This window comes from Tympanuchus pallidicinctus, unplaced genomic scaffold (genome assembly GCF_026119805.1).
Source record: "Tympanuchus pallidicinctus isolate F22 unplaced genomic scaffold, pur_lepc_1.0 scaffold46, whole genome shotgun sequence".
Classification (NCBI taxonomy): domain Eukaryota; kingdom Metazoa; phylum Chordata; class Aves; order Galliformes; family Phasianidae; genus Tympanuchus; species Tympanuchus pallidicinctus.
Genome location: NW_026294765.1, coordinates 311,045 through 449,159, shown reverse-complemented (window position 1 = coordinate 449,159; position 138,115 = coordinate 311,045). Strand labels below are relative to the sequence as shown.

The 138,115-nt window shown below is 49.4% G+C and overlaps 6 protein-coding genes and 1 long non-coding RNA gene across 22 annotated transcripts in view; 3 read left to right on the top strand and 4 right to left on the bottom strand.

Moving 5' to 3' along the window:
* MLLT1 (MLLT1 super elongation complex subunit) overlaps positions 1 to 16,086 on the top strand; it is a 29,736-nt gene extending 13,650 nt beyond the window's left edge. Inside the window, exons 4-12 of the mRNA XM_052702707.1 lie at positions 530 to 673; positions 2,058 to 2,183; positions 4,323 to 4,868; positions 7,946 to 8,033; positions 8,443 to 8,554; positions 9,525 to 9,624; positions 9,814 to 9,885; positions 11,490 to 11,561; positions 12,024 to 16,086. Coding sequence (XP_052558667.1) covers positions 530 to 673; positions 2,058 to 2,183; positions 4,323 to 4,868; positions 7,946 to 8,033; positions 8,443 to 8,554; positions 9,525 to 9,624; positions 9,814 to 9,885; positions 11,490 to 11,561; positions 12,024 to 12,152 — 1,389 coding nt within the window. The 3' untranslated portion in view covers positions 12,153 to 16,086. The remainder of the gene's footprint in view (positions 1 to 529; positions 674 to 2,057; positions 2,184 to 4,322; positions 4,869 to 7,945; positions 8,034 to 8,442; positions 8,555 to 9,524; positions 9,625 to 9,813; positions 9,886 to 11,489; positions 11,562 to 12,023) is intronic.
* Positions 16,087 to 16,490: 404 nt separating this feature from the next.
* Positions 16,491 to 32,777, bottom strand: ACSBG2 (acyl-CoA synthetase bubblegum family member 2). 8 transcript variants are annotated; one of them, XM_052702704.1, is made up of 16 exons: positions 30,583 to 30,706; positions 30,201 to 30,314; positions 29,045 to 29,174; positions 26,517 to 26,596; positions 25,945 to 26,186; positions 24,858 to 24,946; positions 24,217 to 24,337; positions 23,690 to 23,770; positions 23,092 to 23,241; positions 22,741 to 22,917; positions 21,899 to 22,080; positions 21,391 to 21,624; positions 20,488 to 20,705; positions 19,510 to 19,649; positions 18,360 to 18,606; positions 16,491 to 17,974 (listed from the first exon to the last, which is right to left on the bottom strand). In XM_052702704.1, exons 1-16 carry the CDS (start codon positions 30,689 to 30,691, stop codon positions 17,859 to 17,861), a joined length of 2,430 nt encoding a protein of 809 aa, XP_052558664.1. In that variant the 5' UTR covers positions 30,692 to 30,706; the 3' UTR covers positions 16,491 to 17,858. The 8 variants fall into 8 exon arrangements, with proteins under 8 accessions (XP_052558664.1, XP_052558660.1, XP_052558661.1 ...); XM_052702700.1 differs by lacking the exons at positions 30,201 to 30,314; positions 30,583 to 30,706 and adding an exon at positions 32,663 to 32,777; XM_052702701.1 differs by lacking the exons at positions 30,201 to 30,314; positions 30,583 to 30,706 and adding an exon at positions 32,490 to 32,601.
* Positions 32,778 to 34,626: 1,849 nt separating this feature from the next.
* LOC128090411 (uncharacterized) lies at positions 34,627 to 38,060 on the bottom strand. The gene is made up of 4 exons (XR_008210936.1): positions 37,814 to 38,060; positions 36,964 to 37,057; positions 36,249 to 36,357; positions 34,627 to 35,320 (listed from the first exon to the last, which is right to left on the bottom strand). It is a non-coding gene; the product is annotated as an uncharacterized LOC128090411 (long non-coding RNA).
* Positions 38,061 to 46,000: 7,940 nt separating this feature from the next.
* Positions 46,001 to 101,023, top strand: RFX2 (regulatory factor X2). 7 transcript variants are annotated; one of them, XM_052702654.1, is made up of 19 exons: positions 68,056 to 68,188; positions 72,146 to 72,258; positions 74,964 to 75,053; positions 76,052 to 76,128; positions 76,823 to 77,087; positions 81,605 to 81,679; positions 86,837 to 87,018; positions 90,171 to 90,290; positions 91,172 to 91,287; positions 92,110 to 92,228; positions 92,549 to 92,661; positions 94,489 to 94,640; positions 95,476 to 95,573; positions 96,069 to 96,218; positions 96,615 to 96,823; positions 97,157 to 97,310; positions 98,971 to 99,013; positions 99,152 to 99,309; positions 99,620 to 101,023. In XM_052702654.1, exons 1-18 carry the CDS (start codon positions 68,116 to 68,118, stop codon positions 99,259 to 99,261), a joined length of 2,259 nt encoding a protein of 752 aa, XP_052558614.1. In that variant the 5' UTR covers positions 68,056 to 68,115; the 3' UTR covers positions 99,262 to 99,309; positions 99,620 to 101,023. The 7 variants fall into 7 exon arrangements, with proteins under 7 accessions (XP_052558619.1, XP_052558615.1, XP_052558614.1 ...); XM_052702659.1 differs by lacking the exon at positions 68,056 to 68,188 and adding an exon at positions 46,001 to 46,132 and having other exon boundaries at positions 99,152 to 101,023; XM_052702655.1 differs by lacking the exon at positions 68,056 to 68,188 and adding an exon at positions 55,870 to 56,816 and having other exon boundaries at positions 99,152 to 101,023.
* A 777-nt stretch (positions 101,024 to 101,800) lies between these two features.
* Positions 101,801 to 104,794, top strand: LOC128090397 (la-related protein 6-like). The gene is made up of 4 exons (XM_052702693.1): positions 101,801 to 101,947; positions 102,055 to 102,216; positions 102,402 to 102,612; positions 103,467 to 104,794. Exons 2-4 carry the CDS (start codon positions 102,065 to 102,067, stop codon positions 104,382 to 104,384), a joined length of 1,281 nt encoding a protein of 426 aa, XP_052558653.1. The 5' UTR covers positions 101,801 to 101,947; positions 102,055 to 102,064; the 3' UTR covers positions 104,385 to 104,794.
* Positions 104,795 to 105,212: 418 nt separating this feature from the next.
* On the bottom strand, positions 105,213 to 108,092 carry PRR22 (proline rich 22). Its single transcript, XM_052702675.1, has 3 exons — positions 106,588 to 108,092; positions 106,370 to 106,474; positions 105,213 to 106,289 (listed from the first exon to the last, which is right to left on the bottom strand). The coding sequence occupies exons 1-3, from the start codon at positions 106,676 to 106,678 to the stop codon at positions 105,478 to 105,480; spliced, it is 1,008 nt and encodes a 335-aa protein (XP_052558635.1). The 5' UTR covers positions 106,679 to 108,092; the 3' UTR covers positions 105,213 to 105,477.
* A 124-nt stretch (positions 108,093 to 108,216) lies between these two features.
* Positions 108,217 to 115,955, bottom strand: DUS3L (dihydrouridine synthase 3 like). 3 transcript variants are annotated; one of them, XM_052702674.1, is made up of 13 exons: positions 115,895 to 115,955; positions 114,416 to 114,749; positions 113,406 to 113,987; positions 112,760 to 112,801; positions 112,511 to 112,663; positions 112,315 to 112,431; positions 111,947 to 112,012; positions 111,752 to 111,862; positions 111,055 to 111,151; positions 110,504 to 110,579; positions 110,024 to 110,212; positions 109,801 to 109,929; positions 108,217 to 108,395 (listed from the first exon to the last, which is right to left on the bottom strand). In XM_052702674.1, exons 1-13 carry the CDS (start codon positions 115,927 to 115,929, stop codon positions 108,323 to 108,325), a joined length of 2,004 nt encoding a protein of 667 aa, XP_052558634.1. In that variant the 5' UTR covers positions 115,930 to 115,955; the 3' UTR covers positions 108,217 to 108,322. The 3 variants fall into 3 exon arrangements, 2 of the variants coding, with proteins under 2 accessions (XP_052558634.1, XP_052558633.1); XR_008210931.1 differs by having other exon boundaries at positions 110,024 to 110,172; positions 111,752 to 112,012; XM_052702673.1 differs by having other exon boundaries at positions 109,801 to 109,948; positions 110,024 to 110,172; positions 111,752 to 112,012.
* Positions 115,956 to 138,115: the final 22,160 nt, after the last annotated feature.

Genomic DNA, 138,115 nt, shown 5'->3' with positions numbered 1-138,115 from the left:
CTCCCATTCAGCCCCTGCTGTATGCACAGTGAGTGGGGTTTTACCACATGAGTCATCCTTTTGCCATTGTGTTTCATCTTTTCCCCCGTAGCCGCGGAGATCCTGCAAGTTCAGAAGTTCTAAATAAAGGGTTATGGGTTTTTTCATGCTGATAGTTGTAGTTGAATTGCTTCCTGGAGGAGCTGCATTTGATTAAAAGCAGAGCAGCAGATAAAAGTTGTGAAGTTGCTTTCCTAGAATGACTTAATGCCTTCAAACAGCACGTTGCAGTCGCTGTCCTTCTCTGTGAGTTTCTTTTGCAGCAGAAGCAGTGCCCGAGCTTCTGGTGGAAGGTATGTGAGCTCAAGCTGGAGGTGCAAGCTGTTTATTTTCCAGCCTTGGAAAGTGCTCTGATCTCATGATGCAAAACGATGAATGCAGCACTTATTCGGTGGTTTATTTGGGATTCTCTGGAGTGACTGTCTGCATCCTCTGACTCAGGGTGCTTGCCAAACGTCTTCCTTTTTCCCAAAGTCTGTCTTGTTTTTAGGAGGAGCCGAAAAAGGTTTGTTTCACATACGACCTGTTTTTAAACTTGGAGGGAAATCCACCAGTGAACCACCTGCGTTGTGAGAAACTGACTTTCAACAACCCCACCAAGGAATTCAGACGCAAACTTATTAAGGCTGGAGGGGTAAGTGCCAGAGGGATCAGAGAGCTGAAGAGGTGCTGCTCGGATGTGTGGGGATTTAGTTTTGTTCCGAGGTTTCTTTCTCCTTGCGTGCAGCCCAGTAAGCTGCAGCTCTCTGCCTTTGTTGAAAGGGCCCTGCCAGCTTTCACTGCTGGTGATGGGAGCGCAGCGCTAGGAGCAAAACGAAGCCGTTGCTCGTGTGATTAGTGGTGCTTTATTTTCAATTAAAATGTGGCTGTTAACATCAAAGCAATGAGACCCCCTCTGGAAATGCAGATCTGTGGATGCTGCGTGCTGTCTGGTGGGCAGTCAGGGTTATCTGTGACCTTCCAGTGTCACGAGATGCATCTGGACAGAAGAGCTCGAGGAAGAGAGAGGCTTCCAGTGTATTTTTACTCCTCTTGGCCACGGGGAAGCTTAATAGATAGCATTTCTTGGTCAGTGAATGTCCTCTAAAGCTGGGTTTGGCTGCTTGTGACTTAGCTAATAAAAAATTAATGGAAAATACTGGAACTTAGAGGAAAAATGGGTGTGGGAAGGAGGGAAAAAAAAAAAAGCTGTACTCTTGAAGGCACAATAAGGATGTGAGTTCCAACATACAGTCGTTGGATAAACTGTTACTTCTGGGAAATTAATATGCAGTGATAGACTAAAGAAATTATCCTGAAAGAGGCAAATGAGTACAAGCCAGCCAAGCAGTACACGAAGTTTTGAAACACAGACATTGTCATGGCTGTCCTGAGACACCCCCATATTTAACAATGTATAATTCTGGTTTCTTTAAGGACTTTATTCAGGATGGTCCCCGTGGCTGGCCGAGTTTTCTTTGGAAAAGCATCTTTCCAGCCTGAAGAATAAAATGTGTATATATAAGTTTCAGTAATAAATCTCAGGAGTAGTAAGTACTCCAAGCTACCTGTCCTGATCTTCCCCATAGAGGAGATAAGGAGGGATGCTGTTTCGTGCAGGTCAGCACTTGGTCTTACGGTCCTGTCAAGGGAAGTGCCCAAAGTCTGCTGGTGTCTGTTTGTTTTTTAATGAAGGAAGTGTTGCTCCTTCCTTCCAGGTTTCCCTCGATCCCTGTTTGCAAAGTAAGAGCATTTGCTGCAGAATACACAGTTTCTGCCTTTATGCTCAGAATATAGGGGTTTCCTTTAGGAAAGGTGTTGATACTGCATGCTGTCTTTTATTCATGGTATTTCAAGAGTTGCCTTGAGACTGAGCATCTGGAACTGTCCAGACAACCTCTGCAGTCTCTAAGGTAGAAACAATAAGCGTATAAAAGATGAGCAGCAGTGTGCTCACTGGGCAGGTGACTGGCTATAATCACGTGTTAATGGTCTGCTCAGCTTCACTCAGCCCTGTTTATCCTCTTCTTCACTACCAGGTGATGGTAATGCCAGAGGGAGCAGAAACTGTTTCAAGGCCCAGTCCCGATTACCCCATGTTGCCCACAATACCGCTCTCTGCCTTCTCCGATCCCAAGAAGACCAAACCATCCCATGGGTCAAAGGTCAGTGAAACCTGCTTTTGTTGCCTTGAGCTGAAGAGTTCTTTCACAACGAGCTAACAAGAGTTGTTCAGTAGCTGCTTCTAGCTGGTTCTGCCTCTGAAAAGCTTTCCCTTGTGCTCTGAAGTTCAGTCCTGGGGTGATCTATATTGTTCCCATTTCACTGCAGCTTTTTCCTAGTAGGAGCTCGTCCTGGTTTCCCTGGGACAGGGGTGATTTTCTCCATAGTACCTGGTATGATGCTGTTTTCCCAGTAATTAAAAGGAGGTGGAGTCATCGATGACAGAGGCTGTCACCCTGTGTAAGCCTGAAATAAGAACGTCCATCAAAGAGTTCAGAACTTCTTTTCTTAGTATTATTTAATACCAGAGTAATGCAGCAAAGACAGCTTTGGAAATCTGTACATAAATGTGTCACTCAGTTCCAAACCAGTTAATGGACTGGAACTTACAGTGTCAGCTGCATCAGTCCTTTATTTGCCCTCTGAACTTAAGGAAACCTTTTTATGATTTGGTAGGTTTATCTAAAGAAAAATTTAGGGGGGAAAAAAAACCAAAATACGTAATTCAATTGGACGGGGAGGTCTTGGTGAGCTGTGTCTTCCTACTGAAGTGCAGTAGCAGATTGAGTTGTACTGAATGTTTTCTGGTTGTTCAGAGTTGTCCTTAATGCTGAAGATGAGCTGTGTGGCTCTTCTGCTTTCAGTTCTGTAGGTCTGGGGCTTTCAGTCTCACAGCAGGCTGATCAGACGCTCAGCTCTTCCTCTGTCATTAGAACTGCTTGGCATCGTGGTGTAAAAAGCATCAAGTATGTTTGGCCCAGCTGGTGATTTCAGGATTCTGTGTTTGCCTCAGCAGTTTGTAGCTCCTGAGAGGTTCAGGAGAAGCTTAAGCTTTCTTTGTCACTTGTGTAATAAGGCTGCTTTTGTGTAATTCTATGCAGGGGTGTGAATCCACGGGCAGTGTGCTCTGAAGCTGATTACATAGCCTTTATCAGTCCCAAATGTTAGCAGCAAAGTGTTTTTTGGTGTAATTCCACCCTGATACCCGCTTTCTTCAAGGCTGTGAGCACTCCTGGTGCTTTGAGCACGCCTTCTGACATGCTGAAGCAGGATAAAGATGACTTACCTGGTAGTGCCTGATTTAATTTTGGTCAGGAATTACCCATTAGAAAATGGAGAAGACAAAAGAGAAGTGAAGGGCTCTGATGCTGTCAATGTTTTACAGGCTGGTGCCGATTCTGTGACTAATGGGGTGGGGGGACCCACGGACCCACAGCCTAGGGAAGGGGGCAGGGGGAAAAGGGGAAAGGGCAGGGAGATGGGAGATGGGCCTGAAAGCAAAACAGCAGCAACGATCTGAGGAGGAAAGAGAATTTACTAAATAAGATGTCAGGATGCAGGTTGACACAATATATTGCATCAATATAGTAAGTATTGAGGCTAATAAATAGAATGAGAGCATCCAGAACCAAAGGCCTTACTGTAATGCTGAAGGCAGACAGGAGGGAGGAGCACACGACTGCAGAGATGAGCAGAAAGGGAAAAAGAAGATGGCTTGTGAGTGCAGTTTTATCTTTCCCTCTGGACAGAAAACGGAAGCAGAAGAGTGCAGAGTCCTCTGGGCTGTGTAGTCGGTTCTCTTTGGAGACAGGAATGCCCAGAACTACCAACAATCCTGGAGCTGGAGCATTAACTCGTTAACTCCCAGTGCTCTACGTGATGTTATGATGTGGAATATCAATAATAAAAACCATAAAACCTTGACAGGCAGAAGCTCTGGTGAGAATTGCCAGTAGCTACAGCCTGTGAGTCTGCTCCTCCAGGCTGCCCTCTGAGGTGCCCTCAGATGTTAACCCTGCACATTAACTCTGTGTCGTCCTTCTAAGGGCCGTAGGGAGGAGCAGGTGGTGGTGAAATGTTTCACCCTGTGCTGAGGCCGATGTTTGTCTGCTGTCATTTTTTGCCCAAAAACTTGAGGGAAGCCTGAATGTCTGCCCAGATGTTTATGAGTACATTTGCGATCAGTGGGTGTATGTCTACATGAAACAGAGGCTTTAGTGTGATACATGAGAATGAAATTCTGCACAGAATAAAAAACCAATGTCATACTAAGCTTGCATATTTCTGTTGCTAAATCTTAGGATGCCAACAAGGAAAGCAGCAAGGCATCCAAGCCACACAAAGTAACCAAGGAGCACAGAGAGAGGCCGAGGAAAGACTCTGAGAGCAAAAACTCCTCCAAAGACCTTGAAAGAGAACAAAACAAACCTTTGAAGGACTCCTCCAGAAAACCAACAGAGAACAAACTGCCTAAGGAGGAGAAGGCGCCTCCGAAAGCTGCTTTCAAGGAACCAAAACTGGCTGTGAAGGAAACCAAACTGGAGAACACCTCTCCAAAGGGTGGGCCGCAGCCGGAGCTGAAGTCTTCCAGCAAGAGGCCTTCCAACGTGGAGTCACCAAAGCCCAGTGCCAAAAAACAAAAGAAGAGCAGCTCCAAAGGGGTAAAGAACATCCTGGGGACGTCTCCCAGAACCTCGTCTTCCTCGTATCCAGAGAAGAAACAAACCAAGGAGAAGATGAATGCCAAAGTGGAAAAGGTAAAATCTGAAAGCGAGGCCAAGGAGATCAAAAAGCCAGTGGAAATGGAGGAGTCGAATTCGGAGGATGAGAATTCTTTCAAGTCAGAGGTGAGTGCAGATCGGTGCCTTACGATAATGTGATGGTTTTGAATCTGATCCGAGTCCATCAATGGGGCAAATAATTTCACTTCTGCTTTCTTCTTTTCAGAAACAGCCTAAAAAATGTAAAGAGCTCTTCCTGCCATAGCCTGTAAGCAGTGTTATTGGCTAACGCTCAAATTACAACCACGTGCCATTAAATCTAAATAACTTGTGTTGTAAAACAAACCAAATTATGTTATTCTACTACTATTTTAAAAAGCTGTCTAAATATTTTTTTCCTCTTTACAACGAAGAACATTCCTCACCCTCTGTCTTCAGAAAATTGTTTTCCCAAAGAAGGCAAAAAATAGGAGGGGAAAGACACGACCCAGGTCCAGACAGACTGCTTCTCTTGTGTGCTTTTATTTACTATAAAGAGGCTGTATATCTTCTAATGGGATTCCTGGGTTTGTATCGCATGGGTTTTTGGACTGCTTGCTTCTTTGAGAAAGGTTGGTTTGACTCGAGTGAATCTGCTGGGGATGATTTGCATTGTGGTTTAAACAGCGCGGTGGGGCTGTGAGCACGGATGTTTATTTGAGAAAGGGTTTTCACAGAAAATTTCCAGTCGAGGAGTTTGTTAGGGAAGTGCTAATTAAAGATAATCTGCAAAGATTTTTCCAGATCAAAGTGTGAATTTAGGGGATTAGAGAGAAACTGCTTCTCTCCGTTTAAAGCTTTGCAACCAGAGCGCAGCAGTGTGTGCTGAGCCCCTTGTCTGTGCACAAGGTGCACGGCGCTCTGTGCAAGGTTCAGTTCTCTGCCGACCTCTGAGCCCTGGAAGTTTTGTACTTGGTTATTTCTCAGGTCTCCTCCCCTGGGGCTCAGCCCACAGCTGTAAGCTGGCAGTGGTGGTAAGGCTCTGTGAAACCACGGCCCCTGTTTGTGTCTGCTGCAGCCCTGCCCTGTGCCCACCACGCTGCGCGTGCCTCCGTCCTCCCCTGCACCAGCTCTGCTGTCTGTTGGATGCTTTGCAGAGCCCTTGGAGTGTGAGCCCGGGAGGAGAGGAATGCTCAGGGAGTTGGAGGGCAAAGCGTGGCAGCTGCCAGTCGGACCAGCTTGGGTTTCTGTGGAACGTGAAGCATGGGGATCTGACTGCATAATGCATTGGCACCGGCAGCAGAGAAAGCTGCAGGAGTTCTTTTTCCATCCTGGGGGGCTCTTTTTGCTCCCAAGGCTGCAGTTTGCTGCTCCGTGGTTTGTGCTGGTACAGCTGTTTGTGGATCTGTGTGGTAAGCCACATCACTAAAGTGAGTGAGCAGCTGGAGGTGGACCGGGGCCCGGAAACTCTTAAATCAGCTTTGCTGCTGAAGCCAACACATTGTGCAACGTGCTCTGGGGCTGCAGCTCCTCACTGCTCTGAGCTGACATCCTCGCAGGCTGCTGCTGAAAGGAACAGCCTTGCTCTCATTTGTGCTGCTGGCATGCGAGCTCGTGTGACTGCAGAGGGCTGGAGGAGTTCCTCCTTCCATTTCAGCCCCGCTGAAAGTTGGTTGTGCCTTTCTGTGTATTTGATTTTTTTCCATCGAGACCAGTTCCCTGATGTGGCCTCGTGCTTGGCTGCCTAAATGCTGGTGCTGACAAAATTGAGAGGCTGAGACGTGGGAGCAGGATTGCTTCTTCCCTTTGTTGGTGGGAGCTTTGTGCCGTCGTGGTGAGCTGGATGGGCTGGGTGCCTTGGATGGCTGCAGCAGCCCAGGGGGGTAAAGCAGGAGGAGGAAGGGGCTGCCCAGTCCCTGCCTGCTGCTTCTCCAGTCCTGGTGGGTCATTGCAGGGGAACACCTGGTTATGACAGGTTAGCAGGAATGAAGGTGATGGGATGGAATCTGAGGGCAGGACACGAGCACTGTGTTCTCTGATCTTAAAAATAGTGCTCTTCGCTTTGTGGTAATTTTTCTCAGCAAACAAGGCTGCCATGTGCCACTATGTCAGAAACTGGCATTAAATCCTTCTGCTTTGCTGCCAGACAGTTGACAAGGGTGACGCCCATTTTTATGTCCCCCATCCACTCCTTTTCCTCTCTCAAAGCTGAACAAATGCAGCTCGAACCTTTGGATGAAAAACTGTAGGGAAGGACTGAGTGCTGAGATGGAAATCCTTCTGCTGCTTGGACTTCTTAGTGCCTGAAGCTGCTGATGTGCCTCTGCCTGCTGATGGATCATTCTGAGAGCATGAATGTGTGCTGTGACAAATCTCATCCACCAGCGAGGATGTGAGGGTTATCTGTGGCAGGATTTGGTAGCAGAGATGATAGCTGGGTTCCCAAGAACGAAATGGAAACATTAAATTTCCAGGGAATTACTCCTAAAAAAGCCCCAAACCAGCGGGGTGGCGCAGGAAGTCAAGAATCTTTATCCTCGATTGCAGAGAGGCAAAAACCCTCCGGTTATTGCTGCAGTCACTGCTGCTGGGGAGGAAATGGTTATTTGCCTCCACTGCCACCTCGTGGCCCTCACGTTGCAGCACCCGAAGGCTCTGCTGCTCCTGGTCTTGTTTAGAAACTTGGTGTAGCATTAAACCTTTGTTCCTGGATGCTGTCAGTAGTACTGGTGCTTCGAGCTCTTTATTCACACGCGGTGCAGTGTGGTGGGGCATCAGTGCTGCCTGCTGGGCCAGCTTCACAGGAGTCAGCTGATCTGTGCTGTCAGAACGAACTGGCAGCAATGCAGTGCATCACTCAGGTCAACACAGAAACGACCGTTTGGAGGACGTGGTGACACACTGGAATAACTTTGAAATCTTGGAACTGTGTGGGTTGGGTCCCTTTCTGTGCTCAGTGGGTTAAAATCTGTGCAAATCCTGGGGGAAAACTGGCACTGTGATGGGGGGGCGTCCATCTGCCACCTTCTGACACCACTCTGAGGTGAGCAGCACGGAGGGTTTTGTCGGGAGCTGTTGGTGCCACAGATGTTGTTTTTGTGTACCTTGCACGTTGTGTGTGCTCTGTAATGTCAGTGATGTACGACGCTGTGTTTGTGCTCTGTGATTCTCCAGATTAGAAGGATTAAGATTCTTTTTCTTTTTTCCTTTTATGGGGGGTTAAGTCTGTCCAGTCCAGCCCTTCCAACTCCAGCTCCAGCTCCGACTCCAGCTCCGACTCCGACTTTGAGCCATCTCAGAACCACAGTCAAGGTGTGTTGCCAGAACTGAAGTGCGTTACAGTCGTCCTTGCGTAAAACTGAAAGGCTTTTGAAAATTAGACCTGCTCCCCAGCATCGTGCAGCAGGTTCACGTGGTTTCTTCTATGGAAGTGTGTGTTGAAGCTGTGATGCTTCAGCAGAAGGCAGTAAGGTCGTAGTGTAAATACAAACGAGCATGTTCCTTGTTTTGGCAGTTATTAGCCATCAGGACTGGGCTCTTTCCCCCACCGACTTTGCTTTCTGCCTCAGTGGGTGTTGCAAAATTGAAACAGCAGTGTTGTCTCCTTGAGAAACCTTGCTTGACGTTAATGATAACGAATCCAATCCGTGTCAGAGTTTGGCTGCAGTTCTGCTGCCTGTCTCACGGACAGGTGCTGCAGCTCTCTCTCCTCTGCTCGCAGGGCCGCTGCGCTCCATGGTGGAGGATCTGCAGTCGGAGGAGTCCGATGATGACGACAGCTCCTCAGGGGAAGAGGCAGCAGTCAAAGCAAACCCCGTCAGCCGGGATTCCAGGTGGTACCGAATCACGATGGGTGTCTGCTGTCCCTTTGCCCTCTGTGTTTGGTATTTTTGTTAGGGAGAATCGAAGCCATAGGGTTCTGCGTGATGGGAGAGTGAGGGAAAGAGGCAACGCAGGTGTGGCGGTGAAAGCAGCGGGGTGAGAACAGCAGTGGGTAAGGAGAGATGAGTGGAGCTCAAAGAGGAAGCTGCTGCGAGGTGCTGTGTGGAGCTTGCAGGTGTGAGTGACTGAGCTCCTCAAAATAGTCACCTAATTGCCATCCTCAGATCTGTGCCGCACGGAATGGTGCGTGGCAGCTTTCATCTGCAGAGATCAGAGGAGTGTTGTGGGTGCTGTCAGCGTGTGCCGCTCACATTTGTGCTGCTGCTTCAGAACTGAGAGGTCTTCATCTCCACTGATGGTGCAGGCTGACAGTTGGTTGCTTGGCTCCCACGGGACTTGTTTAACAGCTGCTTCCTGCTTTAGTCAGTGAAAATAGTTGAATTTTGTCCTTCTGCCCTCAGGAAGAGCTGCTGTAGCCAAAACCTGGAGTCTTAGGCTGAATATTTGAAGCCATGCGCTTGGACAAGATAGCAGCTGCAGATTGCAAGTGGTGTTTGTGTTCCACAACAACCAAAAAATCCTTTGTATTTTGCCATTATCAGCTAACTTATTATCAGGAAAGGAGATTTCTTCTAAAGCACAATTTTTATACTGTTGAGGGGATGAGCGGCGGCTTTAGAAACTCATCAAAAGTAGGATGCAGCTGTTGGGCAGGAGAAGAACGGGATTAAAGAGGAAATCTCAAAGGTCATAGCAGAAACACTAAGGTGATGTGTTGTCTTTACCCTTCATCTGGGCAGCGTAGGGTTCAGTGATGAGGAACAGAATTAGTGGGAATTAGTTTCCCTTAGCTGTCACCCAAACCACGTGGACTTCCTGAAGCTTCCTGTTGATGCTAATTCTGTGCTGCTTGTTTTTCAGACTGAGCCTCAGCGACAGTGACAGCGACAACAGTGCGGACTCCTGCCTGCCCAGTCGAGAGCCTCCCTCTGCTCAGAAGCTGCCCCCAGCAAACAATAAGGTACGGCAGCTGCGTGCCCACACAGCACTGCTTCCTGCTCTGTGTTCAGGGCCTGGTGTGAGCTGTGAGTAGCAGCAGTGCTCCTCTGTTCCGCTGTGAGGTAATTTCAGTGCTGTGCACGCAGGCTGTTGAAGCAGCACGTTGTCTGAACTCACGTTTGTCCCTGCTGTTGATTTGTGTTGCCCTCAGGCATCTGGAAGAAAAAGCCCGGAGTCTTGTAACAAACCAGAGAAGATCCTGAAGAAGGGAACCTACGACAAGGTGTGTGTGAGGATTTGCACATCGTGGTACTGCTGTGTAGAAAACAGCTGGAGGTGGCCAAGCTGATTCACGTTGCTCTGTGCTGGCAGGTTAACAGCTCGAGTGTAATGATAAACAGATGTTGAAAGGACAGACGTGGGAGAGGGACACCATAGGAGCTGTGTGCATTAGACTGGGACACCCCCGTGTCTTTGCCATGTGCAAGATGTTAAAATGGTTTTATTTGCCCTTTGTGTGACCCACTGGTGTGGCTGCTGCTGCAGTAGTGAGCACCTATTCATTACAAGGCAGTTTTCATCTGCCTTTGATCTTACAAATTAAAGATTGGATTTTCTTTGGAGCTCTGCTTTGCTGTTTTAGTTGAATTCTTTGTTTGCTGAGTGAAATTCCCTTCTTTCTTCCCTCCAGGGAAAGTCAAGCAGTGTGTATGCGTGCTGCTTTTAAGCAAATACTCAAATCTCGAGTTGTCCAGGATGTTCTCCCCACGGTGGTTTATTTTTGTCCCATAAATCAAGCAGGAGCTTTAATGCTTTTCTTGAGTCTAATCATGGAGATCCTTAAACTAATCAGTCTGTAGCTCTTCCCCTTTTTTAACACGCTTCCAGCAGGAGAATAGATCACAGGATAAATGTTTGATGTTGGTTTAAGTGTGGTATTGGAGGTGCTAATCTCCTGCTGGCTGCACAGCCTTTACCACTGATACTGTTAATGTAGCTGAGATAGCTTATCTGAGCAGAGCTCCGTAGGTAATGGTGTCTTTTATTAGACTACTTAATGCAGATAGAAGGGGACACCCTCGAGACCCATCGAAGGGAGAGGGCCTGAAATATCATCAGCTTTTACAGCTGCCAGTGTTTTTGTGAAGATATTAACCCTCCCACAAAGTGAAGCGTTCCGTACAGCTGCAGTGTTCTGGGAGAAATGCTTTTCTGTGCATAGCTGTGTTAGGGGGAAGCCATGTCTCACAGCTTTTTTGTTTTCCTCCTGCCTTGGTACAATTACTTACATGGGTTCAATTTTGCTGATACAGACACGAACAACTCTGAGAGTGCTTTAGAAATTAAGAACCCATCCCCTGTGAGCAGCAGGGGCTGCAGTGTTGAGATTAAAAATGAAAAAGCAAAACCAGCCGAACGGCCCCTTATATAAGAGCAGTAAAAATGATGCTGAGCTCATAAACCATCCTGGGCTCCCCATTGTGTTGCACACAGGCTAATGAGGAGCACAGCACTGCAGCTGAACACTGCTCGTCTCTGTGCGTTGGTGCAGCTTTCCTCAGCAGTGAGTTACTGGCGTGCCCTGCTGATGGAGAGCTGCACTGAGCTTCACCACGATGCATTTCACTGCGTTGAGCTGCTCTGAGCTCAGAGGTTCTGAACAGAGGCTTTTTTTAACGAAGCAGCCGAGCTGGTGGTGTTCAGACATCTGCATTGGTGTGAGGTCTGTGGTCTCCCAGCACTTGATAGAGTAGAGGAGGCAGCACAAAGTGTAGGGTGAAACGGGTTAGGAGCGCGTCTGAAAGAGCCTGGAGCTGCTCCCATCGCTTTGGCGGTCACACAAACCTGCCACGTGTGTCACTGTTTCTGTTCCTGCCTCCTTTACAGGCCTACACTGATGAATTAGTGGAGCTTCACAGGCGACTCATGGCACTACGAGAGCGCAATGTGCTGCAGCAGGTAGAGATCATTGGTCAGCTTTCTGTACTCTGGTAAACTCCGTGTCCAAGGGTCTCAGGCAGACCCCTGTGATGCTTGGCCTTTCGCTGCCTCTCCTTCTTGAGATGGTCTGGTTCACTTTAAACGCAGATCTGTAGAAAAAAAATCAGATGTGCATGCGTTGCTTTTGTTGAAAAAGGCACAGAAGTGTGGTTTGTGCATCTCTGTCGTTCTGGTAGCTGTCCCAAAGCTGGGCTGTCTGATGGCAGAGGAAACGTGCCCAGGTCGCTTCCCAGACTGAGTCAGAGCAGGAGGAGCTGCTTTGCTTTTCTGGGAGACTTTCTGGTTGTGAGAGGCACCTGACTCTGAGGCTTTTCTAAAGGGATACAGAAAGCAGAGGAGGGTTGCTTTGTATCTGCCAGTCCTTCTGGGGTGCTTAATCTTTACGGGCTCTATCGATATTGTTGCTCATCTCCGTTACAGATTGTGAACCTCATTGAGGAAACGGGGCATTTTAACGTTACCAACACAACCTTTGACTTTGACCTCTTCTCCCTGGATGAAACAACTGTTCGTAAGCTGCAGAGCTACCTGGAAGCAGTAGCAACATGACCTCGGCCTTGGAAGCAGGCTGCTTTTGAAACCAGAAATCCCCTTTATTGGTACCAGGAAACGAACCCATGGAACTAGGCCTTCTTATTCTCTCGATTCACCCGAAGCACTGCCTTAGAGAACAGCCATGCTCTATGAATGCACAGCCAGCTGCACTTTCTTGTAGGCTTCAAACAAGCACCCATATTGCTGAGTCTGTCCTCCCCAGCTTCCTAAGTCCGCTTGGGCGCAGGTCCTGAGCAGAGCAGAAGAACGGCTGCACCCGACCGCAGCGCGGCCCTTCTGGTTTTACTTCAAGAAACTGTTTGAAGGACGTTTGCAGGCACCTCGGAGACCTGAAGAAGCGCGGGCGATGTTTTCCTCCCCAAGTCTTTGGGACCAGCCTGCAGAGAGCTCCGCTCGGTCCGGTTTCCTTCAGCTCCGTGGAGAAGCATCCGTGCCGCGTTGGCTTTTACAAAGCTCGCCGAGAGGCTGCTGGTGACAGAGGAGCTCTGGGAGTCTCGTTGGTCCGCCGTGGAGGAAAGCAGACAGATGCTGGTTTGGCTCGCCCTGTGAGTTGTGTTGCAGCTGGGCACGGAGTGCTGCTGCCGTTCGGTGGCTGCAGGGCTGTGCTCCGTTCCGGCTGCCTGCAGGGTGGTTTGTGCTCCCTAAGAGGCCCTCTCCAATCTGCTGTGTCCCGTTGGGGTCTGGAGACGTATTTGTTTGTTGACCTGAGCTCCTAAACAAAGTCTCACTCCTTTCAGTCTGCTTTAACTGTAATAGGACTACAAAACTGTAAGCTGTATATTTTATATATATATTATATATATGTATGTACTGTATGTATAAGAAGGGCCTAGTTGGGTCTTATGATTTTAAGGGTGTGTTTTTCTGTTGTTTTTTAATGGCTATGGCAGGGGAAGGGCGCTTAATAAGATTGACTTGTTTGTTAAAATGCCTCTTGTGGACAATTTTTAGTGTATGAAAGCTGAACAGCAATCTTCAAAGCGTTTTGTGCTCTGGAAGGGACTCACCTGTTGTCTTTTTCATTTGTCAGTGTTGAATAACTTTGCCAAAATACGTGATTGGTTTTGTTCTATGTTCTCAAAGAGGAATCTCCTACAGTGGCCCCTATAGTAGTGGCTGTACTTTGGGAAAACCAAAACAAGGGAGAATTTTATCTCGGGACGCACCTGGAAAACACTGCTGTAACGCCGAGTGAGACCAGGTTCCTTTCCTCCTCCCTCCTCCCCCTCACAGCCGTGCAAGAAGTGGCCGTGAACACTAACCCAGAACCATTTGTGTATTTCTAGTTAAACTAGACCTCCAGGTGTCGTCTGTGTGCCGTGTGGGTATGGGGAAAGCCCTGTAGCTCTTATCAAAGCTGTGTTACACTCCTGTTCCCTACATTCAGTATTTTTGGGGGAAGAATTACTCCTTTTTTTCCAGTCAGCGTTGTAAGCTTTTGCCAAATGCTGGGTGGGCTGCTGGCAGTGAGGAGAGCAGCTCCTGAGGAGCCTCTGCTCTGTGCAGAGCCGTGCGGGGGCTGCGTGGCTCCAGGGTTTGCTGTCCCTTCTCAGTGATGAAATTGCAGTCCCTTGTTTTGGGTTCCCCCTTTCTTTATCATGGAAATGTTGCAACTAATCAACTGAAGTGGCAATATGATGATAAGCTTGTTTGAGTTGGGTCATGTTGACCCGATTCCCATTAATTTTGTCTTTGTACCATCTTTCATGTGTCTCGTGCGTGTGTATATACCTAGATATATAAAAAGAAAAATAATCCAGCTCATGCCAGGTGCGTTCCCTATCACAGCAGTGATCTCAGCTGCTTTCTTTCCCGATGGACGATGCCAAGCCTGGATAGAAACCCAGTGTGCACAGTGAGAAGGTGGAGGACAGCAGGAAGAGGAGCTCAGCTGCTGATGGGATGTGCTGCGCTGGAGATGGCAGATGTGGCTCACGAGCGTCCATGGCTTTGCTCTGGGTGTGGTGGGTATTTGCAGCTCCTCCGGTCCCCGTCGGCTCTGTGGCACACAGGAAGCTGCCCCAGCCCTCACGCAGGGTGGGTTTGTGACCCTGCCGTCCCCAAAGCAGCGCAGCGGTGGTGACGGGCAGCCCAGGCCACAGTGCTGATGTTCTCCCCAGGCCTTTGCCTGCTCTCCCCACGAGGTCTCCTCCTCCTGCCGCTGTTCCAGCCGCGCTCTCTGTCCTGGCAGCAGTTTCTCCTGGCGCTGTCAGGATCTGAGTCGCCGTCCTGCCCCCATCTCACACGGATCTGTCGTCACTGCTGCTGCCCGTGGGGCCGAGCGCTGCGCTGGCGTTCCTGAGCCTGGCTGGAAGCACGCGGGGCTTTTGCCCACAGCTGTGGCATCGTCCTGCCCTGGAACCGACTTTATTTGTGAAGTCTGACGAGCGTCGATGGGAATTTTGTTCGGTTTTTATAAGAAGTATTTTACACATGGATTTTTTTAGACTCTTTATAATCTCCTTGAAAACCCAAAATAGGATTGTTCCCCCTGCAATAGTTCTCCTCCATTGTGTGCACATGCTGATTTGTTACTAAAAGGTTTCTTGCAAGTACTTAGTTGTTCTACAGAGTTGTTGTTTTTTGGGGTATGTGGTAGCGTTGGGGACCGCAGGAGGAACGACTCTGCAAACAAAGGATGGTCGAATTCGGGCCTCATCTGGTGTCCCCTCCTAGTTGCATATGGACGAGTTCCCTGTGTAGATTCTCTATAGGCTGGCTGAATGCTGTTCTGGACATGCCGTGTACAGGTATTTGTGGATAACGTGTTTGTTCTTGTGTCACTCTTGAGAGCATGGATGGATTATTGTTCAATAGGAAGGAGGTGGCGGTGCTGCTGTCAGCATTGCTTCAGGTCTTCGAGGATGTGTAGTAGCATTTGCATTGTTTAAAAAAGGAAAAATATATATATATCCAAAATTGACTTCTAGCCATAACGGTTTTTCCATGGAAAGTGGACAGAACTCGGTTACTTTCGTGTCCTTCACCTCGACCCTGAAGGCACGGATCAGTGCTGGTCGGTCTGAAGGCTGTCAGAGTTGCTTTGAATGGCGCTGGAGGTTAAGATCAGGACGCAGCTTTTCCTTTGTCCTTGGCCTTCGTATTAAAGGGCAAAAGAAGGGTCAGGAGAATTTTCCTGTTGTCTCGGTCTGGCACGTATTAAGCCTTGAGGCTTTGATTACTGACATTTACTACTAAAAAAGAAAGAAAACAAAAGGCAGTAAGGCTGGCTGGCTCCTGGAGCGCCGGCTGAGGAGTCGCGGACGCGTTGGTGACAAGACTGGCTGCGCTGCGGTCAGGCTGGATACGTGGAAGTGCAATGGCTGCCGCCAGTTCTCAGTGCTGTGTGCTGCGCCAGCATCAGAACTGGCAGAGAAATGGATGCAACCGTCCAGGAGCGGTTTGTCAGATCTCGGTGGTGTTTGATGGTGGGAGGTTCAGACTCGAGATGAGCTCTGCCCGTCTGCTCTGCCCGCATGGCACCTCCAGAGCACGGCTGGAGCTCCTCTGTCCCACCCCAGGTTCACCTCAATGCTACAGCCATCCCACGTGGTGCTTCTGAAAGATGAGAACTGCTCGGCCTTGCCGTCATGGGGGCACGAAATAGCCATCAAAAACGGAAGAGATGAGTTTGCACTCCTAAAGAAAAATGTAAGTACTTCAACTAGGTAATTTTTAATTGTATTTCTGCCTAGAGGTATTAAATACCTTCTCACTTGAGGATTTTCAGAGTTGTGTTGGGAAATGAATTCTGCTCTCAGCTGTAAGAAGTTCAGCTGGCCCAAGACTAACTTCAAGATGACAAAAATAATCATGTTTGTAATACGTTACAGGATTGTTTGTCCTGAATTTTAAACCTTTTTGTTAAATTTGTGGAACTACGGAGGAATTTTCTAGAAAAAGTGAAATAAAGTAAGATGGAAAAGTACGACTTCCAGGGTTTTCTGTTCATTGCATTGCTTCTGCACAGCCGCATCCGTGGTCACCTCCATGTGTTGAGTCAAAGCACTGCAGCTGTGGCCTCAACCTCAGACCCAGCCCTGTGCTTTTTGCAGCTCCTGAGCTGCCTGCACAGCTCCCAGGTGCTGCTGCTGCTCCTGCTGGGGGCTGAGGGTCCAACTGAGCCCAGGGGGGGCAGAGCCTTCCTCCCCTGGAGGCTGCGAGCAGAGGCTGTTACAGAGCTTAAATCCTGTGCCAGGTGCTCCGGGCTGGGAGCACGTCTGCACCCTTGGTGCTTACTGAGAACAGTTCCCATGCAGTGGTGATATGAAGGGTTGATTTGGACCTTTGTACCTCAGAGCTGAGCACTGTTGTACAAAAATTACCAAAGCATGAAGACACAAAGCACAGGGCATTTATTAGGCATTGCTCTGAAAGCTGAGACATTTCCAACTCACACAGCTGAGAAATGGTTGCACAAGAAGAGCAGCTGTTCCCATAGTGCAGAACCACACTCCATGCAGGCGCTGTGGGCACCTCACTGAGCTGTTTGCTGTGGTGCTGAGCCCAAATTAAATACAATTAAATACAATCTTTAACCCCCCCTGAGGTTCTTGGTTCTGAGGACTGCAAACGCTCCCTGACCCCTGCAGGATTTGACATGAAGCAGAACTGAAGCAGTACAGAACCAACAACGTGCAGGCAGGGGTTTGCTGGAGCTCTGCATTATTTAAAGGGGTCGTTGCTTTTTCCCTGTCTGCCGCTTCCACTCAAAGCACCCAGCAGCTCTGGGTGCTCCTGTTTTGTCCAGGGAAAAACAAGAGTCAGGACCAGCACACAACTTCTTCCGCTTTCTTTTCAGATCAAACATTTCTAGTTTGAAAAAAAAGCCATTTTACAAACAGTCCTTCATTTGCTGAGGGGATTTGAAGGCCCTCCAGGCAGGGACAGACAGGAACGAGCCTCACAGAACCACCGAGGAGCTCAGGAGCTGCTGTTCCCTGTGCTGCCTCCTCTAAACTTCTCTGTACATCAGCCCACAGCTCCGGAGTGCCACCTAAACAACGTTTCTATGATTTTAAGACTGCAGGCAGAGGTTACACATGTGTACACACAGCCTTTTAAAACAATCTAGTCCATGTATGCTTCTTAAACAATATAATTTATGGTTTCCTTGTGACTCAGGAAGCTGAAACAGACTCCAAGTATTGCACAAACCCACCCGGTGAACTCCAGGTTCCACACAGACTTGCCAGGGTGTGCAGTCCCACAGCATTGGCCTCACTTAACAGATGATGGGTTGTGGGTAAAGCCATACGAAATAATTCCCATGTCATCAGCATGCAATTGAACATGCATCGAGGAAAACAAAACAGACTGCTCTAAAAGGAGCTCTGCCTTCCCTACACAGCAGGAAAAGGGCAGATCATGGTTGTTTTACATTCAGCTTGGGAAAAGAAAACTTTGGTAAAGACACCATACACCGAATTGACACGGTAAATGCATTGCCCTTATAAAAAAAAAAAAAAGGAAAAATACAAATCAGGGACACACAGCAACCTCTGTGCACGTGAACAGACACAGGAAAACGGGGTGTGAGCACCCTGCAGTCATAGGGCCCATAGATGTACAGCTAAGCACCTCAGGAAGGCTGCGTGGTTGCTGAGTGTCATTTATTTCTGCAGAACCCTCTGAATCCGTTGCAGGGAGCCCAGGCTGACAGAATGCTGTGCCCCAGGGGAAGTTTCCTACCGCGCCCCCTCACTGCCGCAGCGCGTTCTCCGACGCCGTCGGTGTGTTTGCATCCACATAGAACTCGTCAATCAGCTCTTTGTATTTCTGTACCACTGCCGGTCTCTTCAGTTTCATTGTTGGGCCTGTGAAGAACGCACAGCACGGGGATCTAACAGTGCCAGCACTACAGACAGCATCATTTTGGGACACAAATCAATGTCAGAGCTGAAGGAAGCCTGGAGGATCCAGAGCGCCGACTTCTAAATGCTGTTTGTGATTAAGGACACCTCCGCTGCCCCCCGAACACAACCAGCACGACCCCTGCAGCAGGCAGCACAGCACCGAGGGCCGCTCAGCTCAGTGCTGTCAGGCAGAGCTGGAAACCCAGGAAAACCCAACCTGCCCTCCCAAAGGCTGACACAGCACAGCCACAGGGCTGCGTGTTCCAGGCTCTGTCTGTGCTGCCTGTCCAACACCCACAGGTGGGACCCACCCCCCCGCTCCCCCCTGCTCCCCCCCACCACTCACCCAGCTCTCCACCACCAATAGAAAAGTCCTTCTCCAGGATGACCCACTTCTGGATTTTCTGGGCATTTGAGACAGCTCTCTTGTTGACTTCTGAAACTGCTGCCTGGATGGCTGCATAGACGGCCTTGTCTTTGCTGCTTATGATTTCAGAGGCTTTAGTAGCCTTGCTGCCCAGTTTTTGACAATATTCAACAGCTTCTGCAGTGAGCTCATCTCCCGGCTCCCCACTTTCCATATTTACAGTGCACTGCAACACAAGTCAGGAGAGGTCACTTGTTGTTGAAAACCCCTCCAGCCCAAAAAGCCTTATGCCCACAGAAGCTGCTGTGTCCCTCCCCCACCTCAGCACCGACTGTCAGTTGGCCACTTTTTATATGCTTCATACAAACTGCTGCTTGCTAAAACACCTTCATGTCTCCACATATTCAACAGCTACGTCCAACACCCAGAAGCAAGCAGAGCTCAGAACTCATGCTCCAAATCCTTACTTGCCATACAGACTTAAGCAAGACTCCGTCTTTCCCTCTTCTCAGGGCCAGAGCTTTACTCGCCCACATCCCACAGCAGCTCTGCATCCTGCTGGAAGTCAGCACTGCCCCTCACCCCAACAGCAGCACCAGAGCCTGGCTCAGCATCTCCTGCACAAGGGCAAGAAAGCTGGCAGCTAAAGCCTCACTAATGAGCAATTAACACTGTCCTGGAAAAACACTGGCCTACCAGGTCCCTCCAGCCATAGACAGAGGCAGCAGTAGAGTCCACCACCATGGCACTGTGGAGTTTAAAGCCACTGTCTTTAAAAATAAATGGCTGACATCTCATTACTGTCTCAACTGCTCTGGGAGATCCTGAAATTTAGGTAAGGAAAGCAAGTTTCTTTTTTCAGCTTGTCTTAGCACTGTTTCTGCTCTCTGATGTGGTACAGAGATGAAGTTGCCCTGAACAGTGGAAGGCTGTTGGCTGATCGGATGGCAAGTGCTCATTTTCCTCTACAGTACAAGCAGTGTTTGCAACTCAGCTACAAACCATGCACTGCATCACCCCTGGGCTCCAGCAGCTGTAGAATATTAAAAAGTTCACCTCACTGTATTACAATAACCTGCGTCCTTTCAGCCCATCCCATTTTCCACTCAGCAGGCACAATCAATCCCACCTTGAGCGTCAGAAGCATGGCAAGGAATTTTGCTTTGTCTCCAACCAACATGGCGTTGCTAATGATGGGACAGGCCTCTTTCACAGCATCCTCAATTGGAACAGGAGGAACGTTCTCACCTCCTGCCGTGATGATGAGCTCTGGAAAACAATCAGATCTTGATTATTGCTTATGGCTTCCTTTTTCCTTCCTTCACAACCTGAAATGACTTCATAGCACCTCTGTGGCAACACGGACCCAATCAGGAGCATGTCCCAACATCTGGAGAAGGCAGCAAACCAGAAAGACTCCAGCCAGGCTACAAGAGCTGGGAGTGAGGTGTGCAAATGAGCAGCCATGCAGGAGCTGCTCGAATGCTCCATGGGTGTTTGCAGCTTGGGATCACGGGCTGTGCAGTACGATCACCTCAGCACATGACCACAGTCACCCCAGGCTGCAGGGAATCCAACCAACTTGTTCAGAAACTGAAGGCAAAAATTCACTGAGGCAGAGCAGAGCTGAGCCCCTTTCCTATTGTCTTTCATAGATTGCTGAAAGCACTACCATTTATCTCTTGCTCATGATTAGAGCCTTTCATGAAATTAGATTTGTTCGGTGTTGGCCAAGAGCTGTTGTTGCTGCAAGCCATTTTCACAACAGCATTAAGCCTTGATTTCTCTTACAGGTTAACCAGCAAAGCCAGGTGGAACTGGAGGGAGCCGGCAGGGCACACAAGGCAGCAAAGCTGCTGAAGAAATCAGGATTTCTGCCTTACCCTGCTGACACACGCTGGTTTCAGAGGTCATCCTTCTCCCTTCCCAAGCTGCATCACGTGTTTGCTGGCAGCAAACCCTGCAGCCATATTCAGATTAAAATCTTCACAAGGAGAAGTACCTCAATATTCTGTGCAATCCACAGCCAAAATCTATCAGGCCTTGATGCTTCCGACCCCAGCACTGCGTGACCCCAAGACAGAAGAGTGACAAGGTGCAGCATTACCTTTAATTCTGCCAGTGATGTAAATGAATCCATCTTTATCACACTTGCCAAGATCTCCTGAATGCAGCCAGCCATCTTCATCAATTGCCTCTTTGGTTTTCTCCTCCATGTTCAAATAGCCCATAAAGATGTGCCTTCCTGCAAAGCAGATCTCCCCAATGCCGTCTGCGTCTGGTTTATGGATCAGAGTCCGACAGCCTGCCATTTCCTTCCCACAGCTTCAACAAAGAGAACACAAACACAAACCCAAGGCTTTTTTCCACCACTACTATTTTTATATCCAGTAGCTGAACAGCAGAGCGAAACGACAGCAGCACCCACTCACCCTGAAGTGTCTGAACCAAGCCAGGCAGCCTTTTATTACAACTACTCCAATGGGGAACTTAACGATTTAAAAGGAATCTGCTTATGCAAAGGGAAGTACAGAAAGCTGTTAGGGCAGAGATCAGTGCTCACACACCTGGCGCTTCCACCCACTGCCCTCAGACACCTGAGCTTTGAGTTAGGAGACTTATGATCGTGGTGGCAAACTTCTACCAGCAGTGGTGTTACCCTGCAGCCCAAACCCCCGGGGACTGAAGGAGCCATTCAAAGCTGCAGAAGAGTCCGACTGTATTTATTCATTTGACATTAAGGTGAACTGTGGGTTGAAGTCACTAATTTGCTCCTCCCACAAATCCTGTGCTTTCCACTCAGTTCCCAGGGAATCCAGGCCAAGTCTAAGTAATGCTGCCTTTGCCCTGGCAGATCTCTTCATCTGCATAACTGGCTCCCCAGAGATGTTCCACTGGCTGCGAGCGTGGGGCTGAGCTGCATTGCCCGAGACAAAGGAGCCAGGCACAGGAGAAACCTTAAAGGATCTCTGCTCCTCCCAGCAGAGCTGTGCTTACAGCAGTTATTTACCTGGTAAGCCTGAACGCTTGAGCTATGGAGACCGTGTGAGGCCCTGAGCTCTCACTCATGCCATACAGCTCAAACACGGGGATGTTCAGACTTAAGAAAAACTCCAGAGTCTCTCTGCTAATGGGAGCAGCTCCTGTGAAGCACCTGGTGCACCGATCCAGGCCGATGGCCTTCCGAACCTTCTTGTACACCAAGTGCCTGGCCAGGCGGAAGTTCACCGGGACCTCAGAATACCTGTGGAAGGGAAATACGACAGGATCTCAGGTTAGAAAGTAAAACTTCTCCTCACCCTCCTTTCATCCATCTCCTAATTTGCCTTCTTCAGTAAAAACCAACAATAGAAATCACTCCCGCCTCCAACCACTGCTGCCCACCCTCTCGACCAACCATTACATCTGGTTTTTAATTGGAGCCCACGAGTCTGGCCTGCTCCACGCAATGTAATTCCTCCCTGGGAGCTAAAGTTCTCTTAATATTCATAACCCCCCCTAAGTTAGCTTGTAATTACCCATTCATCCACTTCAGGTTTGTCTGCAGCCCGACCCCCTTGGCCCACGATGCCACTTTTCTTCGCAGCGTCGATGATTTCGCACCGATTGATTTCATTTTTTCCTCTATTTTTTCCCAGACGCGAGGAACTCCTAAGAAGGCAGTGGGCCTCACCTCACGCAGGGTGTCTACCAGGGTGCCCTGAGAGGAAGAGAATTGAACACAGCTTTCACAGGTGCTTTAGTACAGATTCAGGTCAGTGCTGCTCACCTGCCAAGGCCCAAACTGCCATCAGCTCTTGAGGAATCGTTTTCAGATGAAGTGCCACTGCTGCCGAGTGCAAACAGAGCAGCACTGAACAACACCAGTTTTCTTCTTGCCATGTTCCACCAAAGAGCCTCAGAAGCATTCCTATTCTGCACTGGTTTTGACAAGACAGCAAGGCTCAACACTCTTGATCCCATGCTGACACAGCGTAGGGACAAAATTCTCTTCCCAGGGCACAGATGTAAAGGTGGGGGCATTTTGCAATATGGACAGAGCAAATCCAGCAAACACGGAGCTCAACCAAAACGTCAGGGCACAGAAGCGGTGCCAGATGAGATACTGAGGAGCTCCCAGTTGTGAAGCCCTTGGTCAGCTCATCCTGGCATGTCATACAGACCCAAAAGGCAAAGGTCAGGCTGCCCATGCTCTTCAAACCAACAGACCCTTAAACAGGAGCACTCTGTCCCTACACAAACAAACATCTCGTGATTCTGAAAGCTTTGTTAAGCCACCCTGGTTTGTATTCAAGCTCCCCCTCCCAGCTACACACGCAGGTAGAGGAGCACAAGTTCTTTTGTCATCTAATATTTTTACCTTTAAAGCATCTGGCTGAGCAAAGAAAACCTGTCCTCCAAATGTAATTGATAGCCAAATATCCAGAATCTGTGCAGCAACATGACTGAGGGGTAGATAGCTGACCACCAGCTCTTGCTTTTCAGTAGCTTCCAACAGCATTAAGGAATGGCCAGCTGCTGTCGGTGTCCACGTCAGCTGCAACAAGAACACAACCCAGCATGAAGCAGCAGCTCAGCAGGCACAGTGCACAACACGCAGCTCACAAACGACGGCTGCGAATTGCTGTGACTCTTCAGCTGACCTCTGCCAGCCCTCAGCACCCACCCAGGGCCACAGCTCTCAGAATGATGTCCATACAGAGATACTTACGTTGTCGTGACTGAGCATTACTCCCTTTGGCTGCCCGGTTGTCCCTGAGGTATAAATTAAGGTACAGCACTGGTTAGGCTTCTGTGAGTCAATGATTTCACGGAGCTGGGAATCTGGAACATCTTCACCGAGGTCCAAGAACTCCCTCCACTGTAAACAGAAGTGAAGAACTTCATCACTTTATATATAGGCTATGATTCACAAACAAAATTAAGCCCAAGATGAAGAGTAAGAAACTGTGTTCAATCCTGCAGCAGAATCTCAGCCCCACGATGTTTCCTGGCTGCCACAGGAGGCGTGGAAAGAAACAGAAAAGGAGACAGATCGACCTTGAAGCTTCCCAGTTCTGCAGCAGCCCTGGGAGTGCTAAGTAGGAGTAAAGCTGGGACCCAGAGCCATCTAGCAGAGGTCACTGTGTTGCACCTTTCCCTTACAACGTGGATTATCAAGGTTTGAACAACAGTAGACATCTATCACTTCATCCAGGCAAGTGCTGAACCCAATGCACACCTGCCATGACATGGAAGGTGATGGTTGCTCCCAAGCCACCAGCTAAGCACAGCCAATATTTACAATCCAGTAAGATGCCAGTACTTACAGAATACAGATTTGGTCTCTTCTCTTTTATCTCTTCTCCATACTGGATGATAGCTTTCAAGTGAGGTAGTTTCTGCTCAATCTGCGTTAGAAAGGAAGATTCATGAGAATGAGCAAACCCTGCTCGTTCCTTTCAATCCCAAGCAAACCACCACTCAGTGTGGCTACTTGCCATTTGAAGTAAAGCTTAGAGAATTTCATCTGTGGTATTGAAAAAGAAGAGGGAAGCCTCAGTAAACACAGTAATCATCAGGACTGAGATGTTCCAGTCAATAGAGGGGATCCCCAATTGTTTATTCTAGATTATCATACTTGAAGCTTAAGGCTTTGCCATGCTGCAGAACCACCATCATCTTACAGTAGGATTTAGCACCAGTGATCACTCATCTGGATCAAACAGGGAACACATCAAGTTGGCTTAATCAGTTCACATCTGCTTCCAGATCCAGCACATCCCACAGGCAGATTTACCCTCCCACACCCACCAGCAGGACACACAGCCTCCTCTCATCCAACGACTCTACTTACTTGTAAGATTTTCTGCAGCTGTGTGTGGTTTTCCACAACCAGAATGTTGGCACTACAGTTCTCTGCTACATAATGACAGGCTTCAGGAGAGTTGGTAGTGTAGATCCCGACAGCGAGTCCACTGCAGTAGAAAAGGGGGAAAAAATGGAGAAAAATAAGTAAGAGAAAATGACAGTGCTGGGGGATAAGCAGAGCTGTTGGCAAATAATCAGATTATTTTAAACTTGAGCAGAGGAATGCTCTCAGGAAGAACGTCCCACCAGGCAACAAGAAAAAGCAGAAAGCTTAGTTCTAAGGACAGAGGCTTTGTTCTGTGTGTGGGTAACGTCAGAACTGACCAAAGTGTCTCACACAGAAGGGTGCTGTGGTGCTCTGACCTTTCCCACCACCACATTTTTAATCCAAATGTAACCAAGTGTGATTCTGGATTAATCCACTGTTCATCTCATTTTAAAAAAGAAGTACCTTGCTAAAATAGGATTTTTTGGTCTCATTAATTCGTAATGAAGTAAAGAGAGTTTAGGTTGTAGCTACCCTCATTAAGTTCAAATGTAAGCAGAGCTTGCTTTGTTTTAAATCAGAAGCAGGATTAATATCTAAAGGCTAAAACAAAACGCAGTGAGAGCCAAAACTCATCTTACCCTGCAAAGATGGCTCCAACGTCAGCAATGAACCACTCTGGGGAATTAAATCCCAAGATGCACACTCCATGGAAACGCTCCAGTCCCAGCTGGAAACAAAAGATGAGATTACAGCAATCTTGTTTTCCTTCTAAAAACACTTCATTCACAGATCTTTGCTGTGAGCACAGCGTCAGGCTAAAAGCTCCTACTATTATGTGCAGGAATTCACACACACTTCCCAAGACTTAGCATGGAACCAATCAAAGTTTCATATCATCACACTGTCCAACTACATCAGTAGGTGGGAGGGGAGAATTAAAGGAAAAAGGGGTTTTCTGGATTTGCTCAGGTCTGCATTCAATGATTAGCTCACTGACACATACAGGGCGACAAAACTACAGGCTGTCAGCTCCTTTGGGCTTGGAAGGTAAGAGGTTGAAGTTAAACAACTACTGCTGAGACATTTAGTCGTTTAGTACAGGTTAGAGAAGTCAGATGTGAGTAATGACCAGAAGCAGCTCTGCTGGCAATTGGAGACACTTAGCTAGGAAACTCCAGCTGCTGAAGTTCAGGTCTTTAAATCTGCTTCAGCCATTCCTTGGTTTTGCACCAGGGTTTGAAGTGCATGCACTGGAAGATACCACAGCAGGGGTGGAGAGAAAAAAACTGGCTGTAACTTCAGGAAATAAGACTTTCTAAAGATAAGACAGGGAGAACGTGTAACACTGCTTTCTCTCTTGGAATGCCTTAATATCCAACGGCACAAGTAAACGGCTCAGAACATTTCAGTTGGACTCACAGGCAGCTTCCTTCATGCTTTCTCCTGGAAAGGTGACAATGCAAGAGACTGGTGAGGGGTTCTGCCCAGGTCTGACACATGCCTCAAGTCCCTCTCTCTCAGTATAACGTGGAAACAATTTGTATGCATGTACAAAACCCCTGCAGCAATCACCAAGGTGTTCATGGCACGTTCAAATATCTTCCTGTCACCTGAAGTCTCATCTGCTTTCAGAGAATTTGCAGCTCAAGCCACAGCTGACTGCAGCTGCTTCAGCAGCCACAGCGGCTGGACACACACATGGAGTAGAACTCAACAAAAGCTCACCTTCAGAAAGCTTTTGGCTGCTTTCCAGCACTTGTCATAGTACATCTTGTACGTCAGCTTTACCCACTGGCCATTCTTCTTGAATGCAAGAGCGTGATAATCACTGTATTTGCTAACAGCTTCTTGGAACAGGTCATGAACAGTCTTCGGTGTCCTGCTGCCTATGCCCTCCTCATCCATCCTCAGTTTCACTTCTCCATCTCGTTCTGTTGTCCACATGCTGGAGGCAGGAGGTAAAGGGGCTGGAGATAAAGATCAACGTCTTGTATTTAGAAACTCCCTGCTGCCATAACAGAAATATAAACAGGAGCAAATGCCAACAGTCCCCCTTTTTTTTTATTAATTATTACTAACTAAAAAGAAGGACTGGAATACATGAATACCTGGCAGGTTTGCATTAGTCAGTGACATTAGCCATCTTACTCCTTGGAGCACAGACATAAGTCTATGCTTAGAGGTTTCTGGACAGACCATCCTACACTTGTACCACTTCTTATGGCTTTGCAAATCACTCCCTCATTTAAACAATAATTTTATGCACACAACAGTAAATAAAAGCACTTTCCACTTACATGTTAAGCCAATCTTGTTCACCTGAGATCTCTCTGTCTTAGCACCTTCAGCTGGCTCCATGCTGCAGACCTCAACAGCTCTGCAAGGCAAAAGCAATCAGTGCTGGACAAGCACAGAAGAGGCTGAAGAATGCCTGAGGCATGCTTGCTCCATCACTTAACTGCATTAATCCTCGTGTGCCAAACAAAGATCAGTGGTTCCTGATGTTCTGTACTTGGCTTTATTAATTTCACTAGCTCAGGCTGCATGGATATAGGAACAAAACAGGCCCACCTAAGCAAGTGTGCCATCTTTGCCTGCCCTGCATTTGTGTGCTGCTCTATTTGGAAGATACGCTGCAGAAGAACACAGCATCCAGAAAGCCTGATAATTTACCAGCACCTGATAATTTACCAGCACCTGAATGCTCTGTGTGCCTGAAACAGCAGTGAGGAGGGTGAGGACAAAAACAGGAGTGTAGATCTGGTGCATGATACAGGTAGGAGAAAAGCAAGTCGAAGTGAGGGCAGCAGCCCCCGAGGCCTTCCTGCTGTGCAGTGCAGAACCACCCAGTGACCCTTTGGAAAACCCAGAGATTTCCTGCAGAAGGTAAGGCCAGCTCAGAGCAGGAAATTGATTTAGCAGGAAATCCTGTTCTTAGGTACTCCTACTAAAGTTCATCCATCAGGCTCCAGCAGATGTTTGTGAAGTAACTGAAAAGGCACTCAGATGTGCCTCTACTTCAGCTGTGCTCCTCAAGCAGTTTGCACTGTGGTTCCATATGAAAGCGGCCCTTTTTACTTTCAGTCTTGCAAGATTTGATAAAAGCCTGCTGTCTGCATTGGTAGAACAGTGTTCTTACTCTGATCTTTTCCAAAACTGACTTTCATAAAGCTTTAAGCGATGAGAACATGGAACAACTAAGTCACAAATCCCAATTCAGGTGACAAATTGGAAGGCAGCCCCCGTGAGATTTGGTATTGGAGTCTCTGTGTTCTGCCCCCAAAACAACACCTCCCACCCCCAAACTACAGGCAGGTGATATTTGTTCCCTACCCTGCACAGATCCCACTCGTACCACCTCAGCACCAAGGCCCAAGCTTTGCTCTACCCAAGATTACATCCCAGAGAACCTACAGTTCCACCTTGCCTTGCCAAGCAGCCTTCCTGGGGGACCTCTGCTCAAATCATGACAGAGTTTGCTCCTTCAAAACATCACTCTTCCCCACTGCAACACTGAGCATGGGTTTCCTGCAAGCACTCAGTGATGTTCCAGAAGGGTCCCCCCATGACATCACAGACAGGGCTCACCAAGCTCTTCTGTCTGTAGGCACAGCAAAAACACGGCTCACTAACTGTCACTACCCAGGAAGCACTCAGTCCCATGCAAACCCTTCAGCCTAACTCCAGCAGGCTGCCAGCCAAGCCTCACGTTTGCTTCTCTTTCTGCTGGATCAAAGCAGAGATAAATCAGCCACAAAGCCCCACGTGATCTCAGTCTAAGCAGTAAATTGCTTCCCTCCAGTTTATGTTTTGTTTGAATTTCTAAGGGATATTAAACAATTATGGCTTTGGACATGCGATATGATTTAAGGCACAGAGCTTTGACAGCTACTCCTATGCGCTGTTCAAAAGCAGAACCACTTCTACCTGATCTGCAGGGTAGAAACCAGAGAAACATCCATCAGTTTCCTCTATTTCTCCCAAAGGGATCACGAGATCTTCCTCAGTACACATTTCTTCATCAGCACTGAGAACAGTTTGCAACACAGATTACCCCCCTGTTGCAGAAGGTCTGCATCATTTCTGCACCTGCTTTCGCGGGCAAAGCATGGAAGTGACTCAGTTACACGAGAAGAAAAACCCCGCAGCCACTTCCCTTACAGTGAATCAAAAGCCATCTTTCCCTCCTCCACAATAGATGTAATTTTTACACAGCCCCTCCCAAAATAGGTAAAGAGAGCCTCAGAAGCCTGCTAGCTCTACCCCATTACACTTGATTAGCAATTAATTATTAATCTGCGTTTCAGCATGAGCTATGTAGATTAACAGAGGGGCTACAAGGCTGCCTAGCTTGGTGAAAATCAGCACAGGTGCTGCACACAAGCTGTGCCTAAAGAGGCTCACCTCTGGTTTACAATACAGCAATGCTTCACAAGTGCACACAGTGCTTGCTGAGAATTTCATCAGCGTCCTCCCAATTAGGTCGAATTAACAGTTATCTGGAGTTCCTCTGTAAGAAGTCATCTTTCTGAAGCTGCAGAACATTCTACCATTTCTGTGCCTTGGGTCTCTATCAAACACACACTACTGCAAGCTCTGCACTCTGTAGCTACACACAGTAAAAATAATTCTGTTCCTTCTTTGCAGGGGATGAGAGCACAGATTCAACTTCTGGATTTTGTAAGTAGCAAGAAATGTTTGAAATTGACTCTAAAACTCAGATTGTCCCAATTAATCCAAGTCTGTTTGAATCCAAGTTATGTGCTGTGCACACAGGTAATGACAGGAAAAAAAAAACAACAATAAGATCTCAGATTAGACAAACCTAGCTGAGGAGCTGATGGCGATATCATCCAGCGACACCTCACTGCTCCCTTGAGCATCCACACTGAGATAAGCCATGGGGACCGGATCTGCAAGTGTCGAACGCGCCTCTGCCTCACACAGCATCGTCCCTGTAAAAGCAGGTTTTAAATTAGGATTTAGAAATTGAACAGTACAGTGAAATCAGTTTCAATTGATGGGACCTTCTGACCACGACAAACCCAAAGCTGACGTGATCCGAGATTGCTATGTCTGCATTAAATATGGTAAATTCTATCACCAGACAAAGTGCTCTTCACATCACGCCCGCTGCATTTGGAAAGCCTGATGAGAATGAGATTACACACCCACTCTCACACTTAAGAACAAGTACGACGATCACAGCTTACAAAAAGCACAGCGAGGTTAACCTTTACATCCTGCACTCTCCTGCCCCAAATGTGAAGGCTCAGCTCTCAGCCCTCCCCACGTTCACCCACCGCAGTGCTCCAGCTCGGCCTTACAACGCATCGTCTGCTCCTTTGTGCAGCCTCTCCTCCCGCAGCCTCTCTGAACCAGCACCGATGCAAAATACCCTTTATTTTTAAACTAGCGCCCATGAGGCAGATCTGGAGCATCTTATGTCATGTGCTCCCTGCCTTGCAATTGGAAGCAGCCCGTCACCCCACACCGCCGCCTAATGAGGAAGCTCTGGCCCCACGCCTGCTTGCCATGCTCAGCTCTCGGGGCGTGGGAGGTTCGGGGCTCCTCTGTGCACGCCTGGGGCAGCTGGGGGGGCTCAGCCCCCTGCATTTCTGCTCCCCGGGGATTTAAAACCTCATCTCGTAAGAATCGGTGCTTGGCAGCTGCTGTGTTTTCAGCACTGCCTTCAGTCCTTTGTCATTAAGGGGTTTCGTCATCCAAATGAAGGATTTTCTTATACTGAAAGCAACGCTGCCTTTATTTAGAGGTTTACAGTCATCGAAAGCTTTTGATGCTCACAACCTGACAGGCTGAGCTGTAATTGCTTCCGTGAATTTGTAACTGATTCAAAAGTGAATCTGATCCTTCATCCTTATAAAAAGTGGATTTTAGCATGCCGCCTTAATGATTTCTCCATTAGGGCAACAGAAAGCAGGCAATGCGAGGAGCACGTCTGCCGGAACGATGACAGATACCAGCAAGAGGAAAGAGACGTTTCTCTAATGAATCAGATGTGGCCTGGAGGTCTGGAGGAAGAAGTGACTGTGCAGCATCCTGCTTCTGCCAGCAGTGGAGAAAGGCACAGCCAGCTGCAATTCAAGCATGCAGACCTGCTCTCTTGGCTAGAAGCACAACTCCTTCCAACTCCTCGTCTGCACAAGGGCACAATGCTACGAGCTACAATTCCCAATTAAAAAAACAGTGCAATTAATGAGCAGCAGAGAGAGGGGCGTCTCCAAAATCCCATCTCAGAAGCATTGGACTAAGTGGCTGCCCAGTACCCTTCTCTAGACTGAAACACCACAGTGGTTTATTCTGTTCTTTCTATAAGGCAGCTGGGAGAAACCCAGGCGTTACCTCTGCAGAGCAGCCCAGTGCTTGCAGAACGGTGAAGCAGGGGTAAAGCTGCCTGCCCAGCCTGGAGGAACTCAAACCCAGGTCTATAAGAGCACGCCAGCTTCTGCATGGCACAGTGCCTGCCCTGGGAGCCCCCAACAGCCCTCCTGCAGTGCCTCACCATGTTACCTGCTGAGAGCCCCAGACCCTGCGGGCGACCAGGGCAACGTGAGATTGCACAGCCTGGAAGCCCAGGGAGAAGCACCACTACTCCAGGTGGGCCTGGGATCGCCCAGGAGAATCAAGGTGTTAATGCCACGTGGCCCTCAGCATCTAGAGAAGAACAGCACAAGCAGCAGAGTTTTTGGAGTACCCAAATATACTTGTATCATGAAACATCAGCACACAAGCAGACGGCCAAAGTGCAACCCAGCTGTGTGACTTCCCTTGTGAACGCAGGGCTGAGGGAGCCCAAGCCAGCCATGCATTTCATACAGCAAATGTATGAAACGTGTACTCTCCTCACCAGCAAGCAATCTAGCTATGGCCCTATACTTTGTGTTGCTTTGCCACAACCACAGCTGTGCTGCACAAAGCACCCAGTGACGCACACACTTCATTCCCACAGCAGCTTGATGGGTGGGGGAACAGGATCAGGAATGAGCACGCACAGTTTGTGGGGGAATTAACCCTCTGCAACGTGCCACAGCTGTTAGAAACACGAATGCACACCCAGAGAAAAGCCTGGTGAGAGAAAGCTCCCTTTTAATTACATCTGTGTGAAAGCAGAAGTCGTTTAACTACAAACTGCCCCCTGCTTTGAGCGCTGTATCCTGGAGACCTGCAAGTTTATGAACTACTTCATGGAAACAGCTCTGCTTCCAGAACAAAATAACAGTGCAGCTGTGTGCACACACGACAGGCAGAGCTACAGAGCTGGAGGTTTCATTGATGATAGGATCTCAATATGCCCTCGCTCAAAACATGTGTAAAGCTTCAAAAACACCCATCCAAATTAAGGTTACGTTCCTCAGTCATCCCAACGCTCACTACCACAAGCCTGCTCTGTCCCTGCTGTTTTCTTTTCCTCACATGCTCAGCACTCCTGAGCCTGCCCAGTCCTTACTGTGACTGTCACTTCACTGGGTATCCAGAACAGAATTCCACCAAAAGCAAAAGCTGGACTTCTAGTTCTCTGCAGATTTACAAAGTGAGGAAACAGATCCTTCGCAACCCACTTTTCTTAAACATCACCTGCACAGTGATAGCAGCTTTCTGAGCACTGTAACCTCTCCCTGGGACGGCCCTGCTGAGCACAGCGAGCCCAAGGCACCAAACCCAGCCTGGAGACGGCTGAGCCCACAGCAAGCGCGGCGCACGAGATGTGACAGCAGCTCCGAGCCTCGGGTCAACGAAGGCACCCATAGAGCGGCTCCGGGCGCAGCGCCTCTCTGCAGGCGACGCAGAGCCGGGCTGTGTATCTGAGTTACGTGGCTGTTCTCTCTGCCACGTAAACCATCACGGCCGGCCGCTCAGCTCCGCGCAGCTCGGGCTGAACCCCGCCGCGCCTCACGGGCTGCCGCCGGTTCCTCTTTCCTAAAGGACCGCTGGCTTCACCACGGGGCAACGCGCATCCGTCTGCAGAAGGGGTATTCCCTCACACGCGCTCAGAAAGCACGGAAATACACTTTTGGAGACTCACTGCCAGCTTCTACCGAACCCAGGGCGGATTTTCTCTCTGTTTTTCCCTCAGACTCGGAGCCGACCGGCATCAAACGCCACATCCCGCACGGCACTAAGGCGTGGGCAGCGGCTCCGTCCCGCACCCGCAGCCCTTCAGCCGGGATTTTCTCTCGTTCCCTCCCAGTCTGCAGTCAGCTCTCTCTTCCCACCCTGCTCACCGACACTTCAGCTCCACTTAAAAGCACCTCGATCCTAAACGAAGGCTTTAAGGAGCGCAGCCCTTCACAACCCGATCCCCGCACACTCGTGATTTTCACGCATCCGAAGCTTTTTCCACGCGGCAGCCCTTCAGCGGCGCCCACCGCCCCACCCGCTCGCTTCCCTCAGCCCCGCCGCGCACGCGCGCACGCGCCGTTACCTCAGGAGCGGGCGGGCGGGCGCGCGCAACCCCTAGCGCGACGCGGGAACAGCGGCCGCGCGCCGCCACGCGGGGCCCCTTTAGCGCGCGCGGGAGAAGGGGGCGGGGCCTCCGCTGCCGCGCGCTGCTCGAAAGACCGCTTGGCCACGCCCACCTCCCCCGGCTGAGGTCACCCGCGGTTATTGACCCCGCTCTGCAGCGACACGTAGGGACGACGAGGGAGCGACACGCCGAGTGCACGCGGCCCATTCCCGGCTGCAGGGGAGGGGTGAGTCGGCCCCGAACAGAAGCAGAGAGCAAGGGAACGCGATGGAAACGGCTGTACTATTTCCTATCAGTGCTACGAGGGCTTTGCCCCAGCAAGCAGAGGAAGTGGTGCGATGACTGCTCACAGGACACAGGCTTGTGGGCAGCGCTGCAGCTCAGAGCACCGAGCACCAACAGACAGCACCAAGCAACCTGGCTGCAGCAGCCTGTGCTTCCCTGCGTGCCCCCTTTGCTTCTTTTATTTGTATAAAAACGGTCAAATAGGTCTTCTGTTCTCGGTTGGGAAGTTGCACAACAGCCAAGATAGTGTTTATCCTGATGGCCAAACAGCTGCATCCTCAAATGAGTTATTGCTGCTAGCCTGCCAGCACAGACCAAGAATTCCCCAGCCTTGTTTTTCCTGCATATTCCTCTCCCCGGCGCCTCCACTTCCCAGACACATTCCTCGCTCCCTTGTGGTGTGCAGGCACCGGCCAGGTCCTGCCAGCAGCTCAGGAACACAGCTGGAACAGCAGCAGGTGCAGAGGTGCAGCAGGTGCAGAGGAGAGGACAGCGCTGAGAACATCGCAGCTGCAGAACAGCCACAGCGCAGAGCTGGGGCTGCCAAACCGGCCCCAGGAACCTCACAAGGCGAGCTCTGCAGATTCACAAACCCAGGAGCTGTTGCTGTTATGGCTGCCTGCCATCATCTCCTGCAGAATCTCCACCCTGCCCCGGCTACCTCACCTGCTCCTGAATAGCTCGTCCATTTCCATATGGTGAATTAACTCTGGAGAGCGAGGATACAAACAGCACTGAATAATAACAGGTTGGATTGGAAGGGACCTTAAAGCCAAGTCAGTTCCAAGCCCCCTGCCTGGGCTGGGTGCCTCCCAGCAGCTGAGGCTGTACAGGGCCCCATCCGTGGCCTTGGGCACCTCCAGGGATGGGGCACCCACAGCTCTGGACAGCAGTGCTGGGACCTCACCACCCTCTGAGTAACAAATTTCATCCTCACATCTAACTTTAATCTCCCCTCTTTCAATTTAAACCCATTCCCTCTTGTCCTGTCACTGTCTGCCCCTGTAAAAAAATAATAATAATTGGTCTTCTTCCTGCTTAGTACTTAAAGCTCCCTTTAAGTACTGGAAAACTGCAATCCAAAGCTGTGGATAGATGTGTGAAGTTAGCAGCCCACTAACCTTCTTACTTCAGACATGCCTTAATTGTTAATCAGTACCTGCTGTGCTGACAAAGGGCAGAGAATTCTTGGAGACCCAAAAAAAGATTCAGTGGCACAGCCCAAAGGTTAACTGATGTGGCAGAAGCAACCAGTTCTATTTTGGATAATGGCCTGAGCCAGCAAATGACCTGGGGCAAGCTGCACTTTTTTTTTTTTCCCCTGTTTGTGGGTGAGGTTGCAACACTACAGAGGCAGATGTGGATGTGTCTGCAAAATTCAGAGCGAAGGGGACCACCAGCAAAGGAGCACATGAGAGCATAGCGTGTGATCCTGAGCTGCTATGGCTGCCTGCAGGAGTTCAGCTTCCACCACCTCCTAACAACGGGCTGTTGCTATTGACAGGCCTAACCCTTTGCAAACAAAGATGGAGTGGCCAAGCTTGAAGTCCTGGGGTGGCAAATGCACCACAGTGCACCCTTTGTCAAGGATCACATTCGTGGGCTCTACATTTATGAACAATTGACTCAAGTGCAGTCCCAGGGTTCTCACTTTCCGAGGCAACAAAGGCAGGTTGGCTCAAGCACCTCCAGGTAATAGGTAATATTACCTCCAGTTAATAGAAGTGCTGTACAGAAAAGCTCACATGGGCTGAGCTGCAGCTCTGGCTACTGGGCCAGCTGACACCAAAAGCTCTTTGCAAGCAACAGCTGTTCAGATCACCAGCTTGAGCCTGATCTCACTAAATTCTCATGCCATCAAAATTACAGCCAGTGTGAATTATATGTACTGACACGTTGGGGCAGGGAGGAAGCATGAAATGCATGTCTTAGTCTTGCACTTGTATCTGCTGCCTGCACAGACACTTGCAGTCGCTGGGACTTGAAAGGATTTTATTCCAGTTTCTCATCTGATGCCAGTCAGCTCTGCAGAAGCCACGTGCTGCAGCACATCTCCTGCCAAGAGCAGCAGCCAAAGCAAAGCTGTGAATTTTATAGTAAAGGCCCAGATAGGTGAGCGCAGAGCCTTGCTGCTTGCCTCTGTAAAGCACGCCTAACAACTGAAGCAGTCGTCTCAATGATCGATCCGTATCAGGGCATTATTGCAGATTTTCCAAATTAACGAAGCTGTCAAACCCTTGTATGGAGTCCTACTTTTAGGTTGACACGGATCTGAAGAGTGGTCACATCTGCTGTCCTGACCAAAAAGGATCCCAAAGCAGCAGGGATTTGCTGGGGGAGAACAGGAAAAGTTCTTGGTTACAGTCTGGCTATGGAACAAGCTCCAAGAAAACACCACCAGCCAAATCCAAGTATTCAAGAAACCCAAAAAAAGGGTTAAAAATCCACCACCACAGCACACCTTTCCCCTTTGAAGAAGCCTTTTCATTATTCTGTTGCTCTTAATAGTGACACAAGAAGAGATTGTGGGAGAGGGGGAGCTGGCTACAAGTTAAGCAGCCTCAAGTTGTGCTGATAGTGCAGGCTCAGCTGAGGTGCTGTGCAATGCCATCAAGGGCAGAGATGGGAGAGATGTAGGATAAGAGCCTTAATATGATCCAGGATAAATGCAGACTGGGCCCCTGTACTTCATGCTTGTGCATGCCAAATCACCTGACTCCTGTTACAAAACCATTTCCTGTGACTTACAAAATTCACTCCATGTTCTGGAAAAAACATAAAAAAAAAAAAACAAACAAATTCCATTTGCAAATTCTTTCCTACCTTAAGCAAAGAATCAGCTCTTAATACAGCTGTGGACACGCAGAGAAAGTGCAAATAAGTTCCTGGTTTAGGTAACTCATTCCCCATATGGAACAACTCATTTCTGCCCACTTGTGTGACCCGAGGCAGTTTACACAATGCAACACTTTCATCACCCTTCCAGTTCATCACTGGCATTGGATCTGTAAGCTATTCTGAGCTAGCAATCCTCCAATAAAGTTCACAATTTCCCAGCTCCAGAGTTACTGGTAGCAAGCGACTCAACCCAAAGCATGGTTGCACCTCAGGTCAGTGACCTGAAAGATAACAGAAGGGTGGGGGGCAGCCAATGCAGCATTTCATCAATTTCTACATGGAGGAGAATGAATGCACTGAGAAAACAGCACAGGAAATAAGTGGTCACAAGGAAGGATGGGAGACAGAGGAGTTTGTTTACCACACAGGCATTTCTCAACTTGAGCAGCACGGCTTATCTTTCCCACCAAGGACTTGTCCCATCTTTCTGGTCACATGAAAGAGTCTATAGCAAATAGGTGTAGGTACCTCTGGAGTACAAAAGAAAAACAACTGGCTAAAATCCCAAATTAAGGTCTAGATTCATATCAGCTGCACAAATCAGTGTAGCCTTAGCAAAGCCACAGTCTGCAACAGGACACAGCAGTTGATAAGGTGACCTTTAGCTGACTCAGTAAAGCCAGTTTGCAATAACACAACCCTCCTACAGTTTGGCCCTCATAAATAAAGTTGTAGGGAGCAGTACGTTTGTCCTGGCTGTCATAGGCACCTGTGTAAAACACAGTGCATTACAAAGACATTCATGACAAGTGAAGGGGATTAGGATTAGAATTTCTTGTCTATATAGTCATTTAGTTTGATGCCAGCTATCACTTCTCTTTAAAGAGCTTATCTGTGTTCCCTGAACACTGAAGCTAAAAGCCACGCTAGGATGTTATTTTTACCCACAGGTGATTTCACTCTTTCAAAAGAATTTGATCCGAATTTGGATGCATACAGAAGCTGCACACAGAAGAGTGAAGTTGCTCCCAGCAGCTCAGAAAGAAAAACACAGCTGCGTCTCAGGGACTTCTGTAAAGCATTACATCTTCCTCACTACTGTAGGATGGAAACGGCAGGCTTGCTTTCCTGATTACCAAGTCAGTTGTTGCAATGGTGTCACAAGGTTTACCAGGCGTGCCTTGCCCAAAGCAGAACAAAGTCACGTCCTAGCTGTCCTCAGGATTTAAACTGTGTTGTAACAAAAAAGAAAAAGAGGATGAGCATGTAATTACAGCAAGACACAGAACATGCAGCCTCACTTAATTACAGCAGTCCAGATATCAGCCTGTGTCCTTTAAGGCAATGTAAGCAGTACATCTGCTGATAGTGAGCTGGCTATACTTGGACTGCAATGCAATACCTATGCCCTAATAATTCAATGTTAAACGTTAATAATCCATAGGGCTACTTATTTTTGTGTGTTTTTATGAGAAATCTCACTAGAAAACAAAATGCTTTGTCATAAATACCTTTAACTTACCCATACAAACAACCCAAAAACCTTTCTCTTTAATAGTTCCAAACTTCCACACTTTGTCACAGTTCAGGAGGGAAGAAGTGACCTGAAGCACTGAAAGTATTCACAGGACAGGCAGATGGAAGGCAGCTGATCTGGATTTCAGAATAATTAAAACCCTACAGGTAGGTTATTCTGCATCAGGTGAGAACATCTATTCAGTATTTCCTTCCTACAGGATAGCCAGCAATGCCTACAAAGCTGCAGCAATGCATTCCAAGCATTTTTTGTTGAAGAAAACTACCCCTCAACAGCCAAACAGGCTTAAAGAAGTCATTCTATAGCAGCTGCAATAGTTATCACCTCTTGTTGCCTGCACTTACCTTAGCTGCTGCAGTTTATGGCATAGGTCAGCCTCACTCTGCTGCCTCTATGGGCTACAAAGTCAAGCTTTGTATGGAGATAGGCAAAGCAAAAAGCACATGTACCTTTCTCCTGCACAGATGACAGATTTTGGCAGTAAGCTGGATGAGACAGGTGCACCAAAGTTTGCTACAGCTTGTCTGTCAAAGCCTTACAGGCTCAGCTATACCTCACTTACATACAACCAAGGTTGTGTGCTGCTATCCTTCCAGCAGGCCATCAAGAGAAACCCAACACATCCTTCCTACATACGTGTGAGCAGAGTGAGCCACTCAAACCAGCAGATCACAGCTTTTTAAGACCCAGAAGGACAAGGAGCAAAGTGCTCATCCCAAGCTGCTACCTCACAGCTGGTGGCTGCCAGCCCTGCAAATATTTGCTAAGTCATTTCAGACAATTGAAATGTCTTACGTAATGTAAATAGCTTTCCTAAATTAGGGCACCCGATTTCACCTGATACTAATTTTGGTCATTTCTCATTTGCACTTCTTTTAATACTCACCACCAAGATGCATGAGAAGGTGCTGCAAATTTAGGGCAGTAATCTTACCAACTGCATATCTATATCTGGAAGGCATATAGCTTTAGTGCAAGGCACTCCAGTAGCTGGCTTGTTCTAAGGACTGATTTCACACAGCTGCAGACTGGGCAGCAGTCACACATACTGCTTTGTCAGAAGAGAAATGGAGAAAATAACTCTACCTGTAAGGAAATAAAAAGCTGATGAAAGTGTAACATCTTCAGCCAGAAGCTGTCTGTTATTAATATTAAGCTAGAAAAAAAAAATGTAAAAAACAGATCCTTTTTTTATTTTGCCAGCGTAGCTGCCTTCACACAAGACCTTTTTAGAAGTGCCAGTAACAGCTTAGGGGAGGGATTTTTCAGTTTTGTTTTGGGCATTTCTTTTCTGCAGTCCCAGTGCATGCTGCTGCACTGACTGAACAGCAACATGAGCTAGATGCTCACTGACCTCACCCTCTAACAAAGCACCTCTCCTTAGTGGCTCCTCCATCCTTTGGGTGAGGAAGCTGTTGTTGACGCTCCAGGAACCACCTGGGTTTCTTATGACCTGCTTCCTGACTGTCCCTTCTAAAAGGCTTGTCTCTGCCCACTGCAGCACTCCAGCTGTGGGAGCCATGCCACCGTATCTGTGTGATCCCAACAGGACTGTGGCCCTGCAGCTGCACACCTGTCTCTAACTCACCATGTTTATTTCTCTTATTTCCTGTATCAACACGCAGGCTTCAGAAATGTACCCTGGTGCATAGACTTTCTAGCAAGGGTTTGTGGGATTTCTTCTTTCCTTACATGCATGTGTCTGAGGTGACCCCACTTAAGCCCTGCTTTGTTGATCTTGTGTTCCATTCCTGCCATATCACCCCACTGACCCCGTCTGTCTCTCCCTCCCTGCATTGCTGGTTTCTCTCTTCTAACCTGTCTGTAGTTGTACGGAAAAGTGAGACAGTCATTTTTGCTCCTTGCAACAGAAAGGAATTTCCATGTTTTACAGAAGGGAATTTCCCTGTTCTACTAGAATCTTATGCCAGAACTATTCAGTCACTGAGAGTTTAATTACTTCAGTGTTGCCTCCATACAGAAGCTGTGTTGACACACTGTACTGATTCAGTTACATCAACATGACCACAGTTACATCAACATGACAGCCTTTGGCCACATCCAAGCTTTGGACGCATGCTCTCCCAGTTCCTGTGGGTCTTGGAGGCACCTCTCCATGCTGGGTGTGACACACAGACCCCCATCAGCAAGGTGGCAGAACTGCTTTTTCCATGGCAATACACAACGCCCAGGATTTCCAGGCAGCCCTGGCCAAACCAAGCAGCTAAAACTCCAGATAAATACTGAGAAAGGAAATTTCTGGGGTCAGAGAACATTTGGACGTCTGCCCATGCTAAAAAAAAAAAGTAATGGCTGGAGGAAGACACAAAGTTGAGACCAGCAACCTGTTCAGAGTACGGCTCAAATCCACTGGACTTCTGGGCTCACTCAGACCAGCAGCCACCTCTGTAAGCAGAGCAGGGTGCACACCAGGTATTGCATGCTGCCTCCAGCCTCACTGCGCCGTGCATTTTGCTGCAAACTGTTGTGAAACTTGCTGCCACTCAGTGGAAATCCAATAAGGTCAAAGGGAAGGGCTGGATGCCTTTTCTTTCTCTCATCTTCAGGCTCACCTGTTTTCCCTCAGTTTAGATAAGGCTGAAAGGAAAGCAGCAGTGCTGTGGTGTGCTTGCATGACAGGGCAGTGCCTGTAACATTAGAATAAGTGCAGGCCTGAATTCACTTTCTTGCTGAAGAAACACAGTCAGAGTGTTGGCAGACGACGATGTGCATTCTGGTGCCATTGGGAAATTCCAGTATGGCATTGGAAAATCAACTCTCAACAGATTTGTTTTTTTAAGTCCAGCCAAAAGCACAGAAGAGAGCCTTTATTTGGCCAGCAGCAAATTGAGAAGTTGATGATGCAGAAGACAGCACACCTGGGGCTACGATTTGAGCAGGCACTCACCCAGCAGAATCAGCACGCAGCACTGCTCCAGATGTGGCAGCTCTGTGCAGGGAAGGCCATAGTTCCACTTTGCTGTCAGTCACTTGAAGGGGTTTCCCCAGGAGTATCTGCATGGAGATTTACTCTGCTCTCAAGCTGAGCAGCCACCTGCCCACAAAAATAGAACTCATCCATTTTGCATCACTAGTTAAAATCACTATGTTAAATTTTTCACTGATATTATATCCATATATATTAAAAAAATGGATTGGCTTGGGCGATCTTCTTAGCTTGCATTGGATGATGCTACCTATGCTTTGGTAAAACAGATAGATGGAGCCACCAGTTCAAGCTCCTCATATTCTACATCAGGTGTGCAGAGATTACTCAGCAGTAAAATCTGACACTGATGGGTGAACTTGACACAGAAAGCTTTCTGATAGCAAAGTGCTGCGTGGGTTTGATGTCTGATGGGTAATGATGAGGATTCTCCCCCCATTAGAACTGCCTGAACACGAGCAAACAAGTTTTTTTTCTTTTTTTCTTTTTTTAAGAAAAAAAGACAGAAGACTTTTTGTTGTTGTTGTTCTTGATCTTCTGAGAAAGTTTTCATTTTCTCAGTAAAACAAGGCAATGATTGCATTTGTATTTCATTATCAGCTACCAAAACTGTATTTTTCACAGATGAGGAAGGATCACATGACATTTGCAGGGCTTTTACCATCATAAAGAGACTATTTTTGGTCAGAATTTCCTTTCAGTCAAACTAATTCAAACAGTCCCTTTGTGCAGCGATTATGAGACAGGATTTAACTGCGTTCCAGCTGCCCTCCTGTGGGTAGGAGGTAACTGCAGCAAACGTGATACCTCACCACCAGGCCTTGTTTCTTCTCTATCTTCACCCACAGCTTTCTTACAACAAGACTCATTCAGCAGATCCACCTTGGAACTATCCAAGTTTGAAAGGGATGAGATCTGGTGCATGCAACAGGAGCACGAAAGAAGGGAAAATTAATTCCAGGGACCAGTTTGGCACAACAAATGACAGACAGGTCCTAATTAAAAATAGCAACCCTATGATTATTATCCAGCCTCCCAGGATGGAGCTGGCTAACTTCCAGAAGGTGCTTTATCAAAGGTTGTGTGCTGGGCATTATTAAGCATGTTAGGCTACTGCTGGCAGGGTGAGACAGAGATCTGCTTTGGATTTCACATAATAATTGTCACTTCTGAAAGCATAAGCACCTTTCAAAATGTTTTGCACGTGTCTTGCAGAGGTGCAGATTCCACACAAGACGTAAAACAGAAGAGAAACCTGCTCTAAAAGCTGAAATGATAACAGATCTGCAGCAACACATTGCAGGCAGAACTGAGCTGGGAAGGCCTGCAGGTGCCTCTTAAGGATTTCATTAAGCTCTTCATAAATTTGAGCAGTGATCCAAAGTAAACAGAATGCAATTCAATACCACCAAATGCAAAGCACCCTGCTTAAGCAGGAATAAGCGACCACGTTGCTGCAGGAAGAGAAACAACTACCTACATAGCATCTCTGTAGGACAGACCTAGATTTTTCTTAGCAAAAAAATGCAGAAAGCAAGAGAACTGGGGAGAAGAGAGAGAGCAATCCTCAAACACATCAGGTGTTGTAAAGAAGAAGATGTAAATCTGGTTCCCATTTCCCACATGAACAGAACAACAGGGAGGAACTCACTGCAACAAGTGAGAATTAGGCTGGAAATGGGGAGGGGGGAAATTGCCCAGCTTGCACACTGAATAAGGAGAGGCTGGGACATCACTGGTTAAGATGCAAGATTTTAAGAGAAGGTAAGAGTGAAACCTGTCAGGTAAAACATAGGTAAAAGAGGTCCTGTTTTTTGTTGATTTATAAGTGTATCTGATCTCTCACAAACTGTTCTTTTCTATTTTACTGCTCATTAATCAATGACACCTTCATGTGAAAGTTGCCATTTAAATAACCTTGCTTTAAGGACTACAGTCCTGTGAAAGAAAAGTGAAATACTTTCCTTTTAACTTCTGAACATTGCAACCAGGATGACTTTGAGGCTCACACACACAGCGCTGTCCTGTGAATTTTTCCAAGGTAACTCTCACAGAAACCCACTGAAAACCAACCTCAACCCTGTGATCAGATGCAGACCCAAAAGCCTTCCACGGTCCTGCAACATTCAACCTCTCTGATTTCTATTCTCACTCACTTTCAATCTCTTTCTCCCCTTTTTCCCGTAACTCTGTTCCTGATATGTTAGGTAACAACACCAATAATCCTGTGGGTTTGGAGCTGGCTGTGTTATTGGAGTCTCCATGGGTACAAATTCCACGCACTTCCTTGGCTTCGGCTCTGACATACTTTTCAGAAAACGCTACAGAAAAAATCATCATGAAACCCTTTATTCCACGTCAGTGTGAGGCTTCTCCTTGCTCCTGTTAACACGCCTCATGGAGATTTTTCCCAGCCATTGAGAAGAGCATGCAGAGATTTCACTGTGTTTCTCCGGGAGAAAAAGAAAGAAAGCAAAACTCAGAAGTTTTCTATCAAGTCCTATAAAGATGCTGTTTTCCTTGGCAGCACCTGCTTCCAAAAACTGTTCAAAGACTGAGCATGTCTCAGTTTTCATTAAGCAGGGCTCACTGCTGGAACTGAAATAAGTGGGATAGGAAGCAGGGAGCAGAGTGCTTCCCTCTCTACTCCAAAGCTCTTACAAGCTCGGGTCTGTGCTGCACTCCTTGGTGATTTTAACCTTGAGAGAAGGATGCAGAACTGGGTGAGCAGGGCATGACAGCTCTGAAGGCAGGCAGGTTAACACACACTCCTGGTCCACTTGCCTGCAGTTAGAGGCAGGACATATCCCTGCTCCTTTTTAAAGTTGTACTTCTGTTAATAATTTCTTATTTAGGAGTAAAACTGCACCAAACCTTAAGCACAAAGCCAGGATCGGGGTCATCACCGTCATCATCATGACCCTTTTGTTGCAAACATAAACCTTTTAGAATATAAACCTGTCACCTATTACTAATGCAAGGTGACAACGATTAAAAGCTTCACATTCCTAGCAATGTGTTACTTTCACCATCTCTTTCTTAGGGACAGACACAAAACAGCCTGCATGTAATGACAGGAAACAAGAGAATTTGTCTCTTCTTTGCAGAATGTCTGGCACAAGATGGGTCAGCAGGAGCTGGTGTACTTGCTGCTAGTCCATATTCATTTCTAAGGGAATTGCTTTAACTACCTGGAAAGGTTTGTACACACTGATTTGTTTTTATAGGAATCTGTATCCAGGCTACCATCACCCCCCAGCAGAGGAAGAATGTGAGGTGCAGTACCAAACGTTCTCTTTCTTTCCCAGTATGGCAGAATAAAGCTCACAGTCATGGGCACATTTCAGTCTGCGTGCATTCAGGACACCTGCTGTTGTGGCAGAGGCAAGGACTTCATGTCAAGACTTAAAAATGTACGCCTGAGGCTACAAATACCCTTCTTCATAGAGCAAACTCTTTCAGGTCTCTCCTGGTCACTTTCCACTTCTGGGAAGGGATTTCAAGGAAACACCTGATGAGTTTTGCTGAATTTCCAGCCTGAGTTGTTTCCAGGAGGGCACAGAGGATGTGCTCGCAAACATCTATTAGCATACGTGTAGAGGAAACATTCATCTACAGGCAGAAACAAGAGTACCAAGGTTGCTGCATCTTTTGCAATGCTCATCCAGGAACCATAGGTTTTGTATCTGTCACTGCCAACAACATAAAAATACCAGTTACATCTTCCAAGCACGGACAGACAGTGAGGTGGTACGCGGTTTTCTCCACTATAGTATGCCAAAGCCCTGCAGTGCCAATCACGTGCAAATGGCTATCTGAGCAGTGACAGGACTGCAAATTTACCTGCTCAAGGCGGGCACTGCGAGCTGTTCTCAGTTATTGCAGCCAGTAGATGGCTCCTCAGTACACTCTTTAGCTCCGTGCTCAGCAGAGACTTCCAGCTATGCAGCAGCTCAGCCCGAGCCAAGCGTTCTGTAGACTGCTCTATAGCTGGTTCTTTAAAACTTGTGACAAACGCTACATCAAGAAACATTTGTTGTTAAATAGATAACTTGGTGTGGCGTGACAAATTATGCTGTTCCTAGCCTTATCCAACACATCCCCCAGGTCTAACTTCAAGCACTCCAATCATATTATTCCACCCACAAAAGAAATGCAGCCCTTTCTGGGGTGAGAAATGGAAGCTGTGCAACTGCATGGGGCGATGCTGCACAACAATTTGCTTTTATTTCTAAAGAATTTGCATTAAAACAGGATTCCTGCTCCCTGTCTGCATCAGCTGCCTGTATTCCACTCCAATCCATAATCCTCTGTTTGTTATTTGTGACTTCACAATTGGTCGCTATGGGAACGATTTTGATGTCATGGAGAATTATTAGTTCAGGTAGGGAGAAATCAGCAGCAGAAGCAAACGAACTCTTAGGAAACAAAGAACCTGTTTACATGCAAATGTTGCTGAACGGAAGGGCGAGGGAACAGAAATGCAGCTAATTCAAGGAGTCTGCTTCCAGCTTTTTGCCAGTTACCCATGAGCCAATAGGAACTTTTCAATATTTAATATAGGAAAAAAAAAACTTAAAAAAAAAAAATAACAGAGCTTGCTGGATCACCAGTTTGACTGAGGCCTCCAGATGCATCCACAGTATAAACTGAAGGCTCACCTTGTGCCGTGCCAAGGGTAGATGACAGTCTGTGCTTTGAGGGAGAATGAGGATGCCCCTCCTCACCACTTACTTTCCCATGGTCCCCACTGCAGGACTGGTGCTGCTGTCTTTACATGGCAGAGATGGGGCTGTGCCCTCCCTGCACCCAGCATCCCATTCCACCAGGCAGCCCCTCAGTCACCTCAGCGCCAATCTCATCCCAGTCACCTCATCCCCATCTTGTCCCCATCACCACAATGTCCCAATTCTTACCCCACTGCCTCAGCCCCAGTTCAACCCCACTCACCTCATCTCCCCATTACCTCAGCCCCACTTTGTCCCTTCATTCCGCCAGCATTTCACCCCAGTGGTCCATAACCACCTCAGTGCCCACTTTGTCTGTCAGCTCAGCTCTGCATTGTCCCCATCACCTCATTTATTCCACCTCAGCCCCATGTTGTCATCATTATCCCAACCCCATCTCACCCCGTCACCTCAGCCCCACACAGCCCGTTCCCACTCCCTCACCCCCATTCATCCCCGCTCCCCTCAACCCCACACTGCCCTCACTCCCCCAGCTCCATCTTGTCACCTCAGTCTCCCCACTCAGTTTATCCCCACATCAGTCGCTCTACCTCAGCTCTATAACCTCATCTCCTCAGTTCCGTCACTTTGTCGCCTTCTTTCACCCTCATTACCCACAATAACTTTAACACTCATCCTGGCCTCACCACGTCTCCCTCCATCCTGTCCCCATCAACCCGGCCCCACGTCGCGCCCTTTTCCCGCCCGCCTCACAGCGCCTCTCACTCACTCACTCTCTCAGCCCCCCAACCCCCCGCCTCCCGCCGAAGCGCCAAAGCGCCCGCCAACTCTCAGCCCCGCCCACCCCTCTCCACCATTGGCTGATCCTCAGAACATCCCGCCTTCCTTTTGATCGACAGCCTCTAAGCCAACCAGCGGAGGCACCGAGCCGGCCACGCCCTTCCCCCCCCTCAGAGGAGCGGGCGGGGCCGGGCGGTGACGCGCAGGGAGAGGGTAGCAACAGTTGCCTCGAGACCCGGCGCGAGGCGCCATAGTGACCGTAGCCCTGGAGACTGTTCCTTGCCAACGGGAGCGGCGCGCAGCCCCGGCGACCGGAGCGCAGCGCGACCCGCTGAACCCGGCGGGGAGGGCAGGTGAGAGGAGCCGGTCGGATCTCAGAGCCGTTTGGAGTTTTTTTTTTAAACTCTCGGGGAGAGGCGGCGGAACGGGACGGGACGGGACGGGCTGTGGGGCGTCCCGCTGCTGAGGGGACGCGGAGCGGGACGGCTGAGCGGGGCGAGGCCTCGGCCGGGCGCTGTGAGGTGAGGGCGCAGCTTGAGCCGCCCGCCGGGCCCCGCTGCCCTCAGGGAAAGTTCCGGGGCGGAGTGGGGGTTTGGGGTTTGAGGGGGGGTGGTTGTGCGGTGTTCCGGAGGTGACAACTTTTCTCCGCTTGGTTTTGGGAGTTACTGATGGATTTGTTGGTTTGGTTTTTAGTTTATCGGGTTCTTTGGTTATAAGGTCGTGTTGTAAGCGTTAGAGCTCCGTGAAACGGAGCAAACGTCCCGGAACCGAAGGAGTTTTTTTGTAGGAATCTAGCGAACGTGAGGAGAAACGGAACGCTGTGAGGGTGAGGTGGAAACCCGGGCGGGGAGGGAGCAGCGCCGGACCCGGCTGAGCCGCTCCTCCCGCCCTGCCGGCAGCGCCCGGCTCGTCCCGCCGTGTGAATAAAGCACGTTGTGCCATCGGAGCCGCTTCCCCCCCCCGAGCGGGGCTGTGTGTCTGTGCGCCTGTTTCCAGCGTGAGTTCCTGGTTGGGATTCGATCTTTCTTTGACTTAGGGATGAAAGTGATTGTTTTCTTGGGTTTGTTTTTGGAGGAAGCAAACCATACTTATGGAAGCGGGGAAAAATGCTTTTTTTGTTCCTTAAAGTGGCCACGCGCAGCTTCAGAGCCATTGGTTGGCCAAGGTTTTCTCCTTTGCTCCAACCCAAACTTTTTGACTCTCAGCTACAAACCCGTGGAGAACGCACAGCCATTGCTGACATGGGGCGGGGGAAGAAAGAAAACAGAAATCAATCAAAATGTAAAGCTGGCTCGCTCTGCTGTGAGGCTCGTTCTATGAGCGAGAGGCAAATGCTTTACTATGAGAGTGGTGAGGTGCTGGAACAGCTGCCCGGAGAGGCTGTGATGCCCCGTCCATCCCTGGAGGTGTTCAGGGCTAGGTTGGATGGGGCCCTGGGCAGCCTGGGGCTGGTATTAAATGAGAAGATTGGTGGCCCTGTATGCAGCAGGGGGGTTGGAGATTTGTAATCCTTCCAACCCGGGCCATTCTGTGATCCTGCTCTATTTTACTTCCTGCAACGGTTTGCTTGAGTTCAAGATGAACCCATCTCCTCGTAGGACTGAGCTGTGGTGTCAGATGCTGACATCAGTGCTGGGACAGGGGGCTTCCACGGTGGCTTTGCTGTTTCATTTTGAAAATCATATTTTAAAAAAAGGAAAAAAAAAGCTGTCATCTTAGCACTCGATATTGCTGTCCCAAAGGGTGTGATGTTAGTTTGAATCTTGCTGGGCACCTTACATTTTGCCTTGAGGTGCATGGGGTTGTGCATGTGCTCTGCTTCTTGTTTTAAGCCTTGAGAGTTCGGGTTCTCAAAGCTGTTCCTGTACAGCAGGGCTTGGGAATGCCAGTCTTTCCAGAAGGAACTTGGGATCCTTGTGTAAGTACAGGATTTTGGCCTGAAGGGCAAAAACACATGCAAAAGTGAGGGTTGACAGCTGGAATTTCTTTGTCCCTACTTGCCTTCTGCATAATGGGAAAAATACCAGTGAATGCAAGGGGGATGATAAGGAGCATCCAGTGCTACAGAGGAACGCCAGGTCTGTCAAACTTCCCAGTGGTTCCCATGGGCAGTCCCTGCTTTGCATTTCCTGCTGTGTCATTTACATCTCATGAATTCTTCCTTGTGGCACCATGTCCCTGTCCTGCAGCCCTGTTTGCTGTGGAAAAGCCCAAGAGCACAAAATCCTTGAGGCTGGGCAGCAGTAGGGACACAGACTGCTGGAGGGGAGGAAACAAACAGCCCAGGGCAGCAAATCCATCCTCACCCTGCAGTCTGCCCTCTCTAAGGACGTTTTGTATGTTTGTCACACAGGTTTACAAGGCTGGCGTGCAGGTCAAGGTGCAGCCTCACAGAGTGACCTGGGTCAGTGCAGCAAGGTGGGAGGGAAGGGACTCCCATGCTAAGACTTGAACTGAGTGAGGTCTGGAGAGTCAGCATTAATTTGTGTTTTAGGTAGATATCTGTGTGCGTGTGTACTTGCAGGATGGGACAGCAGAAATACACTTCTTGTATCCTTTTGCTTGTGTGAGTGTGAAATGTAATTTAAAGGTGTAGTTTATGAAGAGATGAGCAGCTATTGCCTCCAATGGCCCTGAAGATGCTGTGTGTCCTTGCTGTCTGCTGGGGTAAATTAGAATCATGGCACGGGTTGCATGGGAAGAGACCCTAAAGCACCCCTCATCCCCAACCCCTGCTGTGGCTGCTTGCCCCCCACCAGATCAGGCTGCCCAGGGCCCCATCCAACCTGGCCTTGGACGTCCCATTCCTGGAGGTGACCGGAGCTTCTCTGGACAGCCTCACTACCCTCATGATGAGGAATTTCTTCCTAATATCTTGTCTAAACATACTTTCTTGTGATTCAAAGCCATTATCTTGTCCTGTCACGGCACCCCCTGATAAAGAATTGCCGTAGCCCCTTTTAGGCCATAGAAGGCTGCAGTGAGGCCCCCCTGGAGCCTTCTCTTCTCCACCCTGAAGGCCCTCAGCCTGGCTCCACAGTAGAGATGCTGCAGCCTCTGAGCATCCTCCTGCACCCACCCCATCAGCTCCACATCCTTCTTGTGCTTCCTCAGTGGAGAGCATTCAGCATTTAGGTGCCACTAAAAGTCAGTGCTGCACTTGTTGCCATTCCTACACCTTTTGTGACAGAATGTCTTCAGAGCTGACATCAATTTAAAGCCTCAGTCAGCACAGCTTTTCCTGGCTCCATCAAAGTGAAATAGATGGCGCCAGTCATTGTCTTTAAATAGTCTCATACTTGTAACACCTCGGAGCATTGACAGCTGTTAAGTTGAATCAGAACACGGTTTTGCTTTTAATACAGGCCTATAAACAAAGCTGATTTAACGCATCTTAGCATATTTCCCCCGTTCTGTTTTAATGCTCTAAATCTATGTGCATCCTGCAGCGTGCGCAGTCACACAACAGGGAGGGCAGTGCTGATTCAACAGGCTTATCTTACAGCCGCCTGCTCAGCCCAAGTTTCTGTCGGAGGAGGCCAAGTTATATTTAAACCAGTTTCCCCCTTTCCCTCCCATGAAACAAATGCCAGCGCTGCTACCGCCAGACACCGGGCAGCTGCAGCCTGAGCTGTGGGCCCGAGCACCGTGCGTGCAGCCCGAGGTGTGGGGTTGTGTTTCTCCTGTTTGAAACGCACACGGGCTTTCATTCTGTGATCCCTGCTCTGAGAGGAGGTGGTTTGTTTTGTTTGTGCTGGCAGTGCTTTATTCCTGTGTTCAAACATTCACAAATCCACCTTATTGTCTAAGAATGTGCTGGCTTGCTTGTGGTGGGCTGTCTCTGTCTAAGTAATGTGTGAACTAATTATGCCATAAATATATAAATAGATGAAAATGTATTCAGCACAAGCCATGTACCTCTTAATACGCTGAGCAAAGAGGAGTCCTTCTGTAAGGGTACTACCTACAAACAATCACTTTCCATAGCACGGGTAGCATGGAGATACGTCAGTGCGCATCGTTAGGCAAACTGTTTCCAAATACAAAGAAGAAAACAACCAGCACCTTCAGCTTTGGGCCATGTATTTATGAACGATAGCCGTGTTTGTGATGCAACGTGCATCATTCAGCTGACTTGTTAAAACAGCCTTTGGTGCAGACGTGTAACTTCATGTCAATGACTGAAAGTCTGCCTCACCCAATGAGATCCAGCCTGCTTATCAGACCAGGTGTGAGCAGCATCCATCCAGCACTGCACTTACAGGGAGAATTCTGAAGCACATGAGAAGCAAAGCCTCTTCCCAAAGAAAGCTCTATGAACTGTTTTGGTTTTATTAGTCTGATGTTACACAGGACTTAAGAGCTGTAGTAAGTGCCAGATGAAGGCATTTGAAAAGCAGTTCAAAGGCAATTGTTGAGTGTGCTTTTCCTCTAAGTGAGATTTCTATTAGAAAATTAAGAATTTCTTTTTCAGAGTTTAACAAACGCCAAAGAAGTCTCAGTGCAGTACAAATGTGTCCTAGTGGCAAAGCTGTGAAAGCAATTGGCAACTGCCAATTTATTGCAGTTGCTTTCAAAGAAACAGTGGTCACAGGATGCTGTGCCAGTGATGACTGTACAAAGCAAATACAAAATAGAGTCAGCTTCTTTGTGTTCGTGTCACAAATCAATGCTCTGCTGGAGGAAGCCCTCAACAAGAAGGAAAGTTGCACTGACTGGACCTGCGCCCTGTGCTGATGCTCCGCTTTGTCCACCAGTGTGTGTTGTAACAGTCCAGGCTGCACAGATGGCTTCGTCTCTGAGGTGGTTCTTCTCTGGCTTCGCATGCAGGACAAATGACAGCACGTGGCTGTGCGCGCTGGGAAGCCTGGTGTTTGCCTGTGCTCTGCGGCTCAGCAACTTCTCATCCTATCTTTGCGGTGTTTAGACTTTCCAAAGCTTCTAGTCATCACAAAGAAAATACTGGTTGGCAGGAATGCCTGGAGGGGAGGATGTCTGAATTCTTCACCCCTTTTAGGGAGGACTCCTGAGTAGTCAAAACCTGAATCACAGTGAGTGCAGCAGGCACGGGTGCTGCTGTGCGTGCTGCCAACCCTGAGGTGCATCCAGCAGTGGCTCTGTGTGGGCTCAGCTCTCCTGCTTGGGGGCAGTTCTGCTGAAGGAACATAAGGGGTAGGAGAGAAAAAGGAAAAACAAGTGCAAGTGGAGTGCTTACAAGCAAACAGCCTTCTAGCTGCCAGCTGGTTAGTTGTTTTTAGACTATTCTAGCCTAAGATCCCATTGCCACCACGACAACCCTGCAACAATTCTGGATAATTTCTAGCTCACCACATAACGCTGGTCAAACGTGCAACTTGTTTGGGGGAATGTGTTAGTTATCTGACTTCTTGTAATCCGTACTGAGTGTGGGATGCTGGCAGTTCAGCAGGCTTTAGAAGCAGCCTTCTGCTGAAGGTAGCATCCTTCATGTGCTGGGAAGGGCAGCGTTTTAGTAACACTCTGTAAGTGCTGTAACCTCAGTGCTCCCTGCATGGGTATATTTCTTTTTCTTCCCCCCATCCCAAGCTGTCTTGGAAGGCACAGTCAGAAACCAATCTGAAATCCTTCTCTGGGATGTGATACATGGGGGTAGATGTGAGTGCATACGGACTGGTTCTACTTTATAGGCAGTCTGTGCATTTAAATAAAATATTTTATTTAAATACACACCCTCTTCCTCCTGAAGAAGATGAAATGTGGATCTTCTCAAATATTCATTACTTTAAATGACCAATTGTGGGAGGAAATATTTCTTTAACAGGTACAGATCATGAGAGAAATAATGGCTTCTGGTCACCAAGCTGATCTTCACAGCTTCTCTCTTCCCAGCAGGTATTCATTCTCTACAACATGAGCTCTTCTCACCTGATGAGAGAAGCAGCCCCTGACCTGAGCTGGGTGCTGTAAAGCAGCACTGCTCCTGCTCATGGTCTGGCCTTGAGGTCTGGTGCTGCAGATGTTAGATGCTGTAGAAACACCTCCTACAATAGTTTATGCCCTGACCAGAAGATGTCTACCAGATGGGAGCCTCAGCAGGCAGTTAGAGGTCCAGGACTTCTGTTTGCTGTGCTGATAAGTTTACATATTTACATTTCAGAGCGTTGTCTTGTGTGCTGTGACCATTAGATAATGACTGCTTCAAATTATACTGGAGCACCAAAAATGCTTTTTGATATCTGGTTGGACGTTTTCGTTCTTCCCCATCTAGACACTGGTTAGAATGCTTTTTAAAACAAAACAAAACATACTCAACACTGCTGTAGCATTTAATAAATTGTGTGCTCCTAAAGGTTGGCTTGGGCTCTGAAATTTTGTGTCAGTCCCGTATTTAACCTGGCTTGAGGTAGATGGAACTGAGTAGCAGTAACTTCTTTCAGACTTATTCTCCACAGTCAGTTAAAAACCATTCATGTTTGAGCTGTTACAATCTGAGAACACGTTACCCAAGCTCTGTGCAGAGGTACAGCAGGGCTGGTGTCTGCCCCAAGGAGTTTCCATTGGAAGGCAGAGCCAGGATTGCCTTCTGACCAGGATGGGGGTTAATGATTTCCTGCTGGCAGCACACTTTGCCGTCCCAGCAACCTCCCTGCAGTCCCTGTCCAAGACATTCCAGTGCTGTGCCTCATCCACTGCCTGCTGCGTAATCCTCGGGATTGTTGGGGGAACGGCTGTAGCCACAGCCTTTGGTTACCAGGGAAAAGCTTGATGTGTCTTCAAGGGCCTCCAGAACGTGAACATCTTTGGGCTGGCTCAGCTACAGAGCCCTGCTGGATGGAGATCAGCATCCCTGAGAGCAGACCTCTCCTTACCTTCAGGGAGGAATGAGCTGTTGTGTTACAGTCACAGACTCTGTTATTGGTGCTTAATATATAAACTGCAAATCCACGTTTTGGAGGTGATTTGTAGGAGACAGGGTTCTGGTTCGTTGTGGCCCACAAGGTCAGAGGATGCTTGTTGGTGGCCAGGCATTGCCCTTTTTTTTTGGTGCCACGTTCTCATGGCTGATTGCAGCAAAGCAGGGACGTCTTTCATACACAAGCTGTGGACCAGGCTCATTTCTGCATTGGCTTCATGGATGCAATCACCTGTGAAATCTAATGCGGCGTATTGCAATGTAATGCAATATGCTCAGGAGTTCTTAAGTCCCCTGCTGTTGCTCTGTAGGGAAACATGTTTTGTCTTTAGCTCCATAGGTAGCATGCCTTCATAGCTCATTAGTAAAAAGTTGTAATCATCACTACTTTAATGAGGACTGAAAGGAGAGATTTTAGTATCAAAACAGCCGAGGATGTCTGTCAACAGAATGTATGTGTTAATTCAGACCCGGGGCTGTATCTGTAGCTCTCTGAGGAGATGTATGCATATGTTTGTATCCATATTTATATATATATGTTGTGATGCAGTGTGGTTGCAGAGTACAGCACACCAAAGGATGCTGCCTCCACATTTGTCCCCACACTCAGTCCTTGCTGGGTCTCCCGGGGAGCTGTGCCACCTCGAGCTCCCCTGCAGGACCATGGCACAAAGCACAGCTTCGTCTCTGATCTACAGCTCCCATCTTCTGCTCCAGGCTCTGCATCTAGCAGTACTTCTGAGCCTGTTTGGGAAACCTTGCTTTGATTGCTCTGTGCTTTCATTTCCACTTTTCAGAAGGGAAAAACTCAACACTTGTCTTTTTCTGGCTGGTAAAGATGCTGAAAGGATGCTCAGAGACGTGTTCTGGGCACGAGGACCTGGAGGACTGGACGGGGCTTAGAAATTCTTTACTCTGAGAGATGCTTGTGGGGGAAAAGAGTGATTGGACAGGGTTTTGCTGAAGTGCCTCAAGCATAGTGATTCTTCAGCCTGCTTTACAATCCAGCTGAACACAAGTTGTCAAAAAGTGAACATTTCAACAGTAACATTCAGTAGCTCAAACTACAGGAGAGGTAGAACCGTTGTTCCGTGTCGATTTGTTTGCAGCATCTGATGAGCAACACCAAATAGTTTCAGTGACACTCCCTCTGATTGCACATTTAAAGAGACTATTTATGCTGTGGATTGAATTTTTCCAGCTGTATTCTAACCTCTTGTCCTTAACACTCGAGTCCTATTCTTAAGTGCCACAAAATTACTGAATTAATACATCATGCATTGCATTTCTTATTCATGTTCCCTGAAGAATTACTTAATACTTTGGTGAAGAGTCTCCTGTTATTCTATTATTAAGGAATTTTTGTCATGGCTTTCCTTTTGGCAGCTATTTGGTTGAACTTGCATCGTTACACACTGTGAATGCATCTTCTGATCCCTCACTGCTTTCTTTATATATGAGGACTGAATTACACAGCCTGAACATTATGCAATGCTTTTGTTGGAGACAAGGGAATTGGGTATGGATATATATTTACTTTACACTTCTGGCTTATTGCCATCCTGGATTAATAGTGAACTGAAAGTTGGGAAGAAATGACAGCTGGTGGCCTCTGTGAAATTTTTATACCTTTTCCTTTTTTATGAAAAAGGTATTTATAAAAAAGGGTTTATGGAAGTTAGTAGCTTGTACCAGAAAGTTGAGATAAGGCTTGAACCTGCTATCTCTTCTCTGGGAGCGTCCGTCTCCCCCAAATCAGCAGTAGCACGTGCTGATGAATGGAAAATGCAGGATCACTTACAGGAGGTATGCAATAATGGGGTCCCATAACAGCTTAGCGGGGCAGGATTTTCATTCTGCAGTCTGCCCTGCCCTCCAGCCCCCAGCAGTCTTACTCAGCTGGGCACAGGGAGTTGGCTCTGCAATTCCTTTGGGACAAAGTGTGCTGAAAACCTGCTTTGGAAGGTAAAGCAATCTCTGTACTGATGCCATTTCATGGGTTTATATCAACAGTGAGTGTTTTATCACTGCAGAAGCACAAACAAAACTCTTGCTGGGACGCACGTGTGCACGCTTGCAGGAGATCAAGGCTGCAAACATGATTTGGTTTTTTGTTCTCTGCAAGGGGATACAAGCATCGCTGCTGTAGCTTTAAGAAAGATGCAGTGTTTTTTGGTGAAAATAATACAAACTGCTTGCAGTGTTCTTTGAGTCTGTTTTTTGAATTGTCTCTCTGAACATCATGTGAAATGAGAAAAACTGAGCATTCTCTTTTGGAAGATTGAACCTGGAAATTCAGGCTGAACAAAATCTACTTTTTGCCTTTGAAATTGGCAGATGGGATCACACAACAAATCACTTGCTGGTGTTTATTTTGACTGAAGTCTGATGTCAAGTAGCATCCCAAGCAAATATTTAAGAATAAAATACCATATTGCTGACTTACAACTCTGTTGCTGTTAGTTTAAACTAACTATGGTTATAAAATCCCTCGTATTGGCATGGGTTCTGTAACAGAACAGTCACTGTTTGTATATAGTATTTCAAGCCCGTTGTGTTTTCTGCTATTACGTTAATGGAAAGCATGTTTTGACATCTTCCCCTTAGCTCATTGACTAAGCTGCCTAGATTTGGAATTCCATCTGGCTTCAGTGAGGGAATTCTTCCCTCTATTCCCCACCCGAATCCCAGTACACAACTGAGCCAGAAAAGGTTAACTGCTTTTTAAGGCAACAAATCATTCTGCTTTTACGACTGGCTTGGTGGTGCAAGGGCCCTTGCTGGCTACCTGCTGCACTGAGGCTCTGGAGGTATTGCAAGCTTTTTTAAAGCCCTTCAACTTGTTTGAAGCACGTTTGTCTTGTAAATACCTTCAGATCATGGCCCGTGAGAGACCTATGAGTCAGGGAGTACAAAAGGGTCAAGTATGGATGCTGTAGAAACCCCAGCCTGATACTCTGAGTAACAGAATGAACAGTGTTTCACTTGACAGTGCCAAAGCCCATCTGTAATTAATGCTTCCCAACCTGTCCTCTCCCCTCCCACCTCTTTTTTTTCTCTTCTTTGTTTTTGATGAATGCTGCAAATAGGAAGACTATGGTGAGATCAGTGTTAGCACGTATTTTCTGATTTTCTTTTTAAAGAGTGGTTTATGGAATTCAGTTAATGAAGGGAAAATCGATGGAGAGCTGAAATGGGTCAATAGCCAAACAATCCCTAATTTGGAGAGGGAAAAAAAAAAAGGACACTGCTCAATACTACTGAAAGCTGTGAGTGCTGACTGCCTCCTCTGATGCCTTTTAAGCTGCACAGCTCAGACAGGAGAATGAGGTTGAGGTGATTTAATCAAGCCACCTGTGCAATCTTTCCTATTGAAAAACTCCACTGAAAGCTTAATAGCCCCCACAGAGGAGCAGGATCTTGGCTCTTAATGCTTCAGCCCAGCTCCCTCTTCTTCACTTAATGACAAACCTTCATTGTTCTTTTCAGCAGAATACAGGAAAAGTTGCTGAAGACTCAATGGAATTCACTATTTTTTAGCTACGTGCTTTTTGCAAAAAAAAAAAAAAGGCTGGATGTGTTACTGGGCAGCTCTGGAGCACTTCAATCTGCAGGACTGAACTTGGGCTTCTGCACCCTTTGTCTTCCAGGCAACATCCCTGCACCCTCTTGATTGCTCCAGGCACAAAGCAGCTGCTTCTGCTTTATCCAGCTCTGATACAGAAGTCTCTTAAGTCAGTAGTGGTGTCTGTGAGGGAGGTTGGCCTTGCTTGGAACAATAACAAGTTTTGTTGATCCTTGAACTGTTAACTGGGCTCTGTGTAACTTAGGAAACGTCCGGCCAGCCCAGGCAGCTCCGCATTCCTTCAGGACCAGCAGAAGAGCCCCACTTTCTCTCCCGGTGGCAATCGCATTCGGCTTGAAGAACTGAGATCTGTATAGCTTGCTGACAGGGGACAGAGGGCGTGCGGGCAAGGGCTCAGGTGGGCACAGGCAAGGGCTGCTGCCTGGGGTTGGTGACGGTGGCACAGCACAGACCCTCAGGCCCAGCTGAGCGTCTCTCCCTGTGGAACAGAGCCTCAACAAGATGTTGCCATTTGAAACATGGACGAGAATAAGAAGGTGTCCCAGCTGCGGTGCTTATGGTCAGTAACTTCCGTTTGTCAGCTCAATCCAGCACCACCTGCAGTCTCCCAGGAGAAGGCGGTGATGTTTGGGGTATTGCTTCTCACTCTGCCTCTCGAGCTCCTTCTTCAAATGCTGCACTGTGTACAATATGCTGCACTGTGAGATGCTGTTGGTGTTTTTAACTCCTAGAAAACATTTTTCTTTGCTAATGTCACTGCACCTTTTTTGCTGGTGTTTGCTGTGCTGATTATTTGGCCTTGGGAGGGTTGTTACTCTCTTCTCGGCTGCTGACAGCTCTCCTTTTCAGAGCAGATGGATTTGTTTCTTCACCTCTGTATAATTTAGATACTATTGACAGTTTAAGGAATACTATTTTGCAGAGTAATTGTCCTTGCATTAGGCTGCAAATGAATAAACTTCCATATTTCCATCTGCAAATTACGAAGCCGTTGCATGAAGTTTACTATTAAAAAGCTGTAGGATCTGCGATTTAGTTTTCATTTAACCAGTTCATTTTGTGGAAGAAAATTTGTATCACATCTGGCAGTCCTTTCAGTAGGTGTGTTTCAGAAATGAAATGATGGCTGATTCTGGCTTCAAATGTGCTATGACATTAGGTTACTTTCTTTAAATAAGGGAAAAAAAAAAAGCAATTATTGCTTCTCTTAATTCTGAAATAAGGCAAAGCCATGTATATAGAAATTTGTTTTAATATTTGAAAGGTTTTATCATCCTCAGCTGTAGGCCACTGTTGTTGCTTGCGAGTGCATCCCCAGCTCAGGAAACGTCTCATAATTTGAAAAACAAACATTTTCTGTCTGGCCTCTATTAAAGGAAAGAATTAACTTGAAAGCTTCAGTCAAAATAGTGACACAAATCAATAGGGTGCTCTCAGTTGTGGCAGCTGCTACTTTCTTTGTTTGGAACGAGGGAATTTGAAGTAGGACACCGGGAGTTACCCCTGTATCAATCCTGCCTTGGGGCGAGAGTGTAGGGGTGCTCACCTGACGACACCCCAGGGCTCAGCCTCGTGCACTGCTCACCAGCTCTACTTGTGCTGCAGTGAGGCCTTCGTGCCCCAGAGGAGGATCACAGAGCAGCTCTGCTCCACGCGTGGCTTCCTTTCACAGCCTGGTGGTGCATGGATGTGTCAGCTCTGTGTCAGCTCTGTGCCGGCTCTGCACCATCCCGTGAGGCTCCGCTCCAGCAGTGCCCAGTCCCTAAGCAGTGGCATTCCTTGCATTCCTTCCTGTTTGTATCTCAGCTACACAACATCTAATTACGCTGCTACACAACAGCCAGCCAGCAAATTAACATTATAATGGATCTTAAGGTTTAGTAATTACTCAGAAATGTCACTGGGCTCAGAGTGCTGTGCATCCAGCTCAGCAGCTGTGTGCAGTCAGCTCTGGCTTGCCTTGCCCTTGTCTTGCAGGTGAGAACTACTGGACATCCATTCTTCTTGAGATGTTGCTGTCACAGAATCACAGAATGGCCAGGGTTGAAAGGACCCCAAGGATCACGAATCTCCAACCCCCTGCCACATGCAGGGCCACCAACCTCCACATTTAATACTAGACCAGGTTGCCCAGGGCCCCATCCAACCTGGCCTCGAACACCTCTAGGATGGGGCATCCACAGCCTCTCTGGGCAGCTGTTCCAGCACCTCTCCACACCTTCCTTTGCTATAAGGGATCCTGGTTATTACCATGCAGGAGTTTCACCTAAGTTTTAAACTAAGCTCTTGAGCAGTTGGTGTATCAGCACTGATGTGTCGTAAGGAACAAGGCCTCAAAGGGAGGTGCAGGACCTTGGGCTGTCCTGTGTGCACCAAGGCTTCAAACATTGCAGTGAGAGGGCCTTACTGCACTGCTCAGGCTGGCCATACACTTGCAGTACTTTAAATATTTGTCATAGCTAGGGAGAAGACAGTGAAAGTAACACTTCTTTTGGTTCAGGACCAGTTCCACTGTTTTGTACTGCTGCATTTCTCCTGTGTGTGCACAGGAGGAGGCAGGGAGGAGCTGCTATGGTGATTGTGGATGGAGGCAGAAGCTGGTTTTTGTGCATGGACTTGGGAGATGTCCTAGGCAGGGATGAAAGAAACTTGTACAAAGAAGAACAGGAGTTTTTATCTCCCATTGCTTGGTTTTTACTAGCTCACTTATTAACATAGCATATTCCTACAATAAATCTGTTCAGTCACAGTTTACTGCTTTTCAAATATGAGCCACTTACATCTAAATTGCCGTGTAGCGTGGAAAGTGACTCCCATGGTACCGATGTCCTCCAGGAGCAGTTACCCTGTTTTGTTACATCAGTGCTTACTGTTTACTATGAAGTTATATGGTTGACTTGTAGGAATATGTTGCCAAATTTTTTTGCAGACCTGAAGTATCTTTGCAGCTTTACACACTTGGCAACTGCTGCTTTCTTTTGACCTGACTGGCAGTGTTACATCACTTCCTTGTGGGCACTAACCTGAACTTTGGACTCCTGGTGCGGGCAGCACAGAGCAGCATCTCCTCCCCAGACTGCCTGCATGTCCTTGCACAGCAAACTGAGCACTGAGCTCCCAAGGAGGGCACTTGGGGTAGATGGTTAATGCCAGGTGCTGGAAATCCTATGCATCCAAAGCAGCTGTGTTTGGGAGCATCCTGCAGGGCTGAGAAACCTGGGGGTGTTCAGCTCCTATGTGGCTTTGACCCCACTTCCAGCTGTGTCCAGTCGCATTTGCTTTGCGGAGAGAACAGCTTGGGAACTGAGGTTTGCTGCCTTTTTATCAAAAGGGGGAAGGAATGAAATAATAGTTAATACTTAATGCATATGAGCAGCACGGCTGCTCGGGTTGCCTAGCAGCCTGGAGCCAAGCAGCACAATGAAAAGGCCTCACTGGGTGAGCCTGCAGCCCCGTGGCTCTGTTTGCGGGTGGAATCTGACCCTCACAGCTTTGGGAGAGGGGGAGGAGATGATGGAATTTGCCACTAATGGATATTTTAGCTCTGGATCATCACTATCTGCTCCCCCCCCCCTCCCACCCTCATCTGGTTTTCCTTTTCAGTTTTTCAAGTGTAACTCAGAAAGCTTTAGCCAAAGGGAGGTGTTAAAAGTTTTGTGCGGTTTCTGGAGATGAAATGGGCAAAAATCTCTTAAAGCTGTTTTCCTTCTATTTGAGACTGTATCTCCAGCAGTCTGTAGAACATTACCATTTCATGGTCTCTTCAATATACTGCTCAGCACAGGCAGTAAATGCTATATAGACTGGAAATAGCTCCTGCCGTCACGCTTAACTCTCCTAGCATTGCTCTCGTTCTTGCAAGAAGAGGATGTGGGTTTCATTTTCTGGAAAGCAAAAAGTAGAAGGATTCTTAGGGAGGGTAAAGAAAAAAAGGAAGGAGAGGGTTCAGATGGTATTTGATTGTGAATACACTCGAGGTCAGAAATGCCCTAAAATAAGGGTGCGTTAAAAAGCACTAGGAGATAGAAATGAGGAAGGCTGAGTGTTCAAACAGTGGCTTACTGAAATTGGGTTCTTTGTGCTTTTTCAGTAGAAGTCAGAAAGCTGGAAGCTTCTTCCTGTATGGTACAGCTCTGTGGGAGTAACAGGACTCCAGCAACTGAGCTGCGAACCCCCACCAGCATCCTTGCTTGTGATAAGAGGTGTCAGCTCTCAGTGTTAATGCATTTTCCTCATCCCAGCGGTAACTTTTTAGCATATTAAAGGCAGGAATGAGGGCACTTAGCAGAAAGAAATGGAAAGAGAAAAGTCTTGGGCTTAATTTGCCCATCTTAATAAGGAGTAAGAACAGTGGCTCTTTCATGGCTGCAGGTCTTGCATCTGAGCTGATAGGTCTTGGGCTGATGCCAGCGAAGGCATTGCTCGGGCAGCTTTGGTAGAAGGATTCTTGGCATTGAGTGAGACCAGAACTATCAGGAGGCTGGGGGCAGAGCTGTTCCACTGAGCCAGGAGCATCTGTGGAAGCCCTTTCCTTGGCCAAATGTTGCAGTGGTAAAGCATCTTTTGACCATATTTCATTTTAAACTGTATTTCACACAGTGCTGAGGTCTACCATAAGTTAGGATAGCAGCAAGGAGTTTGAGGTTACTTTTTTGTGCAATGAGCACAAATGCTCCCACTTCACCTCAGATAGCTGCAAACTGTGTGCTTTTTATTCCTCATGTTCTGGCATTTCTTAGTTTTCAGTTGTCATTTTGAAGGTGCCAGGCTATGCTCAGCTCCTGGCTCTCACACAAGTCTTTCTTCTCACCACCAGAAATATTCCAAAATGTTCCCAGGGTTCCCGTTTGGAGGACAGGAGGCCTGTGAGATGGAGGTGCAAGCAATCAAGTGCTAGAAGGCCGGGTGCTTGGGAGACTGAAGTCAGCAGTAGTTTGAAAAGCAAATCTTTAAATAAAGAACAGAGCTGTTGAAACACCTCATGTACAACGTCCCCTATACTGTGACTTGTTGAGATCTAGTGGTTGAGTGATTTCAGATTTTCATGGCATCTGCCTTGGCGAGGTGAGTGCCGTAGTGCAGTGCTGTTGCGGTGCCCTGGAAGGCCGTGCCAGGAGCAGACAAGTGAACGTGCTCCAGAAGGAATGCTGAGAGCACCCTGCGCTTGGAAGCCACCAGCTGCAGTGATGAGCCTTGTTGGTAGGTGCTGTGAAGGTGAGCTGATGGGATGTCAGTGTCTAAGCTGAGATTTGAAGGTTAAAGGGATACGTTCTGCCCAAATTCTGCTCCTATTGAATTAGCAAGCTTGTGACAGCAGCGTATGGCCTTAGTGATGATTAGCAAGCACAGCAGAACTTTTATGTTTTGGATTGTACCGCTGTGCCCAGGACAATGGCCCGTTTCCACCAGCCCAATAGAAGCCAGCCTCTATTCTTCGCTTCCATAGAGGGAGAGCTCTCCCTTAAAATCCTGTGAGATTTTATAAATCTTTGCTTATGGTTCATTGCTTCAAAAAGAAGGGAAATAGTTAATTTACTTATTATTTAGTTAATTTATTTAATCAACTTCCCCTGTTCATGAATTTAGAAGAAAACATCTTGCTGGTGAGTTTTTCCTCTCCATCAAGCAGAGGACACCCAAAAAGCACACTGCTTCCTGAACACCGGTGTCCCACTTGCAGCCTGGGCTCCCCAGGTACCACAAGGAAAAGCAAACCTGCTCTAAAGGGACTGAAAACTCTGCTGGGAAATGTTCAGGTATCTACAAATAAGTGAAAAGAAGTTGGAGAAGGAGCTGTGGTTGGGGGTGGTGTCTGTGCAGTGCTGTGCAGGGCTTCACCGGGCAGGGAGCAGGAGTCATGGCGTGGTGACCGAGCGGTGATCACTCTCTTTAAAAGAACTTAATTTGAGAAAACAAATCAAAGAAAGGTTTTCAAAAAAGCTCCTTTTCCGTGCGTTTCCACTGCAGGGCTCTCAATCCATTTATTCTGTAATAACAATTTAAAAAAAAAAAAAAAGAAGAAAAGAAAAGAAATGAAAGAAAAACCCACAACACCCCACACCCTGCGGCCCCCCCGCTCAGTTACTATAGCAAAGACATTATTTGTCGATCCTCCCCGGGCTGCTGAAAATACCCGCTGACATATTTAGTGCGCTGGCGGCGCGCGCTGGGGCCGGTGGGGCTGGCACTGTTTGGTTTGGGAAGTGTTCCCTGCGTCGCACAGCAACGCGGCCCGGCCGCCGCTGCGGGCTCCGTCTCCTCTAGCAACCCGTGTTGCTCCCCAAACATCGCCCTGCCCGCTTCGTCACCCAACATCTGCCGACTGCTCCTCCCATGCAAGCCGTGCATCCCGTACTTTTGCTGCAGCCGTGCAGCCCCTTCGTTTTCTCCTGTTTTGTGGAGCTGAAGTGGGGCTGCAGCTCCCCCCGTAGCACCCAGAAGTGTTCTCAGGACTTGAGTGAAATCTAACCGTCTTGCTTCCCCCCTCGTAGGGTTTCACAAGGGCTCAAATCTCTCAGCTTGATCTACAGTGCAGCGCTCGGGGTGCTTTTAAAACCGAAGCTTTATGCTGCAGATGGGCAGAACAGAGCAGGACCGGTGCTATCTGAGCCCCTCTCGGGGCAGGCAGAGGCAGCTGGGGGCTGGGGAGGCTGTTGGGAAGCCACCCACTCAAATCTCCCGGCCAAAAGCACTGCCTGCTGGGATTCCTCAGTTGGATCAAGTTATAACTCAGTTATTCCTCATTTGGTAACAGACAGTGGTTTTTTTCTTTGTGGACATGATTGCTGCAAAGTACAAACTGCTAGGCCAGCATGCACTGAAGACTTTATCTTCTCCCTTTCAACTTGAACGCATTCTGTCCTATTCTTGTCCTCACCAAAAATACAGCCGTGCCATTCTCCAAGTGCACAGTACTCCAGTATGTATTCCTAAATGTTTTCTTTAGGGAATCTGAAGCAGCCTCCCCTTTTCTTAGCTTTTCCAAGAATTATGGTTTCAGACAGCTTGTGGCTTCAATCGGGGGTCATGTTTAGTCTGCAGAACACTTGTCAATAGCTGTATGGACAGTAAATGTCCATAGGACAAAGCCCAGCTCCTTCTCCCTCTTACTGCTAGCAGTGCACTGCTGTGGAACGCAGCTGTTTGTCCCTGAGCTGCAATAACATGCACAGAATGCTGCAGTGAATGAGCTGGCAGAAGCTGGGGGTTCAGGACCCCTCTGCCATAAGAGCCTGTGCCTCCCAAATGCACACGGCCAATGTGGGTTTTGAACATGCAGCATTTTACTGTATGTGCATGAGGAGAATTACTGACAAGCAAACCCCATCTCCCAAGAAGAGCTTGCCCCAGAGGCTCATTGGCAGCCTTGTGTCCTCCTTGCTCCATGTGAGGTTTCACCCTGGCACAGGGCACTGCCCAGAGGGTGAGATCTCTTTTCTGCAGGGCAGGAGCAGAGCTCAGCCCACTGCAGTGCTCTGCCCCAGTAACACCAGCCCCCAGCACAGCGTGTCAAAGCATCTTGTGCATGGATGGAGAGATGCTGCAGTCAGAGCTGGGTCAGGATGAAGTCTTGACTGCTTTTGTTTCCTCTCCTTGCCCAACTTCTTTCTGGCTTCTTAAACTACTTCCTTGTGCCATGTTTTTGTGCACCACATGGTGAAAGCTCTCCCCTAAATTCAGCTGCTTTAAAATCTGATTTGAAGTCGTCTCTTTTCTGAATGGCCACAGTTTATGTTTGTGGCTTGTTCTGCTTAACTTTGTTAAGCATCGTAACGCTCGAGAGTGGTGCTATGTAAATAAACAGCAATATTGGGCTGCGTTGGCAGTGGTCACTCCTGCTTACCAGATGGGCATGATGGGAACAGCTGCTGCTGCTCCATTTCTAAACAAAGTACTGCAGCACATCTCCTACTTCAGCCTTGATGTGTCAGAAGGGTGGCCAGCCTTGAGACCTTCTGAAGGATTCTGTAGGCTAAGCAAGTAAACAAAGGACATGTAGGTCCAGATTCACTTGGAGTTCATTTAAAATAAGGGATGTCTTCCATAGTTTTCTGCCACAGCTATAAAAGTGGATCCTACAGAAGCACATCCAATGAGACACATTGCAATATCCAGTCCTCAAAGGGACTAATGGACAGCACGAATGCATCCAGGTACTGAGAGCAGCCTGGGAGCAGCTGGGATGGGGTTATGGTCCAAAACAGCACTTTGAAGGTTTGTCCTAGAGAGCAGCCTTCACAATGTTGTGCCGGAGTATTGCCTGATAGGCTGCACTTCCCCTATTGAACTACAGCCCTGGGAAACCCTGCAGTGCACATATTAAAAATATGGGAAGATGATGAATTGGAGCCCAGAACTTGTGCTTGCTTTACCACGTGTTCACTGCACATGTTGCAGGTGGTACCCAAAAGGCCACGGTGTAGAGTTCAGTGTGTGACCTTTTTTTCCTCCTTCCAGATGTGAAAGTCTCCTGACTGCCCAGCAATCTCCAGAATTCTCTTGGGCAGCACTGTTTTCCATGGCTATAGCAAAACTTTTCTGAAGTCAAGATTTAGCTAGCTCATAGAAAAGATGCAAGGACTTTCATGCGCTTCTTGTCAGGGCTTTGCCAGTCTGATAACCTGGAGCTGTGGGACTTTTCCTTAAGAACAAGCATCTGGGGCTGTCACAGGTAAGGTTCTGGGGGGTGGAATGCAGCACAGCAGTGAATGGGATGGTGCTGGCCTCCCTGTTCCTACACACCAGAAGGGATGCGTTCAGGCCTGGGGGATTCCAATCTCACTTTTGACACCCAGAGAGTGTTAAAGTCATTGGGCTAAAACGAAAAAGGGACAGTCTTATGGATGGGGGGGGAACCACTGAGTTCTTCTGCAGGTGCTCAGGTCTGAGCTCTGAGCACACGAGATTTGTAATCAGGCTGTTCCCAGCAGCATTAACCCATCACAGCTCTGCTGCTCCATCTCAGCTGGCTCTTAAGGAAACTCCACTCGAGCAGCCAGCACTGAGATGTTCCCAGCTCTCTCCTGCCACTGAAAGTCACTTTTAAAGAAACAGCAAAGGTTACTGAGCTGCTGTTATGCAACAGTTATGTATATATGTCTGTATATATATGTGACATGACTGATTCCATGAAATCCAATTAAAGACTGTGTTTATATTTATATAACAGTATATTATTAACTACTGCTAATAAAAGCTGTTTCCAAATTTGTATTTTTCCATGAGGACCGTGTTTCTGAAAAAACAGCCATACTGCTGCTGCCCTCAAAACTCGTGTTTTGGATTTATCTGGGTTTCCAGGTAACTAGAGCTCTTAGACAAGCAGCGGTTGCTTCTGTTTTAAATTAATTTAACCTAATCAGTGGAAGGCTCTGGTGCCTTCTCTGTTCATATCATTTTGAAGCAATTTAATAAGCAGCCTTTCCAGAATCGGCTTATTATCAAGTTCCTTGTCATATTTGCCTTCCCTTTTCCATCCCCTCCACTTAGCACTGCTTATTAAAAGGCTAAAGGTTATGACACGCAGTTCAGGACACCCTTCAGATGAGGCTGCTCAAATACCAGCTCCTGTTTATCTGGAATACTCACTGTGTTACTCGAGGTGACGAGGGCACATTCGTGCTCAGAGCCAGGGATGCCCCAAGCTTTGCCCCGTTTTGCTGCTGAGTTTGGCAGGGCTCTCCCATCCTGTGGAACACAAATGGAAGAAGGAGAACATCATTGCTCGTGGCAATCTCACTGCCCTTCTCTGTGCAGCCCTAACTGCTCCTCTGAACGCTGAGCAGAAAGGATCTTCCACAGCTCCCAGAGCAGATGAAAGGGAGGAAGGAAATACTGTGGCTCTCCAAAGTGGAGCTGGTATACATTTTCTGGTTATATAATATTTTGGATAAGGAACGGCCTTCCTTTGGATATAATATCTGGAGGTCTTAGAGGGAACTTATGAAAAGAAGAGAGACCAACTTTTTACAGGGTCTGATAGCGGTAGGATGAGGGGAATGGCTTTAAAACAAAAAAAGGGGAGATTTAGGTTGGATGTGAGGAGGAAACTCTTCCATTGGAGGGTGGTGAGGACCTGGCACTGCTGCTGAGAGCCATGGGTGTCCCATCCCTGGAGGCCATGGATTGGGCCCTGGGCAGCCTGAGCTGGGAGGATTAACTGGCTCATGGCAGGGAGTGGGATTGGAGGGGAGGTGCTGGGGGTCCCTTCCAGCCCAAACGAGGGGTACTCAATACTAACAGCTGTGCTGGGAGCTTCACCCCTGAGTGTTTGCTGTAGTGCGTGAAGGAGCTGATAGCTTTAATCCCAACCATGGGCACAACCACCCCATGGTGATCTGTTTCGGTTGGTTTCACAGCCTTGGAACTCCACTTTCCTGAAGCACAACGCTGGGTGCAGGCACTGAGAAATGCCTGTCCACGTCCTCAGAGCCACGTGGCAGCAGTTCCTCCAGCCCTGAGTTTAATGGGCAATGGGAAAATAAAATATTTTCCTGATAGGGATTTTGGGGAAACGCCTGTTATTTCTTGGAGATATCATGCTTTGGAGACAAGCACTGCAGGAATAAAGGATGCGTGGAGGCAGGAAGCGAGCTGGGTTTGGTACAAAGATTTGCCTTGATTCTGCTCTGTGCTGGTATCATTCAGGGGGTCACGTTTTTATTCATGTAGTATAAAAATGTGTTGTTTTCCAAATAAAGACAGTTCCTTTCTGTGCTGTAGTTAAAACACAGCTAATGGCTTTTCAGAGCAAATTATTAAACAGAGACTAAGCAAAAAATGCTGAGAGGAATGGAAAATCCTGAAGAAAACCTCAAATAAAATAAATGTAACATAGAAGGTGGTAGATAAAATCAAGAATTGGTGTTCATCTGCTAGAACAGAAAGTGAAGATCTGCTCTTTTCTGTGTTCCTTTTATCATTTTTGAATGCTTCTGAGTTTATTGAGGGTCCTCAGTAGTGAATCTGTAAAAGCAGAAACCCTACATCCTTTGTCTAGAGACAAGTTGGTAGGTAAACGGGGGGAGTAAATACCTTTAGAGCTTGTGTAGAACTTGGTGGTTAAATAATGTTTTTATTTCTTCTGAATCCAGTTGTTGCCATTCTGTTTTTCCTATTTATTCAAGCTCCATGCCAGCTAAACCTGAAAAAAGTTCCAGAAAGCAAATAACTCTTTTAAATTGTAATCCTTCCCTTCAAAGTATGCAGAAAATGTACAAAATCAACCAAACAGAAAAAAAAACCAGAAACTTGGACTTGAATTTTGATCCAGCAAGTCAGTGCTATGGGTAAGAAATTGTTCATTTCTTCTAATTAAGCTACAACTTTCCTGTTGCTACGTGTTTCCCATGTTGGGATTTTTGCTAAAGCACCAACTATTATGGGATTTCCACAAAAATCTCAGAGCTGTATCACCATCCTGTAGTGGAAAAGTGACTGCTTCTGATTCCCTGGTTGTTTTACCCCTTGGTCAGCCTGAAGTCCAGCAAACCAAAAGAAATCTTGGAGCAGAAACTGGGCTCAGTTCAGCATCCTGGCTGTTGGGTACTGCAGATCTCATTAACTAATGGTAATATTAAAGAAGCACAAAGATTACCCAGTGCATTCATTTTGGGTGAAGTTTACTATAAATTCCTGTAGCAATCACATCTGGCCCTTCAGGCTTCCCTCCGTTCTGTTGCATCTACCTGCACTTCATTTTAGTTGTGTGTTTCGATGCAGCCAAGCTCATCTCTGTTCCCATGGCTGCCTGCATTCTGATTTCGGTTTTTATCTTCAGTCCCTGCTGTAGGATGTGTCTGACAACATGGGCAGCTGGCGGCTGAGAACTCAGGATCCCTTCTTTAGCTGGAGAGCTAATGCACTTGGCATTTGCTTCCTGTTTAATGAGCGTGGCATCAGAAATAAGGAAGGAAGACATGATGATAGCAGGTTTGCCTGGAAAAATGAACTTTTTTCTTTCTGCCTTCATTTGAAATGTAAGACATGAAGGATGTCCTTCAGTCTCAGGTTTACTAGTGACTCCTGGGCTTTGAGGCAATTATTTTCCTGGTGGATTTTTATGCCCCATATTTGAAGTCCAGAAATCTCCATGGAGGGGCAGTGCTAAGCCCATTCTCTAATGGCAATTGCAGTCACTGGAACCACCCAGCAGAGGCATTGGCATCTGCTGAGGTTCACTGTAAAACTTAACAATAAATGGCTGAGAATTTGTCCCAGAGGTAGAACTGGTGACTGTTTTTATTAAAGACAACAAACAAGAACAACCTCATCCGAGACATTTTGCTTCCCCTCCTTTCTGCCATGGTGTTGTATTCCATTTCAAAAATTCTGCCAGGAGAAAAATATAATAAAGATGTAATAAAAGAATGTAAAGAGTTTAAATAAGATCAAAGGATGACCAAGTAAGCTTTGAAAAGCAAATTCAATTTTTCCCCACTGTAAAATGGTTCACAATATGTTTTGCCTTCCACTGAGCATGTAAATCACTGAAACAAGCCATGTTAGTATTCTCAAAGCAACACTGGGATGCTTGAACCATTATTCTGGATTAAAAAAAGGCACTCACTGTTTGCTGGTGTAGGATAGGTAGCTCCTGTGTTTTACATTTGCACCTTAAAAATGTAGCTATGTAAATGCAAGACCTAGATGCCATCCGTGCACCTCACACACTGCTTGCACCCGTGAGAATCACACCAGTGTGCCAATCCCACCCCAGGACTTCCTGCCTTCAGTAAGGCTGCTCTTACATGCAGTGAAAGTAAGGGAGGGGTGGCCAGGAGGAGCAGCACTTGCACCCTGTCCTATTAAATCTGGGCAGCTGTAGGGCTGTAGCCCTGAATGAGGAGCAGAGCAGCAAAGGGAAACAATCCGAATACTTTCTCTGGGGCAGGCTCCCTGCTCTGGCTCTAATCAGCAGCGGTTATTAAGACAATTGAGGTCTCAGCATTTAGCAGTGAAGCTTTTTTGTTTGAGCGTCCAGGAGCTGATAGTTTATATTAAAGTGTTCCGTGGAAAAATACTTGGAGCTCTTCTTCACCTCTGCGTTCTGTTGAGCCCTGGCTGCTGGGACCCCACGGTGCTGGGTGCTGGGCTCCCATCCTGTGGCTCCTTCTGGGAGGTGGCTTCCACCCCAGCTGCAGGACAAAGCTTCTGGATGCCCCTCACTACAAACCGGAATGTGGAAAACATTGCAAAGTGCTCCCTTATCTCTGTTTTCCCAGCGTTTTGGAGCTGGTTTGGGCAGGACAGATTAACAAAGGCAAGGCTATTTACATGAAGGCCGTGAGATTTATGAATGAAGCAGCAACAATTGGAGTTTTATCGAGCCCCAGGCTTGCAGCATGACTACTTGTCTTTCTCAAACACATTCAGTCTTTGACAGCTCTCTGAGGCCAGTGCTTGAAAAACACCTTACAGAGGGGAGCAGGATCGCTTTTTTAGGAGTGGGAAAACTGAAGCATAGGAAAGGGGAAGCATCCTGCTCAAGGTCACAGAGCAAGTTGGTGGCAGGACCAGAAATAGCACCCAGAAGTTATTAGCTTTTTCTGTATTTCCTTTCCTGTCACTGCTGTTTGCTTGGATACCGAGATAGCTGGGGTGTAAACAGAAGGTTTCCAGAGCCCAGCAGCCCTGCAGCCTGATTCATTCAGCGATGATGCAACGTGGAATCCAGATTTCTGCACCGCCTCCTGCAGCCGCTGCTGTGATGCCATGCGTGATGTCACCGTCAGGTTGAGCAGCTTTGAGACTTGCCTGAACCTGAAATGCACAGTTGCACGGGGCCTCTCTCACTGCACTTTTATTCCTTCTGCAGGGTCAGATTCCGTCTGCTAACTGGAGAAATAACTAAGCTGTGGTTTTGCTCTTAGCTCTGCACGGAGCTCTGGAGCATTGGGAGTTGGCTGTGGTTGCTGTTCTTCTCTGTGACCCACTGGTGGCTTTGTTCAGTGCTGATTTGTTTCTCCATCTGTACAGACTCACCGGCCCAAGGGGCTGCCAGGCTGCTATGCTGCCATCAGCTGTTGGGAGGCACCAGACACCTTTTCCAGCTCTGTTGGTTACTTTTGCTGGGACAGCTGCAACCAACAGGGACCAAATCTGGAGCTGTAGGGAAATGACAGGGCAGCTTCTGAGCTTCCAAGACTGCCAGGAGCAGGTCTGCAAAACTTCCTGCAAGGAGTCCTTTCCCAGGCACAGGCTTCAGACAGGTGGCAGAACTGGCATCTAATTGGGGCTGTGCCCCAACACCGAGCACCCATCATGAGTGTGTTCTGTGCTGTGCATGCCCAACTTCCAGGAAGGAGGGTGAAAAGGCCTGGGACATCCTTCCCTTCCTGTTAGAAAGCTGTTCCCACTGCTCCTTTGGTAGCTGTCTTTGGGATGTGGACGGAGATGTGGGGCATCATGCAGTGGTTGCTTGGAGTGCAGGAATTCTGTTGATACTGTCAGCATCTCAGCAGCACAAATTACTGCTAGCAGATGGCAATACACGGTTCTGTCTCTGCAATTCTCAGGAAGTACAGGATGGCTTCAGTAGGAAATGAATTATTCTCTATGCAGGATGTTTTACTAATGAACAAAATAATAGTAAGTTCTGCACATGTGTTTTGGGGTCCAGCACTCCTGTGTCTGTCCACCTTGTCTGGGAGTACAGCTGCAGATGCCATTGGATTCTTTGTGTCTGGCTTTGTTATCATCAGTAACAGAGCCTGTGTTTTAGAACAGATCTGAAACTAATGGTGATGATTTCTTTTGGCAGCAGACAGTTCATCTTCTGCCTCTCTCTGCTCTCGTTTGGTCACTGGTGGAAGCCAGAAGACAAAGTATCAGCAGGGCTGAGGCGCTGGTAATTCTGAGCTATCAGAAAAGTGCACACAAGTGTGATTCTTGCAGCCATACTTGAGACCTTTCTGCAGACCTGAAATGCCAACATCTGCCCCTGTCAGAACCATTCTTAAATTTCTTTTCGCCACCAACAGCAATGTCCAGAGTGCCCCTAAAGTTCTCGTTGTCCCTTTTGCTTATTGAATTGCACGAAGCTGAAGGAGAAGTTCAAATACTGAGAGGAGCAGGAAAATAAAACTTGAAAGGATTCCACCCCGTTGTTCGGAAGCTGTGCAGCACACAGCAGCAAGACTGAGGAAGGAGAAACGACTGCTCAAAATGTGGATGTTTCTGAATTTGTTGGTTCAGAAGTGATGGCAGAAACATCTCGAAAGCATTTTAAATGGGAACTTTCACAGCGGTTCCCTTACGGTGGGCAGCACACAGGGCAGGAGGGTGATGGCTTAGGTCCTGCTTTGGGGGACGTGGAGAGGATGAAGTGATGTGGGACTTGGCTGAGGGCAGAGGTGTTCCTTGGAGGTTTGGAATGGCACTCAGCCTCTGCTTGTTCTCTGCATCCGTGTTTGATCACTGGCTGTGACTGAACGCCCCAGTTGGACACCCCACTTTCAGAATGCAGCCCCAGGCAGGTACCGCAATACAGATTTTACAGTAACCATGATCAAGCAGAAGGGAAGAATAAATGGCTTTAAAAATATGCTCTTACTCTTACGGATCTGTAGTTATGCCTCGCTATGACACAATAATTTTCCAATGCCACTTTTTTGTTATATTTAGAAGTGCATTTTCTGTTCCTTCCCTCCCCTTTCTGCGGAACAATTGTGCAACTTTCTTTTTTTTTAATATAATACCGCATTAAAATTAGATCCAAGACTAAAAAGAGCCCTCTGTGTAGGAAGGTAGCTACCTTCCTTCCTATCACTCCCCCTGGGTCTTCCACTGGGATTTTGCTCCATTTAGATGCCGGTTCCTGAATCTTCTGCCTATGGTGAGTGAGTGTAACAGTGCTTCCTATGCTGATGTCCCTTCTGCTCTCTCCAGCAGTGAGCATGCAGAGTTCAGAGGGTGGATCAGAATCGGCAGCTTCCGTGACCCTTCATCCTTCTGCATCAGCCCAAGCTCCAGTGGTGCAGCCAGTGCCAGCCTCACAGCAGGTAACGTGTGCACAGCTGGAACGCCGTTTCCATGGAGAAGGGACCAATTCTACCAGTAGATGTATTTTAATCCAGGATCTTATTTGGGGAAAGAGTTTGTTGATCACTTTGTTGAGGCAGTGGTGAGAAACTGCTTGGAGATTGTGTTGATGGAGACCAGAGACACTTAGCTGTGTTAGCACTGCTTTTAAACCCCGGAATTTAGATTTTTATCTCAGCTACCTAAGGAACTCACTTTGTGGCTGTTTGATGTTTTCTCAGTATAATATCTTGCTGTCATTTGTTGTGTCAGTAAAAGCAGCAGAAAATGAAACTATCCTTAAAGACATCTCTAGCAGAAAAGTTACCAAGATCAAGAGAAAAAGAGAGGGGGAATGCTAAGCAGGTGTGGGTGGAGGAGTCAAAAGGAAGCCTCTTCCTTTTGTGGGTGGATCCTAACATGTTGAATTAGGGAAAGGGGAGATATTTGTGATGTATTTGCATGAATACAATGCTCTTGGAAGGTCTCCTGATAGGAGAGATGAATTAATTGATGAATGAAACCTACCTAGTACAAAACGGGAAGTGTTAAGTATCACTGTAGTTCCTTTTTGTGCCGTTTGGGGAACTGTCAGAAGAACTTTCCATCACACTTAAGGAAGCTGAAGGGATAAGAGAATGGGTGGGTGTAGCTGAGCTACACCCTTCTCTCCAACTCCCAAGTGAGCAGAAGTAGCTGCCATTGGATGCTGATGGGAAGTGACAATTAAAAATAGTGAATTGTTAGGAGCACTTTGTCCATTAGGACGTGGGCATCCACATCGTGCAACTCGGCATTTGGCCAGCCCTCCGTCTTCCTGCAGCCTTCCCAGCATTTATCCAGATGTTGTTTCTCATTTGTATGATAATGGTGTGAATGCTGGACAGTAGCATCAAGTATCTTAGGGATTATCAGTCTGTAGTGTGAATTTGACTGTGACAACGTTAACGAAGTTTAGAAAACCTGCTGGCTTTGGATCATGAAATTACCCATCCAGCCTTTCCTAGTGCTGTTGTAATGACACGGCATATTGAGTGGAACTCCATGGATTAAGGAAAACCCAGAGGAACTTGGAAGAAAGCTTGGAGCAAGAACATCCAGAGAGCCTCCCCCTCCCACCTGCAGGACAAAGGAAACGCTAGGAATGAACTACTGGCAGCAGGAGTGGTGTGAGGCTGAAGCCTGTGGTTTTGTTGATCGCTGGTCTAACTTTCAGTGTGAGAGAAGGCTCTACGAACAGGATGGCCTCATCTTACAGGTTGGGGATGATTAATTATTTTGGTTGGAAGCTGATAGGGGTAACGGGCAGATGGTGATGAATTACAGAAGTAGCTGAGTTGGGCAGCTGTGCCAAAGGAGGAGAGATGTGTCATTTGGTAAAAGCAAAGACAGAGAATGAATGAGAAGTAGGAGAAAGGAACAATTCTCAGTGAGAGTTGGAGGCAGTTGGCATTGCCAAGGTCTGACTTGAAAAAGGGCTTTTAATGTTCCTTTGGCCACAGCCTCTTTTGGAAATAAAATAGGCAAACTGATGGCAGACGTAATTGTCAGTGTCCTTATCGCTGTCTCAGCTGCAGGATCTCAAATGTATCCAGACTTGTGAAGGTCTCCATGGGGGGCTGGTGATGTAGGGACGGTGTAATTATCACATTCCTGGTAATTGTGCAGGAACAGAATTTCTGGCTGATTACTAAGGCCATGTCTGGGAGGGTATTAGAGGACTAAAATTCATAAATAGAGATATGACAGCCAGTAATTGTCAGGGTCTCTTCTAGGACTCATGCGGGATTGTTTTGCAGCTGTTTATTCTGTTGGCCCAGTTTGCTGGGTATTTTTAAAGCTTCGAGCTGCAGAGGATGACTGTCTCCTTGGAGAAGGTCCTCATCATTTTAAAATGCCATACAGATATTTGGCTCGAATGTTTCCTTTCTTACTTTCATGCCAGTATCCAAGGCTCCGTTCCCATGGGCCTCACTGAATCATTTCTTTCCATCCACATTTGTTTTTCTGGATCTGCAAGGTGCTTAGCACTCTTCAAGACATGCCCAGCCTCCAACTGAGTGCGGAGTGTAATGCAAAGAACAAGGGGGCAATGGAAAGGGCAAGGGAAAGGTAGAGGACAGTGTTCTGGAGTGAGCACTGCAGGGCAGCACAAGTCAGATTTGTGCCCTTGGTGGCACTAAAGCCACTAAAGGTGCAGAGCCATCCTAGATTTGGAAGCCATAACATCTGTAGTTTGTTGCAGGGTGTAGTTTCATATCACAGGAGGCAGAAAGTGGCTCGGTGCAGCAGGAATAAAAGAAGTAGCTTTGCAATCTTAGGAGGAAGATGTGAACACGTGAGGAACAGTTCTTGTTGTGCTGCGCCTGAACCTCCTGCTGAACTCCTCCTGTTGAATGCCTCCTGTTGAACTTTTCCTGTCAATCAGCTGCTTTCTGTTATTCTTTTATTTTCCATGGAGAAATTCAGAAATTGTGGATGTAGGTCTCCACTTCTCCCCAGTTCTGGGTGCTGAGTTCAGTCTGGTGTCACTGCAGATTACATTGGAGGGATGGGGACCACAGGGATGCCAAGTAAGGAGTTGTCCTGCCTCCCAGAAATTTTGAAAGGGAATAGCTGACTCACCTGTGTTACAGAGTGACAACAAGCTGAAATAAGTGTGTGTTAATATATCTTCTTTTTGCAGAGGGTTCTGGTGCAAGCAGCAGGCTCTGCTCCCAAAGGAGCGCAGATGCAGCAAATCTCTGTTCCCAGAGTTCAGCAGGTTCCACAACAGGTAATGTCCCCACAGGGAGACCCCACACAGGGGCTCTGTGTCAGCAGGACTGGACACTCCCCATCTCTCACGTCCCACTCTGTATTAGATTCTGTGACAAATATCTCCTTTGAAAGATCCACAGTGTTAATTAAAGAGCTGTGTGCAACCGGAGACCTGGTGAGACAGTTTTCTCCATCTCTCCCCCTCCTTCTTAGACTGGTAATACAATAAACTCTAAAGATATTTAAGGTGTAGAAAAAACCTTTAGTGCAGCAGGTGTCTTGCATACGTTTGAAGATTTGATATTTGATTTTAATTGCCATTCAGTAAACAGGACTTCTCTGTAAAAAAATTTTTAGAGGGAAAGTGTTTGGGATTATTTTTTAAGTTACACAGACAAATATACTGGCTGCATGTGGCTTCGTAGGAAGTTTGGGTGACTGAGAACCATGCAAGTGTTTTTATTTATCTGAACCTTGCCTTTTGCAGCCCTTGTTTCCTAAGAAACCAAGCATATGTGGTGCTGCCTCACGTGGACAGTGTGTCTGACTCCTTTGACTTTTTCCTCTAGCAGTTTTTTATTTGGTTGCTCAGTTCCAGAAAAACTTGACAGAGGGCAACCACATATCTCCCAGACCAACAAGAAAGTGGGCTGGGATGCAGATGGACACTGCCAACCTCTCTGAAGGAAAGGCTGCAGTGTGATCTCACCCTTATTAGTCAGCAGAGAAGCAGCCCTCAGACGTGTGTGGAGGAAACCCAGCTCCATTGTTTCCACTGCTCATGGAGCAACTACTTATTTACTAATTTTAATTTGAACTTTTAAAATAAATATGTCCCTTGGGATTCCCAAGCGTGGTAATTGGGGGTTTTATTTTTGTTGTGATTTTCTTTTTTTGTTGAAGAAAGCCTAGATGTCAAGGTAAGGTTGAAAGTTAAGGATGCAGTATGTAATTTGTGTCGCTTTTCCTAGGCAGGGACATGTCTCTAACTCAGGCTTATGATGCTTGTTTTAGGTGCAATCCGTGCAGCACGTCTATCCATCCCAGGTCCAGTATGTGGAAGGAGAAGCTGTTTATACCAATGGAACCATGTAAGAGTCTTTTACTCTGTTCACCACTCCACGCTGGGTCTAAGCAGTTTGGTCCTGCCAGGTTTCTCCTAGTCCAGCACTGCTCCTGGCACTGCCTGCCATTCTAAGGTGGAAGGGAAAGAACTTTTCTGCATGCTGCATTGTGTGTGTGGGTGCTAGGCTTTAGGCAGAGATGTTGTCCTCATGGAAGGAGTGTTCTCTAGCGAGTCCTGCTCTCCCTGGTATGAAATGATCCGGTATTTTCCTCTCCCCAGTCCTCAGCAGTGGAGAGCTGGGGCAGGCTTAGGAACCAAAGAATGATTTCTATAGGGAGAAAGGGGCTTTGTAAGATTTCCTCTTGCCTCTCTGTACTGGGACCCTCTTTGTGCCCCTGCTTGGGTCTTGCTGCCCACTCTCTCAGCTCTCAGCCTCCACATTTAGGCTGAGACAGCTGCAAAGTGGTCTCAGGGCTCTGTGTGCAGGCACACTGCTTGGATAGGCTGTGGGTGCAGGTCTTTGCTTCAGGGCTTCGCAGGACAGATTAACGATGTCAGAAGTGACTTTTATGGCAGAGTTCAATTTCACTGAAGCAAATCCCTCTGACAATGGAGTCGAGGCCTTTTTTACAGCACGGCGCACGGTGCAGAAGCCATTGTCTGACAGATTAGCTCTGTAAGCTCCTCTCCACATCCTAACCCTGTTGTTCCTTCGACAGACGAGCCGCCTACTCCTACAACACCGAAGCTCAGATTTACGCCCCTAGCAGCGCAGCTTCCTATTTCGAACCGCAGGGAGGTGGAGCTCAGGTGACTACAGCGGCATCCTCTCCTACAGCCATTCCCTCTCACAACATGGTGGGCATCACCATGGACATTGGGGGAAGTCCGATCCTCTCCAGCTCGGGAGCCTATCTCATTCATGGGGGGATGGAAAACACTAGACATTCTCTGTCACATACTTCACGCTCCTCTCCAGCAACGGTATGTAGCCCTGCAGATGTTGTAGCTCAGGGGCCCGGAATTGTTCCAAGGGAACTGAAAGCCTGCAGAAAATAAATTCTCCTATCATTATCACCGTGTATATGTCTGTATAACGTGTCATGCAAGTGCAAGGAAGAGAATAGACACTGGTGTACTGCACGGATACGTACCCCAGAGTTTGGGATGTCTCTTACTGGCAGGCAGAAGCTTGTCAAATGTTTTGAGCTGATCATTCATACGCTGAAATTATGCAGCAGGAGATAAGAGTTATGTTCCCAGAGTTTGGGGTTTTTTCTTTCCCCAAGCAAAATGTTTTGGTTTTCCAATTCAAAAGAATTGTCTATGTTAACATTTTTTAATAACATCTGAACACGAGGCTTATCCCAAAGTAAAGCAATACATATTTTTAATTATAAAGAGACCTGAAAAGTCCATTACTAACACAGTGAATAATTACTGCAAAAGATATGTCAAGCTGATTTCTCCAAATCCTCAATGACTGAAAAGCTTTCATATATCTCCTACACCACTGTGTATTCTGCCTTTGCCATATGTTACAGAAAATGTATTTTAGGGATAATGCTGCTCTTACCCAAACGTGTAAAGCTCTAATATTGTTTAATTGTGTCTTTCCAACAGAGGTGCCAGGTTTAGAAGCATAACTGTACAACTATGTGGGACTATGAGAGATAGCTTAACCTAAAGCAGCCTTCCTGTGGCTACAAGCTGTCAAAGTTTTATCTGAGAATCCACAAAGTCTTAGTAGCAACTGTTGCCAAGATTTGGTTGGAGTTTGTGTTCTGGGACAGTATTCACCTTCCTTTTCACCTGACCTTGGTGTGTGTGTATACATTTCTGTGTAAGTGTGATTATAAACATAGGTGCAATTGAGTGTATGTGGCTGGGTTTTAAAACATTAAAGACACTCTTAGGGTGAAAAATGGGAGCTGCTGGCTACTGAGTTCTCTTGAATCTCTGGCCAACAAGGCTCCCTTTTCTTGTCCCACAGCATTTTAAAACACAGACTTAAAAGATTTTGGATTGTTGTGCCTTGATTTGTTGCCTTTATCCCACAGTGAATGTGTTCTGCCTTAGGTAGAAATACCTGTCAGTGGGGAACAGTCTTTAGCTCAGGGTGAAGGAGAAAATGTGGTGACAAGTGTAGGAATAAGGGGCAGATTCACTGGATGAGCAGATTTCTTTTGTGAGAGTTGTCCATGTGTTTTAATTACTCAGAGTTAAGAACCAGCACTGGAACTTCCTCTGATTTTGCTCATGCTTGTTATTTTGAGGGAAGTAGCAGCTGATCCTGTCACCTGCGTGGGACTGCATCTTGCAGAGCTGCACAACATTGCTTTTTTTTCTTTATTTCCATGGCGATGGACGCAGTGTAAAAAGCCCAAGTGTGATGTGTCAGTACAAACATCTCATGAACAGATTCATTTTGTAGCTGTCTATCACGTGAGATAAGCTGTTCAGAAAAAAAAAAGAATAATTTAGGAAGTGACCTTTATGAAAATGCATCTGAAAGAAAAGTCACTCTGTTGCATGTAGGAATGAACTTTCAGAAGTGTTTGTGGCTCTTGTGGATAAGCTTAAGAGTGCTAACTAATGAATGATGCTTGTGTGGAAGGTGCTGTAGAGATGTGTCCATCTGTGGCTTTCAGTTCTTTCAGCACAGACCAGAGCTGCAGGGAGATAAGGTAGATCTCCCAGGGCCATTCAGAGCCATGACAGATGCTTTTAATTTCACACAGTAATGGGCGGACAAATAGTGGAAGGCAAGGGCAGTATCAAGATAATGTCACTGGGTAATAACATTTTTATTTGCAGTGTTTTGCTTAAACAGAGAATAGGGAAGCCTGGTATTGCAATATAACAAATGCAGTTTTGGGGCAGTATTAAGAACTTAACTGTGGAGAGAACACAATTACAGCTCGTGCAAATGTAGGCAAGGAAGAAATGTTTGCATGTGGTCTCAGGTGTGCAGTGTGAAAGGTTTGGGTGTCAACACAGCCAAGGAACAGGGAATCGTGAGGGCTTGGAGGATGCTGACTGTGGCAGAGCCAAAACAGACCTCAGAGGGAAAACCAAGGAGAGTATCTTCAAATGGGAGTGAGATGGGAACAAGGGATCACAATTAGCGATGAAAGAAGAGCAGAGCTGCCTCGGGAGGTTGAGAGATGTTTGGCAAAGCGTGTATGCACACTAAAATAAACTCTTCAAATATTAAAAAGAAAAAACCCAGCATCCTCCAAATCTGCTGGAATGAAGATGATCTTCTCCCAGTGGGCTGAATCAAAGCATCACATAGTTCTGTTTGGTGTCTGTACTGCCAGAGCACTATTAATCTTCATCTAAATTAAACTGGGCCAAGTGGGGAAATCCCTGAGATCTGCTGTAGGTAGGTCCTCAGAACTGTCTTCCTTCTGGTCCCAGTAACTCAATCTTTACCCAATGCACTCCAGTCCTTTCTTGGGCAGGTTTTGCTTGTCCAGCAGTTAGTGAGCAGTAGCTGAGAGGTGCTGCTGGTCTGTACAGCCATGGTAGCAAAATGAATGACTGACTGTAAAGCAGCTTGTCTTCTACCTGCTGCACCACTCCAGGCAGCTCCCTTTTTTTTTCCAAACAATTGCAGTTTTTTTCCTGTATCCTGGTTTGGTATAGAGAGCAGAACAGCTCTCCTTTAATGAGCTGATGACATTTCATCAGGGCACATGGTGCTTTTTGACTTCATAGTCAAGAAATTTAGCACCTATTCTCATAGGGCAGCTATTGAACTGTTCTTTTTATCAAAAAGCTCTCCTTCATAAAGGACTGCTTAAAAATTTTCAGTCTTTTTTTTTGTTTTTTTTTCCTGCAGATGTCAGGTGGCTGTTTGGATTGGACACTTACCAAAATGCCAAAAGGACAAGTGGTGCTTCTGTGCTTGCATAAGAGACATTGCTCAACAGGCACTGCCCTGCTCAGCTGGCTCTGCCCCTGAACAGAGGAAGGAAATGGTGTCTCCCTCTCACACTTTGACTCATTTCCTGAAGGCTGCATCAGCAATCAATCTGTGCTGATGGGTTTTGGTTCCTCATGGTGCATCAGGGCATGCAAGTTCTCTCAAAATCCAGTGAACCATATGCTTGGGCTGACCCTTTTTTGAATTCAGTGATAACTTACTGAGAGGTGCCACAGTGATGTTTCTTTGGGGCAGAAACCGAGGAATTTGTGCTGGAGGTTTTTGGACAGTGTTGCATTCAGACATGGATATGGCAAAACCTGGACATTTTTTTACTGAATTGAGCTTCAGATGTTAGACCTCACTTCTCTGATAGAGCCTGGTTTTGTACCTGGCTGGTTTTTTTTCCACCCTTGTCCTTGCAATGCTAGGAATCAGTGCAAACTTGAGTATAGGGAGCTAGCTGTATGCAAATGAGGCCATAAGCTGACTGATCATCATGCAGATGTGATGCTTTTTGGATGCACCTCCAGATACATGCATGACCATGCATGTTAGATGGTGATAGATGCCAAACTTGATAAGAGAGAGGTGCTGGTTGCAAGTTCTACAGCATGCTGCCTTATCCTGCCTGCTCTAACAGGTCACAGGTAAAGGGTTTGGAAAGCGTTTACTGGATACAGAAGGAACGGACAGAAAACTGCCAGTCCCTCAACCTGAGCTGCTTCTTCATCCTTCCACATTTGCAGAAACCTTGTGCTCAGGAGCAGAGAGCTCTGGACCAGCAGCATTCTGCTAAGTAGTTTGTCAGAGATTGCCAAGGGAGCCCCAGCAGCAACACAAGGAGGGTCTGGAAGGGGGTCTCAGCACAGGGCAGCAGCAAGAGCTAGGCTGGGAGCAGAAGAGAAGGTAGGAGTGGGTAGAGGAAAGCAAGGGGTCTGTTCAGAAGCCAGGATGTATTGCTGTTCTCCCAGTTGCAGAAGCTCTGAGATCAGAGGAAATGAGTACAATAGCAGTCTGCATAATAGCAAAGATGCATTCCATTTCAGCTTGCACACTCCTTGTATCAGCCCTCCTGGTGCCTCTGTTTTATTTCAGTGCTTTTAGTTCTTTGTCAAAATTTTAAGAAGTAATAAGTTCATTAATCCCAGTTTTCCATGCAAGATCTGAGTACGATGCACCTCCTCTTGTACCAGTGTCCTTTGATTTGCTGCAGTACATCTGTATGGGGGTGTTTTGGTCAAGGCATGAAAGGGAGAGAAGGAAAACTGCTTCCCCTTTATAACGGGCAGTGCATGTGGTGGAAGAGCAAATATCCCCATGTCTCACTCTGTCAGCCTAACAGGGACTCTTGCTGTGTTGTTAGTTTGCATGCCATACAATAACGTCTTTGCAGCTTCATCCCATAAGGACTGTGCCTCATCTACTTGCTCTTTTCACAAGCCTGTTGATATAAAGCATAAATCATTCAATTATTAATAAGGGTAAAATCCTGGCTGTTGCTAACTATCTGATTTCCTTTCTTTTTCTTTTTTCCTTTTTTTTTTTTCCCTGTGCACATTTTCTTTAGCTTGAAATGGCGATTGAAAACCTACAAAAAAATGAAGGGATTACATCACACAAAAGCAGTTTGCTCAACAGCCATGTAAGTTGCAATCGGAATTTACAACCTCTTTCCTGCTTTGGTAGAAGCATTATTTGTAGCTGTTTGGTGTATTCAAGAGCACAAAGCACTCAAAGCAGCCCATGATTCAGCTGTGCTGCCCAAAGCAGCCCATTCCCAAGAAACAAGAATTGATGCAAAAACTGCCATGATGTTAATGTTTGCTTATGAGAAACTCTAGATTGTGTTAACTGCCTCTACCCTGTATTTATTTATTTCTTCTACCTTGCAATGGAAATTGCTGGCAATTAGATAAACACATTTGAGGAAGTTCTTTCCTTTTGGTGAAATTGGAAGATGGCTGCAAAATAACTTGCAATTCTACTGCAATAACTTGGAGTGAATCATGACAAATATCCCCTAGATTCCAAATACCAAAAGCCTGCTCCTGTAAATACTTCACTGCCTCTTTCTGTGCCTCAGGAAGACCATTGCTGTTACGATGCTATGCTAAATCCATTTGCTAGGCCTCTCTGTTCTTGCTATGCCAATAACTTCCCTGCTTTGTGTGAAGTTCCTGCTGTCCTACTGGGCCTACTCAGGGTCTTCTGCATCACGGTTTATGGCTTCCATGCAGTAATGCTTAACAGCAAGCACGTGCTTGTGTGTGTCAGATTTGAGGAGCCTAATTCAAGTCCTACTGAAGTCACTGGATTTGCCTTGACTTCATTGTGGTTTGGGTTAGGCTGAAGCATGTTCTGCTCTGATAACTCACAGTGCACTGAGTGGTACTTCCTTATTCTAACAAATTTAGTCTTGCTTTGTATTTGGAGGCAGAAATGTTGTCACTCTTGAGTAGGTTTGACCTTTTCACCATACCTAAATAGGCAGAGAAAATTAGAGGAACTTTCAAATGAATGTTCTGATACCTTAAGCTGATTCCAAACTTCAAGCCTGGGCTCCTGGGTGAGCTCAGTTCTTATTTCAGGTGCTAGAAATAGAAGGGTCCTTGCTGTAGCTGGGAAAATGCACAGCTGTGGAATCAGGCTTTGATCAGAGCAGCATTGCACATCCTTCTTGCTCCAGGTTGCAGCCACACTTCTGCACCTCAGCCACAGAGGTTTGATGAAGGGTAATGTCCTGCAGAATTGTTCTTGTTCATTGCAGCACAGACAGGGGCAGAGTGGAGCGGGGTGGGGGACGGAGGAGAGTGGTTCTGAAGGAGGTTTGGAAAAAGCAGAAAAAGAACAGAGCAAGGAAAGTGAAGATAGAACAGAGATTTCATCTGACTGCAGGTCATGTGGAATGGAGGTGGGGCCAGACCCAGCCTCCCAGCAGTGCCACCTCACTTCTTTCTTGCAGGACAAGACATAGCATAAGGTCTGTGCCCACATCACTGCTCAGTGTTTGAGTCTCCTGGCTCAGTCCCAACCATTCTGCACTGTGAGGCTGTGTCCATGTACACGTAGAAGCAATAGGGAGGCAGCAGTGCTGCAGTGCCTGCAGGAAATGCAATGTGCTGCAGGACCAGGTTGGGTCATTTCCTCTCAGAGCTCCAGGAAGCTCAGTGAAGCTGCCTGGAAAAACCTCTGCCTGTTATGGAGGTCTTCAGGACCTTCCTGTGCAGTTAGCCCCAGGCTGTGGCTGAGTGTCTGCATGTGTCCCCTGGTCCATGCTGGATGATAATGTTTTCTGTTACGTGAGATATTTCAATTCCTACCTTCTGTGCTTACTGTGAAGACAGGCAATGGCGTATCTCAGCTGCCTGCTTGAATGTTGTCAGGCTCGCCAGTGTGAATCAGAAAGCAAAACAGAAGGGAACTGTGATTTGTCAGGGCTGAAAGGAAAATAGGAGCTTGACATGGGGGACAGAAATCAAAACAGAGCTCACAGCCCCGAGCAGTGGTGGCATCACAAGCCAAGGTGGTAGCAAAATGCAATCCTTTAACCTGACAAATGTTCCTCTGCTGGAAGACCTGGTACCCAAGGGAAGCTTTGAGGTGATGCTAATTGCACCATTAGTTCTGGTTTAATTGCATTTGTTCTTAAGGTTGAAGAATTTTTCATCGGGTGTTCTGCCTCTCCTTTTAAACTGCACTTTTTGCAAATTTGTAAATTCTTAGGATAATGGTTTATTTTATGGCCATCAGCAGATTTTTCATGTCAGGGTTTTTTTTTAAAGGAAAACAAAACATATCTCAATCAAGAGGGGTTTTTTTTACATATCTCAATTCATACAAAGTCCACACCATAAGGAGCCACTCCTGATAACCGAAATTATCCTTGAAAACTCTGAGAAGTTACTTAAGTGCACTTGAAATATCGAGTGTAGAAGCCAAAGCGAATGGTCGCACCAGTGAGAAGTGATGCTTTATTGAAATTATGTCCATCAAATACATTCCTGAAAAGCTCTGCTCACAAGTGCGCTCCGCAGTCTCTGGATCAGAGCATTTTATTCTCTGGCAGTGAGGAGCTTGCAGATGATGCAGAGGGAGGAAAGTGATGGTTTTCCAAGAAAACTTTTGAAGAAAAAGTAGATTTTGCTGACATCTGATTGTGGAAGGCTGTGGGGATGCCCCAGCTTCGAGTGAAGCTCCCGCGTGTGCCCCACAGCTGTGTGTCCTCATGGCTTTGTTCAGTTCCACAACTGGTTGTATAACAAAACCTTCAAACCTGGAGTTCTTTTTACACAGCGTCTCTTCTCCCACCCTCAGATCCCTCCTTGAATCAAGGGCTGTGTTAAAGGGTTGTTTTTTTACATCAAAACAGACCCTCGATAGAAATAAAGTGGAAGTCAAAATTAAATGGAAATGTTCCTCTGCGGTGCTTGTAGCACAAACAGCAGCATGCAGCTGCACTGAGATTTTACTGGGGCCTGATCAGAACACAAACAGAAGTGAAACCGTGGTGTATTTGGTCATTGTCACACCAGAGCCCAGTGTCAAAAAGTACACAGAATAGAGAATGCAAACAGGGAGAATCTTGAATGTTCTTATTTTCAGTGCCCAGTGCGTTGTTGGTAACGCAGGAAGAGCACAAATCATCCTTTGAAAATTATTTATATCCTCAACATTCCTTTTTTGAGTTCTTTTGTGCATTTTGCATCAAATTCCAATTCAGCAGTGGGAGTTTGTCTTGTGAAATCCACAGTGTTTGAAGGAATGTTAAAAAACACTGCAAGTGTTGGAAGATGGAGGGGATGTTGTAGGATTGGAGTGAAAATCTCTGGAGTCAAGTTGAAATGACTGCTTTTTTAAGGCATGGAATTGGGGCAGGTTTAGAAGAGTAGAAATAACCAATCCATAGTCATTATCTTCCATTGGATAAATAAAAGGTAAAGAAAACAAAACAAAAAAAAAGCAGGACGTATTAATCATTAAATATAGGGGATGGGCCAAAATAAGCACAGGTGTGGACTGAAGAGAGACAGAACTGCTGCTGGTTCTTCATGTCCTGAGTGCTGGGGAGTGCTTTTGTTAGAGGCAGCTGTAAGGGAAGGGTTGATCGGAGCCTCGGGTCTGCAGTGGCCTTTTGGGGACTGCCACCACATCTCCTGCTGCAGACAGGGGCAGGGAGGCCAGCAGCAGTCACTGCCTCGTAGGTTTGTAGGGTTTGGACTCCAGAAAGTTCATTTTCTGTGCAATGCAGTGCGAGTGGATGGAGGTTTGAAGGGGGCAGGCAGGTGGCTCTTGAAAAGCAGGCTGGGGAGCTGAGCAGCAGGTTTGTCTTCTTCCTGCTGTGGCATTCTGTGCCCTGCTCCAAAGCCCACCGCTGCTGATGGGACCTGATGATCCTTATGGGTTCCAACTCAGAGTATTCTGTGATTCTATGATCTGAACGTCTGCGTGGGATGGGTCAAACCCAATAACAGAACTCATTTTAAATGTGTTTCTTCATTGGATTCAGCTTCGTTGGCGTAGCAGAAGTTGAAATGTCAGTATGTGGATGATAACCACACAGCGTGCATCTGTAGGTGCTGGTAGCTTATGGCTCAGAAGCATTTGTATGAGAGCAGAGTTGGGTGGGAAATGCAGAAACTGAAAACGACTGAATTGAGTGAGGTGTCAGAAATGTCACTGCACAATGCAGGTTGTGTTCTCCCAGTTATTGACATAAAACTCAAGCAGTGTAGTGGTGAATTGGGACCCTCAAGTTTCACCAAGGGAAAATGACAGAAAACAGGCAGTTATTGAAGTCTGAGTGAGGAGGGTTGAAGCATAGGCCAGCTTGTACCTCCATGTGCGTGGTTGAATCCCACTGGTTTCTAAGGTTGTGCTTAAGTACAGTATGTTCTTGACTTCTTTGTTGTAAGGAGGTAATGGGGTGAACATTTCAACCTCCAGAAGTTGGCTTTGTTTAGCCACTAATGAGCTGCAAATGCAGCTGCATCTGGTGGAGCTGTGCCACCTTTATATGGATGTATGTGCAGAGGTCTGGACGTAGAAAGCGTTGATCCCAGATAGCCCCAATGTCAGTGAAAGGACTCCTGCCAACGCTATTGATTTTAATCCATTTGTACATTTAGTTACTTCAAAAATCCCCTTACTGTAACACAACACTTACTGATACTGAATTTGTCATTTAGCCAATTAAAGGAGATTGGATTTTTGACTTTTTTGTGTTCTAATTCCCATGCTGCCATTTTCACCCTTTCGGACCATCTGGATACAAATACTTTCTATTTAATTGCAAACTCTAATCAACAGAAATTTCAGAAGAAGTTCAAGCAACAATTTTTGGGAAATAATGGGCGAAACACCTCAGATTTCTAAGGTTGGGTGGTGAACTATTTATTGTTAGGGGAACAGCTGCAGACATGCCAATCTTCAAATGAATGAAGTCTTTGCTTCTCTGAAATTTATTCATCCAAGGCAGAATTTAATGTCTTCATTCTTGGCAGACAGCTCTATCTTGGTCCCACAGGAATTTATCCAAATGCAAGATGGACACTGAGATGGCAGGATCAGCAAAACCTGATGGGGATTTTGTTTTGTTGTTAGCTTTGGACCGGGGATCCTTCTACTCTTATAACGATGTTGCTGGCATAATTATCACTTCTACAAATTAACCACACAGTGTTAAGTTCTCTTGAATGTCAGATATTGCTGCTGACATGAAGCGCTGCCATTGGTTTTTGTAGCCCATTCCAGCCCTCTTTAGACTTTCACGTGTTCTTTATTTATGTCTCCATGCCTAAAGCTCCAGTGGTTGTTGGACAACTACGAGACAGCGGAAGGTGTGAGCCTGCCCCGGAGCTCTCTCTACAACCACTACCTGAGGCACTGCCAGGAGCACAAGCTGGACCCAGTGAACGCTGCTTCCTTTGGAAAACTGATCCGGTCGGTGTTCATGGGGCTGAGGACTCGCCGCCTGGGAACCAGGTTGGTGGGGAGCTGGGGCTGGAGGTGGTGGGAGAAGCTTCCCAGATCCGGATGATTTTCAAAGTCCTTTCCAGTCTAAACTGAGACAGGGGAGGTTTAGGTTGGATATGAGGAGGAAATTTTTCACCCAGAGGGTGGTGAGGCACTGGCACAGGTTGCCCAAGGAGGCTGTGGATGCCCCAGCCCTGCAGGCATTCAAGGCCAGGCTGGATGTGGCTCTGGGCAGCCTGGGCTGCTGGTTGGTGACCTGCACACAGCAGGGGGTTGGAACTGGATGGGCATTGTGGGCCTTTGCAACCCAGGCCATTCCATGATGCTAAGCCATGCCATGATTCTGTGGCACGCTGTCCTGTGGGTGAGCTGGGGATGCTCTCAGTGTACACTCAGTGGCAAGGTGCAGGCAAGCAAGAGATAGATGCTGGCTGGGCCATCAAAGTGCAAAGTGACAGCTCCCAAGCTCAGCTGCATCTCGCCTCCCCCCACCACTGTGCATGGCTGTGGGTGCTGTACAGCTCCTTGCATCAGGGATTAATTAAAAGCAAGTATTTTGTAGAGCCACTAATTTCAGGGGCTGTAGTTTGTTCTCAAGAGCAAAGCATGTGGCCTCATGTTTTGCAGAAAAAAGGAGCATTGCACTGTTCTTGTGGGATCTGCAACTCCTCTCACACACGTAGAAAATCTACCAAATGTAACTTGGCAGGCACGGGTCTTTCTTCTGAGATGTATAGAAACAACCAAACATTATGCTGTAGGAAAAAGAATTGCTATGCTAAATCACAGGACTAATTTCCACATGTTGTGAGGCAAAGCTCTTTCTGAACGGGAATCAGCAGGGTGAGAATGTTGATTTCAGACATGTTCTGGGTTTCTGGTGACAGCACCTCATCCTGAATTCAATCTAAGCCCGTTTCTCAAGGAATCCAAGGACATTTTATTTAAACCCAGGCTGCTTTTCATCCCACTGTTTTCTCTTGATCACCATCACTGCTGTCAGCTGTGGGATCCAGCGTTCTGCTGCAGAGTTCCTTCTGGATCCAGGAAGGTTCTCCATCAGCAGTGGGAACAGATCCCAGACCCCTGATGCAGACAAGGTGTTCAGACATCCCTGGAGATATGGAGATGCCTTATTTCTGAAATTCACAAAGAAGGAGGCTGAATCTTCTTAACAAATTTTTGTTTTAGAATATCACAGACCCATGTGATGTAACAAGAAAGGTGAAACTTAAGGGAGAACACTTGCAGTAATGGCACGTGTGTCCTTCAGGGGAGCATCCATGCACAGCCTGTCCAGCTGACATTGCACTTTACTTCAGCTTCTAATTTTAAAAAACCAGTGAATACACTGGAGAAGCAGTGACTGCTCTGGTTGTATAACTTTCTATAATCAAAGACAAGCTTGGATATTCCAGAGTAGAACAAAACCAGATGTGCCTGCAGCATTCACACAGCTGGAATGGGGAGGTAGCAGTCGCAGGAAGAGCGGGGGAGAGTTTGGATTTCTGAAGATGGGTTCCAATGTAAGAACTCTGAAGTCATTTCTTCAGAGGACAAAAATTCTTTAATCCTACCAAGGGAGGAAAAATTCAAAGTCCCGACAGCTGCTCTAGAATCCTTCTGCTTTGTGACCTGAAAGATGATTGGACTTGAGAATAGAAAGGCTCAGAAAATGGAATTTCTGATTGATGGCAGTGTTCTGATATTTCAGAATTTATTTTCACCATGGAAGACTGAAATTAAAAAAAAAAGTCAGAATATTTTATTTCAATGTATGATAATGCTGCTTGGTTGACATGTCGTTATTTACGAAGGCTTAAAATTATCTAATAGCTCTTACATTCTTTTGTAAAAAGAAGGAAATAGATGTAATAAGGGAACTGATGTCCAGTTCTTAAACTTATTTTTATATCTATCTCCTGTGATATAAATGCTAAGTATTCACCAGGTGTTCTTTTGGTCTGTGATGTTCTGAATTCCGTCACCAAAAGGTTTCTGTTAACCTTGAAAACTTTGTAATTAAGACAGAAACAAAAAAAGCAACAAACTTGATATTCAAGATGTGCAAGCTTGAAAGGCTACAGTACACCTCCATACATATGGAAATAGCTGTCTACCACCTTACTCATTCATTTGCATTATCAATGCATTTATTGTTTAATTTGCAGGCACTTAGAATCACTTAAGGTTTGATTGGAGCATGCTTCACACCTGAGCACGTATAAACCCTACATTATGGTGACAAAGACTGAACAGTTCTGCTGTCTCCCTTAAATAAAAGCAGCTGAAAATGGAAAAGAGAGAATTCCCACAAGATAAAAAGCGTTCTGGATAGCAGCTTAATTCTGCAACAGATACTTCTCTTAAATTTCTCTTTGGGAGACATCACTGGATTTAAGGTGCCTTCAGACACTGCCATACTGAAGCACTAAGCTGTAATTTTAAGCAATGAGAGCACATTGGAGACCCCACTGCAGAGGAAAAATCCTGGTTTGGTAGGAAAACTTGAATGGAGACATTTGTCCAATGTGATGGGTGGGAAGGCCTCTTCCTGAGGAGCATCACAGCAGCTTTGCAAAGGAGAAGGAAATCCAGCCTCTTTTTCTTGCAGAAAGCTTTCAGATCTTACAAAACAGCAAAAATGAGCAATTCCCAAGGCCAAAAGCAGATCAAAGTCTCTTAACTGTTGCTGTTAAAGTGCAGACACCAGAGAGGTGGCTTTCTTATCATAGCTGGCCATTCAGTCGGGCTTGTTTTCATCCAACTCTAGATGAAGATAAAAGTTTAGTTTCGATATAAAAGCAAATTCTTTAGCTCTAATCAAAGTGCAAAGCGTCCCTTGAGGTCTCTGTCATTGTTTAACAATGCTTTGTACTTTAACACTTGTCAGTTCTCCCCCGTTGCTGTTGGCTGCTTGGAACAAACCTTGCCAGATTTCACATGTGGACGTCGCTGAACTTTGTGACATGTGGTGATGAATTTTAGAGGAGCTGATGGCATTCATGAGGTCAGCGTTCAGACAGCGTTGGCAGCAAACACGTGTGCACTGTAAGGGCTGGTGTGGATTGTCAAAACAAGCCTGAGAGTCAATAGCAGGGCTGTGAGGTTGCTCCCATTGACTAGCTGGCACTGAGCAATTTTAATGCTGCTACTTGCAGGGGAAACTCCAAATACCATTACTATGGGATCCGGCTGAAGCCAGAGTCTCCGCTGAACCGCTTGCAGGAGGACACACAGTACATGGCCATGAGGCAGCAGCCCATCCACCAGAAGCAAAGGTAGGTGCTCCCGGCCCCGTGGCACCCACTGCTGTGCCCCAGAGCTGCCGTGGGGTCCTCCCCAAGAATGGGGCTGCCAGGTTCTGCCTGGTCTGAGCAGCAGAAGGCTCAAGGAGAAATTCTGGCTTGCCAAGCTGCATTTATCCACTGTTCTGTTTGCCAGTGGCTTGAGTTCAGCCTGCTGCTACAGAACTCACTGCAGAATATACCACTCCTCCCTGTATCCCCTGGCTCAATAGCTGAGGACCTCAGCTCTGCAGCTGTTTGTCCTGATCACAGGAAGGGGTTGTGGGCTTGCATTGGTTTGTTTCTTGGGTTTGGGTTTTTGGGTTGTTTGGACTTGGGACAATGCAAGTTAAAGTGCTGTGGTTAGTCTTGTGTCTGAGCAGTTTTGCGTGCCGAGGAATTTGGGATTGTCTCCTGGAAGCACTGACATTTCTGGCTCATGCTACAGTAAAGAAAGAGCAGAAGAATTCGTTTCTTGTGCTCCTGAAAAGAAAGCAAATGCAAAAGTCACCTCCAGAGTCTGCAAATCTGTACCCTGGCATCCACACCAGCTCTGCTTCTCATTTTCTTTTCTTTTTTTTTTATGTCCACCTTGGGCAAATTTCTTAACCCATTTAACTTTCTCCTGGGGAGAAGATTCGGGGAGAAGATCCAAAGGAGATTCTCATTCGCCACCTCGAGCAGGTGATAGAAATAGTCAGCCTTCCAAACGCTGGCTTTGGATGTAACCTCTGTTATTATATGATGTAACTTCTTAATTAAGTGCTCTACAGCATCATGGGTTTGTAGGTGTCCCCATCTCTCACAGCATGACCGTGTTGCATGTGATGTGTTTGCTTGTGTGTGTGTAACAGCAGGGCATTCTCTGACCCTAGGTACAGACCAGCTCAGAAGATGGATGGCGTGGCAGAAGCCGGTTCCAACAGCAGCCTGCACACAACCCCTGAGCAATCAGTTGCTGCTCAAAGTCAGCACCACCAGCAGTTCATAGGTGAGCAGACTGCTTTTGTGGATTTGATGTCGCGCTCCTGGGCTGATCACCTTAGAGGAAGGAAGGCTCTGTCCAGCAAACCCTGCCTGCTCTGGATTTCTTCTTTTCTAAGAAATCTATATTCTAGTACACTCTTGTAATGTCACATTTGCTGTGTTGCTCCTGTACCCACAGGAAACTTCATCCTAGTGCCACTGGCTCTCAGTTCCTAGGTATGCTTTTAACTCAGTCAAGTTGGATGGAAGAGTAGAGCTCTCCAAGCCACACTATTCTGAAGAGCTTTGTAGAACAGGGGGAGTGAAGCCGTTCTGTTTGTTGCCCTACACTGCAGCCTCCTGATGAGACAGGTTCTCTGCTTTTACTGGTCATGGATCTACGTGTTTCCATACTCTCCAGTAGATAAAAAATCCCAGCCCAGCTCCAAGCATTCTCTGAGATGCAATTACTCCTGATATGCCTGATATCCAGTTATATTGTCTGTTGTACTCTCAAGATTACAAAAGGATGTTTTTCAGGCCTTGGAGAAAATCTAATGGGAAGCACATTACACGAGGACAATGTATTCTTGTTACTTTTATTACAAAGAGAAGGAAAACATTCTCCTTTACATGCTGGACATATGGACTGCAGTTGTTTACTTTTTGCCCATTATAACAGCAGGAATCAGGGAAGCACTCGTTTATCAGCCTCATTTCAACAGTTTCACCCCCAATTAAAATGTGAAAGATAGCAACCAGAGACAGAAGCATCTCATGTGTGTCTGTAGTCTGCATAACTGAGTGCTTCTAATTTTTACCAACTTCCCCATCTTCTTTTCCCTAGATGTAACCCACGTCTTTCCCGAGTTCCCAGCCCCTGATCTGGGTAACGTCCTCTTACAAGAAGGGGTCACCATGAATGATGTGAAAACTCTTCAGCTTCTTTACAGGAGGCACTGCGAGGTGATGACTTTGAATATTTTTAATTGATTAACAGATCAATTAAATGACACGGGACATAATTCATGTACACCTCTTTCATGCTGTCCTCAGGAAAAGCTAAACTGTAACAGGACATGTTTGTTTCACTAGGTATTGCAACTCAGGTGCCGCCTGCGGTGTGATGTGACCTCTTTTGTGTTACATTGATCATTAAAACAATGCACTTCTTGTTGTTTTTCCTGTAAATTATTTAATCTGAACGTCAGTGCATGAAATACGTGCTGACACTGTGTGACAGGATGCTAACAGAGCAGCTAATGAGATGTGTTCTTTGTTGTTAGGCAACTTTGGATGTTGTAATGAACCTTCAGTTTCATTATATTGAGAAACTGTGGCAGTCCTTCTGGAGTCCTAAAACACCACCTAGTGATGGCTCTGCTGCCCTGCCATCCAGGTACACCGTGCTGCTTTGATTATTTCTGAATGATGCTTTTCTTGATGCATTTTGTCTTTTAAAAATGCACGAAGCGATGTCAGCTTCACTGGGCATTTTGAGTGCTTCGTAGGAGTTGGAAATATCTACTTTTGATGGTACTTCTGATGCCTCCTGTACCCTAATCTGAAATACAGGGAGCATCTGGGTGAATGCAAACAGGATGCTGCTTTTGAAAGCATCTCCAACACAGAGGTTTTGGCGACGCCTCGACTGGTTCTCCTGTTTGGGTGCCTGACCAAGTCTGTTCGTGCCTCATGTCTTGAGGGAGATAATGACAAACTGAGCTGCTCTGATCCTGGCTTTGTGCTCCTGTCTGGCTCGTTACTGCCTATTCTTCTTCCTTTATGCACTGGTAGTCTGCTGCCAAGAGACAGCATAAGGGAAATAAGTGAAAATAGAGAGAATTGAAAAGGTGATGGTTTCTCGTTAAGATGTGTATTGAAAGTCTGTGTTGTTCACTCACAGTAATTACATGAGGACTTCAGATACTGATGTTTGATATTCGGAAGAAAAACGATAAAAGTTTGGGTAATAAGGAAATATCCCATAATAATCCCTGGAGTACGGCCCTTTTGCCCTCAGCAGATGTTATCCAGTGAATATTTTGCAGCAGAGAAACACTGTAGCTCTTTGATGGTCTCAGAATCTTTTCCTTAAGGGGTCGTCTACAAGGCATTGGCAGCACAGCACGGAGCTGAGCAAGGTCAGGGCAGACTCAGGCAGCATCTGCACAGGGCCCTGCCTAAACTGGCTCACCTTGGTAGGGCAGTGTGCTCCCATAGCTCTGCACAGCACAGCTATCAATCACAATAGGTAGCACTCTAGCCCCTCTTTTATAAATGTGGATATAAAACCAAGGAGTTCTCCAAGTGCCAAATTGCTTGAAAATGTGATAAAATGAAGAATCTGGTTCAACTCAACAGAAAGTGTAGGTGGTTGACAGCTGATTTTTCCATGTGAGTGTTCTAGGACTACGCCCCTGGATAAAACCTCTCAGGCAGAGGGTGTAAGGACCTCTTTATAGTCCATCAAAGGCTTGGCTTTAATGATTTTGATGTAGTGCATGGGGAAAGTTCCCTGTAAGTTCCCAGTGCAGTGTCTTAATAGCTCTGACTTGCGACTCTGGCAGTGCAGTAAGGCTTCAGTTTTCTCTGCCTGCTGTTTAAACAAATATCTTATGCCTTAATCATGCAAAAAAAAGTTTCCGTGCATCTATAAAGTGAAGTGAATGCAGGCTCATTTGACCTCATTCAGCTGGAGACAATTTGTTCTCATCACAACACCAAGATTTCATTTCACAAAATGAGAGTTTTGTAGCATTTATAGGTGCCAGACACCTCAAAACTGACCGCAGTGTCCATCAGCACTGGCTAACCTGCTCAGACAGCATTTGCTGCAAATATTTGTCAGAGGGGAGAGGGTAAAGGTGTGAAGGGTTTGGGAACAGCTGGAGCTGTAAGGAGGAGCCAGCTGTGCTGTGTTGTAGGACAATTCCAGCTACACATGAAGATGAGCGTGTGTGTGTGTGTGAAGGGAGGCTGAACGTAGAGAAAGCAAAAGGAGGCCAAGCACAGGAAATGCAGGCTTGAGGTGAAACCACAGTCAGAGCTCTGATCCCATGATGGAGAGGTGCTTGCAGAGTCAGAGATTGGTACAAATGATCAGAGATTTCCTTTTGAAAGAAATGTGAGTTGCTTTTTCTGCTGAAAACTGAAATTAGAAATCCAGACGAAGTGTGAAACGCCTGGAAAATCAGCTTCTAATGCTGCTTCCCTTCTCCTGCAGTGAAGAAGAACATGAAGGGACCCTCCCAAAAGACAAGCTGATCACTCTGTGTAAATATGAACCCATCCTCAAGTGGATGAGAAGCTGTGACCACATCCTGTACCAGGCCCTGGTGGAGATCCTCATCCCCGATGTGCTGCGACCGGTGCCCAGTGAGTGTCTGCAGTGAGACCAGGAGGGCACAGGCAGTGCTGCCTCCTGCTCCAGCTCCTTGCTGCGCTGCTCCTGAGTCACCAAATATTTGGAGAACTGCATTTTGTGACTCACACTGTCTGGCTACCACTTGCCACAAAGATTTCCATTGTAAAAGCAGGCTAATATTTTGGGCAAGGACAATATTCCTTCCACAGCAGTGTTCTCTGTAGGCGTAACTTTGTGGCCTTTGGAATTCTCAGGTCTTTTAAAACAGGCTCCATTTCATATCATCACATCTCCTGACTTTGGCTCTAAGTCAAGGTAAAAGCAAAGGCTTAGTGCACAAGCTGTTGTAAGTCCCTGTGAGGTGTTTCCTTGCAGACCGTATCTTGGTTCACACAGGACCATGCTGTCCCCTCCTGCACCTCCTGGAAAAATAGGGTTAACTTTCACTTGGGAGATTACTGATGGGATATGAAGGGTTTTCACTCTGATTTGGCTCCTTACTTTGATGCATCTGTCAGCCTCTCAGGGCTACAACTTAGCCACAAACTGGGCTGAGCAGTGCTGTAAAAACCTGGTCCCACTGATCTGCTTCTGTCAGTCTGTATGCTGGTGCAGACACGTGTCTTTGAAGAGCATGTCTCAGCAATTAGAGAAAGCTAAAATGGGTCACAGAGAAGCTAAGGAGCTGTTTGATTGCATTTTGGGACCTAGCTGACCCAAGATGCTGAACTGAGATCACAGCTGCCAGATCAGTGGCTGTGCCTTCCACAGCAGATGATCCAGAAAGGTGGTGTGTGTGAAAGACAGTGTGGAACAGCCTTTCTAACTCTGCACCTTTCTTTGCAGGCACACTTACACAGGCGATTCGTAACTTTGCCAAGAGTTTGGAAGGGTGGCTGATGAATGCAATGAGTGAATTCCCCCCCCAGATTGTCCAGACAAAGGTAAGTAGAGAAAGCATGATACTGAACAGGGGGTGTGTGCTGTCATTTTCCACGGTGATTGGAAATCACTGCTGGAGTTTGGCTGTGTGTGCTCCAGCCTAACACAGCATGAAGAATAATTCTGAACCAAAATCAGCAAGGAGCAGGGCAAGATCAGGCAGTTCATTTGAGCTGATAATGCTCTGCCTGTTGAGCCATTCCCTTGCCTGAATGGAAAGTACAGGACACTTCAGAGGCTGAATGACACCACAGAGACTGAATATAAGGCTCCTACTGTCTTTCTCCTAACGCCGTGGATTTGTGAAGCCTGTTCCCAGCTCAGTAGATGCTGCAAAAGTGCTTGAGTGCACATTAGGCAGCAGCTTGAGAGGAGCCATGCAGGTTACCCCAGCTAAAAATGTGTGCAGCATTCTTGAGCTCGGCACTGAGAAGAGTTTGCCCCTGAGCCCTGCTGCCCCCTGCTCTCAATCCCCTGCGTGCTCTGCTCTGCTGCAGGTTGCAGTAGTGAGTGCCTTTGCACAGACGTTGCGCAGATACACATCCCTTAACCACCTGGCCCAGGCTGCTCGTGCTGTGCTGCAGAACACTTCCCAGATAAACCAGATGCTCAGCGATCTCAATCGGGTCGACTTTGCCAACGTGCAGGTAACTTACTGCATCTTTTCCTGGGCCTTATTGTCTAGAACTGGGGCTGTCTAGTGAGACTGTCTGCTGGTAACCAGCATGTTATTTCCAATACTAAGAAGTGATTCAGTGAACTATTTAACGTGAGGTTTTGGTGTTATTTTTCAAGGTATATCTGTCATCTCATTGTGCATAGTGGAGAAGGCTCCCATGAACTTCTATAAGGAGTACTGCTAGCAATAGTGATTTTGTTCTAATAGTAATATTGTGCTGTGGTCAGGAGAGATCAAAAGAGGTGTGATTCAGAGCTGGTTTGGAGTCCTCGCCTACTAGAAATGAGGTTGAATTCCTGGGCTGGGGTAACCAGAAACTGAAACAGCAGGCTTTGAGTGACTGTCAGCCCTTCCTCCTGAGCAGGAGCAAGCCTCGTGGGTATGCCAGTGTGAGGAAGGCATGGTGCAAAAGCTGGAGCAGGATTTCAAGCTCACACTGCAGCAGCAGAGCTCCCTGGACCAGTGGGCCAGCTGGCTGGATAATGTTGTTACTCAAGTCCTGAAGCATCACGAGGGCAGTCCCAGCTTCCCCAAGGCAGCTAGGCAGTTCCTGTTGAAATGGTCTTTCTATAGGTATGTTTTCTTCTCATTTTGGTAATATCTCTGCATCTGGCTCAGGGCACGTAAATAACTCCTTGAAAAGGCAAAGCCAACTTCTTTACACCTTTGCACCCACGCAGCTCTGGCTGACTGCTGTTCTGCCCTTGTGCAAAAGAGTGTCCCCACCTGTATCCTTTTGGGATGGAGATAGGATGCCCCACTCACTCATTTCTTCAAGCTCTTGGACACTCTTTGGTTAGAATTAGAAACAAAGCACTCACAGTAGCCTTAGGATCAAGGATTCACACCAGCCATGATGCCAGTGTAAAACACATCCTAACTATTTTCTTTCTGGCCGTTCTCCAGCTCCATGGTGATCCGTGACCTCACCTTGCGCAGCGCTGCCAGCTTTGGTTCCTTCCACCTGATTCGCCTGCTCTATGATGAATACATGTTTTATCTGGTGGAGCATCGTGTTGCCCAGGCAACAGGGGAGACGCCAATCGCTGTAATGGGAGAGGTGAGAATTGTTTATTCCCCTAGAAACAAGCCCAAACCAAGCAGCGTGTAAAGGAGCGCCGTTGGTTCACAAACAGCACTCTGCCCTGAACATGTTTTACAACCATCTTTGCTGAGAGATTTACTGACTTGTTTTGAGTGCCTGGCACAAGGATCCAGCTACCTGAGCATCTTCCCTCCTGTCTCACTAATACTGGGCTGATGGTTTTGGGGCAGTTGGGCATCACTTGGGCTTCAGAGTCCTGGACGAGGAAGGAAATAGACCTACTAACTTCTCTCCATAATCTGATTTTGGTATTCCTGCCATAGCCCCATCCAACACAAAAAGAAAGCCAAAACCAAAATCTCCAGAAGTTATTTTTCCTGCAATTTCCAGTGGTTCTGTGCACATCACTTGTGCAAACCCCAGAGCTGTCTGTACAGTCAGCCACCCTCTCCATTTTTTCTGTGGAAAAATGATGAGAGGCTTTTTTTTCAGTTTTGTGGGTTTTTTAACTACAAATCAGACAGCAAACGTAGTGCCTGGCTTGCAAACAGGACCCGTCCTGCCTAGCTGAAGCCACTTCCAACATTTCATTCTGACATGCCCAAATTTGGAAGGTTCCAGTCAACCTGTGAAAGCAATATAGAAACTGCTGTTAGATTAAAACTGATGCTATTTGCTCCATGAAGCTCATGCTATTTTCCTCCTTCTGTGGAGCTCATGTAGGGCAGTCAGACAAATCAATCACATCCATTTTGCTTTCTCTTCCCCTCCCATTAGACCCATGCTGCTGCATCATGACAGCAGTGTTGTGAATGCACACTATTCCCTGAAACCTCTGTATTTATTGATATTAGAAGAACGTGAAAGAGAGAGGGGACCTTCCAGCAAAACCTAGCTGTGGGAGGCTTTCATCCTTTAGGTTTTGCTTTTCCTTCGTTACACTCTTGCAATATTTCTTTTCTCCAGGAGGAGGCTGATTCTTCCCAGCAAAAGCCAGTGAATTGTGTCCATCTATTCCCACTGCTCACTTTATAATTCCTGCTGTCTTCAATTCTTTCTGCTGCCCAACTTTCTATGACCTTTCAGAATTATGATTATAGTTTTTCAGAGTTTCAGACCCTGTCACAGATGGAGACAATACATCTCCAGAACCAAAGTTGTCACCAGCTCACTGGTTACACTTGGCACTATGGCCTTGAAAGCCAAAGCACTTTCCTGACCTGAACTAAAGGGTAGAGAGTGTGCAGAGGTGGAATGCTGGTAGAGCCCAGCAGGGGTGAAAGCATGTCTGTGCTGCCTGACAGAGGCAGAAGGCTGGAGAACAGGAACCTTTTCTGCTGTCCTTCTCCACTGTCTGGATGAGAGGCAGCACCCTGGCCAGGAGTCTGTGGCAGCAATTGAGAGACAGAACATCTTCTCTTGCCCTTCTCCAGAGCTTGATCCTTCCCTGGCTTTCTGTGTTTTGTATTTTTGCAGAGGTTTAGATGGAAGTGACAAACTTTTCCACAAAATGTGTGGTCAGTTTTGTGTTCTGCTTTTTACCACTGGCGCTGCTGGTGCTCATGGCTTCATCCAACTGCTTGTTAGAATTGCTTGGAGACAGATGCTGGCTCGCAGGTGTGATGCTTTGGCTCTCCATAATCCTCACTCACCTCAAGCCTCCTTTCTCTTTCAGTTTGGTGACCTCACATCCATGTCCCCAACACTGCTGGACAAAGGTATGAAAGCTCTGTGGGGCCAGGATTGAATCACTGCGGGTGGGAGAACCTCGTGCCGGCCTTTCCGTTTCACTCTGGTGGAGAAAAGGACCTCTTATCCCCAGGGACCACCCTGATGCTGAGCCTTTCCCTTTGCAGACCCCATCAGTGAGCTGGGCAGCGAAGTGGACACGGATTCCCGGAGCGCGGGGGAGCCGCTCGTGAAGCGAGAACGCAGCGACACGGGGCACTCACTGCAGGAGATCTGACAGGGGGATGTGGCTGTTCTCCAGCTGGATGGAGACATCTGGAGCCAGGTTTGGCAGCCTCGAGCCTGAGTCTCCCCACGTCTGTGCTATTAGTGCCTCTTAGTTTCTCTCTCTGTTTACCGCTGTTTGAGGAAGGGCTGCGGGCGGTGAGCCCGGATGGGGGGCAGAAGGAGGCTCTGCCTGCACCCAGCTCTCTGCCAGCAGCTGAGTAGAGGGTGAAGGACAAAGTCTGCTGAAGGGAGGTTGAAGCATCTGACTGACTGTGCCTGGCAGGAGAGGCTGTGCCCCACTGAACGATGGGGCAAAGGAGGCTTTCTCTTTCAGGGAAGGTAATTTGGATTTTTTCCCCACTTCTCAGACTTCACTGTGATACAGACTTGAACCAATCAGTGCCCAAGAGGAAGGAAAAATGCCTGACCCTTCTCCTACAGCCTTTTAAGATGCACTGTCCTGGCTCTGACTTTGCCAAATCATTTGTGCTGGGCTGTGGTACCGTGCACCTCTTGAACCTGTCTGGGGCTGCGCTCCGAGCCGGTCCCCCCAAGTGGCACTCATACATGCCCTGGGACGTGGGATGAGCCCTCCCTGCTGCCCTCACGTCCTGCCAGCCACGTGTTCCATCTGCAAGCGATCCTGGGATGCTGTCAAACCGACCCAAGATACCAAAGGACTCCGAGGACGCAACAGCTGGACACCAAGCTGGCTCTGATGCCCATGTCTGCGGGGTGGGATGTTCCCGTCCTCTCCAGGGTGCCCACACAGAGGGCTTGATCTCACACCCTGGGTTCCAGCAGGTTCAGTAGAATTCCAGCTCGACGTCCTGCGAAAACACCGCCGTGCCCCTACACAGGGTGCATCCAGAGCATGGGGGAGGGTGTGCGACCGCAGTGCCTTAGGACAGGCTGGCAGACCTGCTTCTCCACTCCTGCTCCAACCCCGGCCCTGCAGCAGCGAGGGGCTCCCTGTGGCCGTGGCTGGCATCGCGCTCAGCACTGCGGGGACGTTTCCCTGCTGTGCCATCGCTGTGGGGCTGAGCCAAGGCAGCTCTGCGCGGCTGCAGGCAGTGGGGGGTCTGTTGTCAAGCCAACTGCAAAAAGCAAACCCCGAGGCAAATCTTTCTGTGAATAAAGGCTGTGTCATAAATAGCTTTTATTATAATTATTTCTAATGATGTTTTATATGGTATGTTTGATGTGAGCTTTTCCAGGGGCCTCGTGTACATTTGCATATCAGAGTATATTCTATCCAAATATAATATTTACTCATTCAGAGTGTGGTACTAAGGTAGCTGTGACACTTTAAAAGAAATGGAAAGTAAAAAGAAAGCGTGTACAGTGTACATCTTTCCCTCTTACTGTTCCGTGCTGGTGTCTGTTAGAGTGGTGTCTGTCTGTTAACGTCTCCTATCACAGTAGGAAGAGACAAATGAGAAGGCTGGATTTATCTGTAAATAATGACAGTGATTACTCCCTGGGTCAGCATTGCCCCTCACATCCTGCTAATATGAGATGATGGTCAAAAAATAACCGAGCAACCAAGTCTTAAATTCCCCTGCTCCCACAGAGTGTGATGCTAACTTCAGCTGCTGCATTGGCCCTCTGGACCAGACCCAACCACCTCCTGCTCCCCACGGCCAGCTGAGATGCTCTGGAGCTGTGCAGCACCAAAAGACGAATCTGGATCACCCCCTCAAGTCCACATGCACAAAATTCCCAGCTAAACCCGAATAGCAATAAATGTATATCAAATGCTCAGGCCTGCACCATAGTTGTTGTGGTCCCATTTCTTTAATCGTTGAGAGGAGGTGGCAGATTTGCAGGGCTGGGGGGGAGATGCAAATCTGTCCCTGGGAGGGGGGAAGGGGGGGTGGACACCAGACGAAGCAGCCGCAGGGAACCCCAGCGATTGGGACGTCCCAGAGGTGGTTTGGCAGGGCTGCTGCCTGTGACTCGTGGCAGGAGGGCAGGGTTTGGGCTGGCAGTGAGGCGCAGTCTGGGCATTCACACTGGCTTCTCTTCCCATCCCACAGCCATCAGCTGAACCCCATGGGCTGAAGGTCATCTTTTGTCCCCACAACAGATGGGCAGCCCCCACCAAGGGCTTAAGCCATAGGATATTTCATCCCCATTCTCCTCCCTTGTCCCTTACTGAGGCCATGGGCCGTCTGCCCCCCAGTGTCGTCCCCCCGGCGGGTGCCTGCCCTGAGCTTTTCCTCTGTTTTTAGGACTCTTGTTTTCTCCCATCAGGATGTGGGTGTGCAGGATTAAGGGCTTTGCTGTCACCCTGACAGCACAAGGAGATGAAATGCTGCCTGCCACCAAAGCCTCCTCATGTGAATGTCACTGCCCCTGTGCAAGGCAGGGAAACTGAGGCAGAGATGCCCCTGGCAGCAACATCCTGCAGCCTGGCCCAGCCCAGCACCTGCAGCCAGGGCTCAGCTGGGGCTGCTTAACCCATTGATTCGCTCCAGCTGGAGCTGGTGGGGCTTGGGGCAGGGCTCAGCACTGGGCCCCTTCTGGGCTCTTATAAACCAGCAGCCTGAGAGCCCTTAAGGCTTTTTCTCCCTTTTTCTTTTCCCCCTTACTTTCAGGAGCCTTAGTTTGGAGGTGGGCGGGTTGGGCTCTGCTCCCTGCAGCTCTAGGATGTAGTGCCAGGATTTCCCACGCTTCCCAGTGCTGCCACACAGGTAAGGGCACAGCCTCTGCTCTCCCATCCCTGTTCTGGGGCTGCTGCTGGGAGCTCTGGGGCTGCTGGAGCCTCCCAGCACAGCTCTTGTCCCACACGATGTCCCAGATGAAGGATCATGGCATCGCGTAGCTCCGTGGTGGCCCTGGGGCTCAGTTCCCAGCCCAGCTGCAGCACCCAGTCTGTGCAAAGAAATTCCTTCCCTGGGCTGCACCTCCCGTCGCAGAGCTGCCTGCTCAGCCAAGACAGCTTCTTCAGGAGCTCCAATAGGTACGTGGCTGTGCGTGGGGCTGAGCGCTTGTCTTGCTTTGTGCCAATCTCTGAGCCCCTATAGCCAGGTCACACCAACCTGGGGCTTACGGCATCTCTCCCCCCACCCCTCTGCTATTGGGGCTGGGCAGCCCTGCACATCTGAAGGCTGCCGACTCATTCCTGCGTCCCTGCTGCTCTCCCAGGAGTTTCTGTGGTACGAGTGATGCTGCGGGTTCAGAACTGTTCGACTGCAGCTACTCCATCCCTGACCCGCAGCTGATCCGCAGGATTGTGTCCCAGGTGGAGTTCTACCTCTCTGATGAGAATCTGGCCAAGGACGCCTTCCTCCTGAAGCACGTCCAGAAGAACAAGTTGGGCTTTGTCAGCATCAAGCTGCTGACATCCTTCAAGAAGGTGGGAGGATTTGGTGCCTGCTGGGCAGGAGGGGGCTTCTGTGGGGTGGGTGAAGCAGGGAAGGGAAGCCTGTGTGAGGAGGTGTGGGTCAGAGTCACAGAATGGTTTGAGTTGGAAGAGACTCTTAAAGGTTGCCTGGTTCCACTCTCCTATGGTGAACGGAGACACCCACAGCTCTGCCAGGTGCTCAGAGTCCCATCCTCTGATCTTGAATATATCTAGGGATAGGACACCCACCCACCTCTCCGCTCTTCCAGCCCTTGGATCGTTTTTGTGACCCTCCTTTGGATGCATCCCAACAGCTCCATCCTTTTGTCCCCCACCTTGTCCTAACATTGGGGGGAGGGGGTTTGAAAACCTTGCACTTGGCTTTGTTGACTCTCATGTGGTTTCCCTGGCCCCACTGCTCAGCCTGTCCAGGTCTCTCTGGATGCCATCTCATCCCTCAGGGGTGTCACAGCACCACACAGCTCTGTGCCATCCGATGGTCATCTCCATGGTCTTTAGGGGCTTTCTCCTGCAGACCCCGATGGAGTTCAGGTGAACACTGTGCTGCTGTTGGAGCATCCAGAGGAGGGTCATAAAACTGATCCCCAGGATGGAAGACCAGCAAGGTGGTGGGCGCTGCATCCCTTGGAGACCACCGAGGTGAGGCAACAATGCTCCGAGCACCTGATGGAGCTGGAGGGCCCTAAGGAGGGATGGGAGCCTTGCCCAAGTTGGCTCACTGCAGCGAGTTGAACCAGATGGTCTTCAAAGGTCCCTTCTGACTCAATGATCCCGCGACTGCCTTGAGGTGAGGCTGTGCCTGCACCATGGCTCTGGGCAGGGGCTCAGTGTCCCTCTCCCCATAGGTGAAGTACCTCACCCGAGACTGGCGCCTCACGCTCTACGCCCTGCGCTTCTCCGAGCTGCTGGAAGTCAACCAGGAGGGCACCAAAGTGCGGCGTCGCATCCCCATCCCTGACTCCATCCTCAACGTCCCTCCCACCAAACTCCTGCTGGCCTGGGACCCGCTGCCCCCAGAGCCGGGCACGCCTCCGCCGCTGCAGAGGAACTTCATTGAAACCATCACGCAGATGTTCAGCCCCTTTGGAGCCATCGCCTCCATCCGCATCCTCCGGCCGGGCCGTAAGCTGCCGTCGGACATGAGGAAATACGCAGCGCGTTTCCCGGAGCTGCTGAGCCACTGCTGTGCGCTGGTGGAGTACGAGAGCCTGGAGAGCGCGCGCAGGGCCTGCGAGGAGCTGGGCCAGCCCTGCTCCCGTGGCATCTGTGTGGTGAGGCTCTCGGGGAAGGGATCCAAGAAGAGGAGTGGGGCTGAGCAGGAGGAGCTGGTGGAGGCGCGAGCCAAAGCCTTTCCCTGCTCTGCTGGGGATTCGCTGTTCTGCAGCTCCTCGGAGTCGGATGTGGCCTCACCGCAGCTCCTCTCGGCACACGCTTGGCCCCATGGCCACAGCTTCCAGCCCAGCTCCTTCAGCAGCACCTTCTCTGGGTCGCTCCTGGCCAGCATGGCCTTCCCTCCGCTCACTGCAGAGTTGGGTCTCAGCCTCAGTGCCACCCCCAAGAGCCCCGATTTGGGCTGGGGGAGCACGTGGGCCCCGTGGCACAGCAGCAATGCCCACAGCCCCTCTGTGGATGCCACCTCCCCTCCCAGAACCCCCCTGGCTGTGAAGCCCAAATCCTGCGTGCTGCGCCTGCCCCACGGGCCCGATGGCACCAAAGGCTTCTACAACAGCATTGGGAGAGGGAAGTTTGTCCTCGAGCACTAAGGCTCCTTTACGTTTGGGTTATGGGATTATTTTTTTTTTTTTAATTATTTTTTATTTTCTTTTTCTTTTTTTTTTCTTGAGCAGAACATCTCTTTGTGGCCCATAGAGGCACCGCCGCTGCGTGTGGTTCTGTTTTGGAGTGAGGATGCTCAGGGAAGGGTGGCGCCCAAAGCTTTTCCCAATGCCTGAGCCATCCTCACTGCCCGTGCTGGGGTCTGTGCTCAGGTGATGGTCACTGGTTCTGCCCCATTGCTCCCCCACGCCCTGGGGCTGCTGATGGGGAAACCCAGAGCTTGAGCGTGGCGGGATGGTGGCACCATGGCCTGAAGGTGCTGTGTTGGCTGCACTGGTATGAAGTTGAGGAGCTCAGATGTGGAATGCTCAATAAAGACAGGTGACATTTCCAGGCACTTTCTGGCTATGAGAGTGACGTTATTTTTCCTCTAGTATTATGGCTTTATGCTGGGCAGATGAGGGGAGTGGGGGTACTGTCCCACCAGCAGCTTCCTCCCTTACTCCCCTCTGGGTTATTTGGGGTTATTTTGCTGCAGCAGGGAGGGCAAGCCAGGCTCTGGAGTGGGCCCTTAAGATGGGTGTAAATAAGGGCTTCACTACTCAGACCCTATTGTCGTGTCTGTCTGTCCCCCCCGCTTTGGACCTCCCATTCTCCCTCCCCCCGTTGGAGGACCCTGTCCCCCCTCCCTCCCCCCCTCCGTTGGAGGACCCTGTCCACCCCCGCCCCGTTCCCCTTCCCTTGGAGGACCCTGTTCCTCCCTCCCACCCTCCCCTTGGAGGTGATTCCATCTGCCTTTGGGATGAAGGCACAGTGAACTCCCTCTGCCCTTGGCCTGGGTTTCACTGTAGGGCTGGGGGTGCTGTGTGTAGGCAATGCTTCTGCCTCAGCCTTCCCCCCCCCCCCCCCCCAAGGTCTGTTCCAGCCCCCACCAAGACATGGAGATGTTCTGAACAAACAATCTTTAATAGATAACAAGAAAAAAGTTGTATAACACCACCCTTCTCCCTCCCCCCTCCCAATCCCATCACAAGGCCTCTAACCCTGCTCTCCCACCCCACTGCTGCAGGTGGAGGCTCTCTATTTGCGGCCCTTTCTCAGCAAGAAGCTGTTTCGTCGCTTTTTCCCCCTCTTTTCCAGCTTGGCTTTGGGCTGCAACTCATCGCCCTGCGGTGGTGACAGCAGCAGAGCTGGTGGTGTCAGATCCTGCTGCATCTCCTGGGTGCTCATCTGGACGCTGTCGAGCTGCTCCACGCTCAGCATTATGCTGGAGGCTTCAGGGATGCTGTAGTCAGAGGACAGCATCTCTTCGGGCAGCGAGAGCGATCTCATGTCGTGACTGGAGATGATATCGTCGAGGTCAGCGAGATCCCCGAGGTCTTCGAGCATAGGGACGCTGCTGGGGTTGTCTTGGTTGACCACCTCCATCTCAGGGGAGCAGTTGAAGAGCCTCACGGCCTCCTCCAGCAGCACCTCGTCGGGCAGCTCGATGTCTAAGCTCTCCAGGTTGGCCCCCATCTCTTGAGGGTCGGGGGTGGTGGAGGTGCCCATTGGGGTGTCACTATCGAGCGGGACGATGCCATCAGAGGGCACAGCAGGGCTGCCACTCGGAGGTGCCTCCGAGATCCTCAGCTGCTGGATCTGCCCCTCCAGCTGCTGGAAGTCAGGGACCGACGGCAGCAGCGGGGTCACGGCGCCACCCTGCTGTTTGTAGGGCACAAACGGCTGCGGTGGGGCCGGGGGGGTCACCCAGCTCTGCGGAGCCCCGGGGGCGACGTTGGGCAACGAAGCGGAGCCCAGGGGGTTGGCCGGTGGCGGCGCGGTGGTGGTCGCCCACTCAAAGTGAAAGACACGGGGGTCGAAGTAGCAGCCGCACGGAGCCATCCACAGCCCTGCAGGGGAGAAGGGGAGTTGGGGACGGGGCTCCTCGGGACCCCCCGAGAGCTCCCATGGCGGATGGGGGATGTCTCACCTGGCGGGGGACCGCGGGGCGCGCCGGGTGCCACCAGCGTCCCTATAGCCGGAGGTGCGAGGAGGGGCTGCTCCATCGCAGGAGGCTGGCAGGGTTTGGCTGAGCCTGGAAGAGGTGAGAAAACGCCATCAGTCCCCTCCCAAACCGACGGGAGGAGCCCGGGGTGGGCGGGCCGGGAAGGGAGCGGGGCGCGTGGAGAGGCCGGGGTTGGTCCTCACCTACGAGGCTGAAGAGCTCGGGAAGGATGAGCGGCGGAGCCGGGGGGCCCTGGGGGCCACGAGAGGAGCGCAAGGCGGCAGCCAACTCCATGCGCTGCTGTCCGCTAGCGGGTCCAACCGACTCTGCTGTGTTTGGGGTCTCCCAACGGGAATTGCCAGGGGTCCCAGCGTTCTATCCCCGCCCACCGCCCCCTCCTCATCTCGTCTTAAAGGGAGAGGAAGGGTTAACGGGGGCTGCTGTGACCCCACAGCTGTGGGTCTTTATGGGGTGGCGATGGGGCAGGGCTCGTTGGCCCCATTGCAGCCCAGGAGCCGTTTTGTGGCTGTGGGCTGTCAGCGCCGGGGCATCCCATGTGGCCAGCGCAGGGATGTGGGTGCTCAGGGCTGGATGTGGAGCCCCATAAGGATGAAAGTGGAACCCCGTAGGGCTGTGTGTGCTTAGGGGTGGACGTGGAGCCCCGTTTGGGGGTCCTGTTGTGTTTGGAGATGCTCTCTGCCTGGCACAACGAGGCTCTGGCTCTGGATGCCTGACTGCCGTGACTGACTTCGTGATTTACTGCAGTGACTTTTGGTGCAACCCTCAGCATCGCAGCATCGTTCTGCCTTGGCAAACTGCCTGGGGGGCTGCGCCGTGGGCCATCCATCCTCTCCCTTTCTCCCTGCCCTTGAACCCACTGCCCCAAAACACATCTGCTCCCCACGTGCTCCCAGATCAAGGCACCTCACAAGCAAGCCTGGGCTGAAACTTGCACAGCTTTGAACAGCGATTTTTGGAGATCCCCTTCTGCACCCTGCTCTGCAGGTGGAACCACAGGCAGCAGGGACTGAGTGCTGCAAACCCCAGCTGAGACCTGCCTGGACTCATTGGTGGTGGAATGACGGCAGGCAGCGTGTGAACATGTGAGCATTGCTCAGCTGCACCAAAAGCCCCTCTGCTGCTGGAGGAGCTCATTCAGACAGCAGCTGCTCTTTGAGCAGGGAAGGAACGCCCGCTGCTGCGGTGCGGCTCTACCCAACCTCAGCTGCTGTGGTTGCAAACCCCTTTTGTACCCAATGGAATATTTTGGAGGGGATGAAGCTGATTCAGCCCAGCTGACTCAGGGATGTGAGCTGTCTGCCTCGTGGCTGCACTCGTGGAGTCTTTGAGATACAGAGCAGCTGCATCTGTGACTGCTGCCTGTTCTCAGCAGCCTTCACTGCTGTGCTCGAGTGACACGGGCACAGAAAAAGCCCTCGAGGCAGCCAAGGGAAGGTCACTGTGCTGTCACCAGGCCTGCTTTCATTCACCCTTCTCTTTAAGCAGAGCTCGTGATGGAAAAACAGCTGCTTTGCATCCCCCCTTCCAGCACAGCCCTTGAAGGGGCCGTGTGACATCCAGCAGATGACAGCAGCCCCTGTGAGCTCCCCAAAAGGGACAGGATTCTGTACAACATCAGATGGTGGGAGGGTGAGGGTGGATGCACTCTCCAGGACCCCCAGGGATTGGGTCCCTACACCTCACCCTCCCACAGGCAGGATTTGCCCCTGACCCAGGCTATCCCCATAGGAACAGAGTGCCACAATGGGAACAGCAGGGTTGAGCGGTGGTTGTGACGGGTAACGATGCTCAAGGTAAGAAAGCAACCGCGCTTCTAAAAACATAAAAGTTTATTTTGCTTCTGCGTGCAGCTGAGCAACGCGCGCCATCCTGCTGCCTCCCCTGCACTCGATGCTGCAGGAAAGGGCTGCACTGCTCCTATCTGTAGGAATTGGCCTTGTGCTTGGGCAGGAAGGTGAAGTTGGTGGGTACAGGTCCCAGGAGCAGCTCGCTGAAGGGAAATAGAAGAGGTTTGTGTTCAGTGCGGAGCCACTGCCACCCCCACCTGCTGCACGGCACCGGGGCTCTGCTCAGATGGACCCAAAGCTTTCACCTTCCCACATGGCCCCCAACTGGCTCTAGAGCTGAGCTTGAGCCCTGAACCACAGCGGTAGGAGCACAGACTCTGGCTCTTGGCACAGCGCTCACTGCTGGGAAGTCACTGAGGGTCAATGCCAAAATGGGATTCTAAGTTTGGTGACCTGAATACCAGCTTCATTGCTGGCACCCGCATGTCTAAAATCAGCACAAGCCTCTGAGAGCTCCTCCCAACCTCTTGCTGTGCTTGTGCAGAGCCAAAACCCCGTTAGTGCCAAAGAGTATTAAGGCTGGATCCTAAAATGATGTAAGCCAGTGCTATTGCGACTGATCCTCGCTTAAGACTTCAACTATTTCACACTTGGGAACCCACGCTGGATTTCCAGCGCAGAGTAATTTTCTTTACAGTCCAGGAGGCTTCGTGTATTTCCTGGATGCTGGTTCAATACAGCACCACTAAAACTTTCCATAAGACATGTCAGCAGAGTATCCCAGCAGGGCACATTGCTGCGTAATGAGAAGCTGCGATGGTGAGAGCAGAGCAGAGCATGCCTGGCAGCCCCCTCGGCTGCTTCACATCTCCTTACAATAAGCTTTAATGAATAAACCTAATTGGACTGGAAATTGAATTTTTATGGCTACGAATCTCTCTTAGAAGGTGCTGCAAAGAGCAGTGGTCACAGAGCTTTGCACAGCCCCACGTGGGCAGGTTCTGCTCGAAAAACCAACAATTAAAAATCCCAATCAAAACTTGACGTGCTCATAACTTGCTTTCAGGCAGCCGTTCCCAGCACTACGTGGATGAGGATTAGCAAAAACCAGAGAAGCTCGTGGCTGTGCTCTATTTTTGTTAATCTCCGTTTCCATGACACAAGGAACAGCAGCTGGCTGTGCTGCACCAGTTCTCATTTTAGCTGCCTTGGAAGTGAAGCCGCTTCCCAGCCATCGCCTGTAGGCTTGTAGGAGTGGGGAGAAGCAGTTGTGTCTGCGTTTTGTTGCACAAGCTCAGAATCAGATGCTGAGGAATGGGGGGGTCGCACTCGGTTCCCTCCAGCTGGGGAAGCTGCCCTGCTGCTGGGCTGAGCAGAGCTGTGTGCAAAGTGCTGACAGCCCCAGCGCCCCATCGCTGCGCTGCCTCCTCTCAGCTCCTGCCTGTCCCAGGATGAGCAGTGTGTCAGGAGAGAGGTCAGCCAGCCGAGGTCTGCATGGCTGTGCACGACCTCCTGAGGCAGAGGGAGGGAACGAGAGCCCTTCTGTGGCGACTCCAAGCTGGGTTCAAACCTCCAAGTGAAAAACTGCCTGAGCCCATGCTTTGTTACCTGATTTTAATCCAATCATCCACGTTTTGGCTTGCCATCAGTGTCTCCAGATAGTCTCTCCCTATGTAGTAAGGCGGCCGCTCGTTGATCTTCTGAGGCAGGCGCTCCAATAACCCGACTGGAATATACCTGCAGCAAAGCACAAACACTATGGGCACTGCGTGCTGCTGCTCAAGGAGGTGGGCCTGCTGTGGGGACAGTCCTCCAACCCGGGCACAATTACCTGCACAGGAACGAGAGCCATTCCAGCAGAAACTTCCTGGTCTTCTCCACACCCTGAGTATCTGACCCCCAGTGCTCCAGGCCGTAGTTGGTGAAGTCTTTGAGGATATCAAATCTCTCACTGGAGGAAATGTCCCAGTGTCTCTGCTCCTTGATTTCAGTGAAAAGCCACGGTTTGATGAGTGCCCCCCTGCAGCCCAATAAAACGTGCATCACCACTCCTGCGACTGATGCTTCAGAGAGGACTAAAATGGTTTCCAGCTCTCATCTGCCAGCCCAGCGCTGCTTGAGAAGCTTTCAGCCACTGTAAGCTCCCACAGACACACACTGTCCCAAGTTTCAAAGAGTAATTTCATTCAGAGGAAGCTCTTCTCATATTTAGAGTTGGTTTAGGGATTTCTGTTATTTTTTTCCCTTTTTTCCTACTTTTTTCCCCTGCACCAATAGGCTCAGAGGCAAAGGGGGAAATGCAGCCACTTGCCTTGCAATCATAATTCCTGAGACCCCGGTCTGCATGGCTTGATCAGCATCTTCGTAAGACAAAATATCACCGTTTCCTGTGCAGAAGGGAGGGAGAAGCCAGAGGTCAAAGTGATGCAGCAGGGCAAGTCAGAATGAGCTAATCCAGGCATGGGATAAAATTCAAGAAGGACACAGGGTCATATCTAGAGATCCTCAGGAATGTTTCTGATTAACGTTCCCATCACGACGAGGAGGAGAGCCTTCTCCTCTCTCTCCTTCTCTCAACTCCTACCCTGAAGGTTTAGCTGGGATTCTCTGTGCCGTGCTGCCTACCAACAGAAAGCACCTGCTGCAACCAAGGTGCTCTGCGTGCTGCCCTCCGTCCTGCTCTGCTCCACGCTCACCACGCCAGGCCTCAATCAAACAGGCAGAACTGAGCTGCACAAGACTTCGTGGAGAAGGGCCAGGGATAATCCAAGCTTTCCCCCAGACTGGATGTATCTGGGGGCTGTATTTTCCCCTACTCTTTTTCTTTTTAATGTTTTTCAAACTGCATCCCGAAACACCTACCAAAAAGAGGCATGGGGCTTGCTATTTTAGCACATTCTGCTATGTAGTCCCAGTCAGCAACTCTTGTGTACCTCTGCTCCCTGGACCGGCCGTGCAGCTGCAGAAAGAAGTCACAGTGAGACCTCACTGAGCACCAGAAAGGAGGCAGAACAGCACAGGAGCACTGCAGGAGCGTGCTTTGACAAGGCAATGCCACCAGGCTGGGGTAAAGGATCCTAATGGGTGCCCAGCTGCTAACAAAGCAGGCTGCAGGGGTGGTCTGCAACGCTGAGAGATGCTGGATGCTTTTCTGAGTAACGTTTGGGCTATTTGCAAGGCAGAGCAGGAAGTGACTGCAGGCAGTGAAAGGGAATATTCATGTGGGCAGGAACTACTCATCCCCATGCAAATGATTAGCCAGCCCTGATATAATGAAGCTCATCTGAATGAAGCCTCTGTTCCAAAGCCACCTCCTTTTGTAACGGATACAAGCTTCAGGAGCAGCGAGGACAATGTTCTAAATATAAAAGCATCACAATTTGTCTCTCTTTTTAGGATCAAGCACCAGAAGATAGCACACAGATAGCCAGAGGTGTCTGAAAGAGCTACTGAGCTCTGGGCAGGGGGTGAGGGTCACACTGGGCTGACATGCAAGCAGAGCTCCCTGGACAGCAGCCAACCATTTGAAGCCCCAGCACCATTGCAAGTATCCCAGTACCGTGACCATGGATGCTCCCCACTCCCGGATCTTGGGGATTATTTTATGGGCCATGTTCATCTTTTCTTGCACCCCTGTCCGTATCTTCACAGTCAGTGGGACGTCCAGCACCTGCAGGGAGGGCAGAGTGAGGCTGGAGAAGCAGTTCAGCTCCACCTGCTGCACTCCTGCTGGCAGCCCCGTGGTTGGACTCACCGAGTTCATCCCTCGGACAATCTGCTCAAATTTGTTAGATCGAGTCATCAGAGCACAGCCTCCACCCTGGGGAAAGAAAGGTGCCACAATCAAGACTTCCTGCTCCCTTGCATAGAAAAGAGCAGCCCTCTATTCACAGAAAAGCAGCTAAAACTCCACGACTTCCCAGACTTGGTGTGGTTTTTTGTGTTAAAACATTCCCTTTCTCCTTTTTCCCTCCCCACTTCAGCCTGCTGTTGAAGTCTAGTGTCCATAAACGACCTGGTAACTCTGGATCAAACTGACAGGGGCAGATCAGGGAGCAGGAAACGATGCAAACGACGAACATCTACGCACAGAAACAAGGCATGCTGCAAACATCTCCTTACCTTCTTGTAGACCAGGTCGATAGGACAGCCAACATTGATGTCTACAAAGTCCACATCAATCGTTTGGTTCAGGAGCTCTGCACATTTGGTCATCGTGTCTGGAAATGCTCCCTCCAGCTACCAAAGGGCGACAGTTTGCATGAGCTCAAGCAGCAGCTTTTTGCCTCAGAAATGAGTTTAATTTGGCTGCACTCACCTGCACCCCAAAAATATCCTCGGTGTGGTGTCGTTTGAGGAGAGCCCACTCGGAGGACTGGCCCTGAAGCAGGTTTGTGCACACAGCCATCTCTCCACAGGTGACATCTGCCCCAAAGCGTTTGCAGATCCTTCTGAAAGGGAGGTTACCACACTGAAAGACAGCAGACAGGTCGTTTGTGGGGAGATGAGCTCTGTTCCAAACGTGGCAATGGCAAATTTTGACCAAAGGACAGAACTGCCTACTTACTGTGGTCAGTGGGGCCAAGTAGAGCTTGCCTTGGATTTCCAACTGGAAAACAACCAGGGATGGAGGAGCATGTTAGCAGAGCTGAACCGGCAGCGGTAAAACACGAGGAGATCCCAGTTAGCCACTTTATCACCTGTCTTGAGAAAACTCAGTGGGAAACCCAGGAAATCACTGTTATTTGTTTAAGAACCTCAACAGCTCCCTGACACTGTATCATTTAATTGCTCCATCTGTTTTCACTGCTCAGCTTGGAGAAAACTCAGTTAAAGGTGTAGCAGGATGTAAGACTGGCTTAAGAGGTCAGGAGGAGGCAGTGCTCAGCCTCCCCTCAGGAGAGCACTGCACAGTACAGCCACATCGACCAGCCCCAGCCTCGTTTCTCCTTGCAGATCATTTCTACCCGCACTGACAGCTCAGCTCCTCATTTCCCTCACGTGCAAAAGGCTGAAGCTCCTCTTAGCTCCCACTCCTTCAATAACACCACTGGCTTCCAACAGCTCACCCGCCTGCATCCTTCCCCTCTCATGACAGTAACGTGGTCCCCATGCAGCTCAGCCCCCTCCCTGCCTGTCACCCAGCTAAGAAGTCTCTTCTGTCTTCCCAGGAGACACAGGCAGCAGCCCTTGACCAAACTCTCACTGCTCACCTTCTTCTTCTCACATGACCTCAGCTTTACAATGTCTTCATCTGTCACTGGACCTGCTGTTTTGGTGGGGCACCCCCCCCTGCTTTCTATGGGCTGAGGACTCTGCACGGGAGCTGGTTTGGAATCTCCTCCCTCAGGTAGCACAGGACATTGTGAGGGGTCTCCCAGGCCATCCTCAGGCGTCGTGCAGTTGGACACCTCCTCACCCTCTGCAGAGCACCCCGGGGCTTTGCCTCCTTTCCTATCATCGTGGTGGGGCTTGGCCAGGCTGCAGAGATACTCATCAGCTTTCTTAAAGGTAAATTTCTTCTTGCGCAGCTGGTGCTGGAGGTCCTTGGAGAGGTTGTTCCTCACCAGCCATTTCCCCTCCCATTGCTTGGCCAGCTCCGTGTTGACCACGTTCTGGTATCCATCCCCAAGGTGGGCCTTGGCAAAGCGACAAGTGATGCCGTAAGGACACTTGCCAAAGGTTTCAAACAGCACGCAGCTGGGCCCCAGGTCGGCTGGTTTTGCTGCCATGTACTCGCCGACATCGTGAAGGAAGCGGCACCGTGGGCCAAAGTAGCATTTGTCTGCACAGCCCTTCAAAGGAGAAAGGAGAGATTAAAGCTCTGCCCTCTGCTTCCAGTTGTGGGCATATCTGTACTACCGAGGTGAGCCTGAAGAGGGGAAAAAACCACACCGAGCACCCATCACTCCCTAAATGACTTTGGCCATGCCACAAAGCATGAAGCCAAGTGCCAGTGCTGGGGGGCACTGAACACCTGAGGGGCTGTTTTAGCCCTGTGGACTCAGGAAAGCTGGTGCTTTGCTTGCCCTGGTCAGCCTCACCCTACTACATGCTCCCCAAGCAGCCAACAGAGGCAGTTCTGCCAGCACAGCCCTGTGCCCTCAGCTCCCTCCTTCTGGGAGGGATCTTTGTCTTCAGTCACTCTGGGATGTGCTTCCCTAAGCTAAAAAACAAAGAAACCCACCGAGAGCAAAGCAAGGCATCACACCGCACGTCACACCTGCGTGACTGATGGACATAACCGGCTCTTCTCATAGTGGTTGGGCTTCATGCAGGGTCTGCTCTTGTTCTGCCCTCGGGCTCGTTTGCGCTCCACAGGCTCCTTCTCTCCGTCTTCGGGCTCCTTCTCCCCATCCCTGGACTCCTTCTCCCCGTCCTTGGGCTCCCCTGGGCTTTCTCCATCCTGGCCCTGCACATCCAACCTCCCCCGCTTGGCAGGGGGCTCGCTCTGCTCGCTGCTGGCCTCCTTCTCCTCCTCACTGTCACCTTCTTGGCCACCAAGCTCTCCGTTGGCCCTCAGGTAGGCATGGAACTGCTCTTTGGAGGTGACAAACCTGCAGAACAACCATGAAGCTGTGAAGAACTGCACTGCCAGCAGCACAGGGCTGTGAAGTGCCCCCACCTCCATCCTCGTCCCCAACTCCATCCCCATCCTTGACCTCATTCCTGCTCCCAGTTCCACTCCCATCCCTAACTTCATGTCACACAGAATGGCCGGGGTTGGAAGGGACCCCAAGGGCCGTGAATCTCCAACCCCCACCACACACAGGGCCACCAACCTCCACATTTCTCAGCAGCCCAGGCTGCCCAGGGCCCCATCCAACCTGGCCTTGAACACCTCCAGGGATGGACGGGGCATCACAGCCTCTCTGGGCAGCTGTTCCAGCACCTCACCACTCTCACAGCACAGAACTTCCCCTCATCCAACCTCAATCTGCCCTTCCTCAATTCAAACCATTTCCCCTTGTCCTGCTGTCATCTCCCCTTTCAAAGAGTTGATTCCCCTCCTGTTTGCAGGCTCCCTTTAGGCACTGCAGGCTGCAATGAGGTCACCCTGCAGCCTTCTTTTCTCCATGCTGAACAAGCCCAGCTCCCTCAGCCTGTCTTCGTAGTGGAGGGGCTGCAAACCCCTGCTCATCACTGTGGCTCCTCCAGACCCTCTCCATCAGCTCCCTGTCCTTCTTGTACTGGGGGCTCCAGATCTGGACACAATGCTGCAGACGGGGCCTCACAAGAGCAGAGGGGGACGATCGCCTCCCTGTCCCTGCTGCCACCCCTCTGCTGATGGAGCCCAGGATCCCGTTTGCTTTCCAAGCTGCAATCACACCCTGCTGCCTCACGTTCAGCGTTTCACCTCTCAGGACCCCCAGGTCCTTCCCTGCAGGGCTGCTCTGCAGTCTGTACAAACACCTGGGATTCCTTCAGCCCAAAACTCCGTCTCCATCCGCACCCCCTTCCCCAACCTCACTCCCATCCCCTTTCCAATCCCAATCCCCACCCCGCAGTACCCCAGGATGAGGCCCTGTTATCCCCACTGCCCTCCTGCAGGCCGCAGCCCCTCAGCGAGCATCGGCAGCTCCCCCAGCCGCACCCCGGGACCAGGCCGGCCCCTCAGCCGCCGCAGGGAGAGCTCCGTGCGATGGCCGATGTCTCACGGAGCGGACAGGAGCTCACGCTTGGCCTCGAAGCCGGCACTCACCGCTCCCGGACCGGCGCCACTCCCGCCGCCGCCATTGCTGCCGCACGCGGCGATGACGTCACTCACGCGACGGGGGCGGGAGGCGCGTGCTGGGCGGCTATAAAAGGGCGGGCGGAAGGCGGGTAGCGGCAGAGCGGCGGGTGGTGTGGGCTGGAGTGGGTGGGTGTTTTACGTACGGCCGTATTGAGGCGCTCGGTTAGGTTCTGTGAGGGGTTGCGGCGTTGCTGGGGGCTGCGAAAGTCGGCGAGACCTCTCAGCTCTGCCCTCTGTAACGAGAAGGGCCGCCCCAGCCCTGGATGAGGGAGCCCGGCCTGCAGCCTTTAAGCCCTCGCCCTTCCCCCGGCTCCGTGGCGGCCCGGGCTGAGGCAGCAGAGCTGCTCCGTGCCTCGGAGCCGGGCTGGAGGTGGCCGGGGTTGGGAGGTGCTCCTGTGGCCTCATCGCGTCCTGTGGGGCCTTGCTGTGAGAGGAGCTCCTGGCCATGGGTTCTGCCTGTTGGTAGAACAGCTGAGGCCCTGCAGAGCTGTGGGGTGCTTGGATGGAGTGGCTGTGGGGCTTTGTTGCTTCTTTGTTTTCCTATGCCAGGCAGCCCAAACAGAGGGTGTGAGTGCTCACGGTGCACAGAGCCGTTGCTGCGCCGTGCTGCCGTGCTGCCCATCCTGTGAGCAGCCTGCTTGTAGCTGCTCTGGTGGTTTCCTTGCAGCGCTGCCCAGCTCCCACCCAGCTGACACACGCACAAATGTTTTATGTGCCCGGTGCTGATGGGGAGAATCAGCCTGTGCTCTGTGCAGCAGGCGGAGGAGTGTGACAGAGCCACCACTGGGGTTATCCACCATAGCACCACAGCCCTGCGGTGCTGCCATGCATTCCTGCAATTGAGCTGAGGAGGCTGTTCCCAGCTGGTGCTTCTGAGGCTGCCCCGAGTGCATTCCAGGCCTCGTGTTTGGTCTATAGGTTGAATTTAGGGCTGCGAGATAAATCACGGCGTTGAGTTCTTTGGCTGCATGTCTGTGACCTTTGCATCCCGTGTAGCTGCTGAATTTCTTATGTGTTTGCAGCACTCGTTGCAGCCTCCTTCCTGGTCTGTGTGCCAGAAGCATTGCATAGTGAGACTTAAACGAGCAATACCTTGTGGTAAAGGACTTTGTGCCTCCTGGAGTGGTGAAACCTCTGGAGGACGTTTCCTTTCCATCTCAGGCTCTCATCCCTTCCTTACTGCTACACTCTCACCTGTGCAGTGTATTATTTAACTGATGCTTGATCCTGGCTGCTGAGAAGGCTGGCTAAATGAAGGCAGACCCATTTCCTCTTTCTTTCCTCTCCTCTGGAACGTGCTTTCAGTCTTCTGCTGGAGCACAGGTACCAATAAAACAGAAAGAGGAGGAAGGTGCCCTGCGGTTTGCCGTTAGGGGCTGCTAGAAGCTGGTGATGAGCAGCTGCTCCTGCAGTGTCACGGAATCCCTGCAGTGTGTGTGTGCTTATGGGCACAGCAGGGCGGTGTGTGTATGTGGGGGATGGAGGTAGGGTTGCACGTGGGGCTTTAATTTTGGTGCTTTCCTCCTTTCTGCTGCCTTCGCGCGGTTCTCTCCAGATGCTCCATCAGAAATGTCTTCTGGGAGGAGCTGGGAGCCTGGCAGGGTGCTTCTGCTCCTGCCAAGGGTGGGCAGGTTGTGTGATTGAGGCAAGCTGCTGCGAGAAGAGCTTTTGGCTGATTGGATATTAATTAGTTTTGGAGAGAAATATGAGGAATGTTAAAATACTATTTTAAGCTTCAGCTTGGCTGAGGGAAGGAAGGAAGGAAATGAGGCCGTGGGGATTAATGAAGTGATTTCACTGATGTTTTTGTGGGGCAGTTAGCCTGAAGTCAGAGCGCTTTTGACTTGCAGTACTTGGCTGAGGTCAGGCTTTCACATCTAATCTCCTCTCAGGACACTGGTGGGTTTATGAGGCTCAGCCTTAGGCAAGCTTTCTGGTGGTGAGAGAGGAGCACGAAGCTTCCAGTACTGGAGCTCTGCAGGTGCTGTGGGCTGTGCAGCAGCACTGTTGCTTATGCACAATGCAATGGGGACTTGGGCTGCAGGTAAGGGTTGCTGGAGAGTCTCTGCTCAGAGCAGGGATGTGCTTCTCCTGCTGGCTGGCTGCTTCGGTTCTTACTGTGACCTGGTTGAGCTGAGGCTGACAGTGGGGTGGGGAAAGGGGTGGTTTGGAAGCCTGAGCTGCGCTGCTTCTGTGGGTGAGCAAGTGCTCCGTCTTTCAGAGCCAGGCTTAGCATCCGTCAGCAGCACTAAAGCAGCTTTGGAGAGAGCCAATACCCAACAGCACACTGCAAAAGGCCACGGGGGGGGGAGGGGAGGAAAGGAAAGGTTGATTGCAGGAAAGTGTGATACATATACAGGAGCAACCAAGTCAGAAAAAGTTCAGCTCCTTCAACGTCCAAGTAAAACAAGATGCGTGCATTAACAAAACTACACCTTCCACGGGCTGCTGCACAAAAGTCGGATGTGTTGAGCCCCTGGTTCTGGCTACTACACCCAGGCGTGAGCTGAAAAATGAGGTTCTGTGGCTGCCCTGAAAGGTCGCCTCTGCAGCTGCAGCGGGTGAGAGTGGGGATAGAAGTTTGCACCGGTCACATTTGTTTGGATGCCTTTCGTAGCAGCACTGTAATATTCTGACAGCCCGCGCTGGTTAATCATGTACGTGGGCAAATGTCACGGAAGGCAGGTGTGAGATTTGCTGCTTGTGTACGAGCCGGGCAGCCAGAGCTGGAAGTGAGCCACTGGGTCCTATCCGTCTTTGGGTTGAGGCAGAACCCATTCCTCATGTCTATTGCCTCCTCTTTTATCCGGCCTTGTTTTCAAAGCTCGGTGCAGTAGAGCTTCCAGCCTTCTGCAAAGCAGTCTATTCCCATTGCTCATAAATCTACTGTCAGGAAGCTGTTTCCAAGATTAAAGCTTAAACGTTTCCCCTCTCTGGTTTCATCCCCCATCTTCCCTTCTTCCCAATCACCAGCTCTCACTCTCCTCGCAGTGCTGGGCACTTCCCAAGGGCGGACGTGGGGAGATCAATGCCCCCAAGGAGACCTGCATTGGATGCTGTGGAAATGGGATGTGCTCCTCAAGTGGTTGTGATTGGCACAGCCAGGCTTTGGGCAGACAGCTGCCTAATGGCATTTGGCAAAGTCTGTTTTGTCGTGGTTCCCCCTCGGCTGCTTTACGAGCTGCTCGGAGCGCTGACTTAGCGTTTGGCCCACAGATAGGAGTTGTTAAAGGTCGTTGCTTGGGCAAGGCCCGTGTGGTTTTGGGATGGGCTGTCAATCCTCTGGAAGGAGGTTGGAGTTTGGGGTCCGTTGAGGAGGTTGTGCTGCTGTGATGAGGGCTCTCCAGGGGGAGGAAGTGCAGTAATGAACCAAAATGGAGAGTCTGGGGTTTGCGACGCCTGCTTGGTGCGTGGGCAGGGAATTCCAAGAGAGAGGGGAAGGAAATGGGCGAGCAATGGGGAACAGTGGAATCTCTTGGCGATGGCACTCAACCCTTCCTTGGTAAAGCTTGGAGGAGATCCCAAATCTTTTCTCAAACCCGAAAATAGCGAGGGGCTGAGTGCAGGAGGAGGCAGGATGTGCTGGGCACGGCCGTGCTCACCGTGTTCTCCCCAAGGCTGCTATGGGGCAGCTCTGTGGGTTGGGTGGAGACAAGTCTTCTGTCCTCTATCTGTGCAGGTCAGCTCCCCCCAAAGGGCTCTGTGCTCTGCCGTGGGGTCAGGGAGGTGAGGGTTGGGGCAGGAGAGGTGCGTGCTGTCAGCCCTGTCAGTGGCTTCTTCTAATGCCATCTACCACCAGATAAAACATTTTTACACTTTTAAAGAAAACGTATATATTTTTTTGCTTGAAAAAGCAACGCTGAGCTTTGTTCCTGACATTTAACTCAGTCAGTGAGTGACAAACCGAATAAAAATTCCTGTTTTTTGGGACAAAGGCTTCCAAGATCCTGCTGCGACTGCAGCGTTTCATCATTTCCGAAGTGAAGTGTTTCACTGGGGGGGGGGCTTGGCGGGTGGGAATTAAAAACAAAAACTAAAAATGATGCGTTTCAATGTTTTTCTAATTATTTCCCCCATTTTGGCTGAAGCTACGAGTCCAATTTGGCCCCACTTCACGAATAGCTCTGGAAGCTTCCACGTCTTCTATTTCAGTGACTTTTCCCGTCATTGATGAATAATAGCTCAATCTCTGCCCCGCCGAGTTCCCATTCACCCCTCTGTGCTCTTCCTGCCAGATTTGCAGCTGGGTTTTGCTCAGGGTGTTGTGGCTGCTGCTTTCCTGCACTGCATTTGTGCACCCACAGCACGGTTGGTTCTTCTGCATCTCAAGGAAAGATCCTCAGCTGTGGAGGAAGGGCTGGTGCAGGGCTGGTGCAGGGCTGGTGCAGGGCTGGTGCAGGGCTGGTGCAGGGCTGGTGCAGGGCTGGTGCAGGGCTGGTGCAGTAGGGCCATAGGTTCTATGGGCCAAGCTGGGCTCATCCATGCAGATCCATCTATCCTCCTGGCACAGCGTGTCTGCTGTATCCCAGGTGAGAGATGTCTTCTCTTCCAAACCTATGAGCAGCTTTCCACCCCCAACTCTCCTGGAGAACCTGAGGTCTTCTGTGTTGCCTGTTTGTCCCCGCAAGTTTTGTACAAGTCAGAGGGGAACGACGCATGTTGATGTTTAGGGTGGCAGATGGTTTTGTTTAGCTTGTTAATCACAATAGCCTGGCCTGTGGCTGCTCCCAGCAGTGGGTACTGAAGCACTCTGCACGAGCTCTGCTCATTCACTGCTCAGGGAGGATGTTCCTGAGCTTCCAATGTGCTTCAACCCCTGGCAATGTCCCTGGGAAATGCCCTGCTCAGGGACAGATGTCGCTCTGGGATCAGCAGTGAGGAAGCACAGCCCTGTCCCTCTGCTTGTGCTCCCCCAGCCCAGGAGGGGCTGTGCACCTCACTTTACCCGAAGCCCCTCCCAGCTTTTGACTCTGCATACTCCATGTGTTTGGTTTTGGTTTTTTTTTCTTCCTCCTCCTAAACAGGAGATGGCACCCCTCTGTTGGAGGGGATCCGTTTCGTTTCTGTGCCCTTTTAGACTTTGTGTTTTCTCAGTGCGATCCGTGCACTGACTGCAGCCATCCTGTGCCATCTGCTTGGCCTGCAGCTCAGTGCAGACCATGCCCTTGGCTGCTGTGGGTGCAATTTAAAGGCTGGCTTAGCCTTCCTGCAAAAAAAAAAAAAAAAGCCTATGGTCCGTGCAGGTGTGTGGGGAGAGAAGCAAGGAGCAAAGAGCTTTCTCTGCAGAAAGCTTTGTTTCCTTTGGACTGGAAGGATGTCCCCCTTCCTTTCCGCAGTGCAAGGAAGCCAGCTTTGGGTCCAGCAGCCCTCATGAATCTCATACAGGAGCTTCAGGGTGCTTACCCAGATCCAACCACCCCTCCTGGCTCTGCTGCAGCTGGAGCAGCTGCTGGCAGCACCGCCTGCATGGTCGGAGGGTGAAGGAGTAGCGGCACTGAGAGCAGCCTCCAGCTTCTTCCACGTCGACCTTGGCAAGCCACAGGATGCGACAAGTCCAGCAGAAAGCACACAGGTTTTGGCTGTGCTCTCAGAGCCGAAACGTGAGCGGAGCTACCAGAACTCACTGTACTGGTGGGGCATGGGGAGGCTGCAGGGCGTGCACTGAGCTCTGACCTCCCCTTCCCACCCTGGCGAGCTGCTTCCCTGCCACCCCCACCCCGTCCAGCGATGAGCCACGTGCTCTCTGCTGGCTCGGAGCGTGCGCTCCCCCTGTCCCATCAGCAGTCAGATCCCTGGGCTGCTCACAGCAGTGTTTGGCAGATATCTCACAAGTACTGAGTTCCTGCGGCGTCCCTGAAGGTGGGTGGTTGGTGTGGGACCTGGATTTGCTCCTCTCCAGGAGGTCTCTCTCCCCCCCCCTCCCCCCATCAGTGGGCACCCATTTGCAGTGTGACTGCAGTGCTCACGTCCAGGGAGAAAGTGTGGGGTGACGTGGGGCATAGAGGGGTTGGAGGGGGCTATTCCTCATCATCCATAAGAGCTTCTCCCCATGCAGCCCCTGCTCAGCAGAGCAGCAGAGGACAGGTTCCACGTCCAAACGTGCAAGCAGCTTAGGAAAGCACTAAGAATATAACCTTGCTTTAAGTAAATCCCTGAAAGCCACCCTAAAGGGAGGCAGGGCCAGGCAGATGGAGCCTGCTGGTGCGTTTGTGACCTACAAGGCAGATTGCTAACACAGGCACTTAATGCCAGCAGTGAAGCAGCTGTCCCAGAGAGGCAACCTGTTTCAAGAGCAGGTGAAGATTTTCCCAAAGCTTTAGTTTAAGGAACAGGGGGGGGGATGTTTAAAGGTAGGATCGTGGCCCCCTGCGTGGGGTTGCAAATCTCAGCGCCTCATGGTTGCCTCCTTGCCCCAGCACTGACGCTCATCTGGAACCCACCGTGGGGTCTGGGGCTGTAAATGCCTTTCCTGGCTGGGTTTGGGGCACAGTGGGCTGCGTGCTTCTGCTGCTGCACGGAGCATCTTTATCTCAACCCTGCAGCTTCATCGCTGTGAAGGATGGGATGAGGGCGGATTAAGATGCCGCATGGGCAGATAAGTGCTGCTGGGTGCTGCTTAGCAGGAGCCGTGGCACCTATGAGGAGGAGCACTGTCCTTGCTTGCCCTCGGGGTCCTGCTCCCAGATAACCCAGTGTGGGAGAGCTGCAGCAGAAGGAGATTTTTCCTGATTGTGATCTGGGCACTTTGCACGCCTCCCTCCTCCTCTGGTCTGTTCAACATCGCTCTCCTTCCATGCGTTTTCCCATGAGCTGCCTCACTACCTCTGGCTTGTTTTCTGTCCTGATGCAGCCGTCGGTGTGATTGCAGGGATCTGACCTGGCAGATCCTATTTGTGCTTTTCCCCTTTTCCCTGGGCAGGAGCATTTTCTTAGCAGGTGTTTCTTGAGCAGGATGTGGTCTGAGCTGAGCTGCCTGCAATGTAAACTGAAACAGCACGAGTGTGAAATAACCCTGTCCTGCTGCACTGTGTCTCCTTTCTCTGCTGTAGTGTAAAGCCCTAATTCCTCCTGCCAGGTAATCTGCAAGCTGTTCAGATGGATATAGGTACAGAAGAGCTTAGAGGAGTTGTTTGCTTGCAGCTTGGGTACTGCACAGGGGTTGAGAGGCTTGGGTGTTATTTGAAGCTCCTCTGTTTCTTGTGCTGCGTTGCAGACGTTTGTAGTCACACATTTAGAGTAAAATGCTTGAGCAGGAGCCTGGGCTGCTGAATGTCATCCTGGGTTTTCCCTCCTCTTTGCTGCAGCTTCTGTGTCCCTTTGCCCGTGCATTTATTTGATTCACCGCTGCTCCAGATCCTGCGTTACCTCTAATGATGTTTCACCTCATTGCAGCTGAATTCTTCTGCGCAGCACTTTGTGGTGTCTGCACAGGGATGAGTGATAGCCCCCAGTCGCCAGCCATCCAGCATAATTAGTTGGATTTCCTAACGAGCCCTTGGACTGCCTAAGTGGGAGCTGGGAGGAAGACGGAGCGAAACCTGGCGGGGTTGTGATGGAGTCGGTGCTCTGTGCTCTGTGCACCAATGCTGAGGTCCTGCAGCTCCTGCCTCCCATGAGCAGAGGCATCGTGGGCAGATCTTACTGTGTTTGTTTTTCCTTGGAGTGGCTGCGGTTTATTTTATTTTTTTTTCCCCCCAGAAAGGATTTGGTTTTTAGAAGAAATCAATTAAAATCTGAAGCCGTTCCAGAGAGGGTGTTGGTCGGATGAGTGTATTTTAATAGTTTTTGTTGGGTTTGACATTGTTGACACATCCATTAGGCCACGTACCAAGGAAAATGGGGAGGGGAAGGGTTAGACTAAAGCAACTTTGTCTCTTGAAACACCCATTAATCTCCATTTATACAAGGACTTTTCTTCCGAAGGTTGCAATTAAAACACGTTCCACTTGACCTGGTGTGTTGCCCCACTCGCTCTCTTGATTTAGTGCTTTAACAAAATGCTCCAAATTTGACTTTTCCTGTGATTTGGGGCACTGAGAGTTGGTTTATTTTCTTAATTAGAGACCGTGAGACGTCTTGAAGGGTGAGAATGGTATCCCTGCACCTCTGGATGCACGGTGGCTCAGTGCTGTGGAGTTCTGTGGAGCAGCTCCATGTGGGCTCTGCAGGATTTACCCTCCTGCAGTGAAATTCTTGGTGCAGAAGCCAAAGGAAGGGGTTTGCTGCAGGGATCAGTGCTGGAGCTGCTCGGTGGGAGCACCCTGCTTGCCCAACCTCAGCAAATCAGTTGAGTTTGAACCATGTGCAGTTGAAACCAAGGAGTCCTGGTCCTCCAAGCATTGAGGTTTTTTTCCTCAGGACGCATTATGAGTGAGACTGACTTTCCTCTCTGGTTTTGCTGCCTTGGGACTCTGGCTGGCAAGTGTAATTAGCATGGGCCAAGCTTTGTAATTCCTGGCACAGAAACAGCATTAATGGATTTGCTCAGTTCCCTTTTATCAGCCTTCCCAGCCTGCCTCTTATCTCAGCACTTTGGGGAGGGCTAAGATGGGATTAGGAGAACGTGAAGGCCTGATAAATGGAGATAGGAACCTGAGAGCTGGGGCAGCTCGACGCAGGTCCACCATGAAGCTGCAGGGCTGAGGGGACTGAGGATGTCACAGGAGCTTGGGGACCCCATAGGGATGTGTCACAGCACTCAGAAACCTGTTGGGATGAATGGAAGTGGAGCTCGTGTTGAGGCACCCGGCCCTTGGCTTCCTGCAAATCGATGCTGTGCTTCTGTTTCCCTGAGTCGGCAGTTTGCAGCCGTGCTGATGAACTGGGTGGAACTTTCCCAGGCTTTGCAGCACTGCCAAGAGCTGCTGGTGTCTAAAGGAGCTGCTTCTGTTCTCTGTGCTGTCCCCAGAGGTGGGACAGCAGCCCCTGAGCTGCAGGAAGGGGAGGCAATGGGCCACATCCCCCAGTTGGGGTGGGCAGAGCTTGGGAACCTCTCCAAACCATCCTGAGAATGCCAAGGGAGTGGAAAACAAGTCTGGTGAGAGAAGGTTTCTCTGCAGTTGGAGCAACAGCTGGGGGTGACCTTCACCTTCGTGCTTCCGTGTGCATCCTCCATTCTTTCATTGTCACGGACTGAAGGGTGATGTGTGTGTCCTCCAGATGTAGCCCTGTCATCTCCCTGCTCAGACAGAGGTAGGGACGCAGCCCCCTCCTCAGCTCAGGGCTGCCCATCAGCACCCGCCGTGGCTGTGTGACAACGTGGCTCCTGCTTCCCTGTCCACATCTTTCCCCACAGCAGCTCTTCTATTTCTGCTTGGAGGCACTGGCACCCCTCTTTTTTTTTTTCTTTTTTCAGCCTTCTCTTCCCCAAACACCTTCGCAGGAACGGGAGAACTGCTTTCTCTCCACCTGGCACAGTTCTCTGCTCAGCCTCTTTCTCCTCCCCCCCTCCTTTCCCTTCCCCCACTTCTCTCCTTTAATTTGCCTTTGCTTATTTGGAATACAAAGCCCCTCCATCACAGTGTTTATACTGCAAAGCCCATTGCTTAATTCTTCTCCTTATCTCCCTATTTGAACACCATGCTCCTCGTGCCCTTTCCCTTCTTCCCGAGCACCCAGGATGGGTGGCAGCCCCTGGTCCCACAGCCCTCTTGCCAACTGCTTTTATTTCTCATCCCGTGCAAACTGCTTTCCTTGCAGCTGGCAGATGACTTTGCCTCCCTCTATCCATCCTTTCCTCCCCGTTGTGCCCAGAAAGAAGGACGTGGGAATCCTGTTCTGTGCATGTCTGTGACCTGTGTGCTGGGGGTGGAGGGGAACTGGGACCAGCAGTGAGCAGCAATGTGGGGCGTGGGCTGCAGACCCCCAAGACACGAGGTCAAGCTTGTCCTAAGCCTGTTGGGATGGGAGCCAGCCTGAAATAGCCTCCTTGTCAGAGTTCCCACCAGAACCAGAGCTCCTTATCTCCCTGCTGCAGGATGAGCAGCAGACAGAGCAGTGTCCCCTTGGTCACCAGAGTGTCCTGTGACCTCATCATGGCTGCCCCTCATTAGCAAGGCTTGTTAGATGGAGGTTAAATGTGCCGAGCATCATGGAGCAGGAGGGATGTCTGGCTTCAGAGCTGCTTTCAGCAGTGCAGAAGTGACAGGGGTGGCTTACAGAGATCTGTGAGCATCCTAAGAATAAGTGGATGAGGTCTTTGAGACGGTCCTACACAGCATTCCTGCCTCTGACTTAGAGAGAGGTGGATCTGATGGATGGACAGCTTGGTGGATGAGGAATGGGATGGATGGTCTACAGCAGGGGTTGGATGAGGTGATCGTTGAGGTCTCCTCCAACCCAAACCATGCTATAATTCCTGCTGGAGGGCGCCTCGAGCTGCTGTGCCCACTGGGAAGCCAGGCTGTCTCACTGCCCCTCTCTGTGCCCCTGTGCTGCCTGCATTGCTTACACCACGACCTCGTGGTGCTTCCAGCCGTGCTCTCCTGGCCCCACAGGATATCCTGCCGGCCTTAATAGGACCCCTGGGGGCAATTAGTTCTCTGCTTTATGGCTCGTCTGGCTTTTCTCAGCAAGAGCACAAGTTCTGTGGCCACGTCCCAGCTGGAGGGAGGCGATGGGGCAGGAGGTTCTCCACGCCCACCCCCCCATGATGGTGCAGAGGGATGGATCCTGCAGCACCTGTCCTACACTGCAGTCCTTGCAGGCACAACTTCCCACCCACAGCATCCCGAAATTTCCTAGAGGAAGAGATTACAGAAGAGGATTAGATGTAAATCTCTGCTGCTGCAGTAAATCACCGTTTTTGCTGCTGCCAGCTCTGCCAAAAGGAGAGGCAGTGCTGAGCGGGGCTCCCCGAAGAGCGTGGCAGCTCTGCTGACCCCAATTATTTCAGCACGATAAATCACCGCCTCTCCCTGCTCTGCCGTAAAGCACTGCTGGTGTTAAGCACCAGGCAGGTGAGGGAGGAAATAGCAAGCGTCCTCTTTCACTGCTGCTCAGTGCCACGGCTTCTGGGGGAGGATTCTGGGGTTCTCTTCACGACCCTAAGCAATCTACTGCAGGGAACGTGCTTTAGGGGGGGGTTGGAATGGGTGACCTCCAGATCCACGTCTGCTCTGACCACTGTGGTTCTGTGATGTAGAAGCTTCACAGAGAGGTGTGGGGTCGCTCTGGGAATGGGAACTTGGAGTTTGGCACTGCTCACCGGTGGGAATCGCCTGCAGGGAGCCCTCTGTGCGTGACTTGGGACTGAATGGCTGTGGTTTTTATTTTATGGATGGGGAACTGAGGCACAGAAGCGCCGTCCCTCCCTGTGAGGGTCCCCTGTGGGTCCTTGCTGTAGCATCTAGGGGTTCACACTGCAGGTGCTGAGTTTGCAGCGGAGGTGAATCCATCCTCAGTGGGAGAACCAAGAGGAGAAGTGATGCTGCGCTGCCACTCAGGAGAGATTTTTCGGTGAACGATGCTTGTCGTTCCATGCAGCTGCTGGTAATAAACCAGTGCGTGTGCAGGGCTGCAGAAAACACTCTAAGAAATGCAATGGAAACCTTGCATGGAGGAACAGGCTGCTGAGCAGCTCTGCTGGGAATGCCAAAAGGCTTTCTTGCCTTCTGCGGCTCGCACAATCAGCTAATAGCTTTGCTGACAGATATTTATCAGCCTGAGCACACTTTCCCTGGGCTTGGAAAAATAGAAGCCTACTCCTGGCCCCAATAAAACTCAGCCTGATTCCTCAGAATGAGCCGCCTGCATATCAATCCTCCTCCTGGAGTCGTTAGGAGCAAAATGGCCAAAGCAGAACACCAAGCCACCCAAGGAGGTTGGGGGCATTCTTTCCAGTGCTGAGGGGAAGGAAGATGGATGGACCCTCCCAGCAAACACCGGGCTCGGCCCTTTCCGATTCCCGGTTCTGAGAAGGGAAATTCTGCATGGAGGGCAGTGATTTTTGTACATCTTTGGAGCGTGGCAGGTTGGTAAAAGCTCTCTGTGTATATGAACGTACACATATATATTTATATGCTATGTATATATGCATGTGTGTATATAGACTAAAAGGGAACCAGCCCCTGTTCTCTTGCTTGGGGCCGGGATCTGCACATTCTCTTTGGAGTATTTCATGCCAGATATTAGCTGTGAATCATATTTGAAACAAAGAAGAATTTTCATTACCTTGGTGTTGGTGAGCTGCTGGGGGGCTTTGGCCACTGTCTCAGGAAATAAAAATGACCTCATTGGTGAGAATTGCGGGGTGAAGGAAAGCAGCTCCGGCGCTGCTGGGCAGCAGGAATGCACAGGGGGATGTGTGGATGCTGATGGAGGGGAGCTGCAGCTGGGTTTTGGCTGGGAAGGCCAATGAGAAAGGATTCCTATAGGGAATTTCCCAAATGTTGGAATTCCCAGAAGGAATCCAAAGCGTCACAGAGCCGATGGGAGGTGAGAGCTGTGGGTCTGGCCCGCTCACAGGCGTTCCCCCCAGCAGTGGGTTGGGTCTGGCCAACATTGCAGCATCTTGTCTGCTTGCAGCCCTCCGCTCCCCCACATGCTTCTGCATTGCTTGAGGTGTAGCACACTCCATTTTTCCTTGTCCAGGCATGAGTCTTTGGGATGCAATAAGATGCGAGGAAAGATTTATCTCTCTGGGTTGGCTTTCCAGCCCCATTTCTGCCACCAGGGAAATGGTGGGTGAATCAGAGAATCTGCCCCAAAAGGAGCTCCAATGCTGCTGGGCTGAGGTCTGGGTGCTGTAGGGACCACTGATGTATCCCTTTAGCCTTAATGGATGGCTGAGGGCTAACCCCAGATGTGGCCTTGGCAGAATCAGAACCTCTGCGTGGCCACAGGCACTGGAGGGCTCAGTTTGGGTTGAAACCTAAGTGGATGAGCGCAGAGGGCCAACGTGACAATGAGGGACAGCACAGAAACCCAGGTATGGCTGTGGCTGTAGGGTGTCCCAATGGGAAGAGGAACGCCTGGTGTCTGAGCTGCTTGGAGCTCCTTTCCTGCAGAGCTCAGCAGCAGTTTCTGCTTTGGTTCCTATTAGCAGAGCTCTGCGGTTTCGCGCGCCCATGCAGCGCGGCGAGGGGCGGAGACTTCAAAGCCGAGATAAATAGGCGAGGGGTCTGGCTGGGGCTCTAGGAAAACAGAGCGGGCAGAGAGCAATTTGCTTAATGAGCTCTGTGTTATCTGGCAGTGCTGCCTGTGAGCCAGGCTCAGCCGTGGCTCCGCAGTGCCAGCCTTACCCCACTGCCACCCCCAACCCCACTCCTGCCCAGTAGCACTGCTCCCCAGCAGCTGATGCATGTGCTGTGCCCGCTTCCCTTTGCCTATGGGTGCTCCTGGGGCTCTGCATGGGGCTCGCTATGCTTAGGGCTCTGCTTGGCACCAGGGGCAGTGCTCAGGGTCCCTGTGCCCACGTGAAGCTGTGTTGGTTGGCGCAGGTCTGCGGCTCCGTCCATCCTTGCAGCCGGAGCTGCTGAGAACCAAGAAAGTCAATAATCTGATGTCACCTTGAGAAGCTGCAGCGAGGTGCTCAGCTCCCTCGATCCTCTCCTTTTGGCTGAGGAGAGGGAATGACGGGGTGATCTTAGAGCAGCAGGCAGCTCTGAGCATCTGCGTGAGAGCCCACCCATTAACACCACCTATTTACCCATCCTCCTTCCTTTTCAAGTGCCTCGTGCAGTGCAGGGATGCAGAAGGTGGAAGACCTCTGTGCAGATGGTGGGATTGGAAAATTTTGGGGATCTCCTGCAGCAGCAGCAGCTCTTGAGCATGCCAGGACCAACTCCTTCACCCCGATTCCTTGGGAAGCAGCTGTTGTGAGCAGGCGAGCTGCAGCTGCAGGCATCCAACTACAGCAGGAACCTCCAGCTGGGACAAGACAAACTCATGCTGGATGGCTCAGGTCCTGTTCCCTGGCTGGGGTGAGCAAACAGGCGTCTGCTCACTTTAATCCCTGTCTGTGCGCAGTGAGGATGTTGCCGTTCGTTGTCCAAACAGGTTTTTTGCAAAAGGAAGGAAAGGGAAAGACAAGATAAACCAAACCCTAATGGAGAATCCTTTGAGAAAGCCAAGTGCTCGTGCAGGAGCTGCGGTGCGAGCATGTCCTGCCCCATGTGGCACCCCAAGCACCAACCCCAGTGCAGTGCGAGCTGCTGAGCCCTACTGGGGTCCCTACCGGGCTGGGCTTGTAGGGGTCCCTCAGCACTGTCCCATCCCCGTGGCTCCATGCTGCCCACCAGGAGGGACAACGAGCAGAAGGAAAAATTCCCAAGTGCTCAAGCAGCCAAAATCCCCAAATTCCCTTTGCATTTCCCCTTGGTTGGCTGTGTGTCCCCTTTGGGGACATGAGGACCCGTAGCGCCGCCTCCGCTCTGCTCTCACCCGCGCACGGTAGCTGCGGAGAAGTGATCCAGGGATTCAGCTTCCAGGAATTGGCAGAGCCCGGCTCGGTGCTGAGCCACCAATCCACCCAATTAAAAATAAACACAATTAGGGGCGGGCTGCGCTCGGTCACAGCTGATTTTTATTGACCCCGGCCAGGCGCTGGGCTGGAGTTGTTCTTTTTCCATTCCTGACCCCGGGAGGATTTGGGAAGCAGAAAGTTTGGGTCGGGGCTGCTGTGAAATTCTGGCTGCTCCCAAATTTTCCCATCAGACGTGCGGCTCATTCACGTCTGCTTGCAGAGGTCGTAGGGCTGAGCGGCTCATTGTGCAGTGCTGCCTTAACCCCAGCCCCCATTTTCCATCCCAGTGTAGGGCGGAAGGTTGTGCTGGGGTGGAGGGAGGGCAGGGGAGGGGAGGGCGCCCGCCCTGTGCCACACTATGGGACGCTGCCCCAGCATTCACCATTTGGTTGAGTTTTCCCATTCCAACAGACCAACTTTGAAAGAGAATGGCCCGATTCTCGTTTTGGGCACAGAGGAGCCATCAGAGCCAGCTCCAGGGGAACAGGGCCCCATCCTGCTGCCATGCGCTGGGCACAGCGTGGTTATCAGAGCAGGGTGGCTCCTCACTAAGATGGAAACTTCTCCCCTGGCCAACAGCAGTGGTCTTGGCGCTCATCCCTGCTCCCCGCCACGGAGCCTCGCCACCTTCCCGGGTTCACTTTGTTCACAAAGAGCCTCAGATAAGCTTCTTGGCAGGGTGCTGTGTTCTGCTGCTGCATTAGCTCGCTTCAAGACGTTGTTGTTCTTTTTTTTTTTTTTAATATTAACCTCTTGTAGCCCTGAGCAGCTGTGGCTCAGAGCGCGATGCCTCACCAGAGAGAGCGGACATCCATGGGCAGCCATGGTGGCGGTGATTTCCTGGGGCTGAGCCATGCGGAAACCCAACCTCACCCCAAGGGATGGGGATGGGAATTGGGGTGGAGATGGTGATGGGATGGAGAACGGGGATTGGGATAGGAATTGGGATGGAGATGGGAATGGGGATGGGGATGTCATAGGGTTGAGGATGCAGATCGGGATGGGGGATGGGGATTGAGATGGAGATGGAGATGCGATGGGGTTGAGGATGGGAATTGGGATAGAGATTGGGATGGAGATGGGGATGTGAGTGGGATGGAAATGAGGACGGGGTTGGAATGGAGATAATGCTGCTGCCTATGGTCTCTTTCCTCCAGTGCAGTGGTGGCACAGGGAGGAAACCATCCCAGTGAAACCCAATGGACAAGAGAACCCCCTGCCCAGCTGGAGCAGACTTTGGGGTTGCTGTGCCATCAAGGCAACTCATAAAACCCCTCCTGGGATGCTGTGGTCCCCAGGCAGCGCGTGGCCCTGCAGCACAGCCTGGTTCCCTGGGGAGGGCGGGCTGGCATCCGCCATGCCCTGTCATGCAGCCTCATTTATCTTCGTTAGCTGTGCTGTTTACGCAAGCAGGAATTGGCCAGCGGCGCCCAGCACTGCTGCGTGCCAAGGGAGGAAGCAGGCAGCAGCTCTTGTGGCTGGCACCCAATGGCCAAATGCTCTGACTAGAGAACAAAAGGGCAGGATGCAGCCCAGCGACCGGGGCTGTGCTCAACCAACCTGGGGCTGGGGCTCCTATGGGGATGGGCACCCCGCACTGGGGCAGGTGGGTGCCCCTAAAAAGAGAATGCATACAGATTTCCAAAGCGTTTCATGGGGTTGCAGTACAAGAAAAATGCCATTTTCCTGCTTCAACAAACACCATTCCATGTCAGATTGCCCGCGGGGAAACCACTTGTTGCAAGCCCCAAAGAAAGGAATGAGCAGAAGAACAGCGTCACCTCTGCACTCCCCTGAGCTCCATGCTCAGGTTGCTGCCCTGGGGCTGCTGAACCCCCGCAGTGTGCCTGGTGCCAACCTTGCCAGCACAGAGCCCCTTTGTGCTGCCACGTCCCGCTCTGCTGGCTGCAAAACGAGGGATGTGCAGGAGGAACGCGGTGCCATTGCGGTGTCACTTGGGGACAGGGACTCTTCTCACACCTCCTTTCCAGGTGAGGGGAAACGAAAGGACCCCAAATATTTAAGAGCAGGAAGGCAGATCTGTAAACTGTCTATAAACGCATCCTCCGGAGGTGAGGTTGGGGCTGGCTGCGCGCCTGCCGTGCGAGCAGAGCTGTGCTGCTGCAGCCCTGGGGCTGAGCGTGCCTTGGGATGAGGCTGGTGTGAGTCAGGAGGAAATCACTGAACCCTCATGAACCCTGCCTGGTTTTGGCTTAGAAATACAGGGGCACCAAAGTTGCAGAGGAAAAGCATCTGCCTGGTGGCATATGGGGTGCTGAAACCTCTCCGTGCCCAAGCAATATGGACACGTATCTGAGCTTGTATGGCCACATCCTGCTCCTCAGCCCCATTCTGCCCCAGCCCCTTTGCAAACCATGCACTCCCTACTGTCTGACCTTGCAGCAGCACTGAGCTCCACTGTTTTGTTTCCCAACACAAAATCAATGACAGCAGAACCTTGGAGGCGCTCGCCCTGCGCGGCTGCATCCATACGGGCACCTCGGCCCGCGCCAGGAATGAGGTGTAACATCTCAGCAATGTAAACAGCTCAGGAAATAGTGTCCATCCCTGGCTGAGCTCCATCAGCAGCAATTCAGAGCAGCTCTTTGCTAGGCTCAAGGCCACCAAAACGCTGCTGGGAGCAGCAGAGCAATGGGAAAGGGGGGGCATGAGGGCACTGTCCTCCTCAGCTGCCTCATTGGGTTCCATGGAGGAAGGGAGGGGAGGGGAGGGGAGCCAAGGGGAGGGGAGCTGAGGGGGTGGGATGGGATGGGATGGGATGGGATGGGATGGGATGGGGAGGGGAGGGCAATGGGGAATGGGATGGCAATGGGGTTGGAGATGGGGATTGGGATGGAGATGAGATGGGAATGGAGACTGGGATAGGGATAAGATAAAGATGGGGACTGGGATGGGGATGGCAATGGGGATGAGGATGGGGATTGGGATGGTGATGGTGATGACGATGGCATTGGTGATGATGGAGACAGGATGGCAGTGGGGATGGTGATGAGGACAGCGCTGCTGCCTGGGGTCTCCAGTGCAGAGGTGGCACTGGGAGGATAATGATGCTCCAGGTAGAACATGAAATCTGCAATTGGAAGTGGGAGAACACTTCACAAATGGAGGCACAACGGCAGCCCCACAGCCCCTTCTCCTCACCTCACCCCAGAGCTGCAGCTACTCCCTTTGGGCTTCCTGCAGCAACACGTCCAAGCTTCCAGAGGTCTGCCAAAACCCAGGGATTAGTGCTTTATCTGCAGAGGTGAGGGCGGCAGTTGGTGGAGGCGATGTGTAGCAGCGGTCCAAATCCTCCTCATAGAGCTGCATTTCAACACCAATTCTCCCAAAGCACCTGATTTGAAAAGGTGCATTTTTAGCTCCAACTTCACCCGTTGAGCTTTGGAAGAGACCCATAAAAAATAATAATAATAATAAAAACCAGGGAACTGCTTCCCCAAATGAAAACACTTCTTTTTTTATTATTATTATTATTTCCAAGCCAGTCTTGAAAGCACAGGAAGGAAATGTAAATATTTTCATCCGCAGGTTTTGGGGCTGAGGAGGTTTTTTCCCTCGCAGCTGCGCTCGACACGAAGCTCTGGGCTCCATTTCCCAGCTCAGCCCCATGCTCCCCCCGCAGCCTTTCTCCCAAAGACCAACGGCCATCCCAGGAGGGGTGGGGGCCCCCAGCCCCCTTTCTCACCCCACTTCCCATCCCCTCTTTGCATCCCTTTTGGTGCAGGAGCTCTGGGTTGGCACGGTTGGGCTCCCATGGGTCGGTTTGTTTTGGCACATGGCTGGGAGAGCAGGGGGGGCCCAGCACAGAGCAAAGTGATTCTTCTGTAAACCAGCACTGATTATAATTACACCACTCTAATTACCGCTCAGCAAATAAACACTAAAGGGCAGCAGCATCCTGAGGGCACATGGAGCTCCTGCAAAACCCCACGAGTGATAGAGTGCATTGCTCAGGGGCTGTTGGTGAGAGGGATGGAGCTGAAGCAGATGCTTAATTCCAGGTGCACAGAATGGTTTTCCCCTCCCAGTGATCCCCATGAGGCTTTTGAGGCTCCAAGAAAGCTGGGGTTGAGCCCAGGGATGGGAACCTGGGACTGGGAATAGGGACATATGAATGCACCCTCCCTGGAAGCATTCAGAGCCAGGCTGGATGAGGCTGTGAGCAACCTGGTCTAGAGGGAGGTGTTCCTGCCTATAACAGGGGGGAGGAACTAAATGATCTTAAATGTCTCTTCCAACCCAAACCATTCTATGATTCTTTGACACGGGACCAGGGATGGGGACATGGGAACAAGGGTGGCGATGTGGGATCAGTGGTGGGGATGTGGGACCAGGGATGGCAACGTGGGACCAGAGATGGAGACCTGGGAACAAGGATGGGGATATGGGACCAGGGGTGGAGAATGGGATCAGGGATGGCAATATAGGACCAGGGATGGGAATGTGGGGTCAGTGATGGGGATGTGGGAACAAGGATGGTTGTGGGAACAAGGATGGGAATATGGGACCAGGGATGGAACCATTAGAGCGAAGGTGGGACCAGGGATGGGGATGTGGGATCAGTGATGGCGTTGTGGGATCAGGGATGGAGATGTGGGACCAAGCAGGGCTGTGGGGCACTGAACAGAGACAGGATCCTCAGGTCTGGAGAGCAGTGTGAGCACCCACAGGTGCTGGGGATGCTGTCTCTCCATCCTTCCCTACCCAGCTCGCAGGTCTGTGTCCCAGCCCCGTGCCACCATCACGTGCCAGCAGCACTGGGGACACCGTGGGCTGTCCCACGCCACCGCCGAGCCGCCGCTCTGCCTCCATTCACCTCCCTCCTCCCAGCCTTGGACTGAATGCCCAGACGCAGCCGTCTGTCTGGTGGAAAATATTTCTTCCTGCCGGACTGCTGTGAATGCTCCGCATCATAATTACAAGCTGGTGAGTTGTAGGTGCTCGAATTAGAGCTGGCGTTGGCAGCCCGGCGTGTGGGTCTCTGCTTTGTCTCATGTGGCTTTAGCTAATAAAATCAGACTGGCAGCGCTGGCGAGCGGCGTGCCGCATCCCAAAGCTGCGTCGGGTCACAAACTCTCTGCTTTACCCTCTGCAATGCTCCTGCCCTCATCCTATGGGGGTCTGCAGGAGGCTTCAGCCCTTCAGCTCTGAGAGATGGAGAAGGGATGCTCTGAGTGGGCGCTGCACACCCGGCTCAGCTCTGCTGTGTCCCCATCCCCATCCTTTGCCCCCGAGGTCCCCACGAGGTCCCAGAGGGATCGAGGTGAGTGAGCATCACTCACAACACCACCCGGTGGTCCCATCCTTCTGGAGGAGCAATTTGAGGACTTTTCTTTAATTGCTCTATGACTGAGTGACTTTTAATTCCCCTCTCATCAAACATAATCCCATTTGCCCCTTCCTGCTTCCCTTCTTTCCCTTTCTTATTTTTTTTTTTTCTTTCCTTCTCCCTCCTGGAAATTAAATTAACATTCCATCTAATTACCCAGCCACTTCTCTAATTGCCTAGGGGGGCTGTGGTTGTTGTGCTCATTTAATTAATTGAGACCTGCAGTGTTTAACGAAGAGGAGGATTTATTGGCTGTGGAGTGGGTATGGAGGGCAAACGTCGTGCATCTTGATAGCAGCCCAGGGGGCTCAGACAGCCTGGTTCAGCATGCATTTTATTTTTCACTTCTTTTCTTTTTAATTAATTTCTCTTTTCCCTCTGTGTGTGTTGTGCACTTGCTGGCCTCATCCTTTTCCAATGGACAAATGGGTTTTCCAACACAGTCAATCACCTCAGGGATGCAGCAGAACCCAGAGTTGTGTTCCGATCTCGCAGTCTGGGGGCTGCTTCAAACCCCACTGCTGCTCCCCATGTCCTGACTGGGATTTGGCTCAGCTCAGCTCACACTTGGCTTATTGCTCCCTCGGAATGCTCGAGGTCCTTTGCATCCCTTTGGGCAAAGCGTGCAGTGCAAAGCTCTGCTCCGAGCTGCCATTTTCATGTGTCACCTTAAAAAAAACAACCCAATCAAGCGGGCGAATTGATTTGAGTGATTTATTTGCAGAATTGCTGCAGTCCTCAGCCTGAGCTCCCCAAATTCCCTGCAGTGCTTTGCCATGAGCCCAGCGGTGTTGCATCCATGGGAAATTGGGGTCTGGCAGCACTTCCTTGCTGCAGCGCTCAGCAAAATATGGATTCTTTACCCCAGTGCAAAGCAACAGCTGGGTGGTTCGATTCCTCTGCAAGGAGAGGAGGAACCAGCAGCACTACCAGCACTTCTGAGAGCTGGGTTCCTCCTCTGTGGGTTTGTCTGGGTCATGGGGCAGTGCTGTCCAAGCGGGATGTGGGCTGCTGCAGGGTAGGAACAGGACCCAAAGGACCCATGGGGAGGGTTGGGCTCTGGGCTGTTCTGTGCCATGTTTCCCCTGGGGCTGCTCTTCCCGAAGGTTACGGTGTGTTTCATGGTATTGAGGGCACTCACTGTATCTCCTACCCTCCTCACACTGGTTTCAAGACATTATCCCAATGGTTCCACCAGTGCCAATCCCATTGCAGACCAAACTCTGCTTCGAGGCAGCAGCTCCAAACCCGTAGAATCATACAGTGTTTTAGGTTGGAGAAGACCTCAAAGATCATCCATTTCCAGTGGGCAGGGTTGAACAAACCCCATGGTTGCAAAGGAGCTGAGTTGGGCAGCGGCATCATGCAGGGCCGTCTCATTGGGATGCCGTGCATCCCCACGATCAGAGCATCACTCCTCAGGCACCATCCATCCTTGGTTCCCAGCCGGACACCCCCAAGGAACAAATCCCCCAAGGAACAAATCTCCCTTCCCTAGGAGAAAAGAAGGGCAGATTTGAATGCGGGGCTGAAATGCAGTTTACAATGCACCAGGCAAGATCTGCTCTGCGACCTTCATGCCCAAGTAGGTGTGAAGGAGCCCTTTGGAGACGGCCGTGCTGCAGGCAGGGTGTCCTATGGACACAGCTCCAGGGACCCCATCCATCACAGCTCCATCTGGCAACGATCTGACCCCGCAAAGGGGATGGATGGGGAGGAAGGCAGAACCTTCCCACTGCACAGCGTGCGCTCAGAGCTCGGCCCGCGGGAGGAAGAGGGGCTCATAAAAATATGATTAGATTTATTCTGCCTCATTTCAACCCAGAGCTTGCTCGTAATTCACCGTTACCGACAGGGGTTCGCCAGGCAGGGACCCCACTGATCGACGCTGCGCCGACTGCTTTCCACGAGGAATTTCTTGGCGGGTTCCCAACTTTGTGTCAGACCCTTCTGGGCCGTGTTTTGGGGTCGGCTTCAGATGTGTGACTGAGTCAGGAGGGGCTGCGGGAGCTGCAGGCTTGTCCTGGATGGCCCACGTGGATCTGAGAAAGCTGCCTTCTGGCTGCATTTTTCCATTAACAAAATAATTATCGTTACTTTTCTTTTTTTTTAATTCAATTTTAAAGGAAAATTGTTTTTCAAGTTGTACGCCAAACAACGAGCAGAGGCAATGCAAAGTGTCCCTCTCATCCCCCTCCAAGACCGATCCCCAAGCACTGACATTTCCCATTGACCCAAGCCATTCCCTTCCATTGGATGCAACGGAGCCAGAGCAAACCCACAGCTCAGCTCTGCTTCAGCCTCCGCTGCAAAAAATTTAGAGCCTGTTTTATGGCAGGCAGGTCTGGCCTGAGTTCCTCTTGCCTCCCCGGAG

Bases quoted from the DNA above. Each gene is read 5' to 3' on its own strand.
- ACSBG2 (XM_052702704.1), bottom strand. From the start codon at position 30,691: ATGCAGAAGCTGGCGTGCTCTTATAGACCTGGGTTTGAGTTCCTCCAG. The intron at 26,187-26,516 runs GTAAGTGGAAAG...CTTTATCTCCAG, and splicing joins GAACAAGATTGGCTTAACAT to CCCCTTTACCTCCTGCCTCC. The intron at 19,650-20,487 runs GTAATGCTGCAC...ATTGTTTTCCAG, and splicing joins CATCACTGGCAGAATTAAAG to AGCTCATCATCACGGCAGGA.
- PRR22 (XM_052702675.1), bottom strand. From the start codon at position 106,678: ATGGAGTTGGCTGCCGCCTTGCGCTCCTCTCGTGGCCCCCAGGGCCCC. The intron at 106,475-106,587 runs GTGAGGACCAAC...CACCTCTTCCAG, and splicing joins CGAGCTCTTCAGCCTCGTAG to GCTCAGCCAAACCCTGCCAG. The intron at 106,290-106,369 runs GTGAGACATCCC...TCTCCCCTGCAG, and splicing joins GCCCCGCGGTCCCCCGCCAG to GGCTGTGGATGGCTCCGTGC.
- RFX2 (XM_052702654.1), top strand. From the start codon at position 68,116: ATGCACTTGGCATTTGCTTCCTGTTTAATGAGCGTGGCATCAGAAATA. The intron at 91,288-92,109 runs GTGAGCAGACTG...TCTTTTCCCTAG, and splicing joins GCACCACCAGCAGTTCATAG to ATGTAACCCACGTCTTTCCC. The intron at 96,219-96,614 runs GTAACTTACTGC...CCTCCTGAGCAG, and splicing joins TCGACTTTGCCAACGTGCAG to GAGCAAGCCTCGTGGGTATG.
- LOC128090397 (XM_052702693.1), top strand. From the start codon at position 102,065: ATGGCATCGCGTAGCTCCGTGGTGGCCCTGGGGCTCAGTTCCCAGCCC. The intron at 102,217-102,401 runs GTACGTGGCTGT...CTGCTCTCCCAG, and splicing joins TTCTTCAGGAGCTCCAATAG to GAGTTTCTGTGGTACGAGTG. The intron at 102,613-103,466 runs GTGGGAGGATTT...CTCTCCCCATAG, and splicing joins TGCTGACATCCTTCAAGAAG to GTGAAGTACCTCACCCGAGA.
- DUS3L (XM_052702673.1), bottom strand. From the start codon at position 115,929: ATGGCGGCGGCGGGAGTGGCGCCGGTCCGGGAGCG. The intron at 113,988-114,415 runs GTGTGACGTGCG...TCTCCTTTGAAG, and splicing joins TATGTCCATCAGTCACGCAG to GGCTGTGCAGACAAATGCTA. The intron at 112,802-113,405 runs GTGAGCAGTGAG...GTTGTTTTCCAG, and splicing joins GGTCATGTGAGAAGAAGAAG to TTGGAAATCCAAGGCAAGCT.